We start from the raw sequence: 144,179 nt of genomic DNA on the forward strand, positions 1-144,179 counted from the left end.
TAAAGTATGAGTATGAGTACCGTAAAGCAATATTTGACTAAGTATAATAATCTCTAAGAATAATCTGCTAAAAGACGTTTTCAAATAATAATAAACAACCACGCAAGGCATCTTATTCCATGCATATTCATCAAGCGGCCTATTTAAAATTATCGGAGAAAGCCTTACATCAACACACACATCAAACTTTTTAAATACAAGCAACATTATGCCGTGGCCACATTAATTTACATTCTTGATAAGTGTACTTCTACTTGCTAAGAAAAACGATGAAATCACGAGAACCGACAGATATTAAGTATGTTGATATTTTTTCCGCGGAAACATTGTGAACAAGGGAATTTCCCTTTAAATATTTATGTAAAACATTGATTTACAGCGTTATGGTTCAACGAAGCCGACCCCTGTCATTACACTGCGGCCTTCTTAAAGTTCAACAATTGACATTTGCTACGACACCATTACATCAGCGTTTCTAAGCTCTATCATTTTAACGATCGCGATCGTAACAAACTACTAACAGCCACTTGGATATTGATAATACCGTTCTTGTCTGAATAAAATTCAGACTACCTAGTCACGTCAAAAAATCGGTGGAATAATAAATGCTGCAAACATGCTTATTTACAGGAAATGGATTTCATAAAAACATTTTGCTAAAGGAAGTGCTCATAACTTTTCACGTATCCATATTTTCCTACGTGCGATGTATCTGATGGTTACATACTGGCATTGTTTTTCGTAGGCTGAATACAACGAAGGTGCCCGCGGCCGGCGCGGCGGGCGGAAAGGGTAGCGGGCGCGAAGGCGGCGTTCGTGATTGCTGACATTTATCTTGTGGCTGGCTAATTAGCCAGCGTACGGCAGTGACTGCGGACGCACAGAGGTCTAGTCGAACTCAATGGGTGGGAAAAACACAGAGTATTTATATTAGTACATATTTGCACAATTACTTCGTTGTTTCACCCATCCAAGATGGTTTCAAATGCATGCGACTCTAATGACATTTTTTAATTTGATTACGTGAATCGAGAACCATTCAAAAAAAAACTCAATACCATGGCAATTTAATAACAGATCATTGTCTAAATTTGTCAATAATAACCGTAGGTGCCTCATCTTCTTGATATTTATAAAATTATTTAGCCATCTACTCGCATAGGACAAAATAAACTTAAAGCTTTCACACCTAAATATTTAGCACATTAGATAAATATGTAATTCTACATTATTTAGTATAATTTTTCTTTCTTACATTTTTACGTGTCACTGAAGGCAGTCTCCGATTGGGGCGAAGCCAATCTGGTTGCGTTCAATGCTAGTAAGACTCAGGCGTGTCTTATCTCCGCTAAACGGAGTCCATTCCATCTCACTCCTACTTTCCGAGATGTATCCCTTCCGTTTACCGACCATCTTGAGCTGCTCGGAATCTCGCTGACCTCGAAACTCAACTTCGGCCCGCATATCGAGTCGAAAGCACAGTTAGCGGCAAAAAAGCTAGGCATCCTCAACAAGGTGAGGCAGTATTTTACACCTAGGCAGCTGCTCGACCTTTACCAAGCACAAGTCCGATCGTGTGTAGAATACTGTTCTCATCTGTGGGATGGCTCTGCAAAGTACCAGCTTGAGGCGCTCGAGTCAGTTGAGAGGAGGGCCAAGAGAATCATAAATGATAGCAATCTGACGAATAATCGACTCCAAAGTCTGGAGCATCGTCGCAAGGTTGCCAGCCTGTCGATCTTTTATAGGATACATTTCGGAGAGTGTGCCGAGGAACTGCACAACCTTATTCCTCCGTCCCATTTTTACCATCGGACCACACGACAAACGGCACTCCGGCATCGCTTCATGGTAGGAATTCCAAAAATACGCACGAAGCGTTTTGCTTCCACATTTCTTATGCGAACTGCCAAGGAGTGGAACGCCCTGCCCGAGTCTGTGTTTCCGTATGAGTACAATTTGGAGCTCTTCAAGGCAAGAGTTAATAGGTATCTCATAGGTAAGCGTGCTCCACCGTAGACCACATCATCACTTACCATCAGGTGGGATCGTGGTCAAACGCCTGCCTATTCATCATAAAAAAAAACTAACGTTTATAAAAAACTATAGAAATAACATTACCATAGAGATAAAACTAATACCTAGCAAAGTGCACTTTTTGTATTTAAAGAGCAGCCAATCTTTTAAGTACCTAACGCTGTATTATTGTGTGAATGTTGAAAGCCTGCAAATTATGAAAGGTTGAATTTGTTTAAGCCATGGGCATGGGTAGAAGAGCCCAGTAGGCGGATGTACAGCTCGTAAATACTAGTCCGTTTCGTTTTTCCGCTTCCGCTCCAGTGTTGCCATTATTCTACACTACATGTCTTACTTAAACTGTATAAGTATTCACTTAATTTGAAGTCGGTAAGGTGTTTAAATCACTGTTTGGACTAATCATGGACACAAATGGAAGCACACGTCGCTATCGGCTGCTATATCTATTTTTATTACCAACGGCTTATAAAGAAACAGCTTTTGTGCTAATATTTTATAAAATAGACTATATAAAGGCATTAGAGGATTAAAAGTGTTGCAGAGAATTTCTATTTATAATTTTACTTTTTTATAAATGCAGAAAAGCGCTGGTGGCCTAGCGGTAAGAGCGTGCTCGAACGTGAACTTTCAATCCGGAGGTCGCGGGTTCGGACTAATCCCAATAAGGTCTAGTTTATCCTCTGGGTTGGAAGGTCAGATAGCAGTCGCTCTCGTTAAAACTAGTGCCTACGCCAATCCTCGGGATTAGTTGCCAAGCGGACCCCAGGGTCTCATAAGCCGTAACAAAATCCGGTACAACGCGAGGAAGATGATGATGAGATGAAATATTATATCTATTCTTGGTCTATTGTCTAGTCTGTTGTTAGAATGATTTACAACACCTGTCTCAAAAATTAGGCTAAAGAGTATTTAACATATACCTACTTACAAAAATATTTTGTAACTTAACAAATACTTTTAAAAATTATTTCCATCATGATCGTTTAAGCCGTTTTCAGGGTTCCAATTTCAACTAATAACCCGTATAATTTCGCTACGTGCATCTTTTCCTCCGCGGCTTATTAGCTCAGTGATAGTTATATATAGTAGTTTATAGTTTGGCAAGCCATTCCGTAAGTAGAAAAAGGCGGCATATTTAAAAAATGTAGGCGCGTAGGGTAGTCCTCCCATAGAAAAATTTAATTTCGCGCCTTTTTCTCTTGCCAAGTGGGTTTGCCAGAGTATAGCTTAGATTTTACATCAACCATACCGAAATGGCACACAGTTAACTTTCTTCTACTTATGTCTTTTGTATGCTCTATGTAGGTATTGAATTTTATGAAATGTGAATAAAGTAATTTATTGCATCTTGATTTAATTTACATTTTTTTTACCAGGAGGTCTATTCAAACGACATTTTGAGATCAAAATAATATCTAAATGATGTCATTTTGGTCGCATTCGCCTCCGCGTCTCGCTCGGCTCGGGCCAAAACACGCGGATGTTAACTATATGGCATTATTTTGATGTCGAAAAGTCGTTGCAATTGGCCTCCCTATTTAACTTATTAGCGTAAAATTTAATAGCAGCAAAAATGTATTTGAAGTTTGCGGTACAGTCATTTAAAGTTTAGAACTGTTTATTTCCAAAGATCGCTAAATGCAATTATATTTTTGGGATAATGTTTCCTTCAATCGAAGTCAGCTATCTCAACCATACAACCTCCTGATCAAAGTTCTATTAACAATACGTATACATATACGTATGTAATACAAGTGCAAATTTTCACGTAATAGTATCAAGCTGATCTAATATGCTTTGTGCATAATAGAACTATTTATCATATGCTGATAGTATTTGATCATGTGCTCCCGTGTTCTTGAGTCACATGGACACATCACTGCATCATATATGACTCCGTTCGATATGCGAAACTAAAAACGTTTCAGGTGCTCAGAGAACGGAGTTTTTGAAAAGTTGTAACGCTTTTTTAAGTCACAATACGGTTCCCAAAAATTTAATTAGCAAACTTGAGGACTTCAGTGATTCGAATCCTGAGTTTTTGACTTTCGCTTGATAGAAAAAAATATAATACATTTTGCACAAGAACTAAAAATAAGAACATTATTTCTAAAAATGAGCTATAATATTATGCTTGAGGGAATTTCACGATTACTTTTTTATTATTAAAACACACAAAAAATCCGCGGTCCCGAGCACGCACCGATGCGAGATGGATATCTCGCTCGAGAGTGAGAGAAGAACACGAACCTACTGGGCCTTAATAGACAGTGTCCGTAGAACCCGGTCTTTTTATAGCCGTCGTTGCCACGTCGGGTTCTGAAAGTCATTTGCCTTGTTCTTGGTTTAGTTAGACTTCGCGTGGCTGGAATGTGTAATGCCTCACGCTACTTAAGACACCTTGCTTATAGCTCCTTTACCTCGGGGAGACGCTGAACATCTAAATCACAAATACAAATTCACATATTAAGTATACACTTGAACATTATTGTCTTAAATTTGGCGTTTATTTGCCACTGAAAATATTATACTCGTACCTCGTAAAGTTTAATCTAATAATAATATAATAAACGTTTATTGGAAACCATGGTACAATTAGTTCATAGAATATTATTACATATTCTATGAACTACTTGTACCATGGTTATATACAATAATATATTTTGTTCATTTCTAATTTCCTAGCTTTAGGCCTCCTTAAGTAAGGTTTCTCAAGGAAATGCAGCAAACGAGGAACTTATACTCGTACAGCGAAATAAAAAGACGCTTCAGTGCAGTCGTCGCATATAACTAATGATACCACGTCTGACTGTGGCAGGTACTAGTGGTACTATAGAATAGGAGAAAACCTATGCCTCTAGAACTCGTTTTATATGTACACTAGCGACCCGCCCCGGCTTCGCACGGGTAGACCAATTAACACAAAACAAATAATAGGAACACCTAAACCTTCCTCAAGAATCACTCTATTGATAGGTGAAAACCGCATGAAAATCCGTTTTTAAGTTTATCGCGAACATACAGACAGACAGACAGACGCGGCGGGGGACTTTGTTTTATATAAGATGTAGTGATAAAATATAAAAAACGAAGTCACCTACATACAGTAAAAGGTTACGTCTGAGCCCATAAGGCATTCTCTACCAGTCAACTTAATTAAATAACTTACTGTGCGAAGTTTGCTTTTCATACAAAATTCTTTGTGACAAAGTCGGATACGACGACTTCGCTTATTAATGACAAATCGCTTACTATGACCTATAAATACTATTTTCTTGAAATTATGTCCGGTTATACTGGCATTACTGACACATTCACTACTGGTTTTCGTGGCCGTCCCTACGTCTTTCCCTTCGAGGACGTTTGGTGCGTGCGTGGCGTTTAAGTTGTTTTAGTTTTGATTCTCGGTGACAAAACTCATCTCTCACAAAGTAATTTGAGATTAATTTGGAAAAATTAACAAAAATAAGAAGTTAATCAACTATGCTTTATATGACATCGATGTCATTATAAGCGGATTCTACTGTACATCTTTTTATATCATGTAGGTATAACTATAACCTATATTTCAGTTTATAAATTAAATTACTTATAATAAATATTTAAATTATTATTTGTAACTTATTTTTAAAGGCGCCAGGTTTATTTGTGTGCGATAGGTAACCTTAAAAACCAATAATTGACAGAATACAGTTTATGATTTAAATCTGATTTATTGATGCGCTTGGAATTTATTATTAATATATTACGAACGCATGCATTGAGGGCAGCATTCGCTAAAGGTAATTCATTTTACTTCGGTTTCTGCTTTAAAATTGTTTTAAAGAAATAATATTTTAAGGACTTATAATGAAAACGAAGTAGTAAGGTAAATATTTTCATGTTATCGTGATTTTATTTACTCGCTAAATCAAAATGAATACCTACTAAACTAAGGCTTACATTTTTTTAAATATAACAACTTTTATTAACGTGTGGCACTTTGTGTCTCTCGGATATAACCAATTACACAACCGGATACAACAATTAAAAACATGAAAATATTAACGGTTAAAGAATACAGTAAATTTTCACACGTATGAACGAAAAAGAAAATCTTGCGTAATAAAAGCCGAAGAATACACTCATTTTATTTTACACTTTTTGTTTTTGCTTTCTCCTATACCTCCATTGTGCGTGGTCTACTTAGCCGGTTTTAACACTAAAATTTAGCCCCCAGTAGAAAAAGTATAAAAAATATCTAAAAAAAGAATTTTAAACATAACAAATACCTTTACTTACTTTTTATTCCATGTGTGCGGTATATGGCACGGTTACAATCAGGTAACCATGCCAAGGCGGAACATTAGCTCGGTTAACTTTGCATGTTACCGCGCAAGTTTAACTCAGGAATGAGCTCCGGTAGGAATCACTGCACTCCGATCTGAAACAATTTGAATAATTCTTTAACCAATTCCACAGCACTTGGAAACTCCGACAAAAGTCGCTTAGTTACATACCTACTTGTTACTACATATATTTTTGCTTAGGTAAAAGTTACTTAAAAACATTATTTTTTACAATACAATACAATACAAATTTTTATTGTTTGAATGTGAGTGGTTATAAATGGTGGTAGGGTTAGTATTTGGTTACATCACAATCAGCCAGAATTTGGCGTACAATACTCTTGACTCTCAATGTGCATGTCATTAAAACCTATAAAATTAATATAAAAGTATAAAAATTTCAGACTAAAAAATAAGTATTAATAATAATAATAGAGAATAATAATAACAGGTCAATGTCATGCATACAGAAAAGGCGTACGTTTATTATCTAGGTACTACTTTGGCATTGATGGTCTCCGTTTAACGACTTTAACGCCATATAGCAGGGGAGGCGACGATGCTAAATATGTAGTAACTCGAGCGTCGTAGAGACCTATTGGAATCGAAAGATTAGATAAAGTGTCTGGCTAATGAAAGTAGAACCCGAAAAAACGCAGCAATTTCAAAAATTCTGTAGCAGGCGCTTGATTTTTATACTTTTTATGATTTCTAGAATATGAAAATTATAAAAAGTATAAAAGTTATGCAATCCTTGTAATCAAAGAGCCGCCTGCTACATATTTTTTGAAAATGCTGCGTTTTTTCAGGTTTAACTTTGATTAGCCAGACTCTAGGAAGAAAAAAAATGTTATATAATATTTATTTTTTTAGCGAGCACGAAAGCGTCTACAGATTTTTTTAAATGTAAAAAAAAACACCATGTGGAGTTACTCAAGCGCGTCAGATATTGGTAGTGTCAGTCGCGCAACATGTCTCTGATAACAAGGGTATATTAAACTGCCGGTTTACATATGCAGGGTGGTCATACGGAAGGGTAGAAAATTTGTAAAAAAAAAATAATTTACTCGAGCTCGTCAGATATTCAAAGGGGTTGTTACCCCTACAACACCCTACAAAACCCTATGGACCCTACAAAAGTGTATATTTCAATAATCTGACGATTTCAGCGATCCGTAAGCAAATGGCAGTCACAAAGTTGCAAACTGCCATCTTGAAATACTCGAGCGTGTCAGATTATTATACAGACAGATTCAGATTGATGTCCTAGTTATGTAAAGCCTGACCAGGAATATATCACGCGCCATGTTGCGGAATTTTACTGGAACGAATTTTTTCATACTATACTGAACTGTCACCCTATACATGAGAATGAACAGCGCCCTCTTGACAATGATCATATATTTGGTCCGGCTTTAAGACCAATAGGAGGCTAAGGCCTACACCACCTTGTTGGAGTATGCTACAAACTCATGTGTGCATGAATTCACACATTTGAGTTTGTACCATGAATACAATACAACAATGCCAAGCAATTATTAAACTTAAAAAGAACTTGAAAACTTGATGATTATGTTGATTAATGTCTTATAATTCGAATTAAGCTGTGGTCTTTATTAAACTAACTAATTTTAATAAGGGCCAGAGAGAGGGTTTTAAAAAAGGCTTATTATTCAAGTGAATTTAAAAAGAAACCCAAATAATTGTACTTTTTCAGACGGTCAATAAAGTGAATATTACTATTATAACCAACGTTTTATTCTTGTTCTTCATTTCTACAAAATATAGATTTGATTTAAAGTGGCCATTGTTTGACGCAGGTAGGTAACCTTATGTCTTCTTTAGACATGCCTAAATTCTTACTTATTTAATTTTATCAATATTGGACTTTAGTTGAGCAACTTGGTTCTCTTATTTAAACTTTAACTGGTTCCCCGCGATACTGGCGAAGTCTGTTATTAGTTATTTTGAAACAATAGTCTCAAGTCTTTTACAAGTTTAAAGAACAATTAACTGGCTCTCCAAAGACTCGAGATTATAACAACACTAAAAGCGAATACTAATCAGCTTTAACTAGAAATTACATATACATTAGGTATGTAGTTGCTCATTGATATAATGCCCGAATCAACAGCTGTATTTAATCCGCACAGGCGCAAATAATGCGACCATGATTGAATGGATAGGTTGAGTCAATAAAGAAGGATAAGCTGTAATTAGCGTACACATAGTAGATGGAATCGAGAGCCTGATTAACACCTTAAATACCTCAATAGATACCCACTTATAAGAGTGTGCATGGGCGTAGCCAGACTTTTTTAAAGGGTGGGGCAGAAGTAAATAAACTAAGTGGTGGTTTCCGACCATAGGCTTTTTATTTACTGACACTACACCTTATTTTAATTATAACCTGCGAGAGTTTATACTAAATCTAGCTATAATTTCGATTTCAAATTTATTTAAAATTTATTTTTTGCTTCCTGAACCCTCTTTCCATGCACACTCATCATGCAGAGGCCGACAAGATGGTTTTCTGTCATTGTTGATCTACACCAAGTTTTTACCCTTCGTAAAGTACTAAATGACCTTTCGATAGTGCATGTTGTGCAAGGTTGTGCAATTAATATAGTAAGCGTTTGTCTTATGGTGGAAAAGAACAGCTGTGTCTCTTCAATTAGTGCAACTAAATCAATTTCCTTCAGTTCACTCTGTGCCAAATTTTTTTGCTTCCACGTGTCATACCAAAGTTCAGCTTCACCAAGAAACCCACTTGTTGTAATAATTACAAGCACCTTCAATTTTTTCAAAAATTATTCATAAGGCTTTTGAAGCATTCGGTGCGGGTGTAATGTTAGTAGTGAATACGCTGCTGAATTGCTCTCAGAAAAACGCTGCTCTAGAGACATAATTAAAGAATCTAGGAAAGGAATCATCAATGATCTATTCCAAAACTCGCTAGGTGTCTGTGCCGGAGGATTAGCACGATGTGACGAAACCTTCCATATTCCCTCCGTTCATACTAATTACAGGAAAAACTCCTTCCTTCTAAGAGCTGGTAAGTCTTTCAATCAGCTTTGCAAACATCATGATCTCATCGATCTGTTCTGCGATAGCTTTAGTTCGATACGTAAGCTAATGACTCAGGACTTTTCCCACTGTTAAGTGTTAATAGTGGAAAAAGTGTTAACTCAACATTGTATCTCTATCCTGTTCTTTTTTTCTCTCTTTTGTTCTTCTTGTTAACTGTTTAAACCAATTTTCCCTCTCTAGTAAGATAAGTAAAGTATATTTATAAGTTAGTAAGTATTATTAGTTGTAATTTCGCACACCATGCACTTTACGCAGTTTCTATCTGTGGAAACTTGTAATTGGCTCACTGCTTCTATGTTATTACCTAACGTGTTACTTCAGCTGTAAGTTTTCCTAATAAATAAAATAAAATAAAATAAATGTGTCTGCCTATTTGCAATCCGTGGCGGTGGCGTTCTAAAATCTATATCAAGATCGTCGGCGATTGATTCTGCTTCGGCTATTAAACTTTGGCTTTGAACTTCGGCATTTTCATGGTGTTTTTTCATGTTGTCAGTTATTTTTTTGATATGGTTTGCACACTGAAACAAGTTTATACTTTTTGACTGCAGAGTATTTACCACCGGTTGCAGCATTGCGGAATATTTTGCTATTAGGCAAACACTAATAATAAACTCAGTATTTGTATAGCTGCACAATGCAATTGAAAAGCAGATTTTCTGGTTGCATTGTTACCCTCTTTTGACAGTGTTAAAAGTGCCCTGACCACCTGAACATAGTGCTCCTTGAAAATGGCAATACTTTTATATTTCTGGGACCAACGGGTTTCACAGAACATTGATATATTGGGTATGCATTTTCGACAAAGGGGTGATTCTCGAAAGAATCTTATTATTTATTTTAATGTGGTGACAGTATTTCGTATTCCTACTACTTGGTTTAAGTCGTGCACAACTAAATCAATTTGTGACTGGAGCAGTGAAAATACTGCGCCTTTGTATATTTTTCTTGTAGAGTTTTCTGAACACCACCATCCTTTCCTGCCATAGTGGAATAGCTGTCATACCCTTGTCCTACGCACTTTTTTGGACTTAGATCTATATTTGTTATGAAATTATCGATAGCAGAAGCTATAGATTGTTGGCCGTCAATTCCACAAAACCTAAAAACTCTTCACGAACAAGCACCTTTTCTTCATCAAAGAATCGGATACCAATTGAAAGTTGCTCTTTCCCTGATATGTCGCTGCTCTCGTCTGCTAGGATACTATAGGCGCGTGCGTTCTTTACGTCGACTGTGATATCATCTCTAATGACATCCCCGCACAGACCAATTATTTCATTTTGAATGGTTGGTGAGGTGTATGTGGCGTTTTTTGCTTAAAAATTCTTACCTTGGGGTCCGAGAACAGGGTGGGGCAACTGCCCCACCGTGCCTACGCCCATAAGAGTGTGCAATGTAACATGCCAGTTCTTTTGCTCAAACTGCTGTTGAAACAAAAATCTTTAAGAGTCCCCGACAAGCTCGGCCGAATTTCACTTTCCCATACAAACGGAGTTTCGTTCTCATTTTAAAACTACGTGTTGGATTGTAATTAAACTTTGCACATACAATGACATGAGGTATATCTAGGTCTGTAATTATTTAATATAGTTCTAGTATATAAAACAAACGAAATAGAGCAAAAACAAGTTTTATATGAAAAATTTAAATTCGCTGTATTTTTTTTACTATTGTATCTGAAGCTACATAAACTAATTTCAGACCTAGATATACCTTAGCCTATTGTAAGTACAAAGTTTCAGGGCAATCTTCATAGCTAGGTCGTTTTAAAATGAGAGTGTAACTACGTTTGTATGGAGAACCGAGCTTGCGAGGCGACTCTTAATCGAGCATTTCCATTTTTGTATATTTTTACCTTTAAATCTGAGTTCCTTAAATCTGATATTTTTCTGTCGTTAATAATAATTGCACAAAACAATCACAATTTGTCGCTCCATTCTGGATACGTAGGCGATTCGTTGTGTTGTGCTCTTCAATGTGAGTGAGGTTTTAAAGCTCCAGAAAATTCATTTTGTTGGGGGCAAAGTAACTCGCAAAACTGTTGATAAACAATCTATTAGGGACGGACATAGGAATGTCTAGCCCTTTTAGCCTTACGGGCGGTGTACAACGGAGTCGCCACTAGCAAAGCCAATCTTAGTATCTATGGATGGACTAGTTGTCAATTTGTGAATGGGTATATTAGGTTTTTTTAACTAATGTGAACCTTCTGTCTTAGTAATCATAGTCAGATAGAATACAATCTTTCATATAAAAAACGACCAAGAGCATGTCGGGTCATGCTCATGCAGGGTTCCGTAGTAACCCGCTGCCTTTTGATTCCCTTGCTCCGCTCAATATTCTAAATTAGATTAATCTATAACCTATAGAATATTTCGCTTGCACGGGTCTCAAAATAAAAGAACTCGACGAAATATCAAACTTTGCTCTCTTGTTATACAAATAACTATAAAAGTACCTACTGTAAAATCAGGTAACTTAAATTTAGTCCCCAACGTACAACTATGGTCCAAATTCAAGTTCCAGTAAAATATTATGTATAAGTATTTTTCAAATTATGTTGACTATATAAATATAGAAAGAGCATTAGTGTACTAAGCTTTAAAATAAATGTAACGAGTAAAAAACATAAAGGCTCATTAAGAATCAACGTTAAAAACTGGACCATAGTTGTACTTAAGGACTATAGTTACCTGATTTCATGGTACCTATTTACCTATTGTCAGTTAGTGCTACGAGTGTAAACTATGCGGCATAAGATCCTGAGCAAGCGGAAAACTCCAAAATTGAACCAAGAGCGTATTTGTAAATTAACTAAGATGAAGTGGGTGCGTTTAATAGACACATTTTTGTAATAAATATTTTAAATTTAGCTTTAAAAATCTCCACTTCAATAGGTAGGTACTTAATTAATTATGTCCAAATTAAATAACATTCTTATGAGTTTTGTCGAATTTACAAAAATATTTTCGGAAATACGCCGCCGTTGTGACATTTCCACCCTCTACACTTTTAGCCGACTATCGGAATTCACTTGTAAATTTAGAGAATGTTTAAAGAAGAAGGATTTTTTAAAAATAATTGGTAAAATGTCGGTACATTTCTTCAAGTTTATTCCCCGTACCTGCGTTGTTAATGTGAGAAAAATTATTAATAACATGGATTGTACCTACTCGTAATATACGTTTGGTATATTTTACTTACTTAAACAAAAATTCAATATTTTTTACAAAATATTACATTTATAAGTATCCTTTTCACTGATTGTATTGTTACAAGCAATGATAACTTAACTGAAAGAAAAAATATTTGTTTTCAAACATGCATGGAAATATCGCCTTAACATATTCGTCATAGTAGGCTGCGAAACGTACTCTGCAGGTACCTAATGAACTAATAATTTTCGTACGAAATAATCTTGAGCTCGTGTCACGTGCCGCGCAGTTAGGTACCTACATTGATCTTTTAGGTTATTATTGGTTTTTAGAAAAACATTATTTGCCGGCCTTGTGTTCATAAAATGTCCTCGCTTCGCTCGGCTCTTTATATTACACTCGGCCGGCAAATTCGGCTCGGTGCTTATGTCCCGGCTTTGTAGTTTGTAAGTAGGTAGGTACTTAATATTATACACGGTGGCTAAAAATTATTGCATTCCCGCTGCCAGGTTTTGGGATTATATTGAGCAACTTTTACTATGGGACCAATCCCGAAATCGCGAATTTTTTTTGAATGTTTCATACATTTTGGCTGGTCCATTTTCTATGGGAGGGTACTTTTTTTTTTCGCGATTTCAAGGTTGGTCCCATAGCATAGTAGAAGTTGCTCAGTATAATCCCAAAACCTCCCTGGCAACGGGAATGCGCTTATTTTTTAGCCAACCTGTATATGTGGCTTCTTTTATTATAAATAATGAAATTTAATCGCGATAGACCCGATTGAAATTTGTTGCACGTAGAGGTACAGTCGAGGCAAAAATATCGATCCAGACAAATGGCTCAAAAATATGTGAACACGACTTTATTGTCTAAGGTGTAAGAGCGTAAACATATTTTTGAAACTTTAGGAATGTATATATATTTATGCCCTTGACTTGTTGCAAGGTATATAAAACCTTTTTTATATACATACCTATTAAAACTCCTACGGAAGTCAATAAATGGCGTTATTCCTCTACCTACCGTCGTTCGACCAAAGATTTCTCGGGTTATTGTGTGTTGTATGTTATAATTATGCAAAAATAACGTTTTCACAGGTTAGCTTTGCTTAGTTTGGGGCTAGGTTGATGTGTGTAAAATGTCCCCTAATATTTATTTATTTATTAAGTACTATTTATATCTCGTATAAACTCACGGGTATAAACATCCCGGTCATTTGATAGGCGTGCGTGGGGATACTAATATATACATATATATATAATATATATATACTATATCTTTATTAAGTAATTCTAATAAAACAGTTTATCTTTATGTATGTAATTTGCGGTTTTTGAAAGCATCATGAAGGGTTTTTTATATTAAAAGGTTTCTGAAGTTTTAATGCCGCGCATATTATAATAATATAATGACCGCGCGAAGATTTTCATTAAGTAAATTGCGGTATCTGATCAAACTTTTAAATGCAAACTAAACCTTAATAGTCAGCAATGTATTTAACGTAAATTGCATGCAAGTTCTAGAAGACGTAGGGTTCTGACATTTTGAAAAAGTAACTACTTGTCAATCCTATCCCCTGTATTATAATTAGGACAACGGGTAAGAGCCCTGGCCGTCGGACTCGGACGTGACGTCCGGTTAATTGAACGCATTATTGGTTGCACGCCTTCGCGAACGGCTTGAAGCATGATTGAGCACAAAAGGAATATTTAGAAGCGTCCGGCGTGCCGTGCTGCCTGCCATGCTGCCAAAGGAGAGGCAGGACCTTACAAAGCTTATACATACAATGACACTTCTTTACACCACGGCAAAAAGCTCGCGTCAGGGTTAAGGGGAGGGAAACGTAAGTCGATGTTCATTGCAACTAACGCTTTAAATAACAAGATACCTGCATAACAATGAGGCCAATTAAAACTTACATTGTGGCATGAAAATGATATAGTCTAAATATTCTTAATGATGTCAGTGGCGCGTGCATTTCGCTCGTATTTATCCATACATGTATTGACGCGAGCAAGACGCAACATAAATATAAATGACGTCATTAGATTATATATCATTCTGATGTCAGTGTACGAGTGTACGTTCAAATTGACCTGTTAATATCGGATTTCTCCGCTCATTCACTGTAGGCTACGTGCGTAGCGCTTCGTCGTAGCTGACAGGAGTTATACTTGTCTTGATAGCATGTTGAAATGCATCGTAGAGGCACAGCCGCAGGGAAGGAGTGGTTCTGCTTTTAAGAATAGCTACTGACAATAGGCACTTTTTTCATACAGTTTCCATTTCGGGAGAAAACGGTTTCCACTAGCTAAATCTTAACCAATCACTTTGATTTTGATGTTGATCGCTTCAGCATAATATATTCTAGGTATATAAGTTTATTTTATTTTTTTGTATTGCAATCTTTGAGAAAAGGAAAACCTATAGGTAAAACTAGTTTTTCATTGGGTCAATAACATACAAAAAAATCATGGATAATGGAAAATATTTAGAAGTGGAAAAACATTTTCTCTTTTTACATGGACGAGTATGAGCTATACTTTCCACTTAAGATCTGTTTTATATTGATAATTATCTAGGTATAATAGTATTATTAAAACACAACTTACACAGTGAAAAAATATATATTAGCGCTGAATGGGTTATTACAGGGTCTTTTGCGTGTTTATTCCACCTACTTTTATAAAGACATTCTAATTGAAAATAAAAGGTCTTACAGTATTATTTTATATTTAGACCACAAGTTACTTCCTATCAAAGAGAATATATAGGATAGAGGGGTACTGTTATATTAAATTTTGTAGTCACAGTAAATTTACTGCCATCTATCGACACACGATTGACCCTAAAAAAAATTTATATAAATAAATAAATATTATAGGGACATTCTTACACAAATAGACTAAGTCCCACGGTAAGCTCAATAAGGCTTGTAATGTGGGTACTCGGACAACGATATATCAGATATATGTATATAAAATACAAATATTTAAATACATAGAAAACATCCATGAGACAGGAACAAATATCTGTGTTCATTACACAAATAAATGTCCTTACCGGGATTCGAACCCAGGACCATCGGCTTCATAGGCAGGGTCACTACCCACTAGGCCAGACCGGTCGTCAATAGATTAGATTAGATATTTCACAAGATATGATTACAATACAAATTACATTAATGTCAATTTATAAGAATCTACGTTGTGATCGTCAGAAATAAAATTAAATAATAGCAATAAACAATCTAAATTAATTAATTTCATTAATAATTAAAGGTATATGAAAAATTTCCCCTGAGAGGGATCGTCAAATAATAACAATAATAAACAAAGAAAATATCAAAAATTATAGATATGCAATTATAAATTATACAGTTATGTCAAAAATTCACTTATTGAATATAATGGGTTGTCCAGTAAAAATATATGGATATATACCCATACGGATAAATGTTTTTTTTATTTGTATTTATTATTTTTATATGATTTTGACCCATGTTCTTTCACTGATATGTGTTAAAATTGTTAAATAACAAACGAAACCGTCAACGCCACCTAGCCGAGAATAGGTCAAAGGTTAATATTGGTGGTAGCGCCATCTGTGCGAGAATCAAATTTTCTTGATTTCCGAGGCACGTTTTTTCCTTAGACTGTATTCATATTATACCAAGTTACAGGTCTTTGCTTCCTTTATATATAACTAGCTTTTGCCCGCGACTTCGTCTGCGTGGACTTAGTAACCCCAGCTAGAGTACGAATAGCGCCTGGAGAAAGTCTTATAGCAATCATTCAATTTGAGCTTAATATGCACACAAATATTAGGCAACTCATTTATTTTCTCAATTCCATCATGATTCCACCCCGCTTTTCACCCTCTTAAGGGATGATTTTCGGGATAAAAACTATCCTATGTCCTTCCCCGGGACTCAAACTGTCTCTACGCCAAATTTCAACTAAATCGGTTCAGCGGTTTAAGCGTCAAGAGGTAACACACAGACAGACAGACTTTCGCATTTATAGTATGGATAACGCTTTTAAAATGTAGGTACAACCCTACATGACTTCCAAGGCCATGCCTCGATTTGCTTAAACCACGCCTACCACGCCAGACACGCTTATGGCTCACATTCACGAAAGAAGCAACGTCCTTTTGAAGCAAATCTGTAACCTACTGCTTTATATTATATGGTTTATGTAAGCCAAGAGAAATAAGGGAAAAAGGACTCAACTTTACCGCATACCGCAACCGCATTATATTTCTATGAACTCCCTTAACTTAAACTTAGGTATCTACTTGCTAACGAACATCTAGACACTGGGTTTCAAAATGTTAAAAAAGTTGATGCAGATAGCAGCATTTTATGTCAGGTTTTTGTTATTTTATTGCTGGTCGATTCACAAATGCATAACGGTCAATCGGATATAGACCGATGGTATCGGGTATACAACGATAGAGTCGCTAAAACAATCAGTGGAGATTGCACCGGGTCAATAAATACTAACATATTTACTTATTGGTAAATAAAAAGGTACACGAAGTTTTATAAATTTATTTATTACATATCTTTTAAGGCCTTTACTACACAAATATTATAGAGCAAATTGTTTTGCAGCCGTGCCCACGCTTGAGTCGCCGTTTCCTCCACGTCGTGCAATGCATCACTTAGCTCCTCGTTTTTCGCAATCGTTTTCGTGTGCGATTTCAAGAACAAACTTAAATACGACTGGGCTAGCTCAAAGTCTCTGTTACTTCTCAACATAACATTCAACATGACCAGAAACTGTTTCAAAACCTCGACAGTACCTCCCGCGTCCGGCGACATACACGAAACTTCGGAATCGATGGCGGCCGGCGAAAGCGACTTCAACTTCTCTATGCACTTCTCGAAGTTCTCTTCACTTTTGCACTCCACTAACTTCTTAGCAAACACGCTTAGTGTCGAGAGAGACTCGGGTATTAATAGCTTGGTTTCTTTATTGTTGTCCTTTTCACTTTCTAAGTCGAATTGTAAGTCGACACTAGCGACCGTGGGTAGGAAGAACGGCGCAGATTTGGGGACCGTCAAAGGCGTTTTCGGTTTGTTTCTTTTCTTGACAACGTCCAAATGTAGCAGATTGAGCCATTTGGAAGTCGGCTGGCTAGACAGCGTGATAAGCTCGGTGCTGATTTGCGAAGGTGACATGTATTCTGCCTCATCTCCGATATCGATTGTGCCTATATCCTCTATGCTAGGTTTCTCAGGTACTGTAGAAGGTAGCTCTGTAAAACAAGTTTTAATTAAATAACTGCGAACTTCTGGTTAATAAACAAGCATAAATCGTCAAGTTACCCTAAATATATTGCAAGAGCAAAATATACATTTGTGTTAATTACCGAAATTCGAACGGGAACGGAAAAAATAAAAGTGAATTCTGACGTAGTTTTTAAAAAGTGACTGAATGACTGTGAAATTATTGAAATATAAATTGTTGCATTAGACTTGGTTTGTAATTTGGGCTCCAGTTTGTGATTGATAATAATTAATAATATAATAAATATTTGGGGACAATCTTTACACAGATCGACCCAGCCCTAAACTAAGCAAAGCTTATACTATGGGTACTAGGCGACGATATACATACACATATAGATAAATAGAGTCAGACCAAGCTAAGTTGGCAGCGATTTTGATAGCCCAGACGGTGCACTTGTTATTTTAAACGTCAAACTTCTATGAAATTATCACTTTTACTTAACACTTCCACCGTCTGGGCTATTGAAATCGCTGCCAACTTATCTTGGTCTCACTCTACATACTTATATATAGGTACATAGAAAACATTCATGACTCAGGAATAAATATCTGTGTTCACCTCACAAATAAATGCCCTTACCGGGATTCGAACCAGGGACCATCGGCTTCATAGGCCTATAGGCTTCATAGGGTCACTACCCACTAGGCCAGGCCAGGGGGTAAATTTTTAATTTCGATCGTTTGATTTCCTGTTCTCCCTTTAATACTACAGGCTAGCCAACTTGGGCGTAACTTTTTTTACCGCCATTTTGTTTTAGCGGTAAATATGACAGTTGTTGCATGAAAATTACTTTGTGTATCTGTGGTGTAAATAGGGCAAAATGGTTATGGAGCGTTTTACGACGGAACAACGTGTTTTAATTATTAAAACGTTTTACTCAACCAAATCAGTGGAAGCTCTCAGCGAAAACTAAGAAAATTGCGGAAAATTCGAGAAACGGTGACATTGATTGGCCCCCTAGATCGCCTAATTTAACGGCTCCTGACTTTTTTCTGTGGGGTTATCTAAAGGGACAAGAGGCGTGTCTATTCTAACAGGCCAATGAACCTTCAGCAATTAAAATGTGATGAATAACGCGATGAAAAGGGTTCACATCTGCCATCTGCTAGAGGTGGACATGTGTCTGACATTATTTTCCATGTTTAACTGACGGCCCTAAATACTATATTTAACAAGGAATACTTTATATTTTTTATATTTCATAAAATAAAATTACAAAACTAAAGTGTATACCTGTTATTTGGCCACCCTGTATATCCAGTACCAGGCATTTAAATACTACTAATATAATTGAAAACGAGGGGTCAATACCACTAGATTACCAGTTTCTATCACGAATTTCAAAAATCGGCCCCCAGTCGTCAAATTAGGTTTTTAAATATGATTTCGTAACTTATCGATTACTATACTCTCTCTCACACAGTACGAGTATCATATCTAGGATTGAGTGGTGTGTTTTAAATAATGACTTTATTATGAAAATGTTAAAGTACAAAATCAAATGTACTAAAACTATCGATTACACACAAATTAAAAAAAAAATGTAATGTATCTTTTCATATCAATTCGCGGTATTCATGTGAAACCAGTTTCTTGCTATATTATGTATGACAACGGTAAGGTCTCATTTAGTTACATTGCGAACTATTAAGTTACTTCCAATTCAGCCTACCGATCAAATGCCGCAATGTAATGAAACTCGCATGCGAGTTCTCGCACCTTCTAACTGCGCCCTAAAGCGAGATATGTGGGTATAATAAAATTTAATTTTGCTTGGTCCATGCCATGCCGCATGGGTCGACAAACAGTAGTTTGTCGAGTTGTCGATGCGGCTCTTCTAGTTCTTTAAAAAAATTCTCCAACAGAAAACTGTTATTGTAAATCAAAAGAACACTTCAATTTCTACGAAATTTAAAAAAGCACTCACTGATCTTAGGCACTTCCATGTTTGCCCGGTCGATGGGCTTGAGGAAGACCTTCTCGTACAGCAACCTGTTCGCCCACAGGAACACGCCCAGCTGACCTACGTGTGTAGTCGCCAAGTAGTCGCCGGTCGGCGACATGCTCAGGCACGTGACCGGCTGCTCCAACTACAATATCGTCTATCTTAGTAACGTAATGTTACGACACGGAATAGGCTACACGTAAACGTTGGACAGAAAATACAGAATTATCTCATTATAATGAGATCATAATGATGATTGAACATATATTCTCAAGAAATTTTGTGAGCAGGTTCGGTTTCGGTGGTTTCGGTTTTTTGGAAAATTTCAAAATGGCGGAATTTGGTAGAAAGGACTTAAGCGCCAGTGGGGTATATGGCACTTAAGACTATTGTGAGTTCGCTGTGATAATGATTTAACGAAGGTTTTTTTTTTCATTTTTTAAGCTTATCGCGAGCTTATACCGCTATTTGTGTGGTGAAGGGATGATAATTAAATACAGATAGATTATACTTACTGAAAATATGTCCACTAAATGACCACTGGGTATGTCCCAGGTACACAGCGTGCAGTCCATTGACGCACTGAACAGCCATCTACGAAAACGAAGACAAATGTAAACGCAATTATAGTGATCCTTTGAATTAAATACTAGTTTTGACTGACAGTGCACTTCTTGTAAGTTATGCATCCCAGCAATCGCTCTGGTAACACTCAAAAGCAATGAAAACGGATCCCTTTTTATGGGCAATTCCATAGAACTTTTGTATTTAATAATTCAATTATTATTGCCTTCATACTCTTGAAAATGGCTGAATAACTAGAAAATATGAAGAACACCCAATTCTATAAAAATAATAATATGGTTGTAAATCAAATTGTTAATATACTTGTTTTTATAAGATTTAAAAATCGAATTTAAACTGTTGTGAGACATACTAATATTAAATAATTTGACGGTTTACGGGTTTTGAATCACTAAAAAGAACTACTACTCACTAGAAAGGAGACCTAGGCTCTCCGAAACATGTCGCGCGAGTGACTAAAACAAGTAAGTCTAAACCGTAAAATTATTTAAGGTTTTAAATTTTCACACTATACCATCAACTTCGTTTGCTTACCTGCTCTGAGAATCAAATCCGATGTCATTAATTTTACCCCTGTGTCCCTCAAATCGCCTCACAATATTCATAGTATCTATGTCCACAAGGGTGATTGTAAAATCCTCATTGGCCAGAGCCAGAAGGGCACTTTCTCTGTGGCACTTTGTGAAACTGACGGATTCTTCAAGCTGCATTACATGGTATGGTGTTTTTGCTGAAAATGAAAAAACTTTTTAGTATAGATTTGAGTAGTAGTATAGAACCACCCAACTATAGTCCAATACTGCAACTATGGTACAGAAGTTCAAAAGGAAATTAAGTATCAATGCCAATGTTCCTTTTGGTTTAGTCCGAGTTTTTCTTCCATTTATAAACATACCTACTTTGCCTTAGAACTACAAAAATAAAGTAAGACACACCTGAACGAAAAAATTAGTTTATTTGTGGAACATAGATGGGAGCTTTGGACTATAATCGGGTGGTTTTATGGCACCTATTTTAATTTGCTTAAATAAATAAAAACATAACTCCTACAATGGGTACACAAACGATTTTTATCCTGATCTAAATGTCTCACATTCATGCCTAGTATGAGCTTAGGTGAGGTTACCTCTTTTAGTTATTACTATATGGGGAATATTTTTTGATTATGGTCTATTTAATACTTCCTCAAACAACAGTTATCATATTAATATGTGACTTGTATAAGTGGGGATCAATAAAAAGTGTGCCCTTTTGGTAAGTTAATACAAGTATGTAAATTGTATCTTCTGTTGGTGATCCTCATAAACAAAATGTGGTATTTTCTATAAAAAGGGACCTTATTGTCGATGGCGCTAACGCCATTATAAACAATGCTCGGATATAAATATAATGCCGCGCGACGCTGTGCGGCGTAAGCGCCATCGACAAAAAGGTCCCTTTTCATAGAAAATGCCCCAAATGGAGACCGAAATCAAAATTTAATATTCTATCCCAGTTGTTTATCTTTGAATCCTATTTTCATCATCACGAGTTTACGTCTTTAAATAGTTAAGATGACTTACTTGATTTAAAATACCAGAACTTGAGTTTCTCATCCGCTCCTGCTGTGATTACCCTCTGGTTGCAAAGGTCTGTCTCCACTCCCCTGAGGGCACCGTTGTGTGCTATTTTTTTGTCTAAAACCTCGCCATAATGTCCTCGGTAAATACCGGATTGCATGTTAAACTTGTGAACCTGACCATTGTCATATCCTGAAAATTAATAAATTATTAGAAATGCATATATTTTAAAATAGAATAAAATAATTCTAACGTCTCTACATAGTTCAAAAACAATTAGCACTTGAGGTTACTCAAAGAAAGTAAAGTTAAGGTTTATGTGATGTCATCTATAAATAGATGTTATACAGCTAAAATGTTTAGTTACAATAACCAAGTACAGATTCTAAATAAAAAATATTCTTACCAATAATGACAAAATTACCACACTGTGTCACAGTGAGGCAAGTGGCTACCACTCCTTTTTGTCGATCTGGAAGCCATAGTTTGTATTCACCCATTCTAATCTTATTGTATGACCAGGTGGTGACCACACTTTTGCCACGGTGGAGGGTTGCTATACTGTCCCATTGCTTGTCTCTTTGCATACATGAGCTGAGTTTTACTATGGGTGGCATGATCTTGCTATCTATCTGTAGTCTTTCTAAAATTAAAACAAACAAAAACTTAACTTTTTTAGGTTTAAAAGTAACTGTGCAATCAGTAGAGCTACATTTAGAGACAAAAATTTCTGGTGTCTTCACCGTACGTCACCAACACCATACATGAGGTGGGGACAGATGGGAATAATTCATACGAATGCACCTATACCCATTTGTGCCCGGCAGAGACAAACGGGAATACTCTGAAATCTTTCCTATAAAGTATGTAACCTGTCTTTTTTTTTCCAAAAAAGACACAGAGGGAGACCAAATACCAGGTGGATAGATGATATTGTCCCAATAGCTGGACAAAGTTGGATGAAGAAAGCATAAAACAGAACACATTGGAAAAAGTTGGAGGAGGCCTATACCCAGAAGGGGTCCTTAAATTAAAAAATAAATATAAGTAAAATGAATTGTAACTACATGTATACTTAAGGAATAAAAGGCTCTATTATTATTATTATATATGTAACCTGTCAAGGGGTCTGCAACATTTGTAAAGAAGAAAGAAGATTGAGAATGGGTGTCCTTATGGAAGTGGTGCAGGAAATCATTTAAGGTGGTTCGACTAGGTTACCCAAAGCTTAAACCCCGCTAGATGGCGTCACTTTCGCAAATTTTCAGGTTTTATTTTTTTGTGGAATAGTGTTGGTATCTGTATACTTAAAAGTATGTTTAGCGCACTCTTTACATAAATATTGAACTATTATAATAAACATTGAATACTTCATTAGTGCAAAAAACACTTTTAAAGTCGACAGAGTGTTTCTGTCATGCTATTTCCTACTATTACTCACACATGCAAACAGTGTTTCCGTGATGCTTGTAGTAGACAATTTCATGCAGTGTAAGTATGCTGCAATGGCGTTGCGGTATGTTCGTGGAAATACGTGCAAGAGGATTCGGGTTCGAGACTGGTACGTCAGGGGTACTTTTTTGTGTTATGTTTCTTATACCTTTTAGTCTTCGAATTCTTGTCCGATTCCGATATAACCGAAATATATTTCAGTGATATCGGAAACGGCTCTAACGATTTCGATGAAATTTGCTGTAAGGGGTTCGATCTAGCTAGGTCTTATCTCTGGGAAAACGAGCATTTTTGAGTTTTTACTTATGTTTTCTTTTTCTCCCAGATATTCAGTATTATTAACAAATTAGTTTATAACGATTTATAAAAATATGTGACGTTTTGAACTAAAAGGTACCACATTGTCGGTTGTCGATTAGGTTGATTTCATTTTGAAGCTTTATGGAAATATGACAACAATAAGTAGGTACCCGTTTGGTTGAAAACGCCACATATATTGAAAACCTGACTTTCACAAATCTCACCTTTTTGGGTTCTTCCAACTCAGAAAGGATGGAGAATACTGACGATTCTTAGTAGCACTAGCCCAAGGAAGTCCAGGTTTGTAAGTGTCAGGTATCAGTTTTTTTTTAAAGCGCTAAATATAGTTCTACAAGTAAAGCAATCCCTTACTGCCCAGCCTCTATAGTATTTTTCAAACTGGAAGGGTACGTTGATAGATTTCATCTCCATACAATTTATAACCTAATAATGCCAAATGTTGCAAAATTATATTGAATTGAGATCTATCATCGTACCCTTGCAGTTTGAAATAGTTATTTACGATACAAGTGTAAACACGACCGCAGAGAGTGTTTTAAATCGACACGAGTTGCGAATTACCTATTCGCACGTGTATCGTACAACGTTTTACAGTACATATGGCCCTTTAAACTTAAAAAGTACTCTTTACGCACTAGGGCGAGAAAGTTGCACCATATGTACTGTAAAATACTTTTTAGTACATATGGTGCTACATATACGTTACCGACCTAGTGCGGTAATTAGTACAATACGTGCATATGTCGAAAATGTAAAGGGCCATAATTATGTACTGTAAAACGTTGTACAATACACGTGCGAAAAGGTAATTCGCAACTCGTGTCGATTAAAACACTTCCTTCGGTCGTGTTTCAATTTATCGCCACTCGTTGCCAATTTCCTACTTTTCGCACTTGTATCGTAATGTACTAATAATAAAGTAGTAATTGTAAAATAAAATTAAAACTTTTTTTATATTTTTTTTTTGGATTCAAGTAGGTACAGTGAGTAACAACATTGCATGGCCTTCTAATTATAACTATTATAGAAAACGGTGTATTTATCATGTTTATTTATATTATTTATTTCTCGATATTTTGGCCGGTCTTGCAAGACCAGTCGTTGTGGAGATCCCTGGGGAGGTCTATGTCCAGCAGCGGATGTCTTGTTGGTGTAGATGGATTCACACAACAAATGAAATAACATTTTTTCATATTTGTTATCCGTAGTTGTCCCTGTACCTGAAAGAAAAATAATATCATGATAGCACAAATTCTCTAATGTTATAGGAAGAAAGATGATGCAACAATATGGATTCTAATAAAGTTATCATTTACTTACCTAGTAATAATTGTGTTTTTCATTCATAGACAAAATTCCATAATTTTCATCCCCAGGAAATGTTTTATTTTACTTTATTGCAGTGAGGATGTCCTGATTTTTTCTGGCTAATGAAGGAAAACATTTTATTTCCAAGAATGCCTCTTCATTTTGCACAATACCTAAAAAAACCTAGAGTTAGTAACACATTGACTATTCGGCAACCAAAACAGTAATAATTACATTATATAGGTATTGTTCACTGCTTATATCTACCATTACGGAAGAAGTGAGAATTATTTTCTAAAAAGATCGGCACGAGAAAATTACAATGTACAATGAAGGAATGAAACTGTACCTACCTTACGAAACTTCACCATCATGAATTCCGCTTCAATTGAGTCTGAATTTTTCTGGATTTTCGCGGACCAGAACACCGATGATTTTTGTAACTTGATTTAGACGTTGCTATCATTTTCAATTCATACAAACAAATTGATGTCACAATAAACATGACCCTATGTGTCAGTGTTAACACTGTCAAATAAAAATGCACTAAACATGACGGCACTGCAAATCCTGCCAGGTCGGCCAGGCAACGTCGCCAACGTCATAGAGTGGCAACGCCGCACGCAACGTATTTGTACACGACATTTGTGACACACACATACGTAAAATTGATGAAAAAATTACGTTGATTTAAGTATGATTTCTGTATGAAACAAAGTTTTTCTATTAATTTAGCGCAAACGAATATTCGAAAGTAGATAAATGAGCAAATATTTCTGTAGTAATAATGTGTAGTGCCTTAATTAAAGCAGATTGAATTTTGTATGAAAATCGAACCACCTTAAACAACAAAAACTATTCACACCAGAAAACTAGTTCATCTAATTGACTTACTCTTATTCTTGGTTGCCTTTCTATTAAATGTGGCCTTGCCCATGTTCTTGTTGAAGGTCTCTGTGACTGTGTTCATGATGTGAAGTGTGCTGTCATTGCCAGCTGCTAGCAAATTCTCACCAGTGGGCTCACAGTGCCAAACCAGGTTAGGAGGGTGTGAATGGCCGGCTCTGTAACATTCAACATAATGAAGATTAAAATTATATTAAAAAAATATTTAGCTTATGAAACCATAAGTCAAACTGTCTATTTTGTTTGTGCACTATCTAGTGATATTGCACAGTATTAATGTTTCTTATTGCTTCTTAAATAAAAATAACCTATTTTTTCTATACAATAACTATCACTTAACACTCACTTATCAGACTTTAAGTCATTAAAAACTCAGTGTTTAAGCCTCATCATATTGTGATTTTGAATAATATAATGTATTTATTGAGTTAACAACATACCTTACTCTTAGGAGCCTAGCTCCACCATCAGGCATGTCAAAGATCCACAACTTCAGTGAATTATCACCAGAGTTTGTTACCATCAACGGTTCAGACATTAAGCACTGCATGCCAGCCACCATCTTCAAGTGGCCAGATGTTACTGTTGACATTACCCTCCTCTCCTCAAGATCCCACACCACTATATGACCAAGTGTACTTCCTGTCACCATTACAGGTACTCCATCCATTCTAAAGGATAGAGTTGCAATGTCTCCCCAGTCATGAACGAAATCCATAACTGTCTGGTCTAGACGTAAGTTATGCAAGATGATTTTTCTGTTTGTCAGTCCGATTGCCACAACATCCACCGCCGGCGCGGGCTCTAACACCAGCACGCGCGCTTTCCATCCTTTGAATGTGTAGATAAGCTTTGAAGTATGCAGGTTCCACAATTGCAAAGGCCCTTGCTTACTGCCAAGCAAGATCTTGTTCAAATATGTGGGAGGATGGCAAATAGTGGATACTGTAAAACCGTCTTGAAATTTCAATTCTAGATAAATAGACTCTTCCTTTATATCAAACACTTTCAGTTGATTCTGTTTGTCAATTGTTATTAGATGTATACCGAACGGGAGCATTAAATGAATCGGCGCATTGTGGCCTTTGTACACATGTTTGAGTTCACAGCCACGTCTCCATGCATAAACATTGTTGTTACTCGCAGAATAAACATGAAAATTGTCCCCGCTCATACAAGTGATTGGGCCCGGGTGTTGGCCGCTAATACTTAGTAGACGGAATTTATTACATCCATATGTATGGAACCACTTTCCAACACTTGTGCAAAGCAGCGTTTCACCGCGCTTCTTGATAAATCTAGCAACGAAGGGCACATGTGTACTAACATAACCTAGGACTTTCGAACCGGTAAATATTCGACTACTGGATTGTTCTGCCATATCTGAGGTTGTATCTATTGGTAATTAATAACACATCGTCTATTATCGTAGTCACTTGGCTCACTGAATATCACAATTTTTTAAATAAACAACCTGGAAATACATGCCGCTATTCCTAATAAATGACACTAATGACAGTCTCAGTCAGTGACAGTCAGACTAATGTTGCCACAAAAGGTCCCTACAGGCTTTCCAGCAGTAACAGACGGGCGTGCCGGACCTTGGTCGCGGTCAGGTACGCCCTTCTGTAACAGTTTTATGTAGAGCCCATGTCATAGACAAAAACATTAAATAAATAAATTTTAAGCGCTCCAGACTACGCGGCGCGAAGCCGCGATTCGTGCACGAGTGTGGAGGGACCTTTACAGGACATTTTTACACAAATTGACTAAGCCAAGCTCAAGAAGGCTTGTGTTGTGGGTACTTAGACTAAAGACCAAAAATATATAATAAATTACCAATCCACCTAAAGAAGTTAATGTCTATGGAGTTCAAAAGAAAACTTTTTCACTGGCTTGTGGAGAAATGTTTTTACAGCATCTACGATTTTTTAACAGAATAATATAAAACACTATGTTAACCTATTTTGTAATGTGTAGCATAAGATAATATATTTACATAAATGATCTCATTTAGAATTAAGTTTTCATATTGTACGCCTCTCTGAGGCAGGACATGAAGACCGTTGTACATTAAGGACTCTCCACACTCGTGCGCGAATTGCGGTGCGAAGCCGCGAACGTGAGTGTGGAGACTAGTTCGCTAACCAGCGAAATCGACTCCACACTCGCGTTCGCGGCTTCGCGCCGCGTAGTCTGGAGCGGGCTTTAGGATAACATCTCTGTAACTCATGACTTGCTCATGACCAACAATAAATATTTTGTTTGATTGATGGTTTGCAGCCGTTTCCCGTTAGTGTGGCCCCAGCATTAGAGCTTTAGCCTGTCCATAGACGGAAAAAAATGTATGTCATCAATGTCATCATGTCAATTTGTCAACTGTCAACAAGCCGAGAGTATCGAAACCACGTGTGGTTGTAGTATTAATTCCCACGGTTTAAGTTGTTATAAATATAAAATTACTCTCATGGTTTAATTAGTTCAAAATGCCGACACCCGACAAAATTCTTTTAAGGAAAATTAAGAAACGTGAAAAAAAAAAATTAAAGTTAGCCGAGAAAAAATCAAGCGTGCCAGGTAAGTAACCTTAATTTTACGTCAGTATATGTTTCTTTCTCCTTTAGGAAAATCTTACATACAGATTAATTCAAGCTTATATTACAAAGCATAATAGTAACCGTGTAAAAAGTAGAAAAACAGTATTTTTTACTTGCATTACATGATTTACATATCTTTCAGAGCCAGAACCCAAATGAATGTTATAGTACTTATAGTTTTCTACCTGTGTTTAGTATTGAAAATGTATAAATATATAGGAACATGGTAGAGTAGGTATAAAATAGGAACAGTACTTTAATAACTATTTTGGTGCAGTTGTTCATTTGTATTACCTTACATTGATTTAGAGACCACATCCGAGCCAGAGCCAATTAAAGATGTAAAGAAAAGGCCACGTGAAAACAATGTGCCTGAAAACATACCAAAAAGTAAGTGCTTAATTACCTTTTTTTTCAACTTCATGTTTTGTATTGAAATGTGGCATGTACTGAGATATATTTTATAGAAAAAAAGAAGAAGAAGGTCAAACAAGAACCAGTGGATGTGAAAGAAGAAAGCACAGATAGTGATATGGACAATGAGGATGGAAATGAGAGTGATGACAAGGAAGAGAAGGAACCAATTGAGGGCAAGTCAGATCCAGATTCAAGCCAGCGTAAGAATAAGAATATCAATTGTATTGCCCTAGCCTTTATTCATAATTTTGTTGCCATAGATAGAGTAATGTAACATTATCCTTTCGTATGCTGACAACTTCATATTTCATATGAATATATAAAGCAGATCTGCTCCTAAGCATACGAAAAGTTAATTAGAGTATTATCTTAAGAGGTTGTAATAATTTTAATAAAATTAGCAAGCATTTATTCTTTTAGCCATTTACAAAAGAAAAATATTCTTATAAAAAAAAACCGGACAAGGAGACTCACGCACCGATGGTTCCGTTCTTTTAAGTATTTGTTGTTATAGCGGCAACAGAAATGCATCATCTGTGAAAATTTCAACTGTCTAGCTATCACGGTTGATAAGATACAGCCTGGTGACAGACAGACGGACAGAGGAGTCTTAGTAATAGGGTCCCGTTTTTACCGTTTGGGTACGGAACACTAAAAATACAAGAATAGTGACTGGTCCATTTTTTTGGAAAGAAAGAAACCAAGTAGTAAACTAATAAGTTGTAAATTATTCGTTGGGGATAGTGCAATGCCGCATAACTAGCAAATGCAGTAAGGTCCAATTTCTTTGTTACATTGTTTGAATTTAGACCTGTATCGACTTTGTTGGTTACACGGTATTGGACTATCCCTGATATATTGTCTCTAACTTACCACATATTCAAAGGAACTTCATTACATTTAGTTATTGTTTTGGTTGACAGTACCAGGATCCAGCTTATGCCTTGGCATTTTATCAAGTCAAAAATTCTCTGCACTAGAGGACAAAGTTTGTGAGGCAACACTCATGGGAGTAAAAGATATGGGTTTCACAACCATGACAGAGATTCAAGCTAAGGCCATACCACCTTTGCTTGAAGGCAGAGACCTTGTAGGAGCAGCCAGGACAGGCTCTGGAAAGACTTTGGCATTTCTAATACCAGCTATTGATCTTATTTACAAGTTGAAGTTCAAGCCAAGAAATGGTAAGTTTATGAACTTTGTAGTATAGTAGGTAATGGTACAGAAACACTTAATAATGCCAGCAATGCATCTTTTTGAGTCTCCGCATGTTTCAAACCATTCCTTCATTGCACACTGGTAGTCAAATGCACAATTTGCAACATATTAAAGATGTAAAAGTTTTACTTTCATATGATGACAAAAAGGCGAATATGAAAACTAATTCCATACATCCAAAACCAATGCTTGTGTTGAAGCTAGACCAAAGAGTCTCCGGTGAAAACTGTTGAGGCACATAGGACTAGTTTTAATGCAAACACTGGAGGAGTATGTTTAGAGTGGTTATATGAACACAGAATGGATATCTGATTTTGTTTAATAGCAGTAAAATCTATGGTGTTTAATGTAACAATGTTATTGAACCTGAACATAATATATTACAGGTACAGGAGTAATAATTTTATCACCAACAAGAGAGTTATCTATGCAAACTTTTGGAGTATTGATGGAGTTAATGAAATATCATCACCACACCTATGGGCTGGTCATGGGTGGTGCTAACAGAAGTACAGAAGCCCAGAAATTATCTAAAGGTATGACATTACATTATGTATTTATTTAAGTATTACCCTTCATTGGGCTAGAGGAATATATTTCCCACCTTCCTCGTGCTAATTTTAGAGGTAGAATAACTTTACTATAGTTGGTCAAACCAAATTGTCAGTAAATAAGAGCAAAAAAAAACAATACTCGTCCTTTTCTTTTGGGTGCTTGTACTAGTGTCAGACAAATATAGTATGATTCTCTCTGTCTATGTTTGAAATGAAACAGTCCTTTGACAAACTATAGTATTGTGCATCAAATCACATAAAAAGATGCTTTTGTTTTCAGGTATCAACATTTTGGTAGCCACTCCAGGTAGACTGCTAGACCATTTGCAGAACACTCCAGACTTCTTGTACAAAAACCTACAGTGTCTAATTATTGATGAAGCAGACAGGATACTTGAGATTGGATTTGAGGAAGAAGTGAAACAAATCATAAAGTTGTTGCCCAGTAAGTAAAAAATTGGTTTGTTATGATTGTCATATATTAGCATGTGGAGGGTTGTTAGAGAAAATAATAAACCAGTCTTAAAGCAGTGCTCGTCTTTGACTTCGAATAGCACTATTAATCCATTTTAAAAACCGGCTGCACCCTGTTTAGTATGTAAGGGCACGGGGAACGTGAGTCAAAGACGAGCACTGCTTTAAGACTGGTTTATTATTATCTCTAACAACCCTCCAACCGCTAATATATATGAGAATGATATACTCATCAGCAAAGAAAACAGAACACTGTGGCTACTGTGAGGAAAACTCCATACATTGTGACCCATTTCCATTGCCCTTGAGCTTAGTGTACTTAAACTACGTAACTGACCTATTAATTACTCACTGCCAAAATATAAATTGCTTGTTTTATGTTTCTGGAGGTCTCGCTTCGCTCGCGTGTTCGTTATGCGCCATTCAATTAAAATTATGCTTAGAATCCAGGAAGTAGACTCAGTAGAGAAATAATAAGAGCACTTAATAATGAAGGTAGGTACTTGTACAGTTAGATTGGTAACTTGATGAACTTTCCGATAAGATAATTTGCCGTATTTGACGCTCTAAAAATTATCAGCAGTTGTAAGTCTTGTACGCGACACAAATGACTGACTTTCCCCACAGAACGCCGACAGACCATGTTGTTCAGCGCCACGCAAACAAAGAAGACGGAGGCGTTGACAGCTCTGGCTGTAAAACACGAGCCTGTGTATGTAGGAGTCGATGACCACAGGGAGCAAGCAACTGTAGATAGTTTGGAGCAAGGGTAAGAATACAAATTGTTTACATAATATATTAGTATTTAGTATTCTTAACACTAATTTTGTTCAAGTTATTTACATTTATTCGACTCCATGGCCATAGAGGTGCAATACTCATTATCTAAAAGTCACAGACCACCCCCAAAGTAAAAATTTGAAAGGAAATTTTCTTTAATTAAAGCATTTGGCGTGTGGCACTACTTTTAACTTGACAGTACATAATAAATTAATAATGCTCAGCTAAAGAGTTGCACTAATAGACCATAGGTAAAAATATGTATACCTAGAGCCCACAACTCCCATAAGACTATACATGTTATGGCGGAACTATAATGTTAAAAAGCTGCAATCCTTTCTTGGAGCTAGATTTATTTGGACGCGATTGTATCAATAATGTTGGCGTGTAAGGGACATACCATGATATTATATGACAAATAGCAGAGAAATGTATAACAGCTGATTAATATTATGCAAATCCAGATCGACAATATTCATTTTTAAATATCATTATAACTTACCGTAACATTATTAGGGTTCCGTACCCAAAGGGTAAAAACGGGACCCTATTACTAAGACTCCACTGTCCGTCTGTCTTTCACCAGGCTGTGTCTCATGAACCGTGGTAGGTAGTTGAAATGTTCACAGATGATGTATTTCTGTTGCCGCTATGACAACAAATTCTTAGTGGGCGAGTCTGACTCGCACTTGTCCGGTTTTTATTGCACATCTCAACTATCATTCTTACCATTTGATTATGTGTACATTTAATTTCTAAATAAGTGTTTGTATTTTTCCAGTTACATAGTATGCCCGTCAGAAAAGCGCATGATGGTCCTATTCACATTCCTCAAAAAGAACAGGAAGAAAAAGGTGATGGTGTTCCTGTCCACCTGCATGTCGGTGAAGTACCATCACGAACTGTTCAACTACATTGACCTGCCGGTCATGTCTATACATGTTAGTAAAAATACTACAATGTTTGTTTACACACACATCTGTTGAGAAATCGAAATATCTATTTATTTATATCTGAAACTGATATTCTTTAGCTGAATTGGAGTTTTATTGTTCAATTCAACAAATAATATTTTTTTGGCATTTTTGGTAAAGCTATTTTATTGCTGACTGTACTTTTCCTTCTACGGGCAACTAATTCTCATCGAGAAAATTAGAACAACCCCAAACACAATTCGTTTGCGTTGTTTTATCACAGAGTTCCCATGGCCACCTCCTGCCTCCATCATCAGATCAGCTCCATATCCTTGTAATATTGCATTGTCATCCGATTTACATATGTACGAGTATGCAAAATTTCAGCTCAATCGGAAATCGAGAAGTGGGTGAAATTTAGCTTCCAAGATTTGACCCACACTAATAATAGTACATTACGATACAAGTGCGATAAATAGGAAATTTGTAACGAGTGGCGATAAATTAAAGTCGACACTAGTTGCGAATTACTTATTCGCACACGTATCGTACAACGTTTTACAGTACATGTATGGCCCTTTAAATTTTCGACATAGTTACGTAGTGGTAATTATCGCACTAGTGCGGTAAAGTAGCACCATATGTACTGTAAAATAACTAACAGGGCAAGTTAAGTAAATAAAAGCTTTTTAAAAAATACTGCATCACTGAAACTGAAAACCGTACATGTTGAAGATACAAATTTTATTAATATTCAGCAAACAAACAACAAAAAAACTGAAAAAAAAAGCTACAATAACATTAGTTTCATAACTACATTAACTATGGACTATGGCCATCCATTCCAAGTTCCCATTTAAGGTTTTTATTTTTCAATATACCCAGCAATTGGAAAAGTAAAAATAGAACAAAATCAAAATTACAACCAAAACAGGAAAGGGTAATAAAATTGTGAAATATATCAGTATTATTTTAATTAGAGATGGGCCGAATATTCGGTAATTATTCGGTATTCGGCATATTTTTCAATGTTCGTGTTCGGCCGAATAGCCTACTACGAAGACCGAAGTTCGCAAATTGCGGGCATCTTTCTCTTTTACTCAAAGATGCCCACAAATTGCGAACTTCGGTGTTCACGGTAGGCCCTCAGGCATGAGACGGTTCCGTTTCTTTTCATAATATTTCCCGGTCGGTCGGAAGGGGAAGGATCAAAAACACGTATGGCGTGTGATGAGTGCAGACCGCGGACCTGTATGAACTTGTTTTCAGCTTTTTAGGTAGTTTTAGCCCAACCGAATATTCGGTTCGGTAGGAGCTGAACCGAATATTCGTATTCGGCAAAGTCCATATTCGGCCCATCTCTAATTTTAATAGAACATGCAGGTAGACCGCTAATTTGACCTGTCTCATATTTCAGGGCAAACAACAACAGACAAAGCGAACTACAACGTTCTTCCAGTTCTGTAACGCCGAAAGTGGCATACTGCTTTGCACAGACGTGGCGGCCAGAGGACTGGACATACCAGCTGTCGACTGGATTGTCCAGTATGATCCGCCTGATGATCCTAAGGTATGTTTGTTGTGCATTACCGACTTTAGAAACTGCAGATACGCTGTCCACGATTAAAAAATAAGAATTATCAATATCGACCCACGCGTTTGGCCCAAAAAAGGAACAAACATTGATTGATAACACATTACCCTCCTTTGCGTCGGGTAACAAGGCTTAAATTTTTATCGCCATCAGTGGAAAGACATTGGGTACTGCAGGACAAAGTCCTGGAAATAAAGATGGACTGACCATCTAACAAAGATCGCAAGGAACTATTGGATAAGGGCTGCGCACGTTTTTCGGCTGATGTGATGATGTATAATTACTAATTAGTAAGCTATATTAAGTTCAATAATAAAAATAAATTATTTACCTCTTTGTCACGTCCGTTTTGATTAAATAAGCACTTGCTTAGACGTCTTTCGGCTGATATGATGATGATGTTTAATTAGAATTTAGAAAGCATTTATAATGGACTAAAAGGAAATTCTTTACATTCTTTTCAAAAAGCAAGTACCTAGTACCGGTTGCTGTATGATGGAATCTATAGTCTCGTTCTCAGATAATTTATTTCCAATCATCACTTGACAGGAATACATCCACCGTGTGGGCAGAACGGCCCGCGGACTCGGGACCAGCGGGCACGCGCTGCTGTTCCTGCGGCCCGAGGAGCTCGGCTTCCTGCGCTTCTTGAAGCAGTCCAAGGTCACGCTCAACGAGTTCGAGTTCTCGTGGAACAAAGTGGCCGATATACAGCTGCAGGTTGGTTACTTCACAGGAATATATCCACTGAGAGCTTGGGTCGAGACGCGCTGTTGCGCCTACGATTTGAGGATTTCGATTTCCTGCTCTTATTGAAGCAGTCGAAAGGTTACGCTCAACGAACAAGTGGCAGATGTACAGCTGCAGGTTGGTTACTTGGTTATTATGCATGCCTAGCCAGTTCATGTACTTACCTTCAGACTCAGAATTAGCAATACGTCCACCGCCTAATCACTAGATTAAGTTAACCACTAACCGTCCTGACTGAGAGTGCGAGTAGCCTCTGCCGAATCAAAGAGCTCACGGCTCAAAAGTTACAAGAGAGTTACACCATTATTTTCTTTGAACTTTCTGTACAATACTTCCTTACCTATTTTATATTATTATTCATCCAAGTGACGCGTGAGTGTACAAGTTATTAAAGATTAGGAAACGCGTATTTGACACCCCTGCTCACCATCAGGCGGGCTTTATGCTTGTTTGTATAAAAAAGTTGAATACCAAAAATAGACCTAATATTGATTTTTTTGTTACAGCTGGAAAAACTGATATCAAGAAATTACTTCCTAAATCAGTCCGCCAAGGAAGCATTCAAGAGCTATTTGAGGGCGTACGACTCGCATCATCTGAAAACTATATTCGACATTGATACTATTGACATGGCTAAAGTCTCAAAATCATTTGGATTCACTGTACCGCCCGCAGTTGAGCTCAAAGTCGAGAAGAAAGGGCCTCCGACGAAACGCAAGGGAGGAGGCGGGTATGGATATTTCAAGTCACTGAATGCTCCGACAAGTCAAAAGAATAAGGCAGAGAAAACGAAGATATACCGACAGACAGGCGGTAACAAGAGATCAGTGAGCTGAAATGTATTTTAAGTTATAATAAAACATTGTAATTTACACGAACATCTTTTATTTACGAATATGTGACTTATATTAAATAAGTACTTAACAAAACTTTAATTAAATAATCACATTCCACTATATTGGATTGGCATTTGGCATACACCTCTCATATCACGCTACGCTAGCTCAGTGAGTTAGGGACTTCGGTATATTTATCGTCGTGTTTCATGTATTTAGGTTTCCTCATCTGATTTTTAAATGTTACACATCGAATAAACTCTATTTTGTATCTTATATTGTGTGCAATAGAGCACAATTACGCTCTACAAAAGATCAATTCACAGTAATGCTAAATAATCGATATGACGAAGCCTATAAATCATTTTCCTCTTTTCTGTGACATAGGTCATGAGACCTGATATCGCTTATCACTGTTGCTGTTAATGCTCGGATACAATTCAGTGTTTACAACAATATGGTGAATGATAACAGTCAATTGGCTATAAATAAAGGAATCTGCAGTCTTCATATCCTATGAAGATGTGTTCTTACATTTCTTCTTTGGTTTGTTTACTGTAGAATCTGTAGTGAGGTTAATCGTCGTTTAGTTAGTAAATAAAACAGCACCACCAAGTGAGTTGCAACCTATCTATGAACCATTTCAGACTATACTTTTGATTTTTTTTTAAACCGGCCAAGTGCGAGTCGGACTGTACCTATTTTTTATGTGAAACGTGAGAACTGAGATGCCTTTCAAAAATCCGTAGGGGTGGGATCAAAACTAAGTAATTAAGTCCGACTCACGCTTGACTGCACATTTTTGTAGGTTTTCCTGTGATCTATAGGTAAAGAGCTATTTTGTATAATTTTTTCAAAATTTTAGACCCAGTAGTTTCGGAGATAAAGGAGGGGGGATGGTAATCTTTTGGCTATTTTCTAATTTAAAATTACAAAAAAATATATATTTCAGATTCTCATAACGAGCTCTTTCATTTGATATGTAACACGATATAGTTTTAAAAACTTTTTTTTTAAGTTTCTCATTAACCAAAAGTGGCCCCCATGCTTTAAATTTATTTGTTTACGTTACATGTCCGTCTTTGGGTCACAAACTTACGTATGTGTACTAAATTTCAACTTAATTGGTCCAGTAGTTTCGGAGAAAATAGGCTGTGACAGACGGACAGACAGACGCAAGAGTGATCCTATAAGGGTTCCGTTTTTTCCTTTTAAGGTACGGAACCCTAAAAAACGCACTCAAATCTGTTAATCCGTTGGGGAGCTACACAGTACTACGAAGTCGCAGACAGTACCTACATACTATGAACTCATAAGTTATTGTAATACCCTTTTTTTCCGTCGGTGGTCAATAAGTGGGAAATATGGGACAAATGTTACTATTTCACCCAATAATAGATTTGGATGCACGCGCAACAAAGGCATTCTTAAGGGGCCCACTGACTATCAGTCCGCCGGATGATATCGGCCTGTCAGTTAGAACAAAAAATTTACAGTTCCGAACAACTGACAGGCCGATATCGTCAGAAAAAAACAGAAAAGAAAAAGAAAACGTGGGTACGGCTGTCTAGGCTACTGCATAGAGCCAGAAGCGGTAATTATGTTGGAAATAGAACACATACATAGAAAACGATAAGGTGGTAATTAAATTGTTTAAAAGGATACAGAAATCGTTGTGTGGTGTTTCCAAAAATCCAAAGGCTTTGGCTGCTAATTTTATATCCAACGTATTAACGTTAAATATCTTCTTCAATGGATGGGCTTTATAGCACCTCAGAAAAGAGAGATATGCCTTCCTTGCTAAGAGTTTCATTACACCATTCTTGAGTATTAAATCTTCAAGCTGAAAAAGAACGTATTACTCGTATAATAGGATAAATTATCGAACATTCATTCATTTACATGGTATGAGTTTCTACTTGAGTGACAAATCGTATTGTAAGTGAACGGTCATTCATTTCATTAGATTTTATAGAAAATATATATATAAATATATATATATATTATAGGATAGGACCACCAAGTTTTTAGGTAGGATCACTAACAACTAGACTGTTCCCCTTCTAAATAAATAAATAAATATATATATATATATATATATATATATATATATATATATATATATATATATATATATATAAATATATATATATATATATATATATGTATATATATATACCATCCCATGGTATATTTATGTATATACCACCTTTCATGTAACCTAGCCATATAGCCTAGAACAGCAGGGGATACCTCCAATTTACATCAACGTTATAAAGAATATCTACTTGTATGGCGAAGCGAGGATCCAACTAGAAACCTTGGGAAAAAAGTTCAAGATCGAAAGGGGAGTAAGACAGGGAGATCCTCTTTCACCAAAACTGTTCTCAGCTACTCAAGAAAGTATCTTTCGCAAACTAGAATGGAAAGAATATGGTCTCAACGTGCATGGCGTAAAACTCAACCACCTAAGATTTGCGGACGACATAGTCTTATTTGAGAAAAACCCAAGCCACCTGAATATCATGATAGAATCACTAAACAACGAAAGTAAGAAAGTGGGCCTATGCATGAACGAAGAAAAAACAAAACTACTTACAAACTCCAAACCAGTAATTATAAAAATTGACAATGAACCACTCGAATATGTAACGGAGTACATAAATTTACTTAGGACAAATACCATGAACATTCATTCATTCATTTACTTATGAAGATCAAACCACCAAGGAAATTGAGCGAAGAATAGGAAATGGATGGAAAAAATACTGGTCATTGAAAGAAGTCCTGAAGTCTAAGGAGCTAAGTATGCAAACAAAAAGCAAAGTCTTCAACACGTGTACTCCCAGTCATGATTTATGGATGCGAAACGTGGGCTCTTAAGAAAGATCACATTGAAAAGCTGAAACGCTGCCAAAGAGCCATGGAGAGAAGCCTGGCAGGTATAAGGAAACAGGACAGAGTGAGAAGCAGTATAATAAATAAATAAATAAATATAAATATTATAGGGACATTCTTACACAAATTGGCTAAGTCCCACGGTAAGCTCAAGAAGGCTTGTGTTGTAGGTACTCAGACAACGATATATATAATACCTATACAAATACTTAAATACATAGAAAACATCTCAGGAACAAATATCTGTGTTCATCACACAAATAAATGCCCTTACCGGGATTCGAACCCAGGACCATCGGCTTCACAGGCAGGGTCACTACCCACTAGGCCAGACCGGTCGTCAAATAATTTCTCTCTTATTGTTGTAGACATAATAACCCGGATTGACCAACAAAAGTGGAGATGGACAGCTCACATGCTACGCGAATCACAAGAGAAATGGAGTAAAACGGTTACGGATTGGTACCCCAGAGATGGGAAGAGAAGTGCAGGTCACCAACAGACAAGATGAGAAGACGACCTAAAACTCACAGTTGGACATCACTGGAGAAGAGTTGCACGTGACAGGTTCCAATGGAAAATGTTAGAACTGTGCTGAGTGTGATGTGTACTATGCCAAGAGGCAAACTGAGCTTCGGGACATAATATAACAAACAAGAACATACCTAGTACTGATACAAAGCAGAGAAGCTCAGAATAAAAGGCTTATTATATTATATTATATTATAATATGCTGTTTAACAAAATAAATTAACTGAACTGAATACATATAACACCACCGACCACGTTATCTAAATGTCTATGTAAGGGTGGTATTCCCCCTGTCCAATGGGTATTTTGTCTCACATTTTGCTTAATGAGAGAGTGAGACGCAATGACATTGGACAGATACCACCCTAACGGATATATATATTGACCTGCCGGGCTAGCACATGATTGGTGCGAGAGTATCTCGCCGCGACATAGACTACCCGTCCCCCTTTAATTCATACAGTTAGTAAAAGACGGGTAGTCTATCTCGCGGCGAGATACTGTCGCGTCAATGCCGTCAATCATGTGCTCGGCCTACTGATTTCCTCAACATTGTAGATCGAAGGTACTTGATCAACGTCAAGATAAAATTCCAATTGCAGTCTGCATTGGCTTGGGAAATCACAATTTTTCAAGGATTTTGACAATGTAATTTCCCGCGGCAATGCAGCCGGCTGCAGTGCGGCACAGCAATGGAAATCTAACTTGAACTAGTACTACTCTCACAGTCGGACCGGATAACATATTTAGCATTTTGGAAAACGCAGAGGCTATTACCAGCAAACGGCCTCCAGCTTGAAGAAATAATATGTAAACGACTGAACGTTCGTACTGCATTACTTTTAAAATAATTATATATAAAACCGGCCAAGTGCGAGTCGGAATCGTGCACAAAGGGTTCCGTACCATTACGCAAAAAAAATCACGTTTGTTGTATGGGAGCCCCACTTAAATATTTATATTATTTATTCTGTTTTTAGTATTTGTTGTTATAGCGGCAACAGAAATACATAATCTGAAAATTTCAACTGTCTAGCTAATAGCTATCACGGTTCATGAGACACAGCCTGGTGACCGACGGAGTCTTAGTAATAGGGCCCCGTTTTTACCCTTTGGGTACGGAACCCTAAAAAACATTAGTAATAGTAAATAATAATACCTACCATTCTCTGGATATCATCAGATGGGTCCTCAAAACTGTATTTATCTAAATACACCTTTTCAGTTTTTAAAAAACTTATGAATTCTTTTTCCTCTGGTCTTAATAATATAACAGCATTTCCGGTGTTATTTAGGCCTCTCGCTGTCCGCCCAACCCTATGAATATATTCCTAAAACAACGAAAATAAGGTATAATGGGAGCATTTGTTGATGTGAAACGTCTGCGACAGGTCGTACCGCAACGACTCGTCGCCACGCCAGCCGCCCGTCAACGTGAATATTTTATACCTACGCATAATAGTCACCACTACCACACTAGGTTTTTAGACTGTACCGACGTGGTACCGACCGAGTAGTGACAACGCATATTATAGTGTTTGTCAAGCAAATCTTGTCAATAGAAAAAGGCACGAAATTCATTCTATGAGACATATCCCTTCGCGGACTTCCGGTTCGAGCGCCATCTTGATAGTTAGCATCGTGATTAATTACTTTGTTTTTTGCTTATTAATATTGTTTAAAGTGTAATATCGATAGCTTATTATACAGTAAACTAATGTGGTAGTGTGCAGTGAATGGAGAATTAATTTTGAAGCGCGTTTAACCACCATCTTGGAGTCAACGGCCGGTAGTCCACGTGCTTCTTGTAAAGTCTAGCTATCGATTTACAAGAGCTAACAAATCACCGTACACTGTCTTGTACAACCGTACAATTTTTGTCGTTTGTAAACCTCTCAATACCTTGATACTGGCGAAATAGTCCCACTGGGCTGAAGCCATAATTTTAAAAGAAGAAGAAGATATCCCTTCGCGCCTACATTTTTTAAATTTGCCGCCTTTTTCTACTGACAAGATTTGCTTGGCCAACTATAAGTATATTATATCCCTTAGCCCCGCCCCATAGGAGCGCGGTATAAAATATTCACGTTGACGGGCGGCTGGCGTGGCGACGAGTCGTTGCGTCAACAGCCAGTACTACGACCCCTTCGGCCGCGTATGTAACCGGAGTTTGGTAACCAGTTACCTAAGAAGAAAAAATGATCCTCATAGGCAGGGACCGGCCCGCTATCCCTTATCGGGGTTTTATAAGAGTATTGCATAAAGCTTAACTCACCATACCCTTTGCCAGACGAAACCCTTTGTTTTGGTTTTAAAAACCCTTATATAAAGCTACCACATTTGATTAATCGGTAGCCCAAATACCCTTACAAAACCCTTATCATCCGCTCACCAACACCTTGCATATTGCTTATAAGGGTTAGCCCTATAAAGGGCTTCCCTTTTAGCATATAAGCGCGCTAATTTAAGTCGTCTACCTTGTTCATAAAGCACACATTACTTCGAATCCGCGATCGTCGGCGTCGACGGCGGCGTTCTTTGACTAGGCACGTATTTTCTTTCCTTTTCATACACTACCGTAGATATATACTAATCCTGTCTCTTTCACGCAAAGGGAAACCTTTATAAAAAGCGCTTAAAGATAAGGGTAACCCTTATTAAGAGCTAGCCTTATTTTTGGTTAGCTTTTCGGTAAGGGTTAGTCAAAGGTAAGGGTATGAATGGGCTTGCAGTTCAAAAGGGAAAGTCTTTCAATGTGTTAGCCGTGTTTAAGTGTCGCCCATTGAAAGGGTTTTATCGCGGAAAGGGTTGTCCGGTCCCTGCTCATAGGATACTGGTATCCAAGTGATATATTTTTTACAGTACATATGGTGCTACTTTCTCGCACTAGTGCGTCAAATAGCACTTTTCGTGCATATGTCGAAAGTTTAAAGGGCCATATGTACTGTAAAACGTTGTACGATACACGTGCGAATAGGTAATTCGCAACTCGTGTCGATTTAAAACACTCCCTGCGGTCGTGTTTTAATTTATCGCCACTCGTTTCGAATTTCCTCTTTTCCGCACTTGTATCGTAAATAACTATTCCTTTCACGTAACCCAGTTACAATCTAGGAAACTTCCTAACGAGTACGAGAAAGTACTTTATATTCCTCGTAGGTAACTGCTTGAAAGATAGTTAAGGTATGGTATTATCCCTTTAGGGACATAATGTTAAATTCTCATAATGTTGGATTCTCGAAATGTTGAATTGTAAAAATGTTGAATGCTCAACTTAACTAGACGGCAAACGCGGGGCTCCTATTTTTGGGCGGTTTGCCCTTTGGGCATCTGAAGCTACCTAACGAACCTAACCTACCTATTGATTTAGTGTGATATCCGTGAAAACATTACACTGGGAAAAAAAGCGTAGGTTTGTTAGGTAGCTTCAGATGCCCGAGGGGCAAACTGCCCAAAAATGGGAGCCCCGCGAAGCGGGTCTCCGTCTAGTTAAGTTGATAATTGAATATTATGTTCCTAAAGGGATCACTCATAACCATGAGTGATCCCTTCATAAGAGTATTATTTATTCCTTACTGGATACTAGTTACGAACAATCATACAGGTATCAGAAAAGGAAAAAAATATATCACTTGGATACCAGTTTCCTATGAAGATCATTTTTTCTTCTTAGGTAACTGGTTACCAAACTCCGGTTACATACGCAGCCGAAAGGACTACAACCTGTCGCAGACGTTTCGCATGAGATTTTAAATTGGTCGGACTCTAATTTCATGTTTCACATTGATAAGCAACTCGCGACAGATCATCTTTTAGGCTTCCGTAAGGTGGAAATAAATGAAGCCATAGATTTTTCTATTCGAGTTAGCTCCCCTTACACTTAACCCACTAACAACACTTGCCCCAGCTGACCTAAAAGTTCTTAAGACCTAAACATAAACTAAGTGCCTATATAATATTCTGCTACTTATTATATTTTGAGTAGATTGAGTAGTGGTAATTGCTACGATTGCCCCGACTACACGACCTTGTATAACTGCATCGGTTTTGGACTGCATTTTTATCAATTTTTTATCTAAAACTAATATTCATCCTATATCAGAGTATGCAAAGCAATATCAATCTACACGCAATAGTATAATGTTCAACGTTGAATAGGCTAGGCTATAGGCTAATACTAGTATTAGTACTAGGTCGCTGGAAAGGTTGCACGTGGACAATAATTATAGTCGCTAATTAGGCTAAATAGGGTTATTAGAAGTTTATGTAGCATTACACTGAATGGTAATTATTTCTAATTAACGATAATCATGCATTCTGATATTATTAAACAGTGATAACAATAACGCTTCCTAAGAGTATGAATTTCTAATGTTTTTGTTGAATATTTGTTGAGTATTTATATTTGTAATATAATAATAAGCCTTTTCATCTGTGTCAGATGATTTAAGCAGCATCCCGGTAACGACACTTGCGTTCGTGGCTGTGTAATATAAACTTTCATTAATTATAAAAAAATGCCTAGTTGCTGTTTTTGGCACAAAACTATAATCAAAGCATAAGAGCCTATTTTTACATATATATATTTTTTAATCGTGTGGTTTAAAATAACCAGGTCGCATATATAATAATTAATTGCTTATTAAGTAGGTACTATAATTTAACATCTAGCTTCTTCACCCATCGGGCCGCGTTCACATCAGGGCAGAGTAGGTCCAGGGTAACTCCGGTATATTTCCTCTTGGGGCAGTCGTAGATTATGCACTGGAGCTCCGCAATCAGACGCCGGTGAGTTTCGCCAGCCACACTCAAACATGTAGTCTCCGCAAAGTCCATGTTCGGTTCTGAGCCTATTCAGCTGGCATATCCTTTCTAGAGTCCGAAAAGCCAGATGGCTTTTGCGAGGGGTCATAGTTTAAAATATTAGCCCTGGGTGGATTTGCTGTCCATTCGTCTTTCCAGCTCGATTTTATATTGAACGGCTTTTCCATCAGGTACTGTGCTGTCTGGTAGGGCGGATGTCGGGATTTCAGACGATGGCGAGGCGGGCACATAAACTCTTGGTGAAACGGTAGATCTGGGTTTCTAGCTATTTTGTTAGCTTCATTTAGTACACTTCTGAGGTGGGGAGGAGGTATGTGGCTCAGAGCTGGCAACCATTGTACAGGGGTTGATTGTATACAATCACTCTGTATACAATCTCACTATAGTGCCAGATATACAGCGCATAGTTTTACGCAACTGGACGTCGATCTTGTCTGTGTGGGCACTGTTCAGCCAAACCGGGGCGCAGTATTTTCCTGCTGAATACACCAGGCTAAGCCCACTTGTACGCAGTACTTCTGCGCAAGCTCCCCAAGACGTGCCTGTAAGCTTGTGCAAGATGTTGTTGCGAGTTCCGAGTTACATTAAAGTAGAGCGCCATCTCGTGAAAACCCAGTGGCAATGCAATATTATGATGATATAGAGCTGATATGATACTACTTCGAACTAATTCTTCGAATAATTAACTACCTTTTTTGTGCCAACTGCCAACCATTGCATAATTTTAATGTAATTTGTGGATAATGTCGTTGGATATGCATATGTAAATTTTAACTGTACTACTAAATGTAACATTATATTGTATAGTTGTTTGTTATCCCTAAAATGAATAAAATAAAATAAAATGATATGATGATGGAGACTGAAGTCGGACTAGGACCTAGTACATAAGGCCAAAAGTTACTAGGAGATGAAACAACGCAACCTCATTGAGTTTGGGTTTACTAGACTAGAATCGTCTCGATGAGTGGTAGATGACTGAAGAAAAGTTAGGTACAGTCTCTGATACAAACTTGTATCAAAAATATGTTTCACCAAGAGTTTTTATCATACAGGATTAATTTTGAAAAGCAATGTTGCGAATTATACCTTTGGGTCTGTAGGAGGGTCATACTGCACGATCCAGTCGACGCTCGGTATATCCAATCCTCTGGCCGCCACATCAGTGCAAAATAAGGCTCCACTTGAAGCTTCAACAAAGTTTTGATAAGCTTCCTTTCTTCTAGCTTGGCTTTGCCGCCCCTAAAAATAGAAATGTTTGATAAAGATACTTTTTATTTCGTTTTTACGCAAAATTCTAGATCCAACGGGACACTTGCTTCTCTAATTTTGTAAACTTTATACAATGGGTATTTAGTTACAATGGGTTGTACTGTATACAACTACATATAAGAGGAGCTTTACCTAAGTTTTTTTACCTATATTAATTTAATCACCAGTAATTGTACGACATTTTAATGATCGCCTCCCAGTGGCGTAACGTGAACTATATAATCTAGCCGTAGGCGAAGTCGCATTTGCGAGGCCCTTTTGTTTCGATGTGTATTCCCAAGATAATAAATGGTTGGCTTCCGCGAGGCCCCTTAAGTAGGCGATTTTGCCAGTGTATACAGCACAGGCAGTAAATAAACACAATGCAGTGATTCGCGCATATCAATTACCGAGCATAGTAGGTATTATATAATCTGTGACTGTGACCGAGCTCAGCTCTATCAACGCGGAGTTTATTATTATCATATTGCAACTAGCCTATATGTATGCGCTTATCATGTGATGACAAGGTTTATTTATTCAGCCTTTATATGCTATAGCTGAATATACCACCATCATTTTGGACCTTATTTCAAAGTGATAAGGCTCAAATTAGTGATATTTCTGACATCATATACCTGTTAAAGGGTCATCCTAATAACTCATGTTAGTTATAGCTTTTAAAGGTGTGAGTATGTTAGTTCGCAATCGGTAAAATCTAAAGAAAATTCTTGAGGGGCCAGGTCATGCGCCGCACCATGCACCGCGCGGCGGCGTGGGGGTTAGCGAAGTCCCCCCTAAGATTCTTCAAACTTCGTGCGCAAATTGTAAATGTCACATTGCATTGAGGTAATTGTAGAAGCAGTTTCCTTACATGTATGCTTAAAACAGAAGCTTTACAATGATTCCTAAAGAATTCATAATGGAAGTCAACTGATTTGCATGATGAAAAGAACACCATGACCTTTAGCTTCTTGCTTTTTCGAAGCATTTTGTATAGCCATGAGAGCTTCTGTTCTATAGGAGTTATGTAATACCTAAAACAAAGTAAAAAAAGTTTTAAAATATTTTTTTAAAGGCAAATTGTTGTAATGTTTTAAGCTATTTTGTTGTTAAAATCGGTTTAGAGATTAGATATTAGCTCCATTCCAATTCATAAAGGGATTTAAAGTAATTTTCATATTGCTTTTTAATTAGAAATTGAATATAGAAGAGGCGTTTTACTTCTCCTGATTAGGTACAACTTTAAAAATGATTACTTACCCTTGCTTTAGACCAGTGACAGTGGACTGTGATTGGTCACTAGTTGATATTACCACCGGATCTTCCCTTAAAGCTAACCTTGCCAGATTCTTCACATTCCTGTCCAGCGTCGCACTAAACAGTAAAGTTTGCCTATTTCCTAAAATATATGAAACTAGGAAATATGTAACTAGGTACAACTTCTACTATGGGGACCAAATGAACCAACCCAAGATTAATTTTAAGTCACATAGAACAATCTATAATTGGCCTAAATGTAGTAAAAGTAGGTACAAAAATATAGTTAGTGATTTCATTGCATAACAATAACAAACTGTGTTTAATCAATCTTTGGGCTTTCTCAGCTAATACATACTTGGAAGCAGCTTAACTATCCCTGTAATGTGTTTCTCAAAGCCAGCTTCAAGCAGCTTGTCTGCCTCATCCACCACTAGGCATTTTAAATTGTTCACGTTAAAACATTCAGTATTCTGTAGATGGTCGAATAGACGCCCAGGAGTGCTGACAACAATATTAACCCCTAAAATGTATGAAGAGATTATTCAAAATCTTAAAATTATACATATACATTTATCTGTAGGTACAGTCGGCTGCATAGAAAAGGTACCCCCCTGCATAGAAGTTTGTATGCAAAGGTGCAAAGCGAATAGTATTGCTGATGGGACAACACACAAAGCCAGATAATGTTCTGAAACAATAAATTCTCCAAATTTGTTTTTATATTGTTAGACTGAAGGCTAGAAATACAAAGAAGATAACTAAGATCAACAACAACTTGTCAATTTTTAGGGTTCAGTACCCAAAGGGTATAAACGGGACCCTATTACTAAGACTCCGCTGTCCGTTTGTCTGTCACCAGGCTGTATCTCATGAACCGTGATAGCTAGACAGTTGAAATTTTCACAGATGATGTATTTCTGTTGCCACTAAAACAACAAATACTAAAGACAGAATCAAATAAATATTTAAGTGGGGCTCTCATACAACAAACGTGATTTTTATGCCGTTTTTTCGTGCGTGAGTCCGACTCGCACTTGGCCAGCTTTCTTTTTATATTTTTTAACTATTGACCCGCCCCGGCACGCACGAGTAGTTCAACTAATTTACAAAAAACCTTTACAAATTATACATATGAACCTTCCTTTTGAAACACTCTATCCATTAAAAAAACTGCATCAAAATCCGTTGCGTAGTTTTAAAGATCTAAGCATACATAGGGACCGACAGCGGAAAGCAACTTTGTAGTGATTCTTCATTTACCTTTTTTCAATACTAACAAATCTTTAGCCTTTTTCTCTCCCCCAACGATTAGAGAGTATGTTAGGTCAATATTGACAAGTAATTTCTTCAATACTTGATATATTTGCAGTGCTAACTCCCTGGTTGGTGTTAAAATAATGCAGCCTGTGCCTAAAGTAGAGAATATGATTAGTAACAGAATATCTTGCTTTTATTCAGCTTGATAAAAATTAAAAGCTCTTTGTGTAACGTGCAACATTTATCCCAGGTAGCTGGTATCTGGCAGAAATTAACAGTCGTTATAGAAAATTCTAACCTCAAACAAATAATTTTGTATCAACTAATATTAAAACACCAAACAACATAAGACAACATTAGCATTAATTTATAGAATAAATTAAGCTTTTTAGTGTTTTTTTAGACTTTCACAGAAATTGTACGACGTTTTGCGAAGTTTAGAACGTGTTTGACACTTACCATGTTTGCTGGAAAATCTAAGTTTAATTAATCTTTCAATCACAGGGATTAAGAATGCTAAGGTTTTACCACTCCCAGTTTTTGCCGTGCCAATAATATCCTGTGCTAATAAAATATAAGGAAGTGTTTCAACTTGAATTCGAGTTGGTTTTGAAAGCCCCAAAAGTTTCAAATTTTCTAATAATTGATTACTAACTTTGCCTTTTAACATTGAAAAACTAGATCTCTTGATAATATCTTCAACTTCCATCGTTAATACAATACAAAGTCACGCACAAAATAAATAATAAAATAAACTGTAAACAATTTCGCACCATTCAGTGACATTTATACCTTTTAAAGACTTAAAGAGTAGCGTTCAAAAACAAATAACGTACCTAAAGAGTTTGATACACCTTCCTGAATTTATAAGACAGAAATGCAGCAATAAGTAGAAGTAAGACGCAATAAAAGTTTACTTTTTTTTTATAAATTAGCTTACTTCAAAAAATCTTAACTTTTACAGCCCCTGTTGCATGGAGACTATATAAAGGAGCCAAATCTCTATGTATGAAGTGTCCATCAAAAAACAGTAATTAGGCGGTTTAGTTAAAAACAACCTACGTAATTTGGTCGGGTTATTTGTTGCCTTATATGGTTCATGTTATATGGCCGGCCATATAAGCCAAGACAACCCAACAGGGTATGGATGGTATAGAAAGGATGCCAATCTCTTATGGCAGAATTGTTGCAAAAGTGACTGCTTTCAGCTGTAAATAATAGTTCCTAATCTCTCCAGTGGCGCTAGTTTGGCTCTGGGACATGAGTATAACATGAACCATATAAAATAGGCCTTTGTCATCTGTGTCAGATGTTTAAGGCCTATTTTATATGGTTCATGTCCCAGAGCCAAACTAGCGCCACTGGAGAGATTAGGAACTATTATTTACAGCTGATAGCGGTCACTTTTGCAACAATTCTGCCATAAGAGATTGGCATCCTTTCTATACCATCCATACCCTGTTGGGTTGTCTTGGGTTATATGGCCGGCCAAACAACTTTGTCAGTAGAAAAAGGCGCGAAATTCAAATTTTCTATGGGACGATTACCCTTCGCGCCTACCTTTTTCGCTTTTTTCTACTGAGGGAAATGGCTTGACAGACTATATTTGCCCAAATTCGACTTTGTTCAACACGATAACATAACAATACCGCATGTGATTTTTTGGCATTAAAGTGGATGAACAAAGAGTAGGTAGGTAAATTATCTGCTAAGTATTTACTAATACTTGCCATGCCCTGGCCATACCCAGCTTTGTTTAATAAAACAAAATAATTTTAAAACAATTTATTTAATCACAATTACTTTTTGTTTACTCATTATTCACTTTTAACATAAAACAGCCTTAAATGATGAGGAATGTGTGAAAAAACTTATTAATGCAACATTTAACCTGTTTACAAAAAAAACTCGGTAATTGATTTTAGAAAAATAATACATTAAATGAACTGAATCATGATTTCAAGAAAAATAATTTATTCTATACCAATGAAACATTTTTTACTACTTAAATCTACTTCTAGGTACTTTCATTATGAACATTTATTATGAAGAAAAATCATGCATCATTTGAGTTGTGACATTTTCTCCTTAGTGAAAACTATTGACTGAAAAATGTATACATCTAACTTACAACAAACACAGTGTAAAGTGAGTATGTAGCTCACTAGGAGCTCATAGCTCGTCATGAGCAGTATGTGTTTGTGACACATTATTGTCACAAGCTGCAGGGGTGCTGAGCTCCACTTTGTATTCACAACGGAATGGCTCAGTGACTGACAACATCTTAGTTTCTAGTCCACAGTGTATATTTACAGTGGTTATTCTGTTTGGCCCATTCCAGCAGGCCAGTCCATTAGTGTACTTCATCACAGAATACTTCTTATTCTCTTCACCTCCCCATTCTCCCCAGTTACCTAATCCAACTTCAGAGCCTCCATTCTTGGACTTCTGTGTCATTTTCTGGAACATACAGAGTTTGTAAATGTACTCTTTATCTTCATATTCAAAGCATTCGCCATCTAATGTTGCAAATTCCTGTTGCAACCCGTAGTCTTTCTCAAGATTTTGCTGAATGTTTTGAATGCTAGACTCAATCTCACGTATGGCTCTTTCAGCATCAGTAAACTGGCGTCTTGCCTCAGTGGCCTCATTTACCAATGTTTGAGTTTCCTCATCATAGCCTTTAGCATGATCTTGTTCCAAATCAAGGTCATCTTCTTCATGAGGCAGGTCTGAATCATCCATGTTCTCATCCTCAGCTCCTTCTAAGTCTTCATTTTCTAGCTCCCTGGAGAGGTCATCCGCATCTGTTTCTCGAACAGACTCATGTTCTTCTTCTGCAGGTTTGAACATGCCCTGCTCCATCATCAGCAGTGGCTTCAACATGGGCCAGGTGGTAGATATGAATGACTTCAGATTAACATTTTCACTCTCCCCAAAGAAATGCTGATATTCCTCTTGGTCCACTTCACCATCCTTATTTTTATCAAAAACATTCACTACTTTTATTTCTTCTACAGATAATTGGCCATCTTGGTTCGAATCAAACCTGTTGAACTGTTCTGTGGCATCCTTAATGGTTTGTTGATTCTCCTCTTCAGCTTTTTTTTGTTTTTCTTGCTCCTCTGCTTCCCTGTACACTTTAAGGGCTTCATTCTCTTTCAGCTCTAATTCATTTTTAATAGCTTCTTTTTCTGCTTTGATCGTTTCAGCCTCTGATTTGTCTTTGTCTAATTGGGCTAACTGTTCTGCCATCTCGCTTCTTCTTTTGTTACCTTTTTCGATAAGCTCTAATCTGATCTGGCTTCCTTCTTTGTGTAGCTCGGCTAGCCTAAGAGCTTCGGCCCTGGCCTCTCGGCCGAGCTCCTCGCACGTGTTCGGGCAGGCATCGGGCCCCGCATACTCGTCGGTTCCGTCGCAACAGTCGCACACTCCGTCGTTGACCCGCGAACTCGGAATGTTTTGTGGCCGATGACCTGCGTTTGTGCAATGGAACACAGCATTCAGGCACGCCGAGGTTCCTGGCTCGTCGCTGCCGTCGAAGCAGTCACAATAATCGTCGTTTACATAGCTAAACGGAATTGTAACAGTTCCGTCGAAACAGGTGAAGTCTTTCGTCGGCGAATATAGCGACGCTTTCGATAGAGAAACTCCGCGAGGTCTTGGCACATCGGAATGAGCACATAATAAAAAGGAGCAAATAATAAACGCGAGCAAATGCATTAGTCTGTTATACGAAGAAAGTATCATTATTATAATTTAAAATATTATTTCTAAACACCGGTCAATGCAAAATCGAGTTATCGTGAAGGGTAACGTGTATGTGTATTATATGACAGAGTGACATTTCCTTTATTGTTACCAGTTATATGTGCCAACTTGGCTATAAGGCCCTGTACACACATTGTAAAAAAAACAGATGCGATTTTAGACACATTGCCAGCTAAGTAGGTACAACGAACTCAATTGATCGGTCAAAAACCGCAATGTATTAAAAATCGCATGCGATTTGTTGCAACAACTTTGCACGATCTAACTGAATGGGTCGTTGGATAATTTCGAGCGTTTGTATTTATAACACAAACAGAAAGTATGACACATTAATAAAAAAAGTAAAAATTATCTTATTATCTTAAACAGCATAGCGTAGCTATATAGTAGCTTGCTACATATTATTAATCTGTGCTATATAGCTTGTTTGTAGAATGGTAGAAAGAGGTTAATTTATTTTATTCCGTATCACTTTTCGTATTAATATAAATTGAATATAAGAGCGTGTGATTATATGATTTGATTTAGTTAATAAAAGGTATACATAATGGAAACTTTACTAGAGCAACAAAGGAGTTATCATGAGGAAAGAGAACGTTCTATGGATGCTATGGTCAAAGAAATCTTGCACAAGAAAGTTGGGGTATGTTGATGATGCACTATTTTCCTTGTAGTTGAATACAAATAATAAGTTCAGTTCAAAACATGATGGTGCCCAGCTATTCGCATCCTGCTCCTCGGTCTCACGTAAATCAATGATAGTCATAGGGCCTCCTATCATCATACGTGTGTTAACTCGGGCTGCGAATACTGAAGTTATGTTAAAATTGACGTATAGAGTTGATTCACTCCGAAATAATGTGGGTTGACACATTTTTGCTAAACAGCATCCATTATTAAAGTTTATTAACTTGGCTCATTATCGACATCATTTCGAACCTTTTTATAGTAATATCGGATTTTTAATGAACACACGTATAATATAATGGACATCGACATCTTATTCAACGATGATTATTACGATATCAAATCCCTAGAACATGATACTACTTAGCTCATACGCTCATACATGCCTATCGAACTGAATTACTCTCTAATCTATGCATATTAGCCACAGAATTGATTTGAGATTGGAAAAAGTCAATTTAGTGAACCAAATAATTTATGCCTGATCTTTATGACAATTAAGCAGCGCAATTATGGCATTAGACATTTTTTTATTGGAAAACTATATATATTATTATTTATTTATTTATTGGAAACAATGTAAGTTTACAGTTTAAATATGAGTAGGAACATGGAAACTAATTAAAACTAACCTCAACATAAATACTTATAAAAACATGCGCATAAAAATGTCAAAACAAAAACTAATTTCAAATTTACTTACACGCTAGGAAACAAAAAAAAAATCGGGTATAATATTAAACAATGTCAATAAAATATACAACATATAAAATAAATAATAATAATAATAATATATTGTATATCTAAAATATCTTGAGTCAATACTCATATCATACTATTATTGAAAAGAAATGTATATTTCCATTCCTTTCAAACTCCATGTTGTCTTTTGAGTCTCTTTACCCCTTTCCTTATATGGCCATGAAAATAATAAAAGAAACTGTTCTAAAATATCAAGATCATTTTTGGCTGGTAGATGGGCATTTTTATTTTAACTTGTACTTTAAAACTCGACTTAAGTCGTGTTTCAGTATCATCTAACCGACACATTCCTATTCCTGACAAAATGTATGGGATTTGACATTGACCGTCAGTTTTGTGATGATTGCTAACCAGACGTTAATGGTAGACAGTTAAGTGAAAATGCCCAGATATCAAGTCCCAAATACCACAGGTTTAAAATATTTATATTATTATCATGATTAAATTTCTTTTACAGCACCGTGAAACAATTAATGGTGATCATCGCTTGAAGAACTTACATGATGTAAGTAGAACACTGATTGACAAAATCCACCAAATTATAGTGACTACTTATGATGCAATAAATAACTATCAAAATTATAATAGTAAACATAATAAGATAAAATTATTCTATACACACAACCTAACAACAAGTAACTTTTTAGGAAGTTTTGATGATGATAACCAAAAAAATTATACCTAAAAACTTCCAAGCCCAATAATTCAGTTATAACAAATATAAAGGGTATCCTTACCAGCATTGCATGCATTACAACTATAAAGTAAACTAGTGGCTCTGTGAGCTGTAGACCTCGCGAGCATAGCTTAAGATGGATGTGTCACGTTCACCTTACGTTTCACGTCAAAAAAAAGTTTGTCAAATATGAACTTTCACACCTTGTACCTATGTTTTTTCCAAAATCTGTAAAATTATTTTCATTAATGGGGTTGGCAACTTTCAAAGGTTTGCAGAGATGGCGCCATCATAGCTTGCCCCTTTTTCTATGAAATTTGGCTTAAAAGGCTGGCATCCAGGGCATTAAAATAACAAAAATTTGACGCAATTCTAGGGATTGATAGGGCAAGCTATGCTGGCGCCATCTGCTAAACACTTCGACCGGCCAATCCCATTTGAAATTGAGGGAAGGTCTTCTGAGACCATTTTCGCGTAGCAGCACGGGATCTGGTAGCTGCCTTCACTGACCCAAACCAGCCCGTATACCTGGCTGATTTTTGAATTTCTAAAAGTATTGAAATGCTTAGTAGTGGAGATATAGGTATAATGAAGGGAGCCACACGCAATCAAGCGCTCGCCCACCGAGGGTTCCGTACTTTTTAGTATTTGTTGTTATATCGGCAACAGAAATACATCATCTATGAAAATTTCAACTGTCTGGCTATCACGGTTCATGAGATACAGCCTGGTGACAGACAGACGGGCAGAGGAATCTTAGTAATAGAGGGTCCCGTTTTTACCCTTTGGGCCCGTTTCTATTTCTACCTCACGAATCTCACGATGTCACCACCTATCGAGCAAATTAGGCACTACTTAGTTAGGTCACCTGTGTTAAAGTGACATCTGACATCTTTGTTAGTTATTATTAAACTTAACTTCACCATCTTGTTTGACATGGATAGTGTAAAGGTCACTCACACAAACAGGCCTTGAGCAAAAATTTCTCAATTTTTTAACGAATTATTCAATAATATTATTGAATAATTGGCTCCATAAACCCGCTTAGACAAACGAATCAATACCTAATATACTACTTAAGTTAATCGTGAAAAAAATCTACGTACATATTAAGATAAAAACTGTAATTAATATTGTATGAAATTCACATAAGGAGAACCACTTAAAGCTGAAGAAATGCATGGCTCCGCCGTTTAGAACACTAGAAAATTAAAATAACAATAAAACATATTTTTAGGGCTAGTTAAATAAAAGCTAGTTAAGTAAAAATTAAACGAATACACAGCCCGCGCTTGATCAATTAAAATAAGTTTTTTTTTTTAATTTTTTCAAAACAAAAATAAAAAATAATTAAAAACAATACGAAATTTAAGTGTAAAAAAATACAAAAAATTATGTAGCAGCATACAATCACTGGGGAACGAACCAGGGACCACCCGTTGCAAACAAAAAAAGCGAATGTTTGCAAAACACGCCATGATAGTTCTTAGATAAGCTGACGAAATTCGGCTACTCATTCTCGAGTAAAAACTAAATATCTAAATACCGCCAAAACCAGTGATACAAATTATTTGCATTTTTCGATATTTAAACTGTAAACATGTCTCAAAAAGAAAATACTATTATGATATCGATACCACTATTTGTTTAGGCGCGAGCTATCACGACTCGGCCATTTTGAACAATTTCCAAAAACCGGATCGACAAAAAAATTATATTTAATCATAAAATTTGGTCACAAAATTTCACGAGAATCGGTTGAGAATTGCGACCTGTAGAGGAGAACATCCGGACATACAAAAGCAAAACGCCCGAGTCAAACCGTAGACCTTCGCTACGCTTCGGTCAATGATTACAATACTAATCATTTACTTAACTAATTTAATTTCTATTTTGACAATTTCAGAGATATATAGAGGCAACCATAAGGCTCAAAGAGCTGTATGAGGATAAGGATGGCCTGCGAAAAGAGGAGATTGCAGCCCTGTCGGGACCCAATGAGTTTCAAGAGTTTTATGCCAGACTCAAACAGATTAAAGAATTCCATAGGAAACATCCCAACGAAGTAAGATATTGTTTAATTTTTGTATTATTTTTAAAATAAATGTGGTACACAAACTGTAGTAACAGGGGAAACCTATGCTCTTGGCATCTATAAAAACATATTGAACAGTACAGTAGTGCACTGTTGAATTACTATTAAAAAATTATGATCCAGAAAATGAATGATTATGATTTTGAAAGAGGTTTTAGATACTAAACAACACATAGGTCTTGCATTAAAAAAATATTTTGCTATTATCAATCCTAATTGAGGCACAGAAAAGGAATAATGCATTTTTTTGTTTTAGATTTGTGTGCCCATGTCTGTAGAATTTGAAGAAATTGCAAAGATGAGAGAGAATCCGGCAGAAGATTACACAAGTAAGTTATTATCTGAAAGTCATAATACAAGGCAATTAAGATTTATTTTTTTAATATAGTAAAAAAAAAAAAACTATTTATTTTAAGAAGAAAAAGTGCTTAAATCTATTATACATTTGTCTGCTAAATCTCTAACATAACTGTGTTTACCCTCTTATTGCAGCTCCAGTGGAATTTACTGATGAAGAAGGATATGGAAAGTATTTGGATTTACATGAGTGCTATGAAAAATATATTAACCTGAAGGGCATTGAGGTGAGATTTTGTAATATTAATATCTCCTGATTATATTTTTTCTGAACTGTTACTAGTACAGTCGCGGAGCGGCCGAGGTGCTCAAAAATATCTGAACATGTACTATCACCTTGACAATAGAGGCGTGTTCAGATATTTGTGAGCACCCTGGTCGCTCCAATATATCTGATGGCGACTGTACGTTTATCACAATACAGCTCTGTCTACTTAAGCATTTTTACTTAGACTTTACATCTCTGCTACAATCTGCTTATCGCTTAGCTGTACAGTCGAAATGACCAAACTATAATTTGTATACAGAAAGTGGACTACATAACCTACCTGAGCATTTTCGACCACCTGTTCGACATTCCGCGCGAGCGCAAGAACAGCGAGTACCGCAGCTACGTGCGCGCGCTGCTCACCTACCTGAAGGAGTTCGTGAGCCGCGTGAAGCCGCTGCACGACCAGGCGCAGGAGATGGCGCGGGCGCACCAGGAGTTCTTGAAGCAGTGGGAGGCCGGGACATTCCCCGGGTGGCCTGTAAGTGTAACATTTGGCATCTTCGACATTCTTGCACATAAAGTTAGAGTGAGGGAGGTATAGTAAGAGCAGCGAGGCAAGAACAGCGAGCATCGCAGCTACGTGCGCGCGCTGCTCACCTACCTCAAGGAGTTCGTGAGCCGCGTGAAGCCGCTGCATGACCAGATTGCATACAGTACTCCCTTCCCTAATTAACTGAGCAGTTCTGAGATCACTTAAAAGGTGTTATTTTTCCACTGTGTTTATATAGACTTCACCCAGAAGTGCCATACTGGTTCTAATGGCTATTTTGACATCAATGGATCTTTTAACAAACCTTACAGCCATCACTCTATGCAACCACTCTATATTCTATTCTTGTATCAATGTACCCACCACAAGGCGTGAGGTTCCATTTGGATTTGTTATGCAATCCGTGCGCCTTGTAAAATAAATTAATACTGGACATACACAAATTGATCTAGTCCCACAGTAAGCTCAAATAAAGCTTTTATTGACACGACACATGCCTTATTTGAGACGACGGACTCAGCAGTAGGTATTAAATCATTTGCATAACTACGTGTTCAGACACATCAACTAAACAGCTGCCTGCACGTGTCTAATGAACCCATTTGTATATTTTCGTAGAAAGAAACCGGCGGAGCGCTAACCAACGTGGGCGCTCACCTGGACCTATCGGCGTTCTCGTCGTGGGAGGAGCTGGCGTCGCTGGGGCTGGATCGGCTCAAGTCGGCGCTCATGGCGCTCGGACTCAAGTGCGGTGGCACGCTTGAAGAGAGGGCTCAGAGGTTACTTTCAAAATATATTTAAGAGCAGGATTAGCCATTAGCAGTAGATTTTCTTGTCGCGCATTATGATGGCGATAAGCATCTCTCTTATTTGTATTTTTTTAATAAGCACTAGCATAATAACTATACCAACAGAGACCCTTAGTAAATTCACCGAATGGGGGAAATGTGGACCTGTGCTCACGGCCTCTTGGTAAAATTGAGGTCCGTAGCAATTTCCACTGAAAATGTTGACGTCGATGGAAAATGCCGATGACGTTGGTTCGATTTCAGCTTCGAGTATTTAGCATCTGACTTCTATTTCAGTTTATAATTTTATGTTATTATTCAATATATCAAAGATAGATATAACTCCGTAATAGATGGATACAGTCTAAGGAAAAAACGTGCCTCGAAAATCACGAAAATTTGATTCTCGATCAGATGGCGCCACTAGTTTTGGCCTACTCTCGTATAGAGGGCGCTGACTGTTTCGTTTGGTATTTATAATTTTAACGCATACCAGTGAAAGAACATGGGTCAAAATCATATAAAAATAATTAATGCAAATAAAAAAAACATTTATCCATATTTAAATACATTTTAACGTATTTTTATAAATCTTTTTTTTAGTTTTAAAGTATGTCGATAGATGGCAGTGAATTTAAAGTGGTTACAAAATTTACTATGACAGTACCGCTCTATCTTATTATATCCTCATTGAATATATGTATTTCAGACTGTTCAGCACCAAAGGTCAGACCGCTTTGGACAAGTCTCTGGTCGCGAAGAAGGGAGGCAACAAGGCAAAGGCTTCCACACAGCAGAGACACAAGGACATTGCAGCTATCGAAGCGCAGGTTTACAAGTGAGTAGAGCTACGATTATTAAATAGGCATTACATAGTTCCCCAATTAGGTAATTCATACGGTATGAAACTTAGAGTACGATTCCCATCGCGTGAAATGCCGCTCCGGCGCGGCCCGACTCCAGCCAGTGGTGTTACGATATCAGAGATCAGTTCTAGGTCAAAACCATACAGAAACTGGAGATTTTAGTCGTCTTGATAAGAGTATAAATTATCTGACTGTTGTGACCGCACACGCACACACGCGTGTCGCACACGCGTTTTATCAGTAAAAAGGTTTGATTTCCTATACAAAATTTGTATTTCAAGCTTTTTCGAGTAATAAATGAGTTTAGTTTGCTAGAGGCTGTATGATGAGTATCCCGGTGCAGGTTCGCTCACATCGTGTCGGGCAGCAGCGCGGCCACGGTGGAGAACGTGACGCGGCGCGCGGCGCGCGCGGCGGGCGAGCGGCGCGACGACTCCGGCGACGACAGCGACGCCTCCGCCGCGCCCGACCCCGACTCCGACGACGACGAGGTGCCCTACAACCCCAAGAACCTGCCGCTCGGATGGGACGGGAAGGTGAACCAACATTTACCTCATTTACTATATTTGCCTATGTAGCACTCCAAATGGTTTTTTTTTTGCCGGTAAAAAAATATATCGCGAAGTGCGTAGTTTATGGTCAGTCAAAAATATAAGAAGTTAAAAACATTGCAGTCTCGATTTAGCGACAGCAATGTTGCAAACAAATTCTATTATTTGTCGAGTTCCAAAGTTTAAAAAAAGTTAAAATGGGCATATTAAATGAAGGCATAGGTCCATTAAAAAGCCAAACAGATGATCAGTACTTATTATTATAATGATGGTACCGCGACTATTCAGCCGTCTCAAATAGGTTGGCGTATTTTCGGCAAAAAAATACACTACTATTTACATAAAATCTCTTGCTACGGCAGTGGCCAATATCGACATGAAAGTGGTGCGTGAATCCATTGACGACTGGCCACGAAGACTTCAAGCCTGTGTAGATAATTATGGCGGTCATAATTACCGCGATACAGGCACTGCCTAGTGCGGAGACCCCTGGAATGTCTGTAACCTTTAGCTGAAAATAAATGATCTTTATTCTTTATTCTTCTTTATTTTTAATAAAAAAATAAAATAAACAACGGCATATATAAATTTCTGTAGTGTTTATTTTTAATAAAATTGCTATTCGACTACCAGTTATTTTCTTGTACCATTTAAAAAAAAAACACTATAATATACCTAGTCGGCTCATAAGTTCTGTCATATACATAGTATCAAATAAAATCAAAAGTTTAAGTTTATTCCGTATAATTTGTACAGCGTTTGAAAGCTTATAAACTAGAGAATCTAAATGTATAAAATTTATTCAAAATGACCGCCATAATTATCTACACAGGCTTGAAGTCTTCGTGGCCAGTCGTCAATGGATTCACGCACCACTTTCATGTCGATATTGGCCACTGCCGTAGCAAGAGATTTTTTCAGCGAGTCTAGATTTGCATGAGGTTTTGAGCACACCTTTTCCTCTAAATACTGCCATATTTTATAGTCTAAAGGATTAAGATCTGGGCTAGAGGAGGGCCAATCTTCATGCCGTATAAAGTCGATTTTATTGGAGGCGAGCCAGGCTTGTGTAGACTTTGCCTTATGGGCTGGAGCAGAGTCCTGCTGGAAAACCCAATGCTGGTTTAGAAACATCGTATGGGATAGTGGTTTCACAATATTAGTCAACACCGTGTCTTGGTACACTTTGGCACTAGTTTTTACTCCTTTCTCACAAAAATGCATACTAGTGACGCCCGCATAAGAAACTCCCAGCCAAACCATCACAGATGAAGGGTGATGACCTCTTTGAATACGGGGAATGCTATTAGACGCTTCTTTACTATTGCGAGCGTACACTCTATCATTTTGTTTATTACAGTTTTCTTCTATGTCCAAAATTTTCTCGTCCGAAAACAGTATACAACGGTGCTTATTTTTAGCGTACTTCTTCAATAAAGCTTTAGATCTTTTAAGCCTTAAAGCTTTAAGCCGACCATTGAGAAGATGGCCAGTTTTTCGTTTATAAGCACGAAGTCTCAGGTCTTGATTAAGGTGGTTCGATTTTCATACAAAATTCAATCTGCTTTAATTAATGCACTACACACTATTACTACACAAATATTTGCTCATTTATCTACTTTCGAATATTCGTTTGCGCTAAATTAATAGAAAAACTTTGTTTCATACAGAAATCATACATAAATCAACGTAATTTTTTCATCAATTTTACGTATGTGTGTGTCACAAATGTCGTGTACAAATACGTTGCGTGCGGCGTTGCCACTCTATGACGTTGGCGACGTTGCCTGGCCGACCTGGCAGGATTTGCAGTGCCGTCATGTTTAGTGCATTATTATTTGACAGTGTTGACACTGACACATAGGGTCATGTTTATTGTGACATCAATTTGTTTGTATAAATTGAAAATGATAGCAACGTCTAAATCAAGTTACAAAAATCATCGGTGTTCTAGTCCGCGAAAATCCAGAAAAATTCACTCAATTGAAGCGGAATTCATGATGGTGAAGTTTCGTAAGGTGGGTACAGTTTCATTCCTTCATTGTACATTGTAATTTTCTCGTGCCGATCTTTTTAGAAAATAATTCTCACTTCTTCCGTAATGGTAGATATAAGCAGTGAACAATACCTATATAATGTAATTATTACTGTTTTGGTTGCCGAATAGTCAATGTGTCACTAACTCTAGGTTTTTTTAGGTATTGTGCAAAATGAAGAGGCATTCTTGGAAATATAATGTTTTCCTTCATTAGCCAGAAAAAATCAGGACATCCTCACTGCAATAAAGTAAAATAAAACATTTCCTGGGGATGAAAATTATGGAATTTTGTCTATGAATGAAAAACACAATTATTACTAGGTAAGTAAATGATAACTTTATTAGAATCCATATTGTTGCATCATCTTTCTTCCTATAACATTAGAGATTTTGTGCTATCATGATATTATTTTTCTTTCAGGTACAGGGACAACTACGGATAACAAATATGAAAAAATGTTATTTCATTTGTTGTGTGAATCCATCTACACCAACAAGACATCCACTGCTGGACATAGGCCTCCCCAGGGATCTCCACAACGACTGGTCTTGCAAGACCGGCCAAAATATCGAGAAATAAATAATATAAATAAACATGATAAATATCCCGTTTTCTATAATAGTTATAATTAGAAGGCCATGCAATGTTGTTACTCACTGTACCTACTTGAATCAAAAAAAAAATATATATAAAAAGTTTTAATTTTATTTTACAATTACTACTTTATTATTAGTACATTACGATACAAGTGCGAAAAGTAGGAAATTGGCAACGAGTGGCGATAAATTGAAACACGACCGAAGGAAGTGTTTTAATCGACACGAGTTGCGAATTACCTTTTCGCACGTGTACTGTACAACGTTTTACAGTACATAATTATGGCCCTTTACATTTTCGACATATGCACGTAACTAATTACCGCACTAGGGCGGTAACGTATATGTAGCACCATATGTACTAAAAAGTATTTTACAGTACATATGGTGCAACTTTTTCGCCCTAGTGCGTAAAGAGCACTTTTCATGCATATGTCGAAAGTTTATAGGGCCATATGTACTGTAAAACGTACGATACACGTGCGAATAGGTAATTCGCAACTGGTGTTGATTTAAAACACTCTCTGCGGTCGTGTTTTAATCTGTCGCCACTCGTTTCGAATTTTCTCTTTTCCGCTCTTGTATCGTAAATAACTACATACATACTAACATTTGGCATTATTAGGTTATAAATTGTATGGAGATGAAATCTATCATCGTACCCTTCCAGTTTGAAAAATACTATAGAGGCTGGGCAGTAAGGGATTGCTTTACTTGTAGAACTATATTTAGCGCTTTAAAAAAAAACTGATACCTGACACTTACAAACCTGGACTTCCTTGGGCTAGTGCTACTAAGAATCGTCAGTATTCTCCATCCTTTCTGAGTTGGAAGAACCCAAAAAGGTGAGATTTGTGAAAGTCAGGTTTTCAATATATGTGGGCGTTTTCCACCAAACGGGTACCTACTTATTGTTGTCATATTTCCATAAAGCTTCAAAATGAAATCAACCTAATCGACAACCGACAATGTGGTACCTTTTTGTTCAAAACGTCACATATTTTTATAAAACGTTATAAACTAATTTATTAATAATACTGAATATCTGGGAGAATAAGAAAACATAAGTAAAAACTCAAAAATGCTCGTTTTCCCAGAGATAAGACCTAGCTAGATCGAACCCCTTACAGCAAATTTCATCGAAATCGTTAGAGCCGTTTCCGATATCACTGAAATATATTTCGGTTATATCGGAATCGGACAAGAATTCGAAGAATAAAAGGTATAAGAAACATAAGATAACACAAAAAGGACAAAAAAAAGTACCCCTGACGTACCAGTCTCGAACCCGAATCCTCTTGCACGTATTTCCACGAACATACCGCAACGCCATTGCAGCATACTTACACTGCATGAAATTGTCTACTACAAGCATTACGGAAACACTGTTTGCATGTGTGAGTAATAGTAGGAAATAGCATGACAGAAACACTCTGTCGACTTTAAAAGTGTTTTTTGCACTAATGAAGTATTCAATGTTTATTATAATAGTTCAATATTTATGTAAAAAGTGCGCTAAACATACTTGTAAGTATACAGATACCATAGACCTAGCATTACATAGACCAGCTATACGCGTGCGCCCGTAAGGGATAGACATAGATGACGTCACAAACGTGGGGATACCATATTGGTAAAAATTACCCCAATATTTGATATCACGTTGGGGCGATTACCCTGGAGGCAAAGTTAGCTTGTTTGACGGTATTAAAAAATTGTTAAATAAAATGTCAATGGGTCGTCCTTTTTAGGCGTATAAACAATGAAATACCTCCTATAATTCGCGCAGGTGGTACAAAACTAAACATGTTTAGTAAATAAAACGTAAAATAAAATGTATTATGGGTTCTAATTTACAGAAATCACAAATCGCAACCACACCAATTAATGTACACCACATTTAATCTTCACAACATTTGTTTATTTATTTTTGGAATTAGAAGTACGAAAAAACTTCGAGGTCAAAATTACCCATAAAATTATGATATTTTCATCTGGTATCCCTAACATGATTGTTATGCAGCTAAATTAAGAAGAAGTTTAAAAATGGCTAAACTCAGATTCCTACCTACCTACGTAATTTGGGCGGATAATTTTACAAATAATGTTTTGTTAATTTGCGTAAATAATTGTGATATTTTTATTGAAATCGTTTGATTCTACATTGCTTTGAGTGTAACGTAATTTTACGATGTTATTCTCACATATTGCGTTAAGAGGAAGGTGTAAAATACCGTACTTACGTGTGAAAGATTATGATCTCATATTTTTGCTCAGAGCGGCTATTACAGCCGATTACAGAACAATTCACCAGTATTTTATCAAAGTTCAAGCATTCAAAACGCTAACCATCACTATATTTCATAAAAGAAAGCACAATTTCATACAAAACAACGATAATTAAACAAGCAACGAACAAACATGACATGTCACGTACTTATTTGTTTGCCACAACCTCGGTTGTGGCAGCGGTGGAAAAGTGAAACTATGACAAGGACAAACAATAACAGCGCTTTCTCTGCTACTCCTACTGAAAGATACATAAGACTATCCCGTTCGGTCATTTTCCCCCACTCCTCATGACCGATCCAGTTATACTAGATTCATGACAGATACCAACACTATTCCACAAAAAAATAAAACCTGAAAATTTGCGAAAGTGACGCCATCTAGCGGGGTTTAAGCTTTGGGTAACCTAGTCGAACCACCTTAAGCACTCTTTTCACCGTGTTTTTGCTCAAACCCATCTGGAGGGCCATAACTTTTTGTTTCCTAGCGGGATTTCTGGCAATGCGTGCCCTAATTGCTTGTACAACCGCTGGAGTCCTAGCTGTACGCGGACGACCGCTTCTTTTCTTGTCATTTAAACTAGAGACCTCACTGTATCTTTCTATGGTACGATACACAAATCTTAGAGAATTTTAAATTTTCAAGTAGCTTAAAAATTTTAGTCGGCGAGTGACCACAACGATATAGTGCAATTATTGCGGTACGGCTATCTTTAAGCGTCCACTCCATGTTGAAGAAAACAGAAAATTGCAAAATTATACTACTCAAATATTTAATAAAGATTCGAAATTCAAATGCAGAACGGTTTTTGTTTTAGGAGTTCCAAATTTAAATTTTAAAGGCCAGTGACAGAACTTATGAGCCGACTAGGTATGACTGCTTAGATCGTCCGTTTAAAATTAGTTCTTAGCCAGCAAATACCTACTTCCGAGCCTCGACAATAATGTACTATTTCGTCTATAACAGTCTCTATTATTGGCTTGCAACGCCATAAAAACCACGGTCTCCGGACTTGACATTGTTTGCGTGGTCTATAAAAGACTAGACGGCCGTTGCGTTTATTGATTGATTGGTTACAGTCTCGTATTAGAATTAGTAAATACGTTATTATAGAGGGTCTACCATGTAGCCTATCTTCCTAAGGCCCAGCCATACAAATGAAAAATCCAAAATTTGCCACTGAAATTTGAACCTATAGTGTAGGAAATAGTTGATTTTGCGTTGTTGGAAAATTGAACGAAACAAAGCAAAAGCGACTGTTCCAATGGGGTTGGCAGGTCGAAATAATTAGCAGAGGGCGCCAGCATAGCTTGCCCTGCCAATCCCTAGAATTGTGTCAAATTTTTGTTTTTTTAATGCCCTGGATGCATAGACATAGTATAGTAGTTATAGACATGAAACCGAGCGACCAGGGGTAAGAGAAATACATATTCATGTATTGACAGGTTAATGTATGGCAGCATAATCCTTTTTCTCTTTCACTCTTATAAATTTCGGTATTTCGCCATCGCCTCCTAATACCTATGCTGCCATAAATAATCAATAAATATACCATAACCCGACCATGAAAAAAAACCCGGTCGGTGATAAGGACAAAGCATGGCACTATTTTCTCTTTCCTCTTATAGGAATCGCAATAAGACTATCTTTCTCTATCAAAGAGTGTCAGGCCCTCGCCTGGATGCTATATATATTTAAGCCAAATCTCATAGAAAAAGGGGCAAGTTATGATGGCGCCATCTCTGCAAACCTTTGACAGTTGCCAAACCCATTGAATAGGATTTAAATTTCATCAAACCGAAGAGGTACTATACTAGGAAGGGCCTTGGGGCTTAGGTTATAACGAATTTATACTTCATACACGCTCCGTAAAAATACTTTTTTATTTTATTTATTTATTTATACGCTCCGTTGCGCGTTGAATGGACGGCCATCTTGTGGTCTAAATAGAAACACACTTGATATTGATTATTCGCGACAATAAACAGAAGGTTCCTGTGCTTTTTAGGATTCCGTACCCAAAGGGTAAAAACGGGACCCTATACTAAGACTCCACTGTCTGTCTGTCACCAGGCTGTATCTTATGAACCGTGATGGATTTCTGTTGCCGCTATAACAACAAATACTAAAAATTAAATTTATACGGAACCCTCGGTGGGCGAGTCCGACTCGCACTTGTCCTGTTTTTTTTTTCTTAAATTTTATTCCTAATGTCACTTAATTATTCTAATTTCAATTTTACCTCTGTATATTACAGCCAATTCCATACTGGCTGTATAAGCTTCACGGGCTGAACATCAGCTACACCTGCGAGATATGCGGCAACTTCACATATAAGGGCCCGAAGGCGTTCCAGCGGCACTTCGCCGAGTGGCGCCACGCGCACGGCATGCGCTGCCTCGGCATCCCCAACACCGCGCACTTCGCCAACGTCACGCAGATCGAGGATGCTCTTGCACGTAAGTACTAATTATTTATCTACAGTCAGCTTTAAATAGATACTGACGGCTAAATATATCGATAAATAATGGGGGAAATAATGATAGGGTCCGATATTTTGGCCGTCACTCTATTTGTTCCTGACTGTACTAGCAGCAAGGCTGCACTGCACACCCTCCGCACACTACACAACAAAACATGGATTATATCGTCCGAAATATATTTTTGTTTTTATACTGATCTGATACTGATTCTTCCAAAATTAATGTAAACAAAGCTGCAAAAAAAATGCAGCATTGGAGATATTTAAACTTTGTACACTTTCCATGTTTGACATATTTTTAGTCTTCTGCAAAAAAATTACAATAATCTAAGATCACCTGACAACTATTTTATACTAGTAGTACTAGTACCAATAATCCCGGATTTAAAATAGTACATTTCGAGATCAAGATCAGAGATGCCACGAATATTCGGCAACTATTCGGTATTCGGCAATTAATTTAATCTTAGCAAAAGTTGTGCTTTGTTGGCGAACAGTTTTCATAAAAAATGTGACTCAAAATGTAGGCATGTATATCGAATATTCGGTATTCGGCCAAAACCACTATTCGTGGCATCTCTAATCGAGATCCCTTGCTATGCCACTTTCACAGCGACGTAAGTTTATTTTGGGTTTTTACTATAATAAGTTTTTTGTTCGTTTTAGTGTGGGAGAAAATCAAGCACCAAAAAGAAAACGAGAGGTTTGTAGCGGAAAATGACGAAGAATTTGAAGATTCCCTTGGAAATGTTGTCAACCGTAAAACCTACGAAGACTTGAAGAGGCAAGGACTACTTTGAAAATCATGTGTAGCACATTGACTATACATATACGTTTAAGTAATTAAAAAGTAAAAACTATAGAGTGAATAAAATTGTTGTTTAAATATTTAAAAATCATCAATGAGGTTCTTGTTGTTTTTCAAAGCAATTTCAACTGTTCAAGAAATAATAGTATCTAAAAACCGGCCAAGTGCGAGTCGGACTCGCGCACGAAGGGTTCCGTACCATTACGGAAAAAACAGCAAAAAAATCACGTTGTTGTATGGGAGCCCCATTTAAATATTTATATTATTCTGTTTTTAGTATTTGTTGTTATAGCGGCAACAGAAATACATCATCTGTGAAAATTTCAACTGTCTAGCTATCACGGTTCATGAGATACAGCCTGGTGTCAGACAGACGGACGGACAGCGGAGTCTTAGTAATAGGGTCCCGTTTTTAACCTTTGGGTACGGAACCCTAAAAACGAAAGGCTTTGAAACTTGAATAAGCATCGAAGGGCACGGAAAATTTAACTCTATGACCCATAAACAATATGTTTTATAATAGTTGGTTCTAGTGACGAGCTGACTCAGCTGACGAGTAAACAAATGATTCCCTCTATTGGGTAATATTGGGTATGGTGGGGAAATATAAGCGAACAACAACAACAACAAGAGTAGTATTATATATAATATAGGACACACCCTTAACCCTTTAACGAGCATAATGATGTCAAAAATTATGCAAAATTGAAGGCTGTCACTCTGCAATAAAGTGCAAAATCATAGTGGGAAATATATTCCCTCTGCCTTAGGCCGCGTACCCACACTACGTCGTAACGACAGATAGTTGTGCGTCGTGGCCTGTATATTTAAATGGAGGATAGTGGGAACGCGGCTTAACCAAGCTAAATTTGCACTAACTTGGCAGTGACATACCTACATACATATCCCAGAGGAGCGCAAAACTTGAAGTAGCACTTAGTGCTGGTTGGAGTCTATTCTAGAGAGCTTTCAATAAAACAAGTAGTAGTGTTCAACGATTTGTCATGTATATTAAGGGCGTGATATTTCAATTAAATTAAATGCAATAATAATGGCACTTATAGAGATTCATATTCATGCATAGCTGTTTGAGATTATTTTAGTCTATGGCAAGTTTAAGGTGGGTGGGTTAACGTAACATAATAATATTCTGAATACACAAGGAGTTAGAAAATAATTTTGGGTTCGATAACTTTTTGTGGCCGTAGCAATCAGACCACAAATTTGTTAAGAGCCACAATACGGCTCCTAAAAGTAAAAAAAAAAAACAAACATGCAACATATTGGAACAACATATTTGTGGTCGGATCGTTACACATAGAGCTCTCTTCCTTCTCAATACAATTCAATATCAAATAAGTTCTCACATTCACGCTAGCATTGACATGACTAGCGGACATAAATTTGAACCGTAAGGACACAATATCAACATATGACCAACTACCCTTTACACATCCATTATAGGAAGACTAAAGGAATGATTCAACATTAAAAAAAGGTTGCCTATATTACATAGTCATGAAACATGTTACAATTATTATACAATACATTATTGTGGTTTTTCTTACTAATATCTTTTTGTGACATAAGTTAAGACCAGTTTACAATAACCTAAATAAAGTCTTGGCAAGTTATACTACAAGTACTGGTATCGGAATTAAAACAATTAATGACAAATACTAATAAGTTAAAGAGTGTTATGGCCTCCCTGTCGGAGGCTAAGACTCAATTGCAGTCGGTGCGTCATTAACTTAAGTTTTTATAGTTAGGCTATCACAACCCGCTGCTATGTCGTGAGCCGGGCGATTTACCAAATCACCATGTCTATGGCAATCGCATTGACATGCACCACCTATTTGATAAAAATGGATTTCCAGATTAGATCCAGTAAACTTAGGTACGTTTATTTTTAGTGAGAATTAATATTAACAAAGATACATTGATTGAGTAAGATGCATAAAATCTAAGACAATTTTGTGCTTCAAATTTAACAGGTAAACGAGATGGCGCTGTATAGCTCCTTACATGTTGCGGTAACTCTGATTGTACAAAGTTGACGTTTGACAATTCAGTGACCGCAAAACATATGGCGCAGCGCAGCGCCATCTGTTTTGGATGTCAAACTATGGGGCACTTTTTTTCTTAGACTTTACCTCTCTATTACAATCAATTCTCTTTAATATTAAGGAACAAAATAAAATAAAAATTTGGAAAGTAATCAGCCAAGTCTGGGTCACTCGAACGACACATAATCGACTAACTACAGAATAGTCTCGATTTTTTCCGTAAGACCAACTCACGCTTGACCGGTGAGGCACACTACAGTCCGTTATATTGGTTTTGGTTGTAAGGTCCTGGTCAGCTGACCCGAAGACAACCGAGCTCCGGGCACGGCAAGCACCTCAGAGGCGCCGTCTTCAGTTTCGTCATTACGAAACGTCACTTCTTCTTGGACCGATCTATCACTTTACTCTGAAAACAAAACATATGAGACGTTTTTATGGATTTTATTGGTGGTCAATTAGTTAAAATGTACATTATTCTAATAATGTATAGGCAGGCGTGTATCACTCCGCGTCGCGCGGCCGTCACCAGATCTGCCGGGCTAGCACATGATTGGCGCGAGAGTATCTCGCCGCGGCATAGACTACCCGTCCCCCTTTCATTCATACAGTTAGTAAAAGACGGGTAGTAGGGGACGCGGCGAGATACTGTCGCGTCAATCATGTGCTCGGCCTACGCACGCTCGGTGTATCACAGCTAGTTGCAGGAACAATGACAAAAATTCTGACTACACACAAGTATATAATATGTCCAATAGTCAACGTTTAAGCCCGTTTGCTATACCTAAACAGGGGTTTTGTTATACAGTGAGTTGTACGTAGTACTATTATTTATTCTGTGGTATAGGTTCAAAAATACCAAACTCGATCTCGCTGCGCCACTTGTGTTGTTAGGTCAGCATTTCTTAGAAAGTTTGGATGGATAGAAGATACTACTTGTCTTATTATGGCTATACCTTAGCCGAGCTGATCTCGATCACGCTAAGCTGCTTGAACAACGAGCAGCAAAATTGCATGGACACATTATGAATGAATTCATTAATCAAGTGGCCATGCAATTTTGCGGCTGGGTGCCTGGTGAACGTCTGCGGGGGGCACTTGAAGACTACTTCATTGGTTCATTGCGTACCTTAGCCAAGCTGATCCCGATCTCGCTAAGCCGCTTGTGCTGGTAGGTGAGCGGGTGGTGCAGCTTGGCGTCGCCGCGCTTGTAGAAGTCGCTGTAGTCGAGCCGGAAGGCGAGGGTTTGTAGCGACACCTCGCCGTGGAGCGCCAGCTTGAGGATCAACGATGTCACGTGCACCCTGAATCAAATTATGGGCTCACAGTGTGTTAAAAACCCTCGTTTTGTCCCAATCCGTTTTTGTTTGAAAATAGTTATTTGTGCAACAAGAGAGGAAAGTTGGTTTTTCTTGCGAGTGTTTAGACTCAAAAACACGAGATGTAAAATAACTTTGCTCTCGTGTTGCACACATAATTTTTCACCTCAATAGTGAGAACATATTAAAGGTTTAAAATGTATTTCGAATTATACAGAATAAACAGAATTTTTTTTTATTATAATATGTACGATACAATACGATACGAGACCGGACCGGACCGGACCGGACCGGACCGTACCGTACCGTATCGGACCGGACCGTACCGTACCGAACCGTACCGTACCGTACCGAACCGTACCGTACCGTACCATACCATACCGTAAAAAAAATGTAATAAAAGTATGAAGGTCATGGCCTTCACTAAATTAAAAAGCTACATTGTTTCACTCCCTGGAGTGAGGAAAGTCGCACTTTCCTCACTCCAGGGAGTGACGAAAGTAGGCTTGTTCGAGCTGCTGAGGTGAAAATGCATATTTCTAATCGTTTTAAGTAACTCGCAAGAATTCCGGCTTGCCAAAATTTTCTAGTTTTTATATTAGCAAATGTCAAAGTTGACCCGGGTGTAGGTGAAGAAAATTGAAAAAATGATTAATTGTCATAAAACTATAAGCAGCCTATTTTATTTCTGTTAATATACACAAGTATTGTAAATGATATGCTTAATTTTTATACAAATTTTCGTTACTGGACCGTGAACAGTTTAGAAGGTAAGTATAGGTATATTGTTTTTTATGATGTTTAATTTAATTTTTTTTACTCCGTAATTCCGCCGTATTAGATCACGATTACTGCTAGCAAAGAAAGATATAACTCCGTAATAGATGGATACAGTCTAAGGAAAAACGTGCCTCGAAAATCAAGAAAATTAGATTCTCGATCAGATGGCACCACTACCTTTGGCTTACTCTTGAATAGATGGCGTTGACGGTTTCGTTTGTTATTTAACAATTTTAACGCATATCAGTGAAAGAACATGGGTCAAAATCATATAAAAATAATTAATGCAAATATGCAAATAAAAAAAAACATTTATCCATATATAAATACATTTTATCGTATTTTATACATCTTCATTTTTAGTTTTAATCGTGTGTCGATAGATGGCAGTGAATGTACTGTGGCTATTTACTATGACAGTATGGCTCTATCATATTATATCCTCTTTGATGCTACGTCATGCTAGGTTTGAAGCCACTTTGGATTGAGGTGGAGAAAAGAGCCACTGAACAGTCAGTCATCAGTGGTATAGAATAAAAGCATGCAAGGAATACAAAGAGAGGCACTATTAAAATTTGAGATGTTGATGGCCAATAACGACCTCAAAGAGACAGGAGATATTTGATAAGAAATATAGAGTACAATATATAGGAGAGAGAGACTATGTATTATTTAGTATTTGGACATTTTTGCAATTCTCAGATTTTCATCTACCAATAAGGTAAGTGAGGTACCTACATAATAGGGGGTATTACTGCAATGTTCTGCCACCAGAGTGCAGCACTAGCCCCTTTAGTAAACCATAGAATAACATACTGTGCCTATAACAGTTTTTGACAAGTTTCCAGAGATAATAAAATATGACATTAATGCATCAAGGCGGTTTGTTTACAAAGGACCTACCGAGAAACGCGAATCCGAAATTTCGCTATCTGCCTCTTTATCGTTCGAATATGCAAGAGTGGATCACTAGCCTATCGCTCATATATGGTGTTGTAGTAAATTTGACTTCTATGGTCTGCATCATTTTCTTAAACGAATAGGTATACGGAATGGTTTTATATGTACTAGTATACTAATATTGTAAGTCATCTGTACCTATATGTGCGAGCCCAGACATTCAGATCAGCTTTTCGATTTGTCAAAAACTGGTGGAAGACCTTCCTTTCTTCTTTGTCCTTGGCTTCTTCTGCAGCCGTGATAGCGAATTCACCTAAAACAATAATTTAAACATCATATTTCTACTGATATCATTATTACAGCACAATTACATTTGGTTCACGGCTAGCGGTTTTCTATCTCCTGTCAAGAATAGATTTAATAGGACACTCGAGAATATTCATTAAGCATGTTAATCCTATGATAGGATAGTATGATCTAACCTCTGACCACCCTTTCGGCTTTCACTTGCTCTATTCGGTCCCTCCGGTCCAGTTCCGCATTAATTCCAGCATTTAGTTTCGCTTCGAACCTCCGTAACGCTAGAGTTTCTGTTAGCACGTTTCCTAGGTACGACTGCAGCTCCTGTAAACAACATAACAATTTTAACATTCCGATCAACGACGTGAATTAAACAGTTCAAAATGATGATTAATTTATTAATCTTGTCTGCGGTATGTTCATTGTACCGACAGTGCGTCGAGCGGCCGGCAGTCCATCAGGGCTGCGGTGAGTACAGCGAACTGCAAAAATGCATGGACAAATTATGAATTAATTAATTCATAGTGTCCAATTTTGCAGCCATTTGTACCAGCGCTCAGCAGCGCCTCCCACGCCGGCTCCACGGTGTACCTGCGTGGTGTGGTGTATCATGGCGTGCACGGCGTGGCGCTCTAGCGCGGCGCGGTGCAGCGCGAGCAGCGCGTCGAGCGGCTGGCGGTCGGCGGCGGCGCTCAGCAGCGCCTCCCACGCCGGCTCCACGGTGTACCTGCGTGGTGTGGTGTATCATGGCGTGCACGGCGTGGCGCTCTAGCGCGGCGCGGTGCAGCGCGAGCAGCGCGTCGAGCGGCTGGCGGTCGGCGGCGGCGCTCAGCAGCGCCTCCCACGCCGGCTCCACGGTGTACCTGCGTGGTGTGGTGTATCATGGCGTGCACGGCGTGGCGCTCTAGCGCGGCGCGGTGCAGCGCGAGCAGCGCGTCGAGCGGCTGGCGGTCGGCGGCGGCGCTCAGCAGCGCCTCCCACGCCGGCTCCACGGTGTACCTGCGTGGTGTGGTGTATCATGGCGTGCACGGCGTGGCGCTCTAGCGCGGCGCGGTGCAGCGCGAGCAGCGCGTCGAGCGGCTGGCGGTCGGCGGCGGCGCTCAGCAGCGCCTCCCACGCCGGCTCCACGGTGTACCTGCGTGGTGTGGTGTATCATGGCGTGCACGGCGTGGCGCTCTAGCGCGGCGCGGTGCAGCGCGAGCAGCGCGTCGAGCGGCTGGCGGTCGGCGGCGGCGCTCAGCAGCGCCTCCCACGCCGGCTCCACGGTGTACCTGCGTGGTGTGGTGTATCATGGCGTGCACGGCGTGGCGCTCTAGCGCGGCGCGGTGCAGCGCGAGCAGCGCGTCGAGCGGCTGGCGGTCGGCGGCGGCGCTCAGCAGCGCCTCCCACGCCGGCTCCACGGTGTACCTGCGTGGTGTGGTGTATCATGGCGTGCACGGCGTGGCGCTCTAGCGCGGCGCGGTGCAGCGCGAGCAGCGCGTCGAGCGGCTGGCGGTCGGCGGCGGCGCTCAGCAGCGCCTCCCACGCCGGCTTCACGGTGTACCTGCGTGGTGTGGTGTATCATGGCGTGCACGGCGTGGCGCTCTAGCGCGGCGCGGTGCAGCGCGAGCAGCGCGTCGAGCGGCTGGCGGTCGGCGGCGGCGCTCAGCAGCGCCTCCCACGCCGGCTCCACGGCCACGCCGCTGGCCTCCTGCAAGGCGCCGCACAGCCGCAGCGCCTCGGCGCGCAGGCACGACACGCGCCGCATCAGACCCCACAGCTCTGAGAACAGAGTTACCTTTTATAGCACAGCTCTAACCATATCTGGTTTAATGTCGAATGTTTTATTAACATCCGGCGACAGTGTGAAACGTTCGTCTTTATTGCACAAGCTATTAGTAGCTATTAGAGATTCATTCATTAAATAACAGGAATGTATCATCATCATCATGGTAATGCCTCGCGTAGTACAGACTGTGCAATATCCGCTTGACGCGCCACAGCCATTGAGGTAATATGTATACACTAGAGGCGGCCTCTCGAAGAAAATGTTTCCGCACCTCACTACGCACTGGCTAGATGCGCTAATTCTTTAGCTTAGTGACAGACGTCAAACGCAAAAAATGGCAGACACCTCGCGGACACAATTTGTTCTCGACAGCTTGTCTATACATATATGTCAGGGGCAGTACCGCGCCGCACACGACGGCGGGAACAGCGTACCGAGCGGCCCCGACACGTGGATCTCTACAGTAAGTCCTCTGAACTGATATCAGTAGGAAACACTCACCAGGCATATGCTTCAATTTCTTCTGCAGTATGGCGTGATCGAGCCACGCGTCGTAGAGGCTCTGCTCTATGCGCTTGACGCGCCACAGCTGGCTGAACAGCGCACGGTACCGCGCCGCGCACGACGGCGGGAACAGCGTGCCGAGCGGACCCGACACGTGGTACTGCAGCGCGAACACGTCCCAGCCGCATTCGTCGCGGCCGTCGCCTGGTGATATTATCCTTACTGTGTTTTCATTGTAACTAGTCAGAGTAAGCGTTTGTCATAATAAATCCCTTTAGCAAGCGTATTCCTTCTTAAGAGTCACGAACATAGCCGTCGCCATACATTCGAGGTTACGCTCTCATTTTAAAACTATATGCTGAAATGACATGAAACTTGGCTTGAACATTAAAGTAACATCATTATATTGTCTGGTAATTATTTTTTGCTTTGCTTAAAATTGTATTACACAGAAAATAGAGCCAGTATGACTTCTAAAAAAAAAAACATCAATATGAGCGAAAAATCACATTCGAGATTTGCTTAATTTCCATGTATTATGTAAATTGTAAAATATCACTATTAACGGTCAGAAAAATAGATAATAATTATAATTACCATTGTGATACAAGTTGACCTGTAAACTTTCTAATACATGCGGGGGTTCGTACTGCGCAGAAGTGGCGCGCACGGCGGCTTCCAGCGTGCAAGTGAGATTATGGACGAACAGAGATGTAGCAGGCTTGTTCAACTCGTCCCTGAATCACAACATATCTTCATTTACCAAAAATAGTTTACGCATAATATCAGCCAGATTGGTAGTCGTTATTTTATTTTTATTATATTTTATGTAATAAGGTTTACGAATGTGTTAATTGAGTTGACCTGTTGACAATGGTTTTAATACCGAAGGTAATACAAACCGTTTAAACTGTATTGATTTAAAAATACTGGGTGAATTTGGGGTTGTCATCCTAAATGCTAAAAATGTATTGAGATGGTCATAATGAACAGACTTTCCCATGGGACTAACCACAAAATTGCGAAAACATTGAGGGCCCGAACTAGATGTAAATTGGGCCCAGGGGATTTTTTTTTTCACGATTTTCATATCGGTCCCATGACTCCCATGGGAAACCTTATTAAGTATGGCCATTTTAATACATTTTTGACATTTGGGATTACAACCCCAAAATCACCCAGTATTGTTAAATCAATACAGTTTAAAACCATTGTCAACAGGTCAACACAATTAACACATATGTGGGATTCTTTAAATATGTTTAGCGATAACCACCAACGAGGTTTATAAAAAATCCAAAACCTAACCTAATATATGTTATAAGGGCAAATCAACTTTTAGACTGACACTTTTCACGTCCCTGGCGTTACCAAGAAATAACGTTCTAATTTAATATTTGTCCTAATTTTAGGTAAGTAATTAATTCCCTCATGAACAAAAACATTTAATAAAATGTGATCAAATTACGCTGACTGTTTTGTAACGTACAAAGGAGTCGTGTGTCAATACTCACTTCAACAGCGTCATGAGATGGTGCACGAAGTCGCCCTGCGAGAACAGCAGGTAGCGGCGGTGCGCCACCAGGTGGTCGACGATGTGGTGGTGCGTGGTGAGCGCGTCCAGCAGCCGCAGCGACACGGCCGAGTGCGCGTCCGCCACCGACGACCGGAAGCCTTCCGCTTCCCACCAGGGCACCGTGGAATCAGACTCTGGGAACAGATCAAAGTTGACTTGCACCGCTTGCACGTGAGAAACGTAATCGACGAGCGAATCTGGTTTGAATTTAGTATGATCTGAAATATACCGGTCATATGGTAGGAAAAACTGAGTTGTCTGTCAGATACTCGAACTTGGACTTGGACGTTCTGGTTCCTATTCAATCCCACGTCACATACGTCACATGCGATGATAGCCTGTTAACCTTTTCGACGCCAACGACGGATATCGAACTGCAGGTCCAACGCCAAAGACGGATTAATCCGTCACAGACCAACATAGACCTACGTGCATATGCATAAAGTTCAATTTCAGTTTTGTCATTTCGGTGACGTGGTGTCCAAGTGACAGCTTTGTTTTTGACACGGCGTCGAAAAGGTTAATATTTATCGAGCTGTTCATCTCCGTAATAAATGCCTCAGATGGCTGACCTAACCAATGTATAGGTATTACACCTGTTCTGGCTTTTTAATTTATTTCAATAATCTCCGTAATAAATGCCTCAGATGGCTGACCTAACCAATGTATAGGTATTACACCTGTTCTGGCTTTTTAATTTATTTCAGCTTGACAGGGTACACTACTAGGCCAACTTACTAATGCCATTCTTGCTGTGACTAACGCTAGAAATACACGATCATGGGAATAGCGGTAACTAGACCACAAAACCCGACGAAATACCTAATCAGCAGTATGTTTAGACAAGGCGTAGGCCTAGTTTAATAGGGGAAAGAGCCTGTGCTTATCAGCGGTAACACCGGTAACTGGACTACAAAATCTACTAACCAGTGGTATGTTTCAACAAGGCCTCCAAGCACTCGGCATGGTCGCTGGGGTCCGTGGAGCCCTTGGGGCACGCCTCGCGCATGAACACCACGCTCTTGCCCGTGGCGAGGATCTGCGCCGCCTGCTCCTTGGATATGAACGATGGCATCATCCATTCCCTGTAACAGGCTTTTGTTTGTATCTACAAACTAGGAGGATCCAGATTGGAATCCTGGTAAGGGCATTTATTTTGTGATCACAAACATTTGTTCCTGAGTTATGGATGTTTCCTATGTATATGAGTATTTATTATTTATATTTATTTACGTATGTATTATATTTATTGTAGTCTAGTACCCACAAAACAAGCCTTATTGAACTTGTTGTGGGACTAGGTTGATTTGTTATAATATAATAATAATAGAGCCTTTTATTCCTTAAGTATACAATTCATTTTACTTATATATATTTTTTTATTTTAAGGACCCCTTCTGGGTATAGGCCTCCTCCAACTTTTTCCAATGTGTGCGATTTGTTATACTTTCCTTATAAAGAGTGTTTATTTATTATTTATGTAGTAAGCTATACACACATAATTATTTAGTTTTTTAATGTGTCTTATTTCTTCCAAAGTTCAGGACATTGTTGAAACTACAATTTTAGTATAGACTATAGTATATTATTTATTTATATTATTTACTATAGTATACGAAGGTCAATTTTGGCAGATATAATTCACAACCAGAATTTAGCTTCAGTATTCTTAACTTTCGGGAACCAATAACCAAGAATCGGTTTTAATGAAGGAAACTCACCTGACCCTGTATTTGTCATGCCACATTCTTTCTATCTCTACTCCGCTTCTGCTCTCGATGAAGAATTCATTGAAGGGATCGTCAATTTCGCCTGAAACAAACATTATGTTTAAAACTACAATAACCACTTTAGAAATAATATATATCCTAGATGATGGTAAGCAATTACTGTCACCCATAGGCACCTGACACCAGAGTGGTTGCAAGTGCGTTGCCGGCGTTTAAAATGGGAGTACGCTCCATTCTTTAAGGTCGCATCGGTCGCAATTTAGCTGTGCGAGGCCAGAAGTTTCCGGAGAAACGTAGTTGAGGACTGCCAGCCATGTAAGTGGTGAAGATGGAGATGGATCACCGAAAGGGATTAATCCGAACAATTCCTCGGAGCACTCGGTTTAGAACGAAAAAATAATATCACTATAACAACCCACTTACATAAATAAGACTGACAAGTGTTGAGGCCCTTTGAACAGAACAGAAATAGCCTAACTGCTTCTGAACCGACTATAGCTCAATGCTTTATTGCCGCACTCCCAAAGCTGTATCATCTGACCTTACGACAGATTGTGATTAGTTGATTACGCAGAAAATTCGCCTTATACCTAATTTAATAAAGAAAATTACCATGTAAGAGCCATCTGGTGAGCATCAGCAGCAGCGGATAAGTAAGCGCAGTCAGCAGTCGCAGCGCCAGGACCACTACTCTTTCGTCTCCGTGCCTCACGAAGCGGTGCACGCAGGAGGCCAGTTCACCACCTGCAGATAATAATTATACTACACTAGTTTTATGTAGAGCAGTCGTATATATTTTCTATATTTAAGAAATGAAACATTTCACTGGAGTGTCACTTATGAAATGCTACACTTAATATTTTGAATCAGTAGATGTGAACTATTTACGAAGGTTTTTGTGTACAGGTACTAGCTACTAGAGATATACCACTAGTTTTATTATGCGTTCGAATTTCAGTTCTTTATCGTTTTGACGATACATAAAGAGTTGCTATTTTGAACACAACTACAACATATCAACATAAGAATGTATGTATGTACAGATGTAGTGAATATTTGAATAATCTGTTCCCATCGTATTGTTCATGCCACTTCAGTAAGCCTAATAGAACGGCTGATACTTTGTCAGATGATAGTTTAGGTGCTATCATGAATTAAAAAAATAGTCAGCCGGTTGCACCGTGGCGGAAAGACCGCCAGTTATGAACATTAAATAAAATAAAAAAATCAGTCATCACCTCCCGATTGATATTGTGTGAGATGATAGTTTAGAAGCTATTTTAAATTAAAAAACCGTCAGCAGGTTGTATCGCGGTGGAAAGACCGTCAGCTGGTGGTCACATGAAGATGTAAAAAATACGCGCCTTACCACTTATGTCCGCAAAGTATGCGTAAAGCGTAATCCGTTTATTGAAACGCGTGATGGAATGCTACAAGCAAAGTTTTGTAATTTTGTTCACTATCATTAAAAGGTAAAGTGCTTATTTTTTACACGTTCATGCGACCAGCTGACGTTTTTTCCACCGCGATACAACCGGCTGACGATTATTTTAATTCACAATAGCATCTAAACTATCATCTGACAAAGTATCAAACGGGACGCGATGACTAAATTTTTTTTACGTGTTTCGGTGGCTGCCATTCTTTAACCCACCAACAGAGCGGCAGCTGACGTCCACGAGGGTTCATCATACATAGCCGTTAACCACTATACGAGTTATCGCCCGGGAGGTGATTGGTTATGGAAATCTGTTCCTGGCTCGCGGTCTAAATTTAAGTACTTTTTGTAATGTGACGGAAGTAGCATGACAAACGAACGATTTTGAGAAAATAAGATGGAAACGTGTTATTCATCACATCTGTATATAGTTTTTATTTGGCATGATTTAGGTAAAATTTGGTTTATTGTACCTTTTTTGTGATAAGCAGTATGGGCAATGTTGGCAAGCCACGTCAGTCGATGTAGGGGCTCTTGGGCCCACACTGCAATTCTCCGCAAAGTCGCTCCCTCGCCGTCTCCTTCACATGACTAACATGTAAAGAAAATTATTACTAAGATTGTTTAGGGGACCTAGCCAAGATCATAATAGTACATCATTACATCAACGAACGCCAAACGAATAGAAACATGAAATAAATAATATAATATTTTCATAGAAAATAATTTAATTTGTTCTTAGAATAGAAACATGTATCGGAATGACATAATGCTACGAAAACTCACGTGATTATTTCCATACATTGTTAAAGTTTCGGCGTTTACTATTAATAACGATTGTCATCTTGGCTAGGCCCGCAGGTTATGTTAGGCACGTTGACATTGTATGATTGTACCATGTACGATTAATATCCAATGGACCGGGCCGCATGGATGCCACTGGATCTCAGCGGGTGTTTAGGTACTCAACAATCCTCTACTGTCCCGGTTATTTTTGTTATATTTGATATTTAAATGTAGGACATAAAATTCAATGTAACAAATATAAAATGATACAGTATCAGTTGGCCTAGAGGCTTCGGCCTCTATAAATACAAAATTCGTACTCCGCTTCTTACAGTACCTATGCAGTTACGCAAGCTGTGAAATCTCGTTCAAAATGTGAAAGCTAACTACAGTATACATATAAACTTTAAATCCATTCGGCATCTAGTGTCATAGCTCCAGCCCGATGTTGCCTTGTCTTATCGCTGGGATTGTACAGTCACCTGCGATAATGTTTTACTCTTTGAAGGCTCTTATGGCTCCACAAATAAGATCATGTCAGATGTTGTCATATCATTGCAGGTGACTGTACATTACTAATAAGATAATTTAATATTAACCTGTGACTGAAGGAGAGCAACACTGCGATAGTACTCTGTAAGTTCATCCCTTATTGATGACACTAAACCTTCACCCATAAGACCTGAAAATCCCCCAATTTCTCATTAATACACCTTGAAATTATAACTCTCTTAATAAACAGTAAACAATACGGAGATACTGTAATTATTAATGTACCTTTTAAAATGATTGTACTAGTCTATCAAAGCTAGAGTAAGTGATGTGATGAGTAGCGCCAAAACAAATGTTTCCGTTTAAAAAAAAAAAAAAAGTGTTTTAGTTAAAATACCTTGAGGCATTAAGCCAGAGTTGGGGTCAATGAACTCTTTGAGTCTGTCATGGAGGAAGCCTAGATGCGCTATGCGCGCATACAACATCTGCATAGGTCGGGGCCTATTACAGGCATCGCGGCATTTGATCCCAGTGGCTGCTAGAACCACATCTCGGATGCAACTACGCTCATTGGATGCACTATCTGGAAGTAAAATTAGTTATAGATATACGGTGTGCACAAGAGGCGGAGAATTTTTGAGATTAATTTAAAAAAAAAAAGTTTTCTCAATAATGCGAGGAAATATTGTGATTACGATCGAAACGTAAGTGTTGAGCGCGCTCAAGCAAGGAGCGCCGGCAATGGATTTTCGGAATGGATTAGGCCAGCAAAATGGCCTTAAATAAGAGTGCATGTATACATACTTAAACCGGAATAAGAATTACCGGCCTTGTATTTATAAAATTACCTTGCTTTGCTAGGCCCTTTATATAACAATCTGCCAGAAATTCCCTATCTTCCAGCCTTTGTAAAGATAAAGATAGTTTATTATTCAAATAGGCATATTACAATGCACTTATGTAGGTAGTGCTCGTAAAATGTACTATACCTGTTGTTGGCAGAGCTAATACCATGTTACTTTGGTTTGATGGAAGACTCTGATTTGATCCCAATTTTGCTAGATTGTTGTCCCAACTTGATGCAACAGTTACTTTGCTGCTAGTACTGGAAGCTGGTATACCATTACCAGATTGCTAAGGACAGAAAAAATGCTGAGTGCCTGTCATTCAGGTTTTGTATTATTTTCAAACATAGCTATGTAAGCTATGAATAAATCTCTATTCAAAATTGATTTGTCTATTTAACAGCTACTGATATTACACAGAAATGGTTTTTATAACTGTAGTAAACGTACTTTAGATATAACACAAGTAAAGTAAGTAAGTTTTAATTAAATAACACAAGTCTGTTTATAAAACATAAGAATAAATAAATGCAAGATTTTAATATACTTTAAAAAAAAAACTTGTAACATAATTGGACAAAAAAGCACTCACTATTGAAGGCAAATTTGGAATCGGAAAAAGTTGATGGGTGGATTGTTTGTCTTGCTGCGACTCTGACAATGTCAGAAGTAAAGTTAGTACTGCAGCCCGCTGTTTGAACATCATCTGGAAAATGACCAAATAATGAAATAATAAAAATTAAATGTTTACACAAATGGCATATATCTTACAGCAACTTGCAGCGAGTTGGAACTGTCAAAAGAATATCGCGTAAATTACAATGTTGCTTATTTTTTTTACTTCTTAATGACCTATGGTATACATAGTTTGCATGCCCACAATGTTTGAGCTCTTTTTTAGATTGGTTAATCAGTCACTTGCCAGCACGCCATAGACAACATTGCAGTACAAGCAGTCACCATGGTCGAATTTGGTCTAGGAACTATTATTATCACTTGAATAATTTAGATCTCAATTTATAATAAATGGATGAAGATTACAGTGATCTTATTTTTGTTAGTACATTATTAAAAATAATGTTAGTACGTATTTGATTGCACATTTAGAATGATTTAATTAATTACAGGACAACACACATGATCAGCAATCATCTTTAGGATGCTGTTCGGGTTGTCACTTGTTCTGCTCAGCAGAGACACTGCTTTTTTGTGCAAAATTGCTGCTAATCCATCGGTGCATGACTCCGCAAACATGGTGGATGCGCTGCAGAATTTAGGCAGGCCAATCAGCATCCTAAAGGCATTGTTGTACTGCACCCTAATAGCATTGTATGACTTTTGGGGATCTCACAGGCTGCCAGTGTAAAAAGACGAGCAGTATGTCTTGAATAACATGATTTTCACTGCCGTTGAACATTTAGTTAACCTGCGGGCCAGCATATTCACCCTCACAAATTGCTCTTCACTCGCTCTCCATATCGGCATCGTCCTTCAGATCGTCAGCAACAATGTGCCTGAGATATTTGCAGGGAGTGACTCGTGAGGGCGATGCCGTTTAATTGGACGGGAGGTATAATTGTGGGATACTTGTTTCCAGCCTTAAAAATAATAATAACTTACACATTGCTTCAATTTAGAATAACATTCATCGAATTTTACTGCATCTTTGGCCGATGCTGAGAAAAGATGAGTGTGTATCTTAGAACACAGCTGCCTCTCATCTCGTATCGACCGAATCTTCTTACCAGGTGTGAGGTATGACACTGCTAACTCATGAGCCGCATCTTAAAACAGTAATTATTATTTTTTTGATAATTTTCCACAGACTTTAGTCAGTATATTCTGTTTCAAATTATTATAGTATATAATAATTGCATTTTAAAGCTAATGTTTCTACTGCAGTAGGCGATGATTAATAAAATGCAGTGATTATGTACATACCTCTTTTGAATAAGGTAATTAGACTTCTAAAGTAATCCTGGATACTATTCATAGGATACTGCTCTAAACATTAATATTCTAAAATGACTAAAATGTATAAATTATGATATCAAGTTTGTAGAATTATTTGACAGTTATATTATTTTGAAAATGGAACCATACCTGGATCAGACGATAATATCACGCATAATTTGCGTACTTGTTCACTTATACTACTTGACAAATCCATATTTCTACTAGTTACAATCTTAAATAACAGTTAGACTGGTAAAACAACTAAGTTCATCACAATTCACTTGTTATTTTAATTTAAATAATGTTGATCGAAACGAAATTATAACGCCAAAGTCGCCAAACCAAATACGACCATTAACCATAGAGAATTTAAGGTCGATTTACACGGGCTGTCAGAATCATGGAGACTATATAAAGGAGCCAAATCTCTATGTATGAAAAGTGTCCATCAAAAAACAGTAATTAGGCGGCGTCACCATACACCGAAATACTACCAAAAGCAACCTACGTAATTTGGTCGGGTTATTTGTTGCCTTATATGGTTCATGTTATACTCATGTCCCAGAGCCTAACTAGCGCCACCGGAGAGATTAGGAACTATTATTTAAAGCTGAAAGCGGTCACTTTTGCAACAATTCTGCCATAAGAGATTGGCATCCTTTCTATACCATCCATAGTCAGAATCCTGGAAAGGTCCGAATTGTACTTTTATATTATAGAAGCTTGCTTTTTCCGTATAGACCTGTACCAATAACTTCTGAGGTTATAAGAATATTAATGTTGCTTATTTTTTATATATAGTTTCCAGACCATATACTAAACCTAAAAATAATATTTTGTGTCATCCTAGGTATTTGCTTAGGTAGAAATTTAGGTATTTCTTTTTTCAATCAGCATTTTGTAAAAAAAATATTAGAGACGAAATTCTTTGTTTCCCTGTAAAGGCAAAGTGGCTTCCGACGTACACACGCATTTTGTGTCATTTTCATCCACGGGTATAATGGCATTTAATAAATACCTAATATTGATTCTAAAACGCTTAAAATAATATTAGAGTCGGTAAGTGAAGTGTGGTACTTTACAGAACATTGTTATATGTTATTCAAACAAATCTGTGTCAAATTCATCCACCGCTTTTATTTAAAAAAAAAATTTTCTAGTTAACACCCTGTATCTGCCACAAAAAAAAATCATATCATTAAGTTTACGTCTACAATATTATATTTGACGAAAGATCTCGCACAAAGGGCATATGGTATAAAACGATCCAACCCACACTCCGTCGTGCTCCATGGTTCTCTTTCTGTAGGATGAACAGGCAGAATTTAATTGTTGCTCTTAGATTGCGATCTGGCCACATTCCTTTAAATAGCTATTCATTTATGATGCGTAAAGTTGACTCGCCCAAATGTAATTTATGCGGAGTAGTTGAAGACGTGTTTCATGTTACAATGGAATGTCGCCGAGGTGCTGCGCAGCGTCGACTGCTTAATGTCAGGTGCTATGACCTCGGCAGGGTCAATAGTATCCTGGCTTGTCCAGCCTCAGAAGAGGCTGGGCTTCTTTATAATATGGTCAAAGACATCATTCAATTTAGAAATAGTGAAAGTTAGTCTGTTGTAGTTTTTTTTAGAGAGCCACTATGAGGGTGGCATTTGTTTAAAACTTAAAACCCTCTATAAATGAATAAAGATTAAAAAAAAAAATATATATTATAATACCACATTGAGACATCATTCATAATTTGGGTCATTTTCATCCACGGTTTTTTTACTATCTGGCAAAATAAAACTCAATTGAGCAAGAAGGGCGTGCGCGGGGAAGGGTACCTACGCGGGTGGGGTGCTTATTATACTTGCCGCAATATCAGCTGGCGACTGAGATCTTAATACTATCTATCTCCTTTACCCTTGTTAAGACCAACCAAGAGTGAAAGAGATGGCATTATGAGCTGTTTCGCCACTTAGTTTTGCGATACAGTGTATTTATTTCATTCGGAGGCATAATTACATTGTCTTATCAGTCTTACCGTAGTAGGTATGTAAATATAATTAAAAACTGTAGGCTGCACTCCTCATACTGACCAACATTTGTGACGTTCCTAATCAAAAGGTACCACTTTGTCGAGGACTCTCTGACAGGTTATTTGTATAAAGATATAATCAAATTTCGTCTTTATGATAAACGACAAAGTGGTACCTACCTTTTGATTGAGAATGTCACATCAGCGACTTTTAAAAATTATTATTTTTTCGATTTTTAGTAAACTTTTTAAGTTTATTTTAAGACCCAATTTATTGTGATTTTTGTTATGTTTAAGCGTGGCAAGCAACATAAATTACAATTTTGATGATGTACATTAAATACAAGACTTTATAATACCTAGATATTTGAAAGTTATTAAAAAAAAGTGCCATCGTTTGATGAGTAGAATATTATGTTTTAATTATTTTGATCGAGTTACAGGCCCCACCTGGTATATTAGTATGTTACAAAATTATGGCTTGCGATTATCGTTAGCCAAACCCCCACAACATAACATGAATTGAACGATTTCGTTTCAGGACGTCTCCAACGGATAACATTATTTTTATCAAAATAAAAAAATCTAAGTAAAGCCTGACTAGGAATATATGATCACGCGCCATGTTGCGGAATTTCACTGGAACTAATTTTTTCATACTATACTGAACTGTCACCCTATACATGAGAATGAACAGCGCCCTCTTGACAATGATCATATATTACTTAATTTAGTAAAGTCCCCTTTGTGGATTCTAAGTTTCCGAGTTACAGCAGTTTAGTGAAAGCTCGCAAAATTTACCTAAATCCATTTTGGACAAAAACTGATACAACATTTAGTACTAATTTAAAACAGGAAAGCTAGTGAAAATTTCAATTGGAAACTCAAAATCCCATACAAAATGACACTTAACGCAAACGCATTCATCACCTATCAACAACCTCAGGTAAACGGTACACCTAGTATTTATTGTTACTTCTCATTAAAGAACAGGAATTGCCCATTGTAATAATTTATATGTAATGTTTTTTTGCGTTTTTTTTTAAATATAAATTAAGGGTTGAATAAAGAGGAAAGAAAATTTGATTATTTTTGCGCTACGACGCACGGTTTAGGAGATACATCCCTAAAGTTCTTTTTGTTGTTTTTTTTTCTTTATTTGGTCATTGTGTTTTTTGTATATTACTTTGGGGTTTCATAAAGGGGAACGAAAATTTTATTATTTTTGCGCTACGACGCACGGTTTAGGAGATACATTCCTAAAGTTTTTTTGTTGTTTTTTTTTTGTTTTTTTTTCTTTTTTTTGTCATTGTGGGTTTTGTATATTACTCTATTTCTTTTTTTGCGTTTTTAAATCTTAATTAGGGGCTTCTTAAAGGGGAATGGATAAAATTATATATTTATATATTTAATTTTTTTTTTGCGTTTTTTTTTTGTATAAATTAATGGTTACATAAAGGGGACCGAAAAGTTGATTATTTTTGCGCTACGACGCACAGTTTAGGAGATACATACAGCCCTATATAGATTTTTTCTTCTTCTTTTTTACGTTTTTAAATCTTAATTAAGGGCTTCTTAAGGGGAACGAAAATTTGATTATTTTTGCGCTACGACGGTTTAGCAGATACAGCCCTATAAAGTTTTTTTGTTTTTTTTATTGCCTTTTTTTTAAATATAAATTAATGGTTACATAAGCGGGACCGAAACGTTTGTTTATTTTTGCGCTACGACGCACGGTTTAGGAGATACAGCCCTATAAAGATTTTTTTTCGTTGTATTTTTCATGTATTACTTTAGGGTTACATAAAGGGGAACGAAAATGTTATTATTTTTGCGCTACGACGCATGGTTTAGGAGATACAGCCCTATATTTTTTTTACAATGCATGTGCTCGAAAAGTGCGTTTCCTACGGAGCCATATCGTGCGGAAAGTACTACTTTTTCGCACTAGTGCCTTTTGTTTTCAATTTTTTTTTACAGTACATATGGTGCTTCTTTCTCGCACTAGTGCGGAAAACAGCACTTTTCGTGCATATGTCGAAAGTTTAAAGGGCCATATGTACTGTAAAACGTACGATACACGTGCGAATAGGTAATTCGCAACTCGTGTCGATTTAAAACACTCCTTTTAATAATTAAACTTATTTGCCATGATATGTTTTTTATTTACTAGCACAATGCATAGTAAAACATTGTATGATACACGTGCGTAAAGATGATTTCCGCACTTGTTGCATAAATAGCTATTTTTTTATCAAAGTAGAATTTTATCAAAGAATGAAAGAAAGTCACGGTATTAATAACCAAATTTTACTTTAGTGGTACCTTTTCCCTATCACTGTCACAAATGTATGTGGCGTTCACGTAAACGCGATATTTTTAAGCTTTCCCTGCGCAATGTTGACAGCTCGCTCGCAAATCAAACATGTACTTACAGTTCTTTTGCATAATGGTGACATTGTACAATATCGATAAGTTTTAAATAGGTAAAAGATAATTCGACGCATTCTTTACTTGCTTGTAGTAGTATAACTTCGTTGAATAAGTTGCGTTAATTTGGCGCACAGGCGAAGTAAACATGCGTTGCGTACGGCAAGGTCACGCCGCGGCCCCACCCTGCACGGCCTCCGTTGCCCATTCAGACCGCCCGCTAGCTTCGTTTGAATGCAAATAATATTTTTGTAATATTTGTTTATGCAGTGGATGCAAGTGACACAAATTCATATATCTTATTTATCCCGCATTTCAAATTAATAAGATGTAAACTCTAATATCTTTAATATTCTTTTGTAACGGTGACAGCCTGTTACAACAAAATCATCAAATATCTTATGAAGCTATGCCTTAATAAGACACAAAATCATTTAATGGACCTATTTAAACGATTAAATTCGACCTAAGTAATTTTTTTTAACTCTAATTTTTTTTTTGTGTCATTTAGAATATTATGACATAGTATCAGATTGCAGTGGACGTAATTGACACAAAGTATGTTTTCACACTAAAAACACTATCCTAAATGCAACACAGTTACATGTTTTCTCTCGAATATTTTTTTCTCCAAAATAATTCAAAATAAAAAATAATTACCACAAATTAACAAATTACTAGAAAAGCAAATTATATATATGACACAAAACAAAATGTAAGATCAACATCTTAACAAAGTATTCATAAGCGAAAACAGAATTGACTTTAATATTTTTATAACCTAGGGGTCAAAATATAGCCAGCGGTACAGGTCTATTATGATTTGGACCATGTATTAACTGTAAAAAAAATAATACTGTCAGTGTCACTGTCACGCACATGGTGGTGGTGAAACGTAGTGGTTATATACTCTTTGGTGGTGGTGCTTGTTTGTTTTGTTTGTTGTATTCCTTTCACTTCAAAAAAATAAGAAGATATCAAATGAAATGAATTGTTGTTCTTTAAGTATTTCATAACTTTTAATTATCCATGTGAAAATAAGGTACCATGTCTGAAGAAAAAACACGTCCAAAATTTAAAAGCTTAAGGGATAAACTCTCCAAAACTACTTTAAAAGCCATTAAAAATATGGGCTTTAAACACATGACTGCAGTACAAGCAGAAGTACTACCCACAGCACTAGATGGTCGCGATGTAGTGGCTACAGCAAAGACTGGTTCAGGAAAAACTTTGGCTTTTCTGGTTCCAGTTGTGGAATCTATAAGTAAACACTTAATGGATAGTCTAATCACAGGTGAGACAAATTTAAAATAAAAAATTACATTTTTAAATCATCATCATCATCATCATGTCAGCCGATAGACGTCCACTGCTGGACATAGGCCTCCCCCAAGGCTCCTCCTCCATTTTTTAATGATCTATGAAAAATAATTTGTCAAAGAAATAAACTTAGTTGTATATATATAAGTAAGTATAGTAGGCGCTCGGTAATTCAGCACCCAATTTTTTCCCCCTGCCAGATTTTTGGACCTCACAGATTAGGGATTTATGTGGGAAATAAAAGCTCGCAAACAAACACGTGGCACTACCAAACAAAGCAAGCTCTGTAATCAGGCATTTGGCTGTGTAAATTGCCAGATTACTGGACGTGCCCGATTTACGAGCGCCTACTGTATTCTTTATACAGTGTGGAGAAAAATGATGGGCCCTGAAGGGAAAGATTTTTAAAATCGCCCGGGAATCTAACCGACTAAAACTTCCAAAAAATAAACATCATCTATTTTATTCTACTAGTCGATACAGTTCATGTTAATGATAACATTTCTCCAAGAAACATTAGGTCTTACACTTGTCTGTCATACACAATATCCATAAAATGGAATATTTAGAACTCAAGAATATTTTTAGACAAAAAAAAACTATGAATGCAGTTTTGTTTCTTTTTAAAAATAAAAGATTTGTTTCCTTTAAGTAAAATGAGCTAACTTAAGGTTTTAAGGCACTTTCCCTTCAGGGTCCATTAATTTTCTCCACCTTGTATAGTATATTTTTTATAATATATATTCTTTTTTTTTAAACAACTTTCTTGCATCTCATATGGTTTTGTTTTGTCTAACAAACATATTTTTTTAAATAATTGTAGGTACCCTATGCATTATTATATCACCCACAAGAGAGTTAGCTACACAGACATATTCAGTTCTGCAAGACTTACTCTCATATCACAGCACAATCACATCAAGCTTGGTCATAGGAGGCGAGAACAGAAGGAAACAGAGTGCTGAATTATCAACAGGTAGATTACAGATTATTCTCTGTTGACTAATGAATAAACTGATCTCAAGTTTAATTATACCCGTAATTGCATCGTTTGTATTAACTTATGCCTATGTTATAATAATATAAAAAAACCGGCCAAGTGCGAGTCGGACTCGCGCACGAAGGGTTCCGTACCATAACGCTCAAAAAAGGCAAAAAAATCACGTTTGTTGTATGGGAGCCCCACTTAAATATTGATTTTATTCTGGTTTTAGTATTTGTTGTTATAGCGGTAGGGAATGCAACCGAGTAATGAAAAAACCGAGTATCGAGTTTAACCGTCGGTTTTTAACCGATGCAAAACCGAGGTGGGTTTTGGTTAAAAACCGCGGTTTCGAGTTTTTAATTTTTTATCGAAAATCAAACTTAATAACTCATCTAGGTATCAAATCAATAATTTACGATCTCATTTAAGGTATGTATGTGTAATTTTCAAGCAAAAGGTACTACATTGTCGCTTGCCATAAGTACGCTATGAAGGTTTTTCGTTTAAAGATACAAGCAATTTTCGTCCTTATGGTAAGCGACAATGTACTTACCTGTTGCTTGAAACGTCACATACTATGCGGTTACCTGATTGTAGAAAGAGACAGGAAAAAGAGTTGCCAAAGCTTGATTAAAAACCCACCGATTGTATATGAATACCTAAAGCGGTTTTGAAAGATTTTATTTAGATTAGTCCCATTATTATCATAATCTTTGGTGTAATTATTATTATTATTATTATTTCATTTTAGACAGGCAGCTGATGCTGGTACGTCTAAATCATAGTTCACTTAGCACAGTTAGCATAGTTTGTCTAGTCTATTTTTAAATTGATTAACACTTGCAGAGTTCACAACTTCTGAGGGTAATTTGTTCCAAGCCTTTACTACTCGGTTTGCAATAAAGTGTTTGCCGATATTTGTTTTGTGCTTTGTTGTTATTAGTTTAAGGTTGTGTCCTCTTGTGCGCGTGTTTGAGTTTCGAGCGAACAGATCGCTTAGTTCTGGACAGTCGTAATATCCGTTAATTATTTTGAACGTTTCGATCAAGTCGCCGCGTTCACGCCTTTTTTGCAGTGTTGTCAGGCCCAGCTTGACTAATCTTTCTTCGTATGAAAGTGACTTTAGTTGTGCGGGAATTTTAGTGAATCTACGCTGCACTCGCTCGATCATGTCAATATCTTTTTTGAAGTATGGATTCCATATCTGAAAGCCATATTCCAGAATTGGTCTTATGTAGGTCTTATATATCTTTAGCATTGTTTCGGTGGTGAGGATACGAAAAGCTTTTCTAATTATGTAGATTATAGAGTTAGCCTTTTTTACTATTCGTGAAATATGGGGTTCCCACTTGAGATCATTAGACACTATGACTCCCAGGTCTTGTTGGGTCATGGTTCCTGCTAACGCTACGCTGTTTAAAGTGTATGGCAACTTTGGGTTTTTGTTGTGCATGTGGAGGACTGTGCATTTAGATTCGTTGAGGTTTATAAGCCAGTCTAGGCACCAGTCCCTAATTCGGTTCAAATCTGACTGTAGTTTACTATGGTCTATCATGGGGTTTACAAAAAGCTTAGAGTCATCTGCAAAGAAGCTGAAGTTGGATTCGATGGTGGTTTGTAAGTCGGTAACAAATATGCTGAACATTGTGGTTGAGATGACCGATCCCTGTGGGACGCCGCTCCAGACATCAAATTCGTCAGAAACACTGTCAGCGATACCTACTCTAAATTTTCTGTCGCTTAGAAATGATCCTATCCATTGTAGAAGCTTTCCTCTTATGCCAAAGTGCTCGAGATGGAATCCATAGAAAATAATTTTTTTTAGGCATGAATATAGCGAGTTTTATATTTTCATCAACAAATCAAACATTTGAACTCAAAAAGGGTCTTCGATGAAGTAGCCCTGTTGATAAAGCTCAGAACGGAACTCCTAACTCCTTGACTTACTAGACTTAATGTCCTATGTCCCCTAGATGGGCCAGAGGGCGCCCACTGTGCGCCGCCATCTGGATCGGTCTTAATCTTCGTGCTTGAGTTCGCTCCAAGTCTTTCCAATAGCCTACGCCTCTGCAATAATGGTCTGTCGCCAGGTCTGCTTTACACAGCACCGTTTTCTCTTTCCCTGGGGATTCCAACCTAGGACTTGCCTCCGTATGTGGTGGTGCGTCGAGCTACGGCTACTTTGAGCCGCACTTTGGCCACCACCAGGGTGGTGATCACTGTCAATATCCGCGCCGCGGCGGTTACGGACATTGAGCAGCGACGAGCGATATTTTGTGCCAATGGCTAGGTGGTCAATTTGATTCCTGGTGACTCCATCGGGTGAATTCCACGTGTATTATAAGTCCAATGTACATTAGTTAATTATTGTTATATATGTAATTTTAATTCATGACCACAGGTTAGACTGTTACTGTTGTATAAATATATTATAGATAGGTATTTAGGTAAACTATATTTTGTACGCCGAGAGGCAAAACATGAAGGACTACTTTGTACAGTATAAATAACATCTCCATATTACTTTACTCATGTTTGACAAATAAATTATCTTTATACAATCGTGATATAATAGAGAGCTTTTCAGTCGAGTACCGTGTTTAAGCAACGAAGCTTGCTGAGTTGCTTAAGTTAAGGTACGAGATTGAAAAGCTTGATTATATCACTATTGTATACAATACTTTTTCTACGAGACAAAAAAATAATACTTTCAACTAGTAGAATCATATAAGTAAACAAACCAAAAGTATACAGCTAAGATACGCGAGCTGCCGCAGCCCGCGATACCTCGCGGCACGGCCGCCGGGCCCGGCGCCCCCGGCGGGTTGGTCAACGACACCTCCTCGTAACTCATGAGGCCCTGGTACCTGCTCCTTGCTAAATTCAGTTTTAAGACAGTTTTTTCTCAATTTTGGCCACCGTAGCCTATGGAGACTAACAAGCAACGCCACAGATTAATAAATAGTTACTACGTAACAGATACATCATTCCCATACTAAAGCGAAAATACCTACGCTATAATAGCCTACAAAATCTTAATAATAATACCTGCTGCTCAGGACGAGAAGAAATGTACCATAAGTACGCGCACAAAGAGTCGAGACTGCCTTGCTCGCCGTGCGAGTCACGTGCCAACGCGTCATCGTAAAGAATGCGCTAGGGTTATACTGTTACTTATGTTATTATTGTAATAAAACGAATGTTGCGAATCAACCATATTTTTTATTAGTCAATCAAATATAAAAACAACCTGACTAAAAAAACTCCTTAATTTACGATTTACCTACTTATGTTCAAAGAAATAAATGGTGACAAAATTCATAAAGATAGATTTAAAACACTACTCACCTTTCTTCGTCTCTCGGAAATGAAAAGACGACAAATTTTCCTTTGTTTTTTGACTTTTACACTCATCTACTGCACAATAATTACGTGGTTTCGGCATTTCGAAGCGTAGGCGCGGGAAACGTGCGGTGCGAGCGCTCGGGCGGGCGTTCGGCGGCCCTCTGTCGGTTGTATCATCGACGATACGCCGAGCGGTAGGCATATAGCGCGTGGCCTTGAGCGAGTGAAGGAGGCCTGGCAACGCTAAGCGGTTTTCGTAGGGTATGGATGTTGCTATATGAAGGGTGTCACATGTGCGTTTCTGACTTATGAAGCAATTATTTCTACTACAACATAAACATAAACACAATGTTTTTGTTGGCCAACCAATCACAAAGCAGATGCGACGCAGCAGCGTGTTTAAGTAGGCTAATTGGCATTGAATCGAGTCTCCTTAAACAAGAAACATTTTATCGAAATGTATGAAATTCTATTTTCAAAATTTTTATAATTGACTAAACCGTATCGATAAAATTCTTATGCTTGAGTCGGAAGTGCCATAGACTATCCAACGTTGAAAAGAGTAAGGTTGTAGTGTTGCATGTTAAGTTGTAATACACAGATTATACTCGACGAGTAGAAAAATACTATTATTTGTATATCCAAATGTAGTGTTCGCGCGGCGGCGCGGATGCAGCAGTTCCCAGAGGGATTCTCCCCATGTGACTCCTAACTCCTTAATGACGTGTACTTATGGTGTATGTAACTGTATACATGATTAGCGAACAAACACTCGTGTGATCTTTTTTCTGGAACTCACTTCGTTCATTTCATAAACCTACACTCGTATTTGATTTTGAATGCCTTTCATATTGTAGCAGTCACATAAACTACTATTAAATGTCTTTCTGTAATGGTTCAGTGTCACCAATGTACAGTCAGCAATACTATTAGCTTAGCACCATTAAATACAAACTTTTATGCAGGGGGGGTACGTTTTCTCTGCAGCTGACTGACACGTACTGTCACGCTTCGTGATTTTTGAGCCATTTAGTTAGTGGTTCTAGCTAAGTTGGACATTCCATAGCGTTAGTATTGAACAACCAGTTTAGCTAGGACCCTAGAGAATTACTCGGTTTTTAACCGATTTTCGGTTTCAAGTTCGAGTTTTAACCGAAGCAAAACCGATACTCGGTTATCGGTTATTTTGCATTCCCTATAGCGGCAACAGAAATAAATTATCTGTGAAAATTTCAACTGTCTAGCTATCACGGTTCATGAGATACAGCCTGGTGACAGACGGACAAATAGCGGAGTCTTAGTAATAGGGTCCCATTTTTACCCTCTGGGTACGGAACCCTAATAGTATAGTATACATTATTAAAACAAACATGTATATTATATACCTGAAATTGTGTACCTATGCAATAAAATTTTAATTGTGTTTGTAATAAAATTTGCTCATTATCAAAATTGCAGGTGTTCATATAGTAGTGGCTACTCCAGGCAGATTATTTGACCATATGCGCACAAAAGAGTTTGACTATACACATGTTAACTGCTTGGTCTTGGATGAAGCTGATAAAATATTCCAGTATGGGTTTGAAGAGGATTTGAAACAAATTATTGGCAGGTTGCCAAGTAAGTGCAAACAATGCATAATATCTGAACAAATTTATTTAAATTGTAGTTCCTCAGTAAGCTTAATAAGGTTTATGTCATGTTTTGTGATAGTCTGATAGACCTTCCTCTCCAGCCTAGGTCTTTTTATCCATTGTAGTAATAGTTTATTTTCATCTTCACATTGGGAGTTATGGGAATCTACATCATATCATATGTACTTATTATAATATAAATTATGAAGTAGTTTTCTAACCCTTTGAATCTCAATATCAACCTTCGTGCATTCCAATAAGGTTCACGACGACGCGCCTCACGCGATATGCGTGGCGTTCAAAGGGTTAGACTATGTGTTATAGTGGCTTTATTGTTTTATTAGTGGCAGTTTTTACAGGGGCTATACTATGCTAGCTTTACTTTGGAATATCTAAGGCGCTATTCCATTATTTTTGCCAGTTTTTGACCCCTTCCTCCCCTGGCTCCCCTATATAAGAAACAGCCTACTCCCTCCTGCTACAGATAAAAAAAAAATGTTTTTGGTAAATTTAAGTGGAAAAATTACTGCCTTGGGTTAGACTTGAACTCACGGCCTCTGGATCGATACTCCAGCCCTCTGCCAACTGGGCCACCAAGAGCTCATCCATAGTCAGCAAATCTTTCCGCTGTATGGGTCTAGGGGACCCTAGCGACATCTACGGTAAGAGCGTTACACTTCTTAAACGGCCACCTGAGTTTCAAGTCATATAGGAAATATATAGGAAACGCCGGTTGTCAACAATATGCCGGGACCTAATATACTCATATACTTCGGACACCTCTCACGTCGCTCCTCGGATAGCCTGGAGAATGTTATAATGACGGGTAAAGTTTAAGGCACCAGACCGTGACCAGACCTCAGGGCCCTCCTACTAGATGGTGTGCTCAAATCACTGCACTTATGCAATTAAAACTGCACGAGGACATGCGCTTGGCGAAGAATAGAAGCCTATGGAGGAACCTGATGTCACAATCCTCAGCATTGAGGGACCGACTGAAGAAGAAGGAAATTCACCAGTTACGATGTGCTACCCATTCTAAATTATTTATTAACGGGCAGAAACGTCTGCGAACGATGCTATTAAGCTTAGAATAAATTTAAAGGTGGAAAAAATACTGCCTTTGGTGATTTCAAAGTATCAAGGCAGTAATTTTTCCACTTTTAAATTTCGCAGTTCGCAGTTTCTGCTTGTTAAAAATTAATTTATATTTTTGGTTTCAGGAATAAGACAAACAATGTTATTCAGTGCTACAGAGGCAGAAACCACACAAGCTTTGATAAAGTCGGCCATGAAAGATGATGTCCAATCCATTAACATGAGTGAAGATAATACAAGAGCAACAGTTGAAGGATTAAAACAGGGGTAAGTAACTATGTATACTTATGTGACGTTTTTAACTTTAATTGGCGGTCTACACAGCGATTTTAAAATTGTTTTAGCAGCAGCGACGACCGGTCTGGCCTAGTGGGTAGTGACCCTGCCTATGGTCCCGGGTTCGAATCCCGGTAAGGACATTTATTTGTGTGATGACGCAGATATTTGTTCCTGAGTCATGGTTGTTTTCTATGTATGTAAGTATTTATCACTACATAGTATAAAACAAAGTCGCTTCCTGCGGTCTGTCTGTCCCCATGTCTGTGCCTATGCTTAGATGTTTAAAACTACGCAACGGATTTTTATGTTTTTATAAGAGTGATTCAAGAGGAAGATTTATATGTATAATACATCAGCATTGCACCCGTGCGAAGCCGGGGCAGGTCGCTAGTATTATATATACCTATCGTTGGCTGAGTACCCACGTGCCCACAACACAAGCCTTCTTGAGCTTACCGTGGGGCTTAGACAATTTGTGTAAAAATGTCCTATAATATTTATTATTTCCGCAAGTTTAAGCTAATATATTATTTGCTTTTTAACCCCCGACACCAAAAGAGGGGTGTTATAGGTACTTTTGACGCCAATGTCTGTCTGTGGCGTCGTAGCTCTCAAACGGAGGATCCGATTTCGATGTGGTTTTTTTATGTGAAAGCGAGTTTCCTTGCGGTGGATCTTAGCTTGATTGATAAAAACCGGCCAAGTGCGACTCGCGCACCGAGGGTTCCGTACATTACACAATTTAAACAATGTATTTTTTATGTGAAACGTGAGTGAAAGGTAAATTACGGTTTACGATTTATGACGTATTAAAAAAAACTACTTACTTACAAGATCTCGTTGAAACCAATTTTCGGTCGAAGTTTGCATGGTAATGTACATCATATATTTTTTTAGTTTTATCATTCTCTTATTTTAGAAGTTACAGGAGGGGGACACACATTTTACCACTTTGGAAGTGTCACTCGCGCAAACTATTCAGTTTAGAAAAAAATTATATTATTAGAAACCTCAATATCATTTTTGAACCCAGACGTATGGGTTTAATGAAAAAAAAAAAAATTGAGTTTCAGTTCTATGTATGGGGAACCCCCAAAATTTATTGTTTTTTTTTTCTATTTTTGTGTGAAAATCTTAATGCGGTTCACAGAAGAATACATCTACTTACCAAGTTTCAACAGTATAGTTCTTATAGTTTCGGAAAAAAATTACAGTGACATACGGACGGACAGACCGACAGACAGACATGACCAATCCATAAGGGTTCCGTTTTTTGCCATTTGGCTACGGAACCCTATAAAATGATCCAGCAGTTTGAAGAGTAGGTCGCACCTCTTTTTCTAAATAGTGCAAGACATTTTTTGACATAAGTAGGGGATTTTTAATTTTATAGTTACGTGCTTATAGAACCAGTTTTAGAAATGAACTCTTTAAATTCTTGTTACAGATATGCAATATGCGAGACAGAATATAGATTACACTGGTTACATAAATTATTGAAGAAAACAGTATCTTTTAAAGTAATGGTGTTTTTCTCCAGCTGTAAGTCTGTTATTTTCCACCATGAATTCTTTAGTAAATATTGTCAAATTGCAGTATTGTGTATTCATGTAAGTAATCATAATTAATACTACATTTGAATAGATGCAAGTAAATGTAGAAGTGTGTTTTAGGTTATGGATATTAAAGCGCAGTGCTATCTATCTAGCGAGTTCTTTGAAAAGGTTAAAATATAATGTGCTGTTACTTTAAAGCAGGGGTCGGCAACCTTTTAGCAGCCAAGGGCCACATAGTAGTTAACGAAATTGACGCGGGCCGCACTTTGTTAATATTTATGACTTTATCAGGTATTGTCGTTTGTCAAAATTATATACAAAATAGCCCAGGAGGCTCGCGGGCCGCAAGTGAGAGGTTCGCAGGCCGCCTGTTGCCGACCCCTGCTTTAAAGGGCTGGCATCCAGGGCATAAAATTCCATTAAAAAAACAAAAATTTGACACAATTCTGGGGATTGACACTATTGACAGGGCAAGCTATGCTGGCGCTATCGCTATCTGCTAAATACTTCGACCGGCCAACCCCATTTCCATGTCTAAAATATTTTTTTAATAGGTGGTAGTTGCACACGTACAGCGCTATCCACAACAATTACGACGCGACATTGTATTGAATTGTCAGTAATCTCTATTTACTTGCCTCTGGTATCACAGACAATTTTATTGAATGCTAGCACTGTTAGCAGATAGGCGAATTCAATCAAGAGTTTAATTGCGTCAACTCAGGGGGACTCCTCGTTGACAACTCGTCGACTTCAGGGATCCTGCCTGTTAGCTCAAAATATATTGGAGTGAAGCTATCATTATCTGTGTTTAGTTTTAGCTTTAACATATATATATTTTTGTAATAGTATGCTAGTTTTAAAGTATTTATCTATGGGCCACTAGTTGCTAGAAAATAAAGTTTTTAATTGAAATAATGAATAGGAGCAAAATAATTAATTAATTGTAAATAAGATATAATATTTTCCCCTCACTAGCTCGGAAAGCCGTCTTTTATCCTTTAAAACAAGCGGGGAAAAACGCATTTTATCCACTAGTGGGGAAAGTAATTTGACCTTGGATAGAGCGTGTTTAAGTAGCTTGACAGATAACAAAACGTAAAACGCTCATAATAATGGTTCGTTCGATATTAATTATCATTAGATAAATGATTTGAAAATTTAATAAAAAATACCAGATTTAGCTTTATTTAATGATCTTAAGTCATAAACCTTAAAATTCCATAATAAACGTTTGTTTTTTAATAATTATGTTAAATATAATTCTGAACGCACAAGTTAAGTCGATGTAATTTCAAAACGCATCATTGACATTTCATACGTCAGAAATGTCAACATTGACAACAAAAATTTTGCTTTAAAACTTCTCACGTAAAAGTACAGAATTTCGAGAGTTTTTTGTTATAATATCGTAAAAAAATGAGTGATTCCCGTTGATGAAGATGATCTAACGCCTGTGGATGTTGCACTTTCCTCGCTATAGTGAGGGGAAAAGTTTTGTGTTACACACGGGTGCAAATGTATTTTACTTCTCGTGTGTTAAAACACTCGCTACGCTCAGGATTCTCTTTTAGAACCACTCGCTTCGCTCGTGGTTCAAGTATAGAATCCTTTCGCTTGCTCGTGTTTCAATTCCACACTCGCGGGTAAAATACAACTTTGCACCCTTGTATAACAAATAACTATTATTTTGTTATACCTACACACTTACTAACTGTAGTGACTGTACATTCTGCTCTTCCTCGGACCTTACTAATGAGCCCAAACTTGATGGGGTTGCGTTTAAACACCACAAATATACAGAGTAAAGCTGAGTAAAAGTGTGTTATCAAATAGGGGCTTTGTCTTATGTTTTAGGGAAAAATGAACCAAGCTGACAGGACAGCAACCATAACAAATTTCTATAATGCCAAGAATGTGGCATTATTTTGCACTGACCTAGCAGCCCGTGGTTTGGATATACCTGCAGTTGATTGGATTGTCCAGTTTGATCCTCCAGCTGACACAAATGTAAGTAAAATCTATTTTAGCCTTGTATTTAAATTGTAGGTCTGAAGCATTCGTCCCAAGCACGCCGCATATGTAATTCTGTATTTACCTGACTATGGGAAAGCTTATTAAATGACGGTATGTCGGTGGCTATATTGGCCATATGTTCACTGTACTGTAGCATATAAACTACAAAGCCGATTTAAAGGGCGTCCGCGAGCTGGCGCGGGTGCCATTATAGGGAAAATCCGTCGCATGCGTTCGCGTCGGTCAGCGTTGCTCATACTATTTTTCATTAACCTTTTGGACGCCAATTACGTATATATCGGCACGGCAGGTCCAACGCCAAAGACGGATTAATCGGTGAAAGACCACAGAGCAACATAGACCTACGTGCATGTGAATAAAGTTCAATTTCAGTTTTGACACTTCGGTGACGGTGACGTGGCGGCAGAGTGACAGCTTTTGTGTTTGACACGACGTCGAAAAGGTTAAACGTCGTATTTATTAATGTTCCAGGAATACATACATAGAGTTGGAAGAACCGCAAGAGGCATAGGAGCTGCCGGGAACGCAGTCTTGTTATTGCGGCCAGAAGAAAGAGATTTTGTTGATTATTTACAAGACGCTAAAATTTTCATGGACAAGTTCGAATCGTGGAATCGCTATTATAACTTACAGCCAAAGGTACATCCTAGATTTTAACTGATGTACCTTACACCTCGTCCGCGTAGGCTATTCAGAGGGCCTACCGCGAACACCGGGTTATTCCCATTAGTTACCAGTGGTAACTACTGGGATTTTTTTCCCACCTTTTACCAGTGGTAACTACTGAAAAAAAAACCCAGTAGTTACCACAAAATCGAACTAAACTGAGTTGGTGGTAACTACTGGTAATTTCACCAACTCGGTTTGGGGGTAACTAATGGGAATAACCCCGAACACAGAAGTTCGCAAATTGCGGGCATCTTTCTCTGTCACTCTAATTATGCCTTAATTGGAATAAAGAGAAAGATGCCCGCAATAGGGTATTTGACTGTATTTAAAATAAATTCACACCATGCATGAAAATAAGCACCAGATAATTATTAGAAAAACAGAAATAGCAGTTGTTATTGAACACAAGTTCTATTTTAAAAATCGGATAGAAATATAAAAAGTAGGTGAGTTGACCGTGACGTCACTGTGTAATGTTTCAGTTAAATTCCATATCAGCAAATCGTTTTGAGAACCAAAAGAATTGTTAGGAGAACACCCTATTTGCGAACTTCGGTGTTCGTGGTAGGCCCTCTGCTGCTGACTCTTCATAACCAAACTTTGTTTATTTTTAGTTGGACGCAGCGTTTAGCGATCCCAATTTCCACAAGTTAGCTGTAGACGCGATGGAAGGCTACATTAGATCTTTTGAAGTCAGAAAACTAAAACACGTGTTCAACTTGTTAACCTTAGACCTTGACGCTGCTGCAAGGTCCTTCGGATTGAAAGAGAAGCCCGATGTCGATATTCGTAAGTACCTATTTGGATTTAATTTACCTCTAAAGGAATCACTCCGATAAAATGTAATAAAGGTACCTATAGCTAAGGAGCATTTTAGATGTCTAAATTGCTGCTTTATTATTATTTTGTTTATCCTTCGGTACAGTTAGGACAAAGGCGGGAGTTATAAATTGTGAAAAAAAAGCTATTACTCACTCGTGAGCACTAATTTATACGAATCAAGTAAGTTTAAATGAGTTTTACTTTGAAAATACTAACGGTCATAAATTATTATTTTTGTTTATGCTTCAGAGGCCGGTGTCGATTTTAGTCGCAAAAATGTAAAATTAATAGATTTCGTCGATGAAATTGTACACCTTTTGTTACCAAATTGAAATAACAAGTACTGGTTTCTATTAGCACGTCTTCTTATCTTGCCTTTTATCAGATCAATTTTTTGAAAACAGGCTCACTAAATTAGTAATGTTTTTTTTTTCTGAAGGACGTTTAGGTAAACGCGCGTAAAGCACTGATTTTGTCGCTCTTATTTGTAAATTTCGTAAAGTTTGGACTGCTAAAATGGTAAATTTGTATTACACATATTCGGTACTTGACCTTTATCAGATTACATTTTTGTTATATGACTTAGAGTTCGAGGACATGAAAGTTAAACGAATTCAGTTTTCTCCAGAAATTACTTCAAAACAAGTTACAATTTCTCTGAAAATCGACTTAATTTCAACGTAATTTGGATACTTGAACAATCTACAACATTTGCTGAAACTATTCTTATACATCAATTTGTATAATTTACCACCATAATTTTTTGTTGAATTTTTAAAAACTGCCCCTTCTCTTCATATATAACCGGTGACGCACGCTCGCGACCTCAGTATTAAAAAGCAAGATGAGAAAACGTGCTAATAGAAACCAATACTTGTTATTTAGATATTACGTAACAAAACGTGTTTAATTTCAACGACTAAATCTATCAATTTAAAATTTTTGCTCCAAAATCGACTACGGCCTCTTAAAGATATTTAATTTGATTAAATGTAATAGCAGTTTAAATTTATATTGACACAATTTTCAATTGTGGCTGAATGTCGATGGGTCTGTGCCTTCGATGCCTAAACTACCAAAAAATTTCAATATGGCGGACGAATGTTTGAAATGTCACCGTATTTAAGAAGGATTTCGCTTAAAATTTAGTTTTTTCTTCGCAAGTGTGATGAAAAACATTCGTGTTTAATTCCGGGGGTAAGAACATTGTTACTCGAGTCTTTAATTCACTCCAGCCATAGACTCTCGTACAGTATTTCACTTACCCCCCACGTTGCACAATATAAGTACTATTCTCAATGCCACTGTGAGCTGTAAATCAATAGAATTATGCGTGTGCGATGGATAGGAAATGGCGGGTCATCTTACGAAATTCTTTGTGTGCCTAGGGTCCATACTTTATTACTTTAGTGGATACTTGGATAGAGATAAACTATTTTATTTTTATTCCAGATGTGGGATTTAATAAAAAACACAGACCAAGAAAAAGACAAGCAGCAATGCTAGCAGTTCAATCTGCACCAAGCACTAAACACGCGACTCGGCTGTAGTTTAAATGTCGAAGATGAAGAAATGTTTATTAAACTATGTAAATAAACGAAAGATTTTAAATCGTGTATATTATATATTGTTTTTTTTCCTTCTTATTCATGTCAATTTTACGGTAAGAATTAAATATCTATCCTTGACTAGACATTCTATGGGAGATACTCTTAAGATATTTATAAGTACAAAACTTGTAACTATATAATATAGTTAGTGTTATAGAAAATAAATAATTTTAGGAACTTCGTAATTTTATCAAATATTTAGGTTACGTATCAAATGCGTCAGATGTGTCCACTAGTGTTCAGTAAGTACATTACGAATGTCCACATAACATCATCCTCCTAGTTAGCCTTTGATCTTAATGATGAGATTTGTAGATACTGTTATACACAACTTCACACATGTTTGAAACAGGAGACATACAACAATTAACTTATTTCGGCAACACGTTCATTTCATAAATGCTGTTCTTCGATAATTTCTCATAACAATCCTCATGGTTATGCTGATGGTTGACGGCATATATCATAGTGTCTATAGTTTCAACAGTGGCTGGACATCGATTTAGTGAGAAGTACTGGACGCACCTCCACGACGTTTTACCATGTGTTGTTGAGTGTTTTGTATACACAAAGTTCATATGTACTAACTGTTTATGTCCTTTTCGGCTGTATATGTATTTATACCTCACTGGTAACTGTTGATTTTCGCACGTATCGTTCACAACCAGCGACAGGGCACCTGTAATAATAAATAGGAATAAATGTTTAACTAACAAACTAATAAAATAAAGCATTGTATCAAGACAGCATATAAGCATTATGGAATTCTTGTGATCGCAATAATAACATAGACGAGTTGTCGTTTATAAGTTTTATTTGTAGAAAATGGATATAAAAATACATTTACTTAATTTCAAACCACACAGAATACAAAACCACACATTGATAAAAATAATAATGTAGATATCATAACATCACAAGCCTGCTCTCCGACTCGCTGATAATGAAGGTTTACATACTGGTCACCTGACAATGCCAAACCAATCACTTCAAATAGTAGGAATGTGAATCTTATTTCAGTCACAAAACACGAGTCAATGTTCATATAACGTAGAGATCATAGATTTAAGATAAGAATATACTAAGATTAAACCAAATCACCTTATTGTCAAAATTATTCTTGACATAAGGCAAACGATTGGGGAGCTTATTTTCAATAAATAATCATTAGACTAGAATATGAGCAATTAAGTCTTTGACGTATTTTTGAGATGGCAGAAACAATGGCACAGTATGAATTTTCATACAAATAAATGCATATTGGAAGATTGTAACAATTTCCTTGCACATTACAATGCTTTTTTAATTTTACATTCTTAGTGTAATTGGCACTTGAGAGCTGAAAAAGCTCACTATCACAGTTAATTGTCAATAATTTTATTGTGCTTCATAGTTAGGTACTTCTGGAGAAAACATTGTTTTCTATTTTTGTATATGTCAATTATGTTATAATTAAATATTTTAAAACCTAACATGATTAAGAATAAACATTGATCTTATCAAAAGACTTTTCCGAATGATCTCCTTACTGGATTTCTTGGTCCCAGAAATCAGAATTGTTTAGAATCTATGATTCAATTATATTTCTCAATTAGAGTATCACTAAAATCATTACAAATATCTCTTAAACTTTAAACTACATAATTAAGACATCTCTTTAGAGTTCTAATAATGTAAAATATAAAAGTAAAAATATGTGTTGATGCCTATGGTGCATAATAGTCTCCTTGCAACTGTGATACTTTGAGTATATCATTATAATGTATTTCAAAACATGGCGATTTGCAAAATGGTAGTTCACAGGCACTACACATAAATCTGGTATCACGCCTTTTTCCGATTTTCCAGCATAGTCTGCAAGATCTCTGGGGGTACTTCTTTTTGCCATCTTCTTTTTGTGGTATGGTTACCAGTCGATGTTCTGCTCTGTGGCTCGGGTAATCTTCATGTGGGTTAGTTCTCAACATGTTGTTAGCCACTTTACCATTTACTAAGTTTTTTAGATCGATGAATAGTGAGTTCAGACTGGGACAATCTGAAATCACGATGGGCATTTTCATTACAACATTTGCAAAACATAAATTATTTCAGCAGTTATACAGTAATGTTGAAAATGCCATCGTGTTTTCACAGTATGAAGGCATTGCAAAAAAAATGGCATAATGTTGGTGAAAATAAAAATGATTGCATTTTCAACACAATCCTGGATGTCCCAATTCTTGAGACACCAATAAATAAACAAACAAGCATTAGTAGGTAAGCATAACTTAAAAATTACCAAAACAACCATTATGATTATATGGTTCTTAAACAGTAGCATAAAAATAAATGTGTCTAACTTACAGATACTTTAGAAATATATAAAATGTTATATTACTTACTATCTTGTGGAGAGTGGTAATCTAGTCCCATTGATAAATCCTTTTGTCCTTCCAGAGATCCATCATAATTCTTTGGATCGTTGCAAATTGCTGGGTCAGTGACTATGATGTCACTGTCATCACATTCAGTTTTAAGATCTAGTGCACTTTCAGATTCCTTACTTTTGTCATTGACATCTTTTATTGTTCGGATTATATGTGTGCTGAAAGGTGATGTGGCATCTACTGGTACATCATACATATTTCTTATATTATCATAGTTATTAGAATGCAGATGAATGTTTTGTTTTTCTTTAGTTTTGGGTCTCTTCTCTACATTAAGCACATCTGTGTAGTAATTTTTTTGAAGAAACTCTTCAGATTTCCTTTTCAAACTGCTTAGCCTCTGGAGTTTATCTATAAATTGTTGTTGTTTAAAAATATCCTGCACATCATTTTGGGAAGTTTCCTCACTTCTAGTGTTTTCAAAAGATTCTGTAGGACATGGCTCGGGCTCAGGAGTGGAGCTGGGTAATTCATTATCATGTATAGATAAGTTTTGTTCTCTCTCATTGTCTTCTTCATCAGTCTGAAAAGTAATAATATATGAAATTACTAATCATTACTTTTCCTAGTTTATGGTATAAAAAGTTTTATTACTGATCATAAGTATTGTTTAAAGGAGATGGTAACCATCTCGGTTATTCAAAAATGTATCTGTATTATCGGGAAACCCTCTGAAACAAATAAATCTTAGTGTGTTGCATTCAATGGATTCTAAGAAGGCTTATTAATCTTATTGTTTAATAAATTAAAAGAGCTTTTTGATAAGTTTTTTTAAAGAGAATTCCTTAAAAAGAAAATACAGTCCAATAAAAATCTCATTATTGAAACTTGAGATAATTCTATGGAGCCCAAACACAATGAAGTTGCATTATTTTATCAGTTCCTTAAGTTCCTCTGGCCATCTTCAGCCTCCATCATCAGATTAGCTGGATTGGACCATAATATTAGTCACAGGTTTTACATAAAATTGACAAATTTAGCTCAATTCAACCACCAAGTAATTTATACTGGATTGCAAATTTTTAAGCAACTTACATATACAATTTAAAACATAGGAAGTTAAATACATTCTTTTTTCATGTGGAAATAATTGATGCATCCTATACCCATTGTTAACTCTACAATTGGTTTGTATTGGACCTATATTTAAAGATAAAAACTTACCTCTTTATTGGTCAATCCTTTAATTTGCAAAACTTCTGCTGTGCCTAAAAAGCTAGTGAGATCTTCTCGCTTTACACTGACTTCTCCATTGTACATAAATTGTAACAAATCCCTCATGGCTTTGTGTGTAACATCCCTCAAGACAACTGCAACACATCTCAATTGAATTAAAGCTATCATAATTGAAAAAGTAAATAAAACACTCGACCGAGAAACACTGCTTTGAATACACAGTTTGTCCATAAATAAAATTAAACTTACTAATTGGATGTTGACACGGATTTACTTGGAACATCTTCTTGAAGTAAGGCGAACATATCGATAAAATTACTTTGTGTGCCTGTAGTAAATGGCCGTCTACCGCAATAGTCACATCCACAAATTCACCGTTTCCTAATAAGCCAGCGAATCCTTTTGTTAGGTTTCCATGAAAGTTGTTCCAAGACAATGAGAATTGTTGATCCATTTTTATCTAGTTTCAAATTGCATCTGGAATAAGAATGGATAATTATTATCCTCCTCGGACCTAAATTTCCACTTATCAAGTTGTAAAATGGTATTTACTCTTCCCCGGTAGTATTCGCAATTTAATTTAGCAATTTTAATTTGCGAAGCAAACTGACATCTCGCATAGCGCGTCGGTCGTGATGCTTTTTGCTTTGTCTGTGGTAAATAATTTAACTGGTTTACACGTCTTAAAGGTCGCACTACCGCACCGGTCCCTTCGTGCGGTCAAAATATCCCTTTCTCGCTCAAACTTATAGCTGCGTCTTTAACGCACGTACGGCAACAACCTTACACACTATCGATATGTGCGCCGCACCCACAGTCTCACCGCACCAAGATCGCGGTTTGGTGCGGTAGTCTGTTACGTTAAGCAATCCAGACGTTACAATTTTTCGCTCAATCTGACCTGAATTTTTTTAATCCGGTGGTGTGGATGCAAACTGAAATTGAAGCTAAATTGAAGGGTATTGGAATCGTTTAGTCGCTTCTTTAGAGGTAAATGAAGGGCTTGAGACAAAATAAGCCACTTTTTGCATAAATATCTTTGGAAATCCGCGTCTTTAAAGCACTGTTCCCTCATTTTTGTTATCTCATCAACTACATTGCCGTGGTTGATAGTGTTTACAGACGGTGTGACGTAGCGTTGGTGCGGTCCGGCGCATGTTCGATAGTGTATCTGGAGGCACGGGAGCACAGATTATTAACTAGTTACTTCGTAAGGTTGCACCAAACTTGCGGCGCGGCGGTTTACTATGAAACTTTCCATACAATAAAATTTAGCGAACGATGACAAACTGGTGCAACCGACCCTAACTATGTATATATATATATATATTTTTTTTTATATGCATACTCATTTTTAGTTTTAATCATGTGTCGATAGATGGCGCTAAATTTACTGTGACTACAAAATGTTTTTAAAACTTGTTTTAATGTATTATGTGTTTAAATCTTCTCGAGGCAGCTTTTATAAAATTACTTATAACTTTGCTTAGAAGTCGGTAATTCCCTAAACTTTACTACCTGCATAAGGTTTGTCCAGAGGCTAAGGCCATCCTCCCGGTCCCGATTATAGGGACCTATTATAGTTATTTCAAGTCTCTTTTGTTTGGCTTAATAAATAAATAAGAACCGGACAAGGACAAGTGCGAGTCGGACTCGCCCACCGAGGGTTCCGTGCTTTTTAGTGTTTATTGTTATAGCGGCAACAGAAATACATACATCATCTGTGAAAATCTCAACTGTCTAGCTATCACGGTTCAAGAGATACAGCCTGGTGACAGACAGACAGACAGACAGACAGACAGACAGACGGACAGTGGAGTCTTAGTAATAGGGTCCCGTTTTTACCCCTTGGGTACGGAACCCTAAAAATGAAGAAATATGTTTTACCGTATTTTTGTTACCTATTTAAATAATACATTTCTACATAAATTAATGCGCTAAACATAAAATAATTTTTAAGAAAAAAAAACCGACTTCAATGGGGGATGCCGCTGAAAGCATTCTTAGATTCCAGACAATGAAATGAAAAAGACAGCATCTTTTGCCTAATTATGTAGAAAAGGAGGTAAACCGACCCACTTTTCTAGTAGCATTTCGTTTTTGTAAGGGTCGCAGTTCTAATACCTAACCTAACCTACTTTTCTGGTAGCATTTCGTTTCTGTAAGGGTCACAGCTCTAACCTAACCTAACCTACTTTTCTGATAGCAGTTCTGTTCTGTGAGAATCGCAGTTCAAAACACACCCACCCACCAAACCCACTTTTCTAGTAGCATTTCCGGGTCCGGGTCTGGGTCCGGATCCGAGTCCGGGTCCGTGTCCGGCTGTCCGGGTCCAGGTTTGGGTCAGAGTTCGGTCCGGGTCCAGGTCCGAGTTGGGGTCCATGTTCAGACCCGAGTCCGGGTCCAAGTTTGGGTTTGGGTCCATAAGGAAAAGAACAAATCGCCAAACGTGAACTATGTGTCATTGAATAGTTCCATTCTGATCATCATCAGCAGTTCCACTTCATCAAATGTCACTTTTTTAAATGTAAATGCTGGATTTGTTGATGAAAATACAAAAATCACCATATGTATGCCTTTCACATTTGAGGAGTTCCCTCGGTTCCTCGTAGGTCTCATCATCAGAACTCGAGCTTGACAAAAATATGTCTTAAAAACTTAAGTTGCTTAACAAACATAAAGAAGTGGACAAATCGCCAAACGTAAACTATGCGTCATTAAACAGTTCCATTCTGATCATCATCAGCAGTTCCACTTCATCAAATGTCACTTTTTAAAATGGAAATGCTGGATTTGTTGATATAAATACAAAAATCGCTATATGTATGCCTTTCACATTTGAGGAGTTCCCTCGATTCCTCATGGATCCCATCATCAGAACTCGAGCTTGACAAAAATGTTTCTTGAAAACCTAACTTGCTTAACAAACATAACGAAGAGGACAAATCGCCAAACGTGAACTATGCGTCATTGAAGAGTTCCGTTCTGATCATCATCAGCAGTTCCATTTCATCAAATGTCACTTTTTAAAATGTAAGTGCTGGATTTGTTTATAAAAATACAAAAATCACTATATGTATGCCTTTCATATTTGAGGAGTTCCCTCGATTTCTCATGGATCCCATCATCAGAACTCGAGCTTGACAAAAATGTTTCTTGAAAACCTAACTTGCTTAACAAACATAACGAAGAGGACAAATCGCCAAACGTGAACTATGCGTCATTGAAGAGTTCCGTTCTGATCATCATCAGCAGTTCCACTTCATCAAATGTCACTTTTTTAAATGTAAGTGCTTGATATGTTGATGAAAATACTAAAATCACTATATGTATGCCTTTAACATTTGAGGAGTTCCCTCGATTCCTCATGGATCCCATCATCAGAACTGCTTTTTGACAAAAACGGGACCAATCTGTATGTATATACTTACAATCAAAAAAAGAATTTTCAAAATCGGTCCAGAAATGACGGAGTTATGGAGTAACAAACATTAAAAAAAAAAACCAAAAAAAAACATACAACCGAATTGAGAACCTCCTCCTTTGAAATCTTGAAGTCGGTTAAAAAGTCTAGGTACAAACATTTTATGTGACAGTTACTCGATATAAAAATAAACTGTAATAGTTTCTCCAGAGTCTACGACTGCTACGCCACGCTACGCCGTTGCGCCGTAGCCTGTAGCACTGCTTTTTCCTTTTTCCGAAATGTAGCTATAACTGTATCGTTTTATCAACTTACCGTATTAATGAATAGGAACGGTATTCAGGTTTTGAAATCTCCACTTGTTTTTATTGATATGATACGATCGCTTTCGTTTATTAATGCACGTGGGAGTCATGCCATAGTGCACCTTGGGATTTTAAAATCTGATCCGGCCATGGAAACTCTGCCATGAAAAAGTTTTTTGCAATATCTGAATGCAGTTTTTCTGTAGTCAAAATATTTGTACTTACATACAATTGTACCTACTATGAAAGCCGAGCGCAAAATGTCACAATAATTGTAGCGTGAAATGACAACTGGTTTCTCGAATCGAACTGCAAAGATAACTAGTTGAGATAAATTATAACGTATCCATTAGATCTCGTATTGTTCTTGTATCTAGTACTTAATTATCACGTTGTTCAAATTGACCGGTAAGTCTAAAGTGGCAGTGATTCCCTTCTGAGGTCAATTCATAGCGACTAACTGCACCAGAGGTAAGATAAGTGTCTTCTTAGCTGTTCCACCCAGGGCTAATTTGACCTGCTTTTTCTTTAATAGGTACTTCTAAGGACACAGTGCTCTAAAAACTTGGTTAGACCAGCCGAAGGCTTTATTGGTTGGTTGGTCATTTATCTTAAAGAGGTGGCCAGTCTGTCACCAACAAAGCTTCCGTCTAAGGTAATTTTGCTGGTTACCAACCGTGTAGATGTAGAGCGTGGTTTGCCATCAAAGTTCATAGTGCCCCGACCAAGTTTAGGGTGACCATGGACCATCGGTATCTTGGTGGCTCACTGTCTGATAGATAGATAGATAATAGTTTATTCATCCACACATGGTAACCGCTTTAAAGTTTGCTAACGAAAATTGTAGTTTTTATATTTGATTGTTACACGTTTTTACAAAGGCAAGACGGGCATTTTTTTCTGTAGTGATGCACTGGACTTTTTTTAGAATATGTAAATTTTATGTTATTTTTGACCAGAATCATGAGCTGATTCCATGCTTCTAGGCAAGAAACAATGTCCCAAAATTTTCATACATTTTACGTATTTTCCATTTTGTTACCGCCGTAATCGGCCGTGCAGTGTTTGAAAAATGGTAACGGAATGGAAAAACATGGGACGCTTTTTTCCACCTAGTAGGAACGAAGGAGCTCGTGATTCTGAGTAGGAAAAACATTAAATTTACCTATTTTGGAAAAAAAGTCCAGTGCATCACTACAGAAAAAAATGCCCGTTTATGCCATGATGAAAAAATTCAAATGGAAACAAGATTTTATTATATTATATATGAAGGGGCTGACTCCAACCAAAACCTTACTAGGTTAAAGTTGGCTCGATAGTAAAAAAATATGAAAACATGTTTAATTTTCATTTAATTTCAATTGTATATCGTTAGCCTGCATACCACAGAAGTATAATTTTAGCAAAGATAGATATAATGATTTTAGTATAAAGTAGGTATAGGCTAAGTGATATAGCCGAGAGACAAAGTGGACAAAACATTTAATTTAATACATTTATTTTGTAAAGTATACTTGGCAATCATTTTGCTAGAGTAGGATTATAATATGTATAATCTTTACTTATAAAATATCAGTGAACCAAGATGATGTGTAAGTTTTCACATACATCCCATTTACGCAACACTTCTATTATATGTGCCATTTTCATCCAAGAGGGTACTTATTGTCGGTTGTCAATAAGGCGCTATTTCCATATAGCTTCAATTTGAAATCAACCTTATCGACAAGCGACAATGTGGTACCTTTTGGTTGAAAACGTCATATAGAATTTACATAATTTTATTCTGCACACGGAATAGGTATCTATATAGTTTTGCGAGGTCTACATCTTCGTTGTATATTTAATCTAGCGAGAGAGGTCTCCTCAGGTCGTTATATTGAGATCGTTAGAGCATTGTCAGCACTCACAATGAATGGGAATTAAACTAGCAAGTACGGAGGGTTACAACTTACAACTGGGATTATTATATGGCGTAGCTACTTACGTATAGAGATTTTATTCTTAGAACGTAGAGCCTCGATTAACTATTAGTTACAGCTTCTGTTACCTCTGTAATCATAAATATAACTCCTTTTTTTCTCACTTAAAACACCTATAAGTACACGAAAATAATATGGTTCATTATGTACATCGTTGCTTTCAAACCGCGATAACTCAAAATGTTGTCGGAGTGACTAGACATGTTCTTTCAGTGTACCCTTCATATATATAAAGACAAGCGGTTAGGTTCTTGCCACCATTATTGTTTCCCCGTAGTTTAACTACCTAATGAGTTGTTTAAATTAGTGTTAGTGTTCTGGTACTTGTATCAGAATCTATAATAAATGTAATTTTATGCCCACTTAGAAATAAAAATAGCAAATCAATTTAATATAAAACCGGCCACACACTTAAAAACGGCTTAACCGATCAGTTCCGCAATATTTTTCCTTGACAGTCTTTCTTTACTAACGATTTTTCACAATTTTTTCATGTTTTTTGGATCCATGGTGCAAAAGTTAGAGGGTAACCCTCTCAAAAAATATGAAAAAATTTTCTTTCTAAGTTAGTATAAAATGTTAAGAATGTTAAGAAAGAAGAATGTTAAGAGTATTTCAAAGCAGACGCTTCACTTACGTCCAGTAAAGTTATAGCAAACAAGGAATCGCCAAGACCATTCTGGAATCGCAAAAAAGTTAAACGGCAGTAAAGTTTCCACATCGATTGAGAGACGTGTCCCGGCCACCAATTAATTAAGTTCTACAAGAGCACAGTCACCCTATTTCCTAAGATAGCCCTAGCATGACGCCGCACTTTTAATTTTCTGGTGTCACGAGTTATAACGATAAAGTAGTCCCCCTTCATGCAAAGGAAAGTATGCGGTGAATGGGCCATTTATTAAAAGCCGAGAAAACTTTCTAGCACAAGTTTTCTATTCTGATAGCGAATGTACGTAATTTTATTACTTTTAAAGGTTACTCGTACATATTGGATGGATAATGGTCCTTGACAACTGAACAACTGAAAGTGAAATTAAAAAGTTACAAATATGCATGCATATTGACTTTTTTTTATTAGGAATTATGTTTGTAGTTTGCATATTGCATAAGTTTTACTTAAACCTGTGTAGGTCAATGATCAAAGATCATGTACAAGTATAGATAAATACTACTACTACTACTACTACTAATACTTACGTCCAGTAAAGTTATAGCAAACAAGGAATCGCCAAGACCATTCTGGAATCGCAAAAAAGTTAAACGGCAGTAAAGTTTCCACATCGATTGAGAGACGTGTCCCGGCCACCAATTAATTAAGTTCTACAAGAGCACAGTCACCCTATTTCCTAAGATAGCCCTAGCATGACGCCGCACTTTTAATTTTCTGGTGTCACGAGTTATAACGATAAAGTAGTCCCCCTTCATGCAAAGGAAAGTATGCGGTGAATGGGCCATTTATTAAAAGCCGAGAAAACTTTCTAGCACAAGTTTTCTATTCTGATAGCGAATGTACGTAATTTTATTACTTTTAAAGGTTACTCGTACATATTGGATGGATAATGGTCCTTGACAACTGAACAACTGAAAGTGAAATTAAAAAGTTACAAATATGCATGCATATTGACTTTTTTTTATTAGGAATTATGTTTGTAGTTTGCATATTGCATAAGTTTTACTTAAACCTGTGTAGGTCAATGATCAAAGATCATGTACAAGTATAGATAAATACGCATTAGCAATGTTAGTATCCCCTGGCGATGGCGGGGCAGTGAGTCGGTGAGCGGTGAGTCCAGCGTCCACTCCAGGCCTGCTGGTGACAGGTAATCGATGCGGCTCGCTAGTTTATTTGGCTATCGGTTCCGCTCTCGTGTATCGAATAGATCTAATCGATATCCCTAACTCGATATGGTTATGAGTCGAGGGCTATTCGATTACGCTGATTTCGTTACCCCTGTCGTCAAGCTCACTATACTTATTAACCTATCGAATGAGCTGATGCCTTTACTGAATGAGCTGATGCCTTTACTGATACTGGAAAAACGATATGTAAACATACTGCATACCTATACGAGGCCTGGACGTTAGTGAGATGACGATAATTCATTGCTGGTGTCCTACTTTGTTACCTACGTATAACATGAGTTAAACCTGATTATCCATCTGGTTACTTGGGCTTCATAGTCGCCTCCAACCTCCCCTTATAGCGACCCCTTTCCGCACACTAAGTTTACCTTAAGTTCATATGATGAGTGGTTACACTTTCTCGTAACTACAATGTGTTCTATAATTCTAAATTACTAATATCTTGGGACGAAACCCTTCGTATAATTATTATTGAACTTCACTTACATTAGCCATGAACAATTCCCTCGGATCACTGTTAACACTGAATACTGATATCACAATGAATGTTAGTCACAATCTACAATAGACACCTCATTATTCTAATAACACCATAAGAAACTCCTTGAATAGATCCTAAAGCTAATATCACTCTTCCCGTAGCTTTGTTCGCACCCCAGCTCCTTTTCTTACTGTCGTTCGCTTGTATACCCTCTTGTTTTACCCTTAAAAATCACAACAACCTAGAAGCGGTTATTTCACTTAAACGTGACTACGAGCGCCATCTACTCCATGACGTTGGCAGCTATTAGCCGATTCGCGATATTCGCGACAACCCCACCGTTTACTCACTTATCCTATCGCTTACTTGCTTTAGTGAAACGATAGTGTTTGTTATAAACATTCAATTAAATCTTCAGTTCAGCTTTGGTACAGCTGTCGACATTTAAGATTAGGTTAAAAAAATTATTAAAAGATAAATGTTATTACAATATTGATGAATTTCTGATGGACACTTTGACAAATGAACGATTGACTTATATAATTACCCATTAATCATTATTTATTTTAAATTATTAATTACAACTTATTGATTATTTTTATTTTAAATAAAGTGACATTTCTAATAATATTGCATGCGCTAGGTAACCAAAATCATTGTACGTCGCAAGACATATTACAGAGAACAAATTGTTTATAACACCTGTATTCATTACCTGTAATGCACAATTGATGAATAAATGATTCTAAATGATTAAATGATATGCTATCCAAGCTGAGATTAAAAAAAATAGAGGCTATACGAGAGTATCAGGTATACTTATTGCTATTAACAAAGATAGATATAACTCCGTAATAGATGGATAAAGTCTAAGGAAAAAAGTGCCTCGAAAATCACGAAAATTTGATTCTCGATCAGATGGCGCCACTACCTTTGGCCTACTCTCGTATAGAGGGCATTGACGGTTTCGTTTGTTATTTAACAATTTTAACGCATATCAGTAAAAGAACGTGGGTCAAAATCATATAAAAATAGTTAATGCAAATTAAAAAAAAAACATTTATCCATATTTAAATACATTTTATCGTATTTTTATAAATCTTCGTTTTTAGTTTTAAAGTGTGTCGATAGATGGCAGTGAATTTACTGTGGTTACAAAATTAACTATGACAGTACCGCTCTATCCTTTTATATCCTCTTTGCTATTAATATATGTATACAATGGTTGTCAGTGTTGTGGTGCTTGATTTAAGCAAAAGTAAATTTTACTATTATTTACCGACCGCTCTTTAACTTAGCGTTCTTTACTAATGAATCATTTCTCGATTAATTCAATATTGCTATCTTATTGGGTCACTGTTTAAGTCACCGCACGCTCTCCCGAAATTAACTACGTTATTATGGATCTATCACACCAGGAATTGATATCGTATTTTTGTGACCGAATCCAACGAAGTCCCAACTCGGAAGTGCGAGGACGTGCCTCTTGAGGTCTTAGGGCCGCGTGATTGGCCCCATTGTGAACTTCAATAGTCTATCTCGAGACCGCTAACTCGCCCGTTCCACGCTTCCATTCGTCTTACCTTGGCCACAAGCGTTTGCGGTTGCCTTCACATCAAAAGGCATATATATTTGCGCAACTGATTGTTTTGATTTGTGATGGTTGTTAAAGTAAGTACCTCTATGATAATAATAGATTAATTACTTTACTGGCAATTATTTTGAATAAATAAAATGCTATAAATTTATTAATAAATGAGTATGATGAGTGAGTGAGTGTGTAACATGTTATAATATTATTAATAAATGAGTATGATGAGTGAGTGAGTGTGTAACATGTTATAATATTATTAATAAATGAGTATGATGAGTGAGTGAGTGTGTAACATGTTATAATATTATTAATAAATGAGTATGAGTAATGTAGCAGACAAAAATAAGCAATTTCTAACTCCATACAAAACATCTTTTAGTAAAAATAGTATTTTATACAATCGTGATATAATAGAGAGCTTTTTAGTCGAGTACCGTGTTTAAGCAACGAAGCTGAGTTGCTTAAGTTAAGGTACGAGAAATAAAACTATGAAAACGGATTATATCGCGTATATTGAATTTATAATACATCCCGACGTTTCGAACCCTTTACAGCGTTCATGGTCAACGGGTGACTGAGGAAAAAATACAAAGTGCAAAAATACCATATATTTACCGGTATTTCTGCACTTTGTAATTTTTCCTCAGTCACCCGTTGACCACGAACGCTGTAAAGGGTTCGAAACGTCGGGATGTATTATAAATTCAATATACGCGACATAATCCGTTTTCATAGTTTTATTTCATGAGTAACTATCGCGGTAACCGAAGAAAATATTAAGGTACGAGATTGAAAAGGTTGATTATGTCACTATTGTATACAATATTTTTTCTACGAGACAAAAAATAATACTTTCAACTAGTAGAATCATATAGGTAAACAAACCAAAAGTATACAGCCTCGTATACGGGAGCTGCCGCAGCCCGCGATTCCCTTATAACCCAAGAAAATTAAACAAATCTGCGGAAATAATTCGTGTAGTTTTGAAAATTGGTATAATTATACCTTGTGGTGTCCAGATGAACATACTAAAAGTCCTCGGGGGTGAGGGTTGAGCTGAGGGTTGAGGGTGAAGGTACCTTTTTTCAGATTTTTGCTCGTATCTCGAATATCTGTACAAATAGCAGTAAAAAGGTACCTTCAACCCCCTCCTACACCCTCAGCTCAACCCCCACCCCCGAGGACTTTTAGTATGTTCATCTGTACACCACAAGGTATAACTATACAAACTTTCAAAACTACACGAATTATTTCCGCAGATCGCCCATTTTCGGCTTAATTTGACGTAGCTATTATACTCGTATGCGCCCCGGCAGCCGGGCCCGGTAGGCCGGTCCGCACAGTTCAAAATGTATGAGAAATCTACATTAATTCTCACATTAGAGATTTTTTGAGATGTGATTACCTATGTTACAAATAATATATTTTGAAAAAAATCTCCACAAAATATGTCAATTTGTTTTTATAAATCCAAATTATTACTAAAATAGAGAAATAAACCAAAACATCAATCCCCACACTAGAGATTTTCTAATATGCTGTTCTCAGGCATATACTCATTAAGTATTTATATTTTCTTCCAGCTTGGCACAGAAACCTGCCCCCAATAACTTTCTTTATAAAAATTTTTTTTTACATAAAAATAACAACTAATGTGTACATAAAAATTACATGTTAATTAAGCTCTTTATATTTACTATATTCTACAAAAAAATCTCTAACGTAAATGAATCCGTTTAATTACTATTAACCATTTTTGTTTCTAATTTTTTTTGTTGCTTATAGAAAATGGACACTCGACTTTTGTTTCACCTTCATAAATCTCTTACTCATGTTAGTGTAATAACAAAAAAAATCTCACGTATATGTAATATTGTATGGAATACAACCATAATTATTACGACGTCCAAGCTATTTAAATTACCCACGCAGGCACTAATTGACGGGTACTGATTCACTGTAGAGAACGTTTGATCGACTTCCATATCTCCGTCTCACTTCAATGTTCGCGGTAGACGATCGGTCCGCTTGAACTGCCGAGAGTTCGCGATGCGGTCGACCGTTAATTCTCCCATGACTAACTTACCCAGTTTCATCGGTACGCGTAACGATTGTTTACGCATGTTTAATTTTGATTGCGCGCTTACTTAACACACCTCAGGCAAAGCTCCGATAAAACGCGCAATGCATACATTGCGGCATATATCTCACGTATGTCAGCTATGAGACTATGACATAGCAATGACAGACAGTGGCAGTTAGTGCCAAATTAGAATACAGACTTTTTTACCAACCATAAAGTTTAGTGCAAAGAGAATTTTAAACTCCTTAGTGAAAACCTCACGGTTTGTGCGAAATTGAGCGTTAAGCTATGCTATGCTAATAAAGATGATGGTGTGATTTACGGAAATTAATAATAGATATAATTTATTTTATTGTATAATACATTCCCGTTTCATTTACACCCAATATTATATCTTTTTCCGTAATCAAATGCGTTTATAATTACTGTAACCGTCTGTGTAGTGTACCATAATATACGCGATGGTTTGTCCTCCGGGCCCAAAATCGATGATCCCCTTTGATTATTTATTTTAAATGAACGTCAAAATCCAGGCAGGAAATTTGATTTTGACATTTACGGCTACTGCCGTAGCAGTCGACAGCAATGTCGCGCTTCAATATTGCTGCAGTCGACTGCATTGCTGCAGAAAACGTGAAAAAGGTCATTCAATTCAATGGGTAGTAGGGTTATGAGATGAAATGACGCAATAATGAAACTTTAGTTAATTAACAATATTATATTAAATCATTATTACATACTATTTTACTCGCAAAAAGGTTTACTACCAACATACTTCTTGGTGCCCAAATGAAATAAATAGTACATTTCGATGCTAGTGCGGAAAGTATGTCATTACTTCACGAGTACCGAGATAGGTATCTTGGCAAGACTCGGGACGAGTGAAGAATGACATTTCCGCACGTGTATCGAACGACGTTTTTTAACACAGTTGCGAAAAAATAATAAAAACAACAAGTGAGGAATAAAAACAACAAGTAAGGAATAAAAACTTGGAAACTTAAAACGCCGCTTAGTAAGAAAAAACGCCTCTTTTTTGACAGGCGTTTCGGCAGCTATTCCTTTAAAGTGATATTTTCCAGAATGAACAATAAATGGGCTACATTGTCCATTTTTCTATTTAGTGCAAATCGCCACACTGTAATTGTAACAGGGAAAATTGTCACAAAAATTACATCATTTAAATTTTTTGTAAACAACTCATTTTTTTTGTATGGAAAGGTCTAATATTTTTTTCAAAAATGAATTCCTCGTTCCTAAATTATACGAAAATGATAAATAAGTTGCCCTAGTTGCTAAGAACAGGAAGAAATATAGCATAGATTGGACTTGGGGAGCCGACCCTTTCACCCCCCTTTTGGGGGGCGTTACGATCTCGTGGCTACCGGGCTGAATCAGTTTTATTTGCCCTAAGGAACAATCAATCGTGCCAAGCGGCATCGCCTGAGACAAAAGTGCGTACTCAATGCGCTTACTTACCACTATAATTTAATAATCAAATTAATGGGCCCTGGAGGGAAATTCTCTGAAAACCTCATAGCTCATTTTACTTAAAGGAGACATTCTTTTATTTTTAAAAAGAAACTAAATTGCATTCAAAGGTTATTAATTTTTTTTTTTCAATTTTGCTTGTCTAAAAATATTCTTGAGTACTAAATATTCGATTTTATGGAAATTTTGTACGACAGACGAGTGTAAGACCTAATGTTTCTTGAAGAAATGTTATCATTAATATTAACTGTATCGACGTGGTATCGACTAGTAGAATAAAATAGGGAGTGTTTATTGTTTGGAATTTTTAGTCGGTTCGATTCCCAGGCGAGACAAGCGAATTTCAAAAAACCTTTGAATGCAGTTTTGTTTCTTTTTAAAAATAAAATGAGCTAACTTAAGGTTTTAAGGCACTTTCCCTTCAGGGCCCATAAAAAAATTCCACACTGTATATTCAGAGCACGTCTTATTCTCAACTGTTAGACCTTAGACTAATATAACTTGATCCCAAGTTTCCTTACAATTATACGTAATCGAGGGCCAGGTTCATACTGGTTTCATGTCGCGATGCGCTCGCTGACAAATACCAAGCGGTAAGAATTGCTGACATTTGCGTCTTTTCACTCTCACAGCTCCCGCTACTAAAAGCATCGGATGACAGGATCGTTGAAAAGGGACAAACATATCGTTTGACGTTACGTTACTCTTCTCGTGAATTGTCAAAATTTAAAATTCGAAATTAGCTTTATAATTTGTCCGGGCGGCTATTCGAAGTATGACTAAGTGGACGGTCCTTACTAACCAGTAAGATTCAGATCAAGCATAATAGATAGTTGTAAGACTTCAAGGGTCTATTTATATCTGACACAGCATCCAGTATTCTAAACGTTTTGTGAATAGATATAAAAATTTGACAGCTATCGTTTTTCATATAAAGACAGACACTTAATGCATTGAACTATTGAACCTTAACGCAATGCCATAAGCCATAAGGTATACTTTCCTAATATACCTTGAGGCTAATTCGAACTTTGTTATTAAAGATATCATTTTTTTTATTTGCGTGTGCGTTTCGCTCGTACTAGTTAAAATATGTTTTGGAGCGAGCGAGACGGTCGGGCGAATGATAACAAAATGATATATTATTGACATCTTAAATAAAGTTCGAATTGGCCTCTGTGAATGCCTGGAAATACCGCATACTTTTTAATTTTTTTATGCTGGAAATTGATTTAATTATCGAGAGGAAAATGAATACGTTATTCTTCCATAACTTGTGCAGTTACTGGCAAAAAACTAGAAATGTCCATTAATTGTGCAGAACATTATTTGCTGTTTGTTTCCAAAATCTTGCTGCTATTCTACAAATATAGTAGTGACTCGGGAGATTTTTAAACATGATCGATACAACTACTTCACAACCACCATAGTAAACTTTTCTCTCGGTGTGGGAGTTCCTCGGTCATGAAAAACTTACAAAATAATAATTTGTTTCAATAAATCTATAATTTACATTATTGTCGAGAGATATTCTGACCGTGTAGTCGTATAAGCTTCATAACCCATTCTACGAAAAATATCTTATGTGGGAATTATTGTTTAAGTAGTATAAAAGATTTTAAAAAAAGTTTTATTTCTCAAAAACGGGAACTGATATCAAGTTGTTACTTTACAGACGGGTATTCAATATAATATAGAATTCACCCATGTAGAAAAATTTGAGTGTGCATTTAATGTAACTTAAACTTTATATTGACTCCACTACGGCGCCCCCGGCGGGTTGGTCAACGACACCTCCTCGTAACTCATGAGGCCCTGGTAAGCAACGCTAAGCTGTTTTCATAGGGTATGGATGGTGCTATATGCAGGGTGTCACATGCGCGTTCTGACTTATGAAGCAATTGTTTCTACTACAACATAAAATATACATTAATAAACTATTCGTATTCGTTTTTACATAGGAATAAATAAAATTCAAATTGCATGAGTAGAGCCGGAGCAGCTAACAGCTCTCGGACCAGCCCTCGTACCTATACTTAATAGATAATTGTTTTCGTTGCCTTTTTCGAATAACCGATTTTTTTAATTATAACACAAGCTTAAATATATTTCATTCGTTTAGCTACAAGGCGGCCCACGAAAAAGTGTAATTACATGCCTTCAGAAATGTCAGAAAGTTGAATGCGGACGCGCCCGCCCAGCGCGCAGCGGCTAGTGACCGCTTACCAATAACTCAGTTGAATGGACCTCAATTAAGCGTCGAATCCTAACCTCGAACAAATCTACTGCTAAGAATACGAAAGTAATGAAGAAGACGACAATCGGAATGTAGATTACATCTCCACCCGAGATGGATTTTGTGAATTATTTCTAAGAAAATCTATAATCCGATTGTCGACACTTGAGTTACGCCTGTAGATTGAATTCATTGAAAGCAAAAGGTATTTTTAATGTATGTGGGATCGCGTGGTAGGTATTATTGGTAGGTTAAGTGTTACGGGCAGCTTGATTAATCGGGCAGTATAAATAATGTCCGGTCATTATGAATAATGCTCAAGAGCGTCGGGCAAAGTGATACATTTATTACTTTGGCTAGCCCGTGGTCCATTTAATAAATCAAGGTTTGAGATAGCTTGAATTTGTCACTTGGACCGGGCAGTAGGTATGAATACTTCCCTACTTCTAGCCGGACAATGTGATAAATTCGGTCGCGCCGGGTTGAAAGCCGTTTATTTCTGTATGTAATTTCTGTAAAATTTTTTTGATAAATTATTATTGTATTTTAATATGTAAATTTTATGTTAGTGTGTAAGATATTTTTTTGCTATGCCCTACCAGGGTATCAGTGCCTCTTACTTTGCAAATACCATCTCTGTAAATGTAATGTACATGATTATGCAAATAAATAAATACAAATACAAATAAATTAAACCTACTTTTCTAAAAACAGTTATTTTCTGTGGAGGATTTTGCAGTTCTAAAAGTTCTAACCTAACCTAAACCTTATTTTCTATTAATAATTTACTTCTGTGGGGGGGTTGCAGTTCTAACCTAAGCTAAACCTACTTTACTGTATTTACGAAGTATGTCAGAGCTCAACAAGGGTGTGGAGTGTTAATTAGGGTCGACAACGCGCATGTAGCTCCTCTGGAGTTGCAGGCGTACATAGGCTACGAAGACTGCTTAACATCAGGCGGGCCGTATGCTTGTTTGTCACCGACGTAGTATACAAAAAAGTAGTTCCTTTCTGTGCGGAGTTGCAGTTGTTACCTAAACTAAACCTACACTACAGTTCATCTGTGTTTTATTACATTGCCCAAGGTAGGCTGGTCATTATTCGTACTGACCGGTCCAAGTGATTAATGATGCAGGTTTAATTAAACTACATTGTCCACTTGATGTGGCCATTATGCATACAGACCGGTCATTATTCACCGGACTTATCAAGTTGTCCGTAACATATATATATATACCTAAAACCAGTGGCTATTACGAGTTTATGCAACAATTTAAATATCAATACAATTAAGACAAAACGCCGTAGGTTTTTTAAAATAGAAAATGGCTTAGCAATTGGATTCGACTCCGTGACCGACTTAAAAAAAATGAGGTTTTATTTTACACACCGCAGTCACATTTTGCTTGTACTCGTATATTTATATATTATGTACTAGATCTTACGTGCGACTGGATAAGTCCGGTCACTATGAATAATTTATACTGGCTTTTTATGACCGGTTGCCCGTAACATATATATATATTCATAACTTGCATACGGCCTTTGCTGGTGCTACATATTACAACAATGCCTCTTTTTAGCGGGTACCTGTCTGGTTTCAAGATCTTTATTTGGACTGCACTTACACATATTAAACAACAGTGTATGTAAGTTTTCATATTCTTAATGGTCTCTTTCAACCTACCATCAATATCTAGTGGCTTTTTGCCTTCATATCGGTCATTCAAAGCGGTATTTGGGAAAGCTCCAAAGAGACAATGGCCAGCTGCTTTTAGCTAAATGATGACGACGTGCACTATATGTTTGTTTATCACATCATGTTATCTAACTTGTATTCTGCGCCTGGGATAATTATTAAATTAATAACGATACTTTTAGGATAACTATGCCACAGAAGTAGAAGGCTGTTTGAATAAAAGACCTTTTAAAAATAGAAAATTGTCTTCAAAAAGGGTAAAATAAAATACTATCCTTTTTATATGGGCTAGCAACTGATATTAATGAAGTCGGTGCCAATCCCAATAATAAAAACTTCAACACATTTTCGAACCGAATACGAATACGATTGGCGGTCGATTTTTGAATTTCGAGCGCTCGATTTCGTAACTCGAGAATCTGTTGAAAACGATTAGATTAGATTAGATATATTTTTTTCACAACATATGATTACAGTACAAATTACATTAATATAAATTTATAAGAATCTATATTGTGATCGTCAAAAATAAATTTAAATTAAGAAAATGCAAAAAATAGGTATATATGCGATTATAAATTATACAGTTAAAATATCAAAAAATGTACTTATTGAATATAATGGGTTGTCAACTTATAGGATAAAATGCTACTTTTGAAATACGAGTGATATAAATTTAAAATCGAGTAGTATTTACCACTCGTATTCAATTTTATTAGTAGAATTTAAATGCCTTTTAGTGTGAATAGTATTGAAGAGGGCCAGCCTCCTACTTACTTACTTTAAGTATTTGAAAAGACATTTCAAACTGCTTTGTGAAGTCGATTTCTTTCTATCAAAAATAGAAATTAGTTAAAAATTCTTGGTAGGAAACCGTTTTTTGTCGGTAGTATGCATTAAGTTATTATTACTATAGATACGACATACCAAACAATAAAATTGTCACAATCGCAACCTGTACCTCGCGACCAAAACGTCGTAAGCGCCATAAAATTCATGGCGCGTTTATTAGGTCGCGAGATTCACGCTCCGCTTCTATGGTTTGATGCCAAATCGGCAGCAACTCATGGCGTAAAATACTGGTTCTCTGTGCCGGTTCTATACGTTAGTAATAATATGGTAGTATGGTACCAAAGCGTAAATGCGTTACCAACTTCTTTTTTATTCACAAGCAATACCATAAACAACTAAAGAATCTTAAGCAATTTTCCGAGTACAGAGTGTTCTAAGATCCCGTCTGATTTCTACATCACCACGTTGTCTGTTTTGGACATTTCTAAAGAGGTTTTTAGGTAAAAAGCTTTTGCGGCAAAGCCCTCCTAAAGGTTACCAGATGTAATGGCCGTGAAGGAGACGTCACCGAGGCGCTACTTAAGGTATTTCCACAGAATCCTATGACAACATTTCTGTTTACTTGTTTACTTTAGATATTTAGCTGGAGGGTTTCGCTCCAGAGGAATTTATTTTGGACGAATAAGTGTGAAATATAATTTTATTGAATATTTCATTTGGCAGAGGTATTTAATTATCATTATATTCATTAAGTAATAGGGAATCAGCTCAAAATTATGGTAGAAAATTAATTGTGATTTTATTAAAATAAGCTAAGGGTCCTTACCCCTTGCTTTTGTCATGTATAATATGATATTGATAATAACTTGTTTTAGAAAGGTGTTTGAGACTAAAGATATAGATCTTACGGGTGTTCAACCTTGAAATGGTCTTGCTTATCGGTCTAATGTCCGTAATATAACCGACCAAAATAATGAAGTAGTATGGCAAACCAATTTTGACAATAAAGAAACGGTCGATCTCTTACAAATTTGAGTTTTCCCCTTTTTCTACTAACAAATGGGTTTGCCCAAAGAACACAAACTTCTTTAGTCTGACAGGCTTACAGATAGAGATGGCCTTGTCTATGGTCTCTATAGGAATCAACCGTAAAAAGATATAATAATGTTGTATACGGTTGAAAAAAAATATGAATACGAAGGTTCACGTGTTATGCTCATTTCGCGCGTTCCATTATGGTAAAAAAGTGTAAACTGGTCAAATAATACGTACCAGATGTTAATAAAAATAAATGAGATTACTTTTTTTTTAATATTTATTAATTGAAGCATTTATTTACATACAAGATATATACAGTGGTACTACGTAAACGAAATTAATAACTAGCTTAAATCTAAAATAGGCCCTTGAGGCATTGTACCAAGGATGCTGGCGGCATTTTCCCGCTGTATCGCAATGCTGATACGTTGTGCGAGAAAGCCGCTAGCTCTTCGGTCACCAGTTACGTCAACCAGACGCTTCGCGATTTCTGCAAACAACTTATGCGCGCTGGGACCCCATGAACCTAGAGTTTCAACTCCAAATGGAACGAAATGATACTCTCTACCGAGGCTCTTATATTTATTACGTTTTAAAATTTCGGCGCTTTCCGCCGCTCCGCCCGCTTTTACATTAAATTATTTATTTCATGAAAGACAATTACATCATAAATATGCATTGATGTCAAAAATATAATAAGAGTTTCTATCATGATCGTCAAAATAAATTAAAAATTAAAATAATAACAATACTAATGAAATAGCATTATAGCTCCAATAAGGTTGTCGACACAATTAGAATAAGAGTAAGTAAGTGAATACTTACAAATTTAAAATATAAATTTACAATGTCAAAACTTACGAAAATACAAGTACAATAAAAATAAAAACATTAAATACGTGTTTAACCCATGGAGCGCCCTAATATCACAAGTGTGATACTAACTCCATACTACTTAACTGTGATACTGGGGTACTCTACGGGTTAATGCACGTTTAATAACGAAAGCCAAAAAATAATAATTAATAATGGAAACTACTAACTAGCGGCCACTGCGCAGCGCTTTGGCCGATACTAACCCTGGAAACAAGCATCCCTACGCCGGCCCTTTAAACGTGTATTTTCAATTATTTCATCTGTCCCAAATTCAAACCAATGATATTTTTGGTAAACACAAAACATATCATTTGTAAAGGTAAATTTATTGAAAATAATTTAGAAGTACATAGAATCTAATGTAGTATAAATATAATTATAAACTAACTTATTATTAAATAAACTAAAACTACAAATAAATTATTACTAAAATAGAATAGAATATATAGAATAGAATAGAATATTTATTGCTCTCATGTTGGTGTACAGGTCTTACTCTAAGTACAATGGTTCCATTACAACATGTTACCCTAAAAGGGTATTGCAATTACACGTACATTAAAATATGCAAAGACAGGGGTACATAAAAATAAACATCTATATATATGTCGGAGCCGGTAACTCTACGAAGGCATCAGGGGACCAGGCATCGGCTCCATGGTGGGCGGAAACAGTGGGCATATCAATATCACGCACACAAGTCCAATACAATGTTAATACAATAAACCCACTGACACTAGTAACTACGTATAGATTCAGAATGACACTAAATCACGCTGACAATTAATTAAGTTCGAAATCACACCAAGTTAATCGGAGCTTTTACATCACGAAGATATCAATTTTGAGGACTTTTAAATATATATATATATTTAAAAGTCCTCATCACAAAAAGAACACCCCGTCTAGCAGGTCCGCCTGCGGCATGGTGCCCATTACGCTGGCGGCGTTTCCTCGCTGAACCGCCAGGGCGATCCGTAGCGAGAAGTACGCGCCAGCCCTGGGGTCTCCCGTGGTGTCAATCAGCCGTGCCGACAGAGCCTTTACAAAGCCCTTACCTTCATGTCGGCCGACCAAGGGCCCAGTGTCTCTACAGCGAGCGCCGCAAACTCGTAGTCCTTAAGTAAGGACGAGTATTTGCGGCGCTTGAGAACCTGGGCCTGGTCAGCCGCACCACCGGCCTGGGTGCGGGTCGCCTGGACATGGGATTGTGCGAAGGTATCTACGCACGTTGCGTCCCACACCAGGGCCCTACCTAGTTTTCACGGCATCAATGTGGCCCCGTCGGGGCGCTTGCCATCGTCTCCAAAGGTAAATAAACGTCAAATTGATACCTCGAATCGATTGAACCCCTGAGCTGATTTCGAATGAAAGAAGCCCCTGGCGTCCGTTGGCTCGTTGGGTGGACGACATCCGGAAAATTGCGCGTCACTTCTGAATGAGATTAGCTTAGAACCAGGACAAGTGGCGTTCAGCTGGAAGAGAGGTCTATGCTTAGCAGTGGGCGATAAAGGGCTGATATGATGATGATGATGAAATTGATACCAATATCAATCAGTAGGTGCCATTACGCTAAGAGCTAGAATCACTGAAGTGTAATTTTTGAAAAAAGGTGTGATTCTTTCGACGGATGTATAAGACTTCACTGTAAGGGGGAAATTTAAGGGGCTGATAGGGGGCAGCAGCACCACTTTTACGCCTGGCAACATCGGGTTCCTTGAAGCATAGCAACAAGGACTTCTAAAGATCCTGGTCTATGTAGTCGTAGCATTATAGTATAGTCATTTATATAACTGGTTGATATATATCAACCAAATTGTATGGTTTTATCCCAAATTTTATTACTCGGTTACTCGGTTGGCAGGTTGATCATAATTATAATATATAATTCACAAAAAAATAAAATCCATTATCCAATTTAAATTGGAACCATATAGAAACGTATGCTACGAACATAGCCAGTCATGATTTACACACGCCTGGTGTGATTCATCATTTACCTATCACATTTCATCATTACAAATCAAATATTAACTGTTTATAATGTAAATTACGAGAGTTACTTATCAGGGAGCACGACGACGCGTAGTAAATATCCCGGTAGCAAACTAGCTAGGCGCCGAAACGGAGTCGGCAGGCGATGATAAGCAAAATCGTTCTGCGGCATAATCCCCTCTCTAAAGAGGTATTATCCTCTAGACCACCAGCGCCTCCTAGTAACTGCTTTGTAAGTGGTAGACACGCTCTGATGACTGCTTTTTGTTGTACTGCTGGTTAAAAGTTGGAGATAAAAGGATTAAAATTATTCATGATACGCAACAATATTTTATTCGTTTTATTGAGGTAAACCTAGTATATACAGTCGAGAGAATTCAGGGTATTTACTTTCAGGTTCTATTGCAATTCCTTTAGGATTTAGAGCTAAGCTCGGTATTTAGTCCATCGCTTTCAATAGCATAGTACCCACATTTAAGATATATACTCTCAATATGTATTCCTCTGCGTTCTGCGTTTCATTACATAGGCAGGGGCAGCATCCGATCGGTGTACCCCTTATATTTCATTAAATTATCGAAAGGGACTACGTGTTTGGCTTCGACTCCGCGTACGCCTCACAAATGTTTAGAACACCATTGTTCCGTGTACGGGAAAGACATACAAATAATAGCAGATAGTGTAATAAAAGCACAGCATTGAATTGAAGGGGTTTCCGGGAAGGGAGGCGCACTAATGCCCCTCGGAGCGCGGATTACTTCATGAAATGGTTGCGCTTAGCGCCTCTCGGCGTGAAAGCTGCCGGCGATCTGTTTGCTGCTAGGCACTCGACAATACCTAAGTACCTACAATCAAGTGTCAACAAGAAGGTCTTAAGGTTTAAGCATCCCTATAATCGCCTTAACATAAGATGGGTCTGACACTATATGAGTCCTAACCTCGTAATTTTTTTTTCTTTTTGGCCGAAATTAATATATTGTTTACTGATTCTGGGAAAAATTATAAATAAAATTAAAACATCGATATTCACTGCTAAATCAGTGTTAGAAAATGCATAGGGTAAATCATAATTTATGTAAATATACAATTATTGGTAAAATAAATATAAAAAATCTTACTATTCAGGAATTTATACTATTCGTGATATATCTAGAGTTAGACCAGGAAAAGTCTGCAGAGATTTTGATAGCACCCGCAGTGCCAGTGTTATTTATACACCATAATTGTAATATCAAAATCTCTGCAGACTTGTCTTGGTTTAACTCTACAATAAAGATTTTAAATATAAAATAATTGCAAACCCCGAAAAACACCGCCTATTTAATCACATACTAAAAATCCAAAAAAAAAATTTCCAAATTTTTCCAATTTTCCGCTATTTCGTCTTAAAACAAATGTATTTTTTTAAACTACAATATTGCGCATATTTGAATAAACAATCGGAAAATTTACTATTAAAATAATTATAGAGGAACAAATCGATTTTAACTAATTATGCATAAAATTATATGTTTTGTGGTGTAGGCTGCATCCATCACTATGCATTTAGAAATGGAAATAGAGGCGGCATTAGACATAATTAATATGTTGATCTCACTGTAACTTTGAGCTAGCTACCTAGTCACAGTGTCAAAATAAATAACCGAGTACTAATCAAGACAATAGGTATCTAAAAAAATATGTAGGTACTTAATCGATTACAAAGAAATTGTAATTGTGCATACTATTACAATTTTATTATACTATTGTGTTAATCTGTTAATGGCAATAAAATGTCATAGAACAGAAAAGTGCCACTTTCATCCGTCCTAGGAGGGAAGAAATAGTAGATTGTGTCACAAGGGAGCAAAATGACATATTTACGGCGAGGGAGTACAATTGAATCCTAAACGAAGCGAAGGATTCTATAATAGAATCCTGAGCGTAGCGAGGGATTCTAACATAGAATCCTGAGCGTAGTGAGGGATTCAATTGTTAACGCCCAAGGTGAAAATAATTTTGCTACCATGTGACACACTGCTTTTCACATCACCTATGAGGAAATTACATACTTACATATATTAGGTTTCAAAACATTATTATTTTAAGCAAAGGTCGATACGGACAAAGTGTCAAAAATATGTATACACGACCTTAGTATAGGTACATACTTCTGGCACTTTGTCCGTATCGATATTTTCAGACGTGACTGTACTGACAAATTAAAAGTACCTACCGCTCATAATTATGTACCTAATATCTTTTTAAAGACAGCAGCAAACACCTAAAATGATACAATGAAAATCAAGTACATTATTTTTGTAGATTTTTCTGGTAACAAATTAGCTCTTACCCCTTTGAACCAAATCTTCGGAAGAACACTATGAAAACTGATATCACATATGTATTATTATAATGTTATTGATTTAAACTAAGTATTTACAAATTTATACACAATAAAAACTTTTTAAATATAAACTTTTTAAATTGCATAGACAAGTATGGCTGCGTTTAAGGAGATCTAAAATGTCAAAATAAAAATTAAATTATTAAACTAAGGTTTTATACGCTTCTTTGTAAATATTACGCTAATTAATTAATTTAAAATACGCTAATTACATTTATTGTTTACAATTACAACAAAATATTATTTATGTAAAAAAAATTGTATGCACGTAATCGATTATAAAGAAATGAGGGCTAACGCGTATGAATTCGCCGCTAGGGGCGCTAGTGTAGATGGTGGTCTTTTCCATAGTTCGAAATGTCAAATGTCACTTGTCACTTCAATGACTGACAGCTTTTCTATAGTCTTTTGGACCACCATCAACAGAGGCGCCAACTGGTGAGCAAAAAAACGATAGCCCTCATTGTAATCGATTATATACATACTAATTTAATATGTCTTTGTGTCAATATTTCATACTGGCAACAAAATGTCCTTGAACAGAAAAGTGCCACTTTGATCCCTCCTAGCAGGGAAGAAAAGTTCCCTTTTCGAATAGGTGATGTGAAAAAGCGTTTTTTGAATAGGTGATTTGAAAAAACAATTATTTACTATGGTAAATTCAATATAATATGTGTACCAAGTACTCAATATTATTTTTAAGTATCATGATACTGTTAAGTATGTATTTGGATTCCTATACTGAACATTTGTTACAATAACAGGCCAATTCGAACGTCAGAATGATATTGCGTCTCGCTCGCGCCAATACATGTAACACAAAACAATGAATGAAATGCTCGATAACTAAATGACTTAATTTAGATAATATATCATTCTGATGTCAGTGCACGTTCGAATTTGTTAAGGGTAACAATGTAATAACTACACGTTTTTACACGTACAGTGCTTTCATTACTTCCATCATTAATTATGTAGGTACGATGGTAGGTACCCATTAACGCATAAACAAAACCACGAAATGAGCCACGCGGCGTACAACGTATTTACAGTAGGTAAATATTTAGGGAAATAAGTTGAGTTATACTTACTTGCCTAATATTTTATCAAATATGTAATATAATTACTTAATGAAAACTAAGTACTTAGTGAAATGTGAGCCATTTATGTAAGGATCATATTCATATCTTGTAGGTAACTAAAGCATTTATTTTATATCTTGTTATTTTTTATGCTCGTTATATCTACCCAAAAAGAGACCAAAAATAGTTAAGGAGTAATATTTTCGTTAAATTGATCAAAATAAAATAATAGATCGTTGAAGTTAATGTAGGTAGGTAGGTATCTATAGTTTAGATACCCTAAGGTTAGCTAAAACCGAATTTCATTTTGAATAAAATTGTTTTCTTGAAGAAAGTGCGGCGTCGGTCTGGTGACAGCGCGGAGTGTTCAGGTGTAGATATAACCGGGAAGGATTCGAGGCAGCGTCTCCGCCCCCGATTGTCTAACTTCGGCTGACACTTCGGACAAACTCGGATGAACTTTTTTATTTCCACCGTTCTATTGGCTTTCTCGTTGAAACTTCGCCACCACCTAATGGATACCAACTGTCATCGGTTTTTAAAGCTGAGTGACGTGCCATTGTAATTTTATAACTGACCGTCTATTGGAGCGGAAGAGAGTGCCTTTGACAAGTCAATGGATTTTACTTTGGACACGTTATTAGAGTTTTTCAATAAGGAGCTTTAAAATAAAGTCCGGTTTTGTATGTAGAAAAAAAAGTGTATTTTTTAAAAGTATTTAGTACTTAATATGTCTTAATATGTGGCCAAGGCACAGCCAAGGATCAAAATACATGGAGGAATTTGGAGTAGGCCTTCACTTGTGTACACGGGGTTCTTGAATAAATTATTTAAAAGAATTAATCAAATACGGAAAAATGTAAAGGTTCAAGAAATAAAAGGCATTTTTTTATGTCTTTTACAATAGGCCACTACATTCATCGCAGTTATGATGTGTTCCACGTTTTATTATAAAAGATAAATTTGTTTATAAAAAAGCTTACAGTGCATAATCTTTAATAGAAAAAAACCATATAAATTATTGGCTGGTATTTAACTGATCACCAGATATAGTATAATTAATCAACTTCATCACCTTTCTCTAGTAGCATTTCGTTTCTGTAAGGGTCGCAGTTCTAACCTAACCTAACCCTTTTTCTAGTAGCATTTCGCTTCTGTAAGGGTCGCAGTTATAACATAACCCCCTTCTCTGATAGCGGTTAGGTTCTGTGAGGATCGCAGTTCAAGCCTAATCTACTATCACTTATCTAGTAGCATTTCGTTTCTGCAGGGGTCGTTATAGTTCTAACCGAACTTAACCCACTTTTCTAGTAGTATTTCGTTTCTGTAAGGCCGCAGTTCTAACCTAACCCACTTTTCTGATAGCAGTTCGGTTCTGTGAGGATCGCAGTTCAAAACTAACCTAACCCATTTAACGGCGCGTGCGGTGCGGTGTACGGGGGCTTGAGCGGGAGGGGCTAGTAAGTTTGGCACACACGGGTGAAAATGTATTTTACTTCTCGTGTGTTGAAACATTCGCTACGCTCAGGATTCTATTTTAGAACCACTCACTTCGCTCTTAGTTCAACTATAGAACTTTCGCTTGCTCGTATTTTAATTCCACACTCGCGGGTAAAACACAACTTTGCACCGTCAACTATTATTGTTACACGATATAAAGTAAATATTTATTTGATATATATAATATAAATAAAACGTTACACTCGTATAATACGATATTTCATTAATAGTATTGTATACAATCGTGATATAATAGAGAGCTTTTCAGTCGAGTACCGTGTTTAAGCAACGAAGCTTGCTGAGTTGCTTAAGTTAAGGTACGAGATTGAAAAGCTTGATTAAATCACTATTGTATACAATACTTTTTCTACGAGACAAAAAAATAATACTTTCAACTAGTAGAATCATACCACCAAACCAAACCGAAACCAAAAGTATACAGCTAAGATACGCGAGCTGCCGCAGCCCGCGATACCTTCATACTCGTACGCGCGCCGGCCGCCGGGCCCGGCGCCCCCGGCGGGTTGGTCAACGACACCTCCTCGTAACTCATGAGGCCCTGGTACCTGCTCAAGCTAAATTCAAATTTAAGACAGTTTTTTTCTCGATTTTGGCCACCGTAGCCTATGGAGACTTACAAGCAACGCTAAGCGATTTTCGGAAGGGTATGGATGTTGCTATATGAAGGGTGTCACATGCGCGTTTCTGACTTATGAAGCAATTGTTTCTACTACAACATAAAATAAAATGTTTTTGTTGGCCAACCAATCACAAAGCAGATGCGACGCAGCAGCGTGTTTAAGTAGGCTAATTTGCATTGAATCGAGTCTCCTTAAACAAGAAATATTTTATCGAAATGTATGAAGTTCCATTTTCAAAATTTTTATAATTGACTAAACCGTATCGATAAAATTCTTATGCTTGAGTCGGAAGTGCCATAGACTATCCAACGTTGAAAAGAGTAAGAGTGTTGCATATGAAGTTGTAATACACAGATTATACTCGACGAGTAGAAAAAAATAATACTTTCAACTAGTAGAATCATATAAGTAAACAAACCAAAAGTATACAGCTAAGATACGCGAGCTGCCGCAGCCCGCGATACCTCGCGCCCCGGCCGCCGGGTCCGGCGCCGCCGGCGGGTTGGTCAACGACACCTCCTCGTAACTCATGAGGCCCTGGTACCTGCTCCTTGCTAAATTCAGTTTTAAGACAGTTTTTTTTCAATTTTGGCCACCGTAGCCTATGGAGACTAACAAGCAACGCTAAGCGGTTTTCGTAGGGTATGGATGTTGCTATATGAAGGGTGTCACATGTGCGTTTCTGACTTATGAAGCAATTATTTCTACTACAACATAAAATACAATGTTTTTGTTGGCCAACCAATCACAAAGCAGATGCGACGCAGCAGCGTGTTTAAGTAGGCTAATTGGCATTGAATCGAGTCTCCTTAAACAAGAAACATTTTATCGAAATGTATGAAATTCTATTTTCAACATTTTTATAATTGACTAAACCGTATCGATAAAATTCTTATGCTTGAGTCGGAAGTGCCATAGACTATCCAACGTTGAAAAGAGTAAGGTTGTAGTGTTGCATGTTAAGTTGTAACACACAGATTATACTCGACGAGTAGAAAAAAAACTTTTATACTATTTTGCTGAATCATTGCCACGTTGGCTGTCGTTAACAGAAAAAATGAAAAAGTAAAACCAGCGTCTGCTATTTTCATAAAAAATTTAGTTGTATCAAAATAATTAACTTAAATTGCAACTGTAAGAGCGTTTTTGTATGAAATGAGTTAATGTGATTCATTTTTGCAATGTAAATTCAACGCTGAACGTAGTTTCTAGTGCTGAATTACAATATCATTTAAGTTCAAGAAAAAAATCGTAACTGTAAGTGTAATACTCATGTAACCAATATGTATATGTTAAATTGTGATTTTTTTCGCAAATATATATTAAAGAACGTCGTTCAATGTACGTGTGAAAGTGTTATTATTTACTTGTCCCGTGTCTTTTATTCGCCTACCGCTTATAGAAGACATCTCGGGACTCTTAAATAATATCACATACTACACTTGCATTGAAATGTACTATTTGATGTCAGTATTGTCGACAAAAATACATTGTATAAAATTTTTAACTTCACTTGGCCAGACTAAAAAGGAACAAATCGCAAATGGCCAACTAACTCTTTCTGTTCAAACATTACTGCAACTTCGAGCGACGTTTAATAAATGTCTGCCAGTTGACACGTGTTGCCTTTCACGGAAAAGAATGCGAGATACAAGTTTCCCCTTTGAACATGAATTCACAATGGGTAAAACTGCATTAATCTACTTATTACAGTTACGCATTATTGTTAAAAATGACGGTATTTTGGATTTATTCTGCATACTTATGTTTGACATAGTCACAATAAAGGTGTTGTATTTCCTACGGCATAGGTACATCATTGAAACTACAGCGACATTTAGTGGCTGTAATAATTTTTTACAGCATCTATAGCTTGACTCTAAATATATTTATTTATTTTAAACTTTATTGCACATAAAAAGTGTACAACAGGCGGACTTAATGCCATATAATGCTATATGATGGTTGAAATCATTTAACTTTGCGTTACTTACCTGTGTGTGAAATTTAGCAATCTTCCGTGACACTTGTTTACCATGTCTTTTCCCGGAGTAGCCTAGCTCTGTTCTTCGTAAATTATATTTATATTATATATCTATGTACATATGTTGTTGCTATAACTAGTGTGTAACCACTATAACTAGGTACCTAATGTTTACGATGAACATCACCGTATTAGAAATTAGAGGTTAGCTTAAAGGCTACAAATATAGACGCACACATTTAATTTAAAAGGCTTGCACGGCGCGGGCCGCCCGGGGCGGGTCGCTTGGCGGAATATAATAATAGTCGTCGGGGCACCGCAGAATATCATCTCGGTACATTGTGAGAGGCAGGATGCTCATTAGATGAACGCCCCAGGCCTCCGCCCTGCCTTCCCCCTGCCTGCTGTAAGTACGCTTCTTTGCCTGGTGCTGCACTTTACAGCCAAATTAGTTACTCATGAACCCTATTTAATAATTGAGGAGCCGTTCGCACGGTGTATTCGCCATAATGAAGCTGCAAGTCCAATAGAGCTACGTCAGGATAAACATTTGAATGCTGAGAGCAAGTATTCGGGTCTTCATGTCTCATCAGACTTTGTCTCTTGTTGTTTCGAGAGTTGTTACAATGTATGGTATTCTACATATATAAAGTTACGTTAGTGCTCCTTAATCGTTCAAAAACACTTACACTATACTGTGCAATGTGCAAGTGCAGCAAGCATTAAAGCAAGGTTTTGGTTCAACATGAATTAGTTACACTTAATTCACCATACTCCTCTTATCTTCCTCTGTTTATATTTTTTCTACCCGTATTTATACTTGTGAGATGTGCAATAAAGAGTATTAGTGAGTCCATACATATTTATCAACTGTAATAAGCTACGGTGTTCGCTTACTATCAAGCGGTATGTACGTTCGTTTACTCCGTCGTTAAATATAGGTAAAAAATGTGCTTTAATATACTAGCAGCAAATCACGTTCAAAAAATATTGAGGCAATTTATTATCTCACGTTGTTCTGAAACGGTTTACAGACGAATTCCTACTAGTTAGTAAGTCAAAGGAGTAACATCGCTTGGAGTTTCTGAAGCCGATGTAATATTTTAATCTTATCATCGGAGTCAAGTTTCATGTCTCGAGAGGAAAGTTTGAGATCCGCGGTTCGAGTTTCAAGACGAACGACGTACTAAACTGTAACTGCAAGTGTTCTACTCTCGTGAGTCGTGACGTTTACACAATAAAAATTATACAATAGTACTTTATTGTTACGTTCACACGACGAAGGTAAATAGTATTTTATACAATCGTGATATAATAGAGAGCTTTTCAGTCGAGTACCGTGTTTAACGAACGAAGCTTGCTGAGTTGCTTAAGTTAAGGTACGAGATTGAAAAGCTTGATTATATCACTATTGTATACAATACTTTTTCTACGAGACAAAAAAATAATACTTTCAACTAGTAGAATCATATAAGTAAACAAACCAAAAGTATACAGCTAAGATACGCGAGCTGCCGCAGCCCGCGATACCTCGCGGCACGGCCGCCGGGCCCGGCGCCCCCGGTGGGTTGGTCAACGACACCTCCTCGTAACTCATGAGGCCCTGGTACCTGCTCCTTGCTAAATTTAATTTATTTATTTGGGAAACATACAGCACATAATAATACAATAGGGTAAAATATATAGTTAGAACATAGGCCAAAAGAGTTTCCACTTATAGTTAATACAAAATTACTTTGCTCCGAAAAAAAAGTACAATTATTAGGTATTTTGAATAAGTAGTAAGTTGAATTTAACAATAACATCCAGTAATATTCCACGAGCACGATTAAAAATATAACAAGCATAATTTAGAATTTGGAAAATAACAAGCACAATTTTCAATTTAAAATAATAAATTCAGTTTTAAGACAGTTTTTTTCTCGATTTTGGCCACCGTAGCCTATGGAGACTAACAAGCAACGCTAAGCGGTTTTCGTAGGGTATGGATGTTGCTATATGAAGGGTGTCACATGCGATAATTTAAATTGAATCGAGTCTCCTTAAACAAGAAACATTTTATCGAAATGTATGAAGTTCTATTTACAAAATTTTTATAATTGACTAAACCGTATCGATAAAATTCTTATGCTTGAGTCGGAAGTGCCATAGACTATCCAACGTTGAAAAGAGTAAGGTTGTAGTGTTGCATGTTAAGTTGTAATACACAGATTATACTCGACGAGTAGAAAAAACGAATAGTAATTTCAAACTGAAATAGATGTCATAATATGATATCGATCAAGTGCGGCTAGTTCGAGATGTTGATACAATTCCTCGCCAGTCTGCCTGTGACCACTAACGTAACGTCACGTTCGAAACGTCAGGCCATAAATAAACGTAAGGTTTTACGCGATTAAGTTCCGTGTTAGTTTTTAAATTAAGATTGACATTGGTTTGTTTGCTTAAAAAACAGTATGTAGGTACTAATATAAATTCAATCAATTATGAAACTGTAGGTATTTGCTAATGATAGCATGATAATTACTGCCCGCGCGCGAATTTCGTGCACAGCTGAGGAATGTTAGGAATGTTGGGCGTCATGAGAGAGTTGCGTCATTTTGTACGTACGGGCGCGGCGCACACCCTCCCACTTTTCCTCGACCTCCGAATGATACTGCGTACATACCTAAGTTCCGAAAAACTCATTGATCAGACTCAGTTGATCTAGTACTGTCCGCGCGCCAATTCCGTGCATTCGCATATAAATATATACCAGTCGCTTTTCGCTAAAGGAAAACATCGTGAAGAAACCGGACTAATCCCAATAAGGTCTAGTTTAACCTCTGAGTTAGAAGGTCAGATGGCAGTCGCTTTCGCAAAAACTAGTGCCTATGCCAATTCTTGGGATTAGTTACCAAGCGGACCCAGGCTCCCATGAGCCGTGGAAAAAAGCCGGGATAACGCGAGGGTGATGACTACATCAATTAAACTGGTCATTTAATATAATAATTTCAATACCATTATGCCACTGTCACTGCTTTTGAGTAGTTTGAGTATAGCAGTGAACATGGAAATGTTAGGTACTCCAATTTTTTCTGATTTTGAGAGATACATAGGAACAACATATTTAATTTAAATACATTATTACCACGTAAAAATGCGTAGTCGAGTTTTTGCTTTTTTTTATTTGGCCTAAACGTAAGTGACAAATAAATGATATCGTCACGCTAGGATAGCAGCTGATTCAATAATGTATGATTGCACAAACATTATTTCAATAATTAACCAAAAGTAGGTATTATCGTACTCTGATGTTATTTCGTTTAAATGGTTAATCTGATTATAAACAGACGCCATTTAAAGAAAAGGATCCATGCTCTAAAGTTTGCCGCTTAAATCAATGACTTTTCGTTTTGACAGAAAGTTCAAATTCTATTGACAGTTTTTTGTGGATTGGATCCTTTTCCCTAAAAGGTGTCCTGTAATAGATGTCATATATTAAAGAAAAAGTAACAAAGCCCCCCAGTGGTGAAGCCCTTGCTCTTAGAGTTGGTCAAAGACGCCTATATAGTCGAGAAATTGGGACAGGTACCGCCGTGGCGAGGTGGCCTACGGGTTCATGGCGTTAGCCGCGATAGCAAAGACGCCGGTTCGAATCCGGGCTTCACCATTGTAGGGCTTCGTCACATTTTCTTTAATATATGACATCTATTACAGTTTATAATTTATATATAGTAGTGTGTGTGTTTATTTATGCCCTATGTCAAGGGAGTGACGGACAAGGTTGGTACGGTACTAAGGAAGTATTCCATACAAACTGTGTACATGCCGTTGTCCAAGGTGGCGGGGCAACTAAGGTCAGCAAAAGATGTTATCCCTTATCAAACACCTGGCGTTTATAAGATTAAATGCAGCTGTGGTAGTTCCTATATTGGGGAAACCAAACGCACTATAGCGGAAAGGGTCAAGGAGCATATCGCAGCTGTTAAAAAACGTCAAATAGATAAGTCTGCGGTAGCCAAACATTTGCTACAGTCGGAACCCAACCACTGGATTGAGCTCCATAATCCCAAAGTCCTCTCAACGGAACGTCTTTACTACAGCAGGAAGGTACGTGAAGCAATTGAAATCAGAAAATATCGAAATTTCTATCAAAATGTGGGACAGGGGATTTCAAGAAATCCAACAATTAGCAAATGTAAGGGGGAAAAAACATCCCGCCTCATACCATCGGAGTGTTGTGTGTAGGCAAAGTGACAACCCTAGCGTACAAGTTAATAATCAAGATCAAGTGCGGGTAGTTCGCAAAACCCGCGCGGCAAGAAGATGTTGATACAATTCCTCGCCAGTCTGCCTGTGACCACGAACGTAACCTCACGTTCGAAACATCAGGTCACAAATAAACGTAAGTTTGTACGCGATTAAGTCCCGTGTTAGTTTTAAAATTATAGTAGTGTGACTACTTAAAAAACACAAATCAAAATATTTAATAAAACAATTTGATTTGTTCCCAAAGTTGGTTAATCTGATATTGTTTAATTTACCAATAAAACAACAAAAAGAGGTTCTTCAGTGCTTATAATAAAAGTAGACTGTGTGTTCCGTGAAATAATCTCTTTTGTTCCAAGTCGGGGCTGACTAAGTGCTCTCTAAGTTAAGGAAGCCTTGTTTGGGAGCTTCCGATATTTGTTAAACCCGTGTCCGTTTTGCAAGATGCCGGCGCGAGATAATTAATGTGTGGAACCTCTCACAAACTCCTAGTAGATTAACAATCTACTAATTGAATAAAACTTAATACGTTTATCTTTAGTATAACAATTTTGAGGTTTGTTTAGGAAAGCTAGAATTATTTTTGTTGCATTTAGCTTACCTTTCACAAATTATACAGATTACATGTAAACGGTTTGATTTTGCTTAGACGGTTAATGATTTGCCTTTAATATCATTTAAAGGACGTTTTTTTCAACACCATTTTTATCGTACATATCACAACTTTTGAATTTGTTAATTATTTATTACACTGAAGAAAAAAACGTCTCATAGAATTTTTTATTAAACAACTTTAACTTGTTCCGTAATGGACGGTACTTACCAAATTAAGATGGCGTTATAAATGGAGGGTGGCTGCGCAATTAATCGCTCTGAAGAATGCAGCCAGCTGCAACAGTGCACTGATAACATACCTCGTAAGATAAATAGTCTGGCCGTCGGGACTGATGCTCTTATTGCTTACCTAATGGCGCAGCCGAGCAGTAGAAACGTGGTTTAGAATAAAAGTTGTTAATGTAAATTCTCCTTACAGCCATATATTATGTATACCAAGCCGGCCAAGTGTGAGTCGGACTCGCGTATCTAGAATTCCGTTTTTAGGATTCGGTAGCCAAAATGGCAAAAACCGTACCTATAGTTTTGTCATGCCCATCAGTCTCTCCCTCCGTATGTTACAGCCATTTACTCGGAAAGTTTTTTTCCAAAAATTTATGTATCTTCTTAAGTTACGCGAAGATACGCCCTTTTGCTTTTTGAACTGTATGAAGGTACGGAAACCTCTATTATTCGTGGTCCGACACGCACTTGGCCGTATTTTTTATAATCGATCTAAGTTAGACTTTTTTTATAGGTAATCCTGTAATCTGTATCGCACCAAAAACATTTTCATGTAAAATGTTGCCAAGACGAAACCATAAGGCTCGCTGTCAAAAAGTTATCAGATCTCTTGTAGAGCCAAGCTTCTACCTCTACAGGCCCTAACGTCAAAAACTCTACACCTAAGTAAAAATATGCGGCTTGGCCTTTTCGCTACCGTCACATGGGTGTAAGGTGAACAATTTATTCACTATTCATTATTTTTTTCTTGTAGTAACGAAACGGCTAATCCACATATTTTGACTAAGGTTTGTGACGTTAGGGCTTGTAGAGGTGGAAGCTTGGCTCTACAAGAGACGTGTTCACTTTTTGACAGTGCGAGTGCAGTGGTTTCGTCTTCGCAACATTTTACATGAAAATGTTTTTGGTGGGATTTCGCTTCTTTTTGTAAGTTGCTTAATATGACAATCTTCCATCTCCTAATTTAAAGAGTTGGGAGTAATTTACTATTAAAAATCCTGAAATACGTATCTGGGGGATTTTCTTCTATTATACAATCTGCTTTTTGATGATTCCCCATACAAACATCAACCCACTTTTCCCCCCTAATGCCCTTTTCCACCCCCTTTTCACCCTTACGGGGTGATTTTGGAGTTGAATACTATTCTCTGTCCTTCCCCATAACAAAAACTATCTCAAATTTCAACTAAATTGGTTCAGCGGTTATTGATTCTCCATACAAAATTCAAAAACTTGAAATTTTTTGTTGTTTGTGTACTAAGACTATCTTATATACCAAATTTCAGCTTCCTAGAACTTCAGGAAGTACCCTAAAGGTTTTGATGATCATTAGTGAGTGAGTGAGTGACGAAATCGGGTTTTTTTAGATATGAATAAAATCTAAAGTATAAGAGTTATGCAATTGAAATGTTTTATGCTTAATAAGTTGTAAACTATTGACATCATAACCCAAAAAAAATTGTTATTTATCTGGTATAATCCAAACCCATGTTATGAGGGTTCAAAAAAACGACGAAGCGCTTCGAGAAAAGGTAGGTAGTGCCCTTGCGCTTCGCTTACCTCGTCTTGGCGGGGGCACTACCGTGCCCCCAGAGTTCCTGTTATATAAAAAATAATTTTCTGTTTTTTTTCCTTTCTTTTATTTAAAAATATAGGACCAGTTTGGGACCAGTAGTTTTCTCGTACAATATATTTTTTAGACACTGCAGCCTTTCATGTGACAAATCGCGAAAATGTATCTTAGTCAAAACTTAATATTGTAAGGCAATTTTGTTTGTCGGCCCGAAACTTACTTGGGTATGTATATAGTTGTAATCTTAAAAGCAACTTCATTAAGAGTCATTCGAGGTAACGATACCATAACTCCGATCTTGTCTAGATTCGGCATAATCCCACGCTCACGGAACTCCCTGTATATAGGGAATGGAAATACGATTAGTGGGATTTGTTTAGTTTGATTGGAGTAAGGGTAATCCTGTACTGCGGAGAGATAGCACGATTTCTCGGTGTACGCAGCTGATAACTGCAATTCGGTGTAGCTGCCGGATCGGTTAATTTGTAAGCCAGCTTCTGCGATAAGCATCTAAGTCAAATGTT

General features: G+C 37.2%; 8 protein-coding genes across 13 annotated transcripts; 3 read left to right on the forward strand and 5 right to left on the reverse strand.

Moving 5' to 3' along the window:
• Positions 1–17,165: 17,165 nt before the first annotated feature.
• LOC134751704 (WD repeat-containing protein 36) lies at positions 17,166–27,496 on the reverse strand. Its single transcript, XM_063687151.1, has 8 exons — positions 26,430–27,496; positions 25,978–26,147; positions 22,409–22,645; positions 22,006–22,194; positions 20,978–21,173; positions 20,374–20,452; positions 19,841–20,003; positions 17,166–17,878 (listed from the first exon to the last, which is right to left on the reverse strand). Exons 1-8 carry the CDS (start codon positions 27,368–27,370, stop codon positions 17,175–17,177), a joined length of 2,679 nt encoding a protein of 892 aa, XP_063543221.1. The 5' UTR covers positions 27,371–27,496; the 3' UTR covers positions 17,166–17,174.
• Positions 27,497–28,363: 867 nt separating this feature from the next.
• LOC134751520 (probable ATP-dependent RNA helicase pitchoune) lies at positions 28,364–36,159 on the forward strand. 2 transcript variants are annotated; one of them, XM_063686960.1, is made up of 11 exons: positions 28,364–28,566; positions 28,896–28,976; positions 29,054–29,203; positions 29,927–30,187; positions 30,608–30,757; positions 31,056–31,220; positions 31,877–32,018; positions 32,811–32,970; positions 34,361–34,513; positions 35,087–35,257; positions 35,794–36,159. In XM_063686960.1, exons 1-11 carry the CDS (start codon positions 28,476–28,478, stop codon positions 36,121–36,123), a joined length of 1,854 nt encoding a protein of 617 aa, XP_063543030.1. In that variant the 5' UTR covers positions 28,364–28,475; the 3' UTR covers positions 36,124–36,159. The 2 variants fall into 2 exon arrangements, with proteins under 2 accessions (XP_063543030.1, XP_063543036.1); XM_063686966.1 differs by lacking the exon at positions 28,364–28,566 and having other exon boundaries at positions 28,908–28,975.
• A 226-nt stretch (positions 36,160–36,385) lies between these two features.
• LOC134751534 (probable ATP-dependent RNA helicase pitchoune) lies at positions 36,386–48,931 on the reverse strand. 2 transcript variants are annotated; one of them, XM_063686978.1, is made up of 9 exons: positions 48,607–48,931; positions 48,151–48,300; positions 47,246–47,410; positions 46,891–47,029; positions 46,502–46,664; positions 45,466–45,618; positions 40,716–40,883; positions 37,789–37,966; positions 36,386–36,678 (listed from the first exon to the last, which is right to left on the reverse strand). In XM_063686978.1, the coding sequence occupies exons 1-9, from the start codon at positions 48,854–48,856 to the stop codon at positions 36,638–36,640; spliced, it is 1,407 nt and encodes a 468-aa protein (XP_063543048.1). In that variant the 5' UTR covers positions 48,857–48,931; the 3' UTR covers positions 36,386–36,637. The 2 variants fall into 2 exon arrangements, with proteins under 2 accessions (XP_063543048.1, XP_063543058.1); XM_063686988.1 differs by lacking the exon at positions 40,716–40,883.
• Positions 48,932–49,920: 989 nt separating this feature from the next.
• On the reverse strand, positions 49,921–51,986 carry LOC134751543 (glucosidase 2 subunit beta). Its single transcript, XM_063687001.1, has one exon. It carries the CDS (start codon positions 51,895–51,897, stop codon positions 50,320–50,322), a length of 1,578 nt encoding a protein of 525 aa, XP_063543071.1. The 5' UTR covers positions 51,898–51,986; the 3' UTR covers positions 49,921–50,319.
• Positions 51,987–52,338: 352 nt separating this feature from the next.
• LOC134751744 (splicing factor 3A subunit 3) lies at positions 52,339–67,741 on the forward strand. The gene is made up of 11 exons (XM_063687194.1): positions 52,339–52,561; positions 53,825–53,872; positions 55,950–56,108; positions 56,395–56,467; positions 56,631–56,722; positions 57,023–57,244; positions 57,875–58,035; positions 58,754–58,882; positions 59,254–59,446; positions 66,643–66,844; positions 67,534–67,741. Exons 1-11 carry the CDS (start codon positions 52,466–52,468, stop codon positions 67,665–67,667), a joined length of 1,509 nt encoding a protein of 502 aa, XP_063543264.1. The 5' UTR covers positions 52,339–52,465; the 3' UTR covers positions 67,668–67,741.
• A 919-nt stretch (positions 67,742–68,660) lies between these two features.
• On the reverse strand, positions 68,661–84,473 carry LOC134751713 (gamma-tubulin complex component 3 homolog). 2 transcript variants are annotated; one of them, XM_063687165.1, is made up of 18 exons: positions 84,280–84,473; positions 83,797–83,960; positions 82,769–82,882; positions 82,321–82,465; positions 81,729–81,914; positions 81,439–81,521; positions 80,527–80,644; positions 79,228–79,359; positions 78,607–78,697; positions 77,813–77,970; positions 76,824–77,019; positions 75,907–76,046; positions 75,307–75,513; positions 74,581–74,798; positions 73,220–73,361; positions 72,936–73,050; positions 70,868–71,042; positions 68,661–70,147 (listed from the first exon to the last, which is right to left on the reverse strand). In XM_063687165.1, exons 1-18 carry the CDS (start codon positions 84,344–84,346, stop codon positions 70,115–70,117), a joined length of 2,484 nt encoding a protein of 827 aa, XP_063543235.1. In that variant the 5' UTR covers positions 84,347–84,473; the 3' UTR covers positions 68,661–70,114. The 2 variants fall into 2 exon arrangements, with proteins under 2 accessions (XP_063543235.1, XP_063543231.1); XM_063687161.1 differs by lacking the exons at positions 68,661–70,147; positions 70,868–71,042; positions 72,936–73,050; positions 73,220–73,361; positions 84,280–84,473 and adding an exon at positions 84,118–84,224 and having other exon boundaries at positions 73,738–74,798.
• Positions 84,474–89,474: 5,001 nt separating this feature from the next.
• On the forward strand, positions 89,475–103,932 carry LOC134751754 (probable ATP-dependent RNA helicase pitchoune). Of its 2 annotated transcripts, XM_063687205.1 has the most exons (9): positions 89,478–89,879; positions 90,729–90,881; positions 95,694–95,855; positions 97,093–97,234; positions 98,694–98,856; positions 100,660–100,812; positions 101,311–101,478; positions 102,123–102,297; positions 103,783–103,932. In XM_063687205.1, the coding sequence occupies exons 1-9, from the start codon at positions 89,633–89,635 to the stop codon at positions 103,878–103,880; spliced, it is 1,461 nt and encodes a 486-aa protein (XP_063543275.1). In that variant the 5' UTR covers positions 89,478–89,632; the 3' UTR covers positions 103,881–103,932. The 2 variants fall into 2 exon arrangements, with proteins under 2 accessions (XP_063543286.1, XP_063543275.1); XM_063687216.1 differs by lacking the exon at positions 90,729–90,881 and having other exon boundaries at positions 89,475–89,879.
• Positions 103,933–103,974: 42 nt separating this feature from the next.
• Positions 103,975–108,188, reverse strand: LOC134751774 (zinc finger and BTB domain-containing protein 43-like). 2 transcript variants are annotated; one of them, XM_063687259.1, is made up of 5 exons: positions 108,095–108,188; positions 107,792–108,019; positions 107,531–107,676; positions 106,322–106,889; positions 103,975–104,619 (listed from the first exon to the last, which is right to left on the reverse strand). In XM_063687259.1, the coding sequence occupies exons 2-5, from the start codon at positions 107,994–107,996 to the stop codon at positions 104,312–104,314; spliced, it is 1,227 nt and encodes a 408-aa protein (XP_063543329.1). In that variant the 5' UTR covers positions 107,997–108,019; positions 108,095–108,188; the 3' UTR covers positions 103,975–104,311. The 2 variants fall into 2 exon arrangements, with proteins under 2 accessions (XP_063543329.1, XP_063543319.1); XM_063687249.1 differs by lacking the exon at positions 103,975–104,619 and adding an exon at positions 104,737–105,975.
• Positions 108,189–144,179: the final 35,991 nt, after the last annotated feature.

This window comes from Cydia strobilella, chromosome 2 (genome assembly GCF_947568885.1).
Source record: "Cydia strobilella chromosome 2, ilCydStro3.1, whole genome shotgun sequence".
Classification (NCBI taxonomy): Eukaryota; Metazoa; Arthropoda; class Insecta; order Lepidoptera; family Tortricidae; genus Cydia; species Cydia strobilella.

Coding starts and splice junctions, on each gene's coding strand:
- LOC134751520 (XM_063686960.1), top strand. CDS start 28,476: ATGCCGACACCCGACAAAATTCTTTTAAGGAAAATTAAGAAACGTGAA. Junction 30,188..30,607: donor GAAGTTCAAGCCAAGAAATG/GTAAGTTTATGA, acceptor AATATATTACAG/GTACAGGAGTAATAATTTTA. Junction 32,019..32,810: donor GTAGATAGTTTGGAGCAAGG/GTAAGAATACAA, acceptor GTATTTTTCCAG/TTACATAGTATGCCCGTCAG.
- LOC134751754 (XM_063687205.1), top strand. CDS start 89,633: ATGTCTGAAGAAAAAACACGTCCAAAATTTAAAAGCTTAAGGGATAAA. Junction 90,882..95,693: donor GAGTGCTGAATTATCAACAG/GTAGATTACAGA, acceptor TCAAAATTGCAG/GTGTTCATATAGTAGTGGCT. Junction 98,857..100,659: donor TTGCAGTATTGTGTATTCAT/GTAAGTAATCAT, acceptor CTTATGTTTTAG/GGAAAAATGAACCAAGCTGA.
- LOC134751534 (XM_063686978.1), bottom strand. CDS start 48,856: ATGGAAGTTGAAGATATTATCAAGAGATCTAGTTTTTCAATGTTAAAA. Junction 47,411..48,150: donor TTTGTTAGTATTGAAAAAAG/GTAAATGAAGAA, acceptor CATACATTTTAG/GGGTTAATATTGTTGTCAGC. Junction 36,679..37,788: donor AACACCACACAACGATTTCT/GTATCCTTTTAA, acceptor CAGATTCTACAG/TAAACAAACCAAAGAAGAAA.
- LOC134751744 (XM_063687194.1), top strand. CDS start 52,466: ATGGAAACTTTACTAGAGCAACAAAGGAGTTATCATGAGGAAAGAGAA. Junction 52,562..53,824: donor TCTTGCACAAGAAAGTTGGG/GTATGTTGATGA, acceptor TTTCTTTTACAG/CACCGTGAAACAATTAATGG. Junction 58,883..59,253: donor ATCGAAGCGCAGGTTTACAA/GTGAGTAGAGCT, acceptor ATCCCGGTGCAG/GTTCGCTCACATCGTGTCGG.
- LOC134751704 (XM_063687151.1), bottom strand. CDS start 27,370: ATGGCAGAACAATCCAGTAGTCGAATATTTACCGGTTCGAAAGTCCTA. Junction 26,148..26,429: donor GCTAGGCTCCTAAGAGTAAG/GTATGTTGTTAA, acceptor TGAATGTTACAG/AGCCGGCCATTCACACCCTC. Junction 21,174..22,005: donor GTTCTGGTATTTTAAATCAA/GTAAGTCATCTT, acceptor TTTCATTTTCAG/CAAAAACACCATACCATGTA.
- LOC134751713 (XM_063687165.1), bottom strand. CDS start 84,346: ATGGATTTGTCAAGTAGTATAAGTGAACAAGTACGCAAATTATGCGTG. Junction 81,522..81,728: donor CTCTGGCTTAATGCCTCAAG/GTATTTTAACTA, acceptor GGGGATTTTCAG/GTCTTATGGGTGAAGGTTTA. Junction 74,799..75,306: donor GAAATTGAAGCATATGCCTG/GTGAGTGTTTCC, acceptor CTCTGTTCTCAG/AGCTGTGGGGTCTGATGCGG.
- LOC134751774 (XM_063687249.1), bottom strand. CDS start 107,996: ATGGATCAACAATTCTCATTGTCTTGGAACAACTTTCATGGAAACCTA. Junction 107,677..107,791: donor TCCGTGTCAACATCCAATTA/GTAAGTTTAATT, acceptor GATGTGTTGCAG/TTGTCTTGAGGGATGTTACA. Junction 105,976..106,321: donor TTACCACTCTCCACAAGATA/GTAAGTAATATA, acceptor TCGTGATTTCAG/ATTGTCCCAGTCTGAACTCA.
- LOC134751543 (XM_063687001.1), bottom strand. CDS start 51,897: ATGATACTTTCTTCGTATAACAGACTAATGCATTTGCTCGCGTTTATT.